The following is a 118,444-nucleotide window of genomic DNA, read 5'->3' as shown; positions in this document are numbered from 1 at the left end:
AAGGGAGATCTTAAGAAGTATGCCTTTTCCTTTTCTTAAAAAATAGCCATGTGCTTCTTTTCACCTACAGGTATCTATTATCTTGTCTTAAAATGTAAGAAAAGAAGTGTAACCTTGAGGATTTTCAATCAGCTTGTCCAAAAGAATGTAAGGTACATTAGGGTATGGCAGTGTGCAGGAATGAACGTGTAAATCAATAACTAATAAATGTGGGACTTTTTATAGTAAGAAATTGAGAAGATGAAGATGAATAAAGCAATAAGAATGAGAACTGGGATACACATACAGTAGTGTTTTTTTGTGGGGGGAAGGGACTTAAAATCATGGCAGGAAAAGGTATGGATGCAAGGGAAACAAATATAGAACAAATGATCATAGAAATAAAATTGGCACCATCTTACCTATGCCGAGATCGTGTTCTTAGTAACATGTGTAATTTATAGCTGTCCTCAGAAGCTGATTGTTCATCTTGCTAATGGACTCTGGATGTCAATTGTATGAGAAGATAAAAAACGGTAATTATGATTATATCTTCCCCAGTGTGTTGTTGGTCTCTGCAGCTGCATCATGTGGAACTGCTAGGAGTTTTCCCTATTATAGAACAATTATTTTCTTCTTAGAAGGATAATAACTAGTTGGTGGAAATTTGCCAGGTGACCGCAAGTTACCTCTGCCTGGGACTATATCTAAATATGCTGCCAGGTTTTTTTGGGTTTTTTAGTATACATTTCTCATGATGTACAAATCTTTATGCAATTTTACCTAATATACACGTTTCTGCAATGCAGTGTTCCTTAATATAATGCATTTTTTAAAAAATCTTTTCAATAATATATGCATTTCTATGTCCAGTCTAGTACACTTTAGTCTATGCATTATTGCACACATTATCTGGCTGCAGAACTGCATTGAAAAATTCAGAAACATGCACATTTTTAAGAATGCTTGCGTTTTGGCCACACATTGTTTCTGTAAATGTGAATTAAGTAGGTTGATATTTAAATGCTAACTAAATTGAATTTCTTCCTCATCCCTGGATAAGACTTACATCAAATGTTCAAGCCATGCTCTACTCTGGCCCTGCACACTACTGTGCCCCTGGAAGGTTGCTCATATGCGAATATGGCCCATGGACTGGAAATCCCTGTTCCCTATGGAATTGTGGCAGGGTGGCAGCTGTGGCATGGAGTGGCCATGGTGGAGAGGGCGGCTCCTTGCCCTAGCCTCAGCATGACAGGAGGGGTTGCTTCTTCCTCTTGCATCCTGATAGGTGCCAGGAAATGCATACAGGATTCTGTGAAGTGTGAAATAGACTTCCCTGCATGGGAGGGGTGAGGCCAGTACCAGTTACATGTGCTTGCCTTGCTCTGTTCAAGCCCAGGATAAGGGAAGGAATGGAAGGGACTTGGGAGAGCTCTCTTGCCTGGTCGATCTGCCCCAGCCAGCCCCCCACTCGCACTCCTTCCTCTGATTAAATTGCAGCACGTACCACTATTGACCTGACCCTTGAGCTGGGGAAGATGTGCAGTTGGTTGCTGACTCTGGGCCTCCTGGCTCTGGAGTCCTGGAGTCTGTACTCTGAAAAGTGGCACCATGGACCTAGAAGGTGCAGGGCTTGTCAGTCCAAACCCTGCAGTCTCATCAGGGTTGGCCTTAAGGCAATTGGAGCAATTTGCCCGAATAGGGCCCTGCAGGCAAGTCGTAAGGGGCTCACAGCACCAGGGAGGCACTTCATGCACATTATACAATGACCCCTGACAGTGATCAACCCCTACTATCAATCAACTGGGTTGGTCGATTTTACAATACACACTCAATGTCTATGCCAAAACTGGCTTACATCTGCAATCAATATAAGTCATGGCCTGATTTGATCCCAATACTGGACACTTGAGTCTTCTTGCATGCCTGCCCCCTTCCCATGGCTCCACTGGAACTTGGCCCACAAATGTTCTTCAGTCCTGCTATATTGACTTCTCCAGTTACTCTATTCTCTGTAGTCATGCGAGGAGGAAACAGAGCGAACAAAAAGTGGAGGCAAGCACAAGGAAACAGCAGAGAAAGGACTATTGGGAGTGAAATTAATCTATAACAATGGATTAATAATAATAAAAAATACTGTTTTGTGTATATATGAGGACAGTGAAATTATGCAGATATTTCAGAGAAAAGGTGCTTTTCAGGAGGGATTTTCAATCAAAAAGAAATAGCAAGGTGAAACAAGAAGAAATAACAAGGTGAGATACCAACTTTGGGATAAACAAGGAGCCCAAGTTGAGTAACTGTTTAACTGGTTGTACAACAACTAATAACATTGCTGTCTAATCAGTGTGTATGTGTGCAATTCTTTCTAGTTCCAACCTGGTTTCCAACAGAGAAGCAGATAGGACACAAATATGTAGCTAATGTAACATATAGATTGGCCTTATGTCACTGCCCAGCTCTTAATTGACACAGGTTTTGTGGTATGTTGAGGGAGAATATCCATTCTGAACCATAGGCCCAAGCGAGGGCATGTAGGAGTGGTTGGATGCAGAGATACTAAAGAAGGATGTCAAAAACAACAGAATGGCCATTTCTAGTGCTTTATTTAGAAGGTGTAGACTTAGAGCAAAGCAGCCTGCCAATGTCCTAGGCTTTGTGGACACAGGATGGACATGGCAGCACAGAGATGGCTTCTCCCTGCCCAAGCAAATATGCACATATCCTTTACACACAAAGCAGCATACCAGGCCCATTCTCTTTCCCCTGTCCCACAACCACCAACATCCCTGGAGGGAAAAAGACACCATTTTAGTATAATTGCAGAATCCTTTTCCACTCACACACCAACATGGAAGAAGGAGGGGAATCTGGTGGCCTTTTCCTTTCTTAAAGGAGCCACAGTTGTTGCATGGTCCTCTGACTGGTAATTTCCAAGACACAGTAAAACATGGTAGGCGAACCTTCATTACATTCTAATATAATTTCCTCATTCAATAAGTGAATGTCCATATCTGGAAATGGAGTTGTATTTTAAGTTGTTGAAGTTGTGTAAGGCATTTAAAATCAAAGGGATCAAAGTTTTGGTTTGGCAGCATTCAAAATGTCTCTTGGTGCATCTGCCTTTCTTGCTCTAAGGCCTACCCACTCTGTGCACCTGTTCAATGTCAGGGAGAACAATGGGAGCAGGTCTATCTTCAAACTGTCAGAACAACTTAAAATAAATCAATAATCTCTCCTCCATCTTTTTCTGGAATCCGGCATAATTTACACCCCCTCTTTTATTTCTATCTGATTGATCTGTGATATGTTCAATTGTAGTTTTGAGTGCTTGCCGCTCCATTTGGATATTTAGGTTGGTGTTAATCGCTTTGTAAAAAAATAATTAAACATTGATAGAATTAAAACTATATATAGAGAGATGATTGAAAACATAAAACAGTTATAATAAAAATGGCACGGCACCCGCCCTTTCATTACAAGCATTCAGTTTCCAAAAGCCTGTTGGAACAAATAAGTCTTCACTTCCCTGTGGCAGGACAACAAGGTGGGAGCCAATCTAACCTCTCTAGGAGCAAGTTCCCAAGGGCCTTCCCTGAATATCTCAGAAACTGGGAAGCTTCATAGGAGGGAATACGGTCTTAAAATAAACAGATGAACATACAGTCTTTCATTTTCTCCCTCTTATTAGCTGGTCCCTGTTGTTCAGTTCAGGCCTCAACACAATGATATAGCATTTGGGGAAAAAGATGCAACCTAGTAATCCAGCACTAGAGGACAGGATGGAGAAGATCTCCACAGCCACCATGTATTTTCCTTTGGTGCTCAGGTAAGTTGGAACAAAGGATAACCAAACAGTGCAAAACACCAACATGCTGAAAGTGATGAATTTGGCTTCGTTGAAACTGTCAGGTAACTTCCTAGCCAGGAAAGCAACAATGAAGCTGACAATGGCCAGGAAACCCATATAGCCCAAGACACAGTAAAACATGGTAGGTGAACCCTCATTACATTCCAGGATGATTTCCCCATCCAATGACTGCATGTCCACATCTGGGAATGGAGGAGAAACAAATAGCCAAACTGTGCAAATACCAACTTGAATAGAGGAGCAGGAAAGGACAATTGAATTTGCTAGTCCTTTCCCAATCCATTTTCTCATCCTGGATCCTGGTTTGGTTGCCATGAATGCCAGAACCACAGTGATGGTTTTTGCTAAAACGCTGGAAAGGGCCACAGAGAACACAATGCCAAAAATTGTCTGTCGGAGAAGGCAGGTCACCATTCCAGGCTGTCCAATGAAAAGCAAAGAACAAAGGAAGCAAAGGAGGAGGGAGATGAGGAGGGTGTAAGTGAGGGTCTGATTGTTGGCTTTGACAATGGGAGTCTCGTTGTGCTTCCTAAAAGTCCCCAGAATTAAAATTGTGATCAAAGAGAAAGAAATAATCAAGATAGCTAAGATGATCCCTAAAGATTCTTTGTAAGTGAGATAGTTTGGGACCCTTGGAATGCACTCAGTTTGGTCCTTGTTGGGATACTGATCTTCAGGGCAGTTGACACAGGTGTCCATGTCTGGAGGGAAAAGGAAGCAATGCTATAAGTATTTCATGATTTATCAAACATTTATCAAAAAGAATTAAGTTTTCCACAGAGTGAAATTCCTTTTTTTTCACATTTTGTAATTATTTGACGAACTCTAAGGGAGTCCATTAATTGCAAAGTATGCATCATTTTGTTTAATCTTGGTTCCACAAAGAGGATGGGAATTGTGGTGAAGTGGCACTTTACATAGCTTAGGGTCTCCTCCCCCCATGTCCATGAATTTGCTGCTTACTATATCAATTTAAACCATAGCTTCAGAATGCAGCCTTTCACAAATGCCATTCTTTCTCAAATGCCTTTCTAATCTCATGTGGTCCACACTGCATGGACAACAGTTCTTGCTGTTTTCTGGCTACATGTCCACTTTGCAGAACATAGTGATGTCTGGCAGCTATAAGAGGCAAAAGCCATGGGATGGCTCCATGAGAGCATAGGTGAGAGAGCAAGTGTTTGTATGAGAGGCAAAGAGCTTTTAATGATAAGTACAATAGTGATGGATATACAAAGGTAAAGAAGGGCAAGGTAAGAGTGGAGGAAGGAAATCAAAGTGTGCATTTAATTTTTTTTCATTTAGCTTGCAACATATACTTCTAACTTGTTTATTTTTTTTGTTCTTAGTGTGATTTTTACTGCCATTTTTATTGTGTTTGCTATGTAGACAGCTTTTTTACCCTTTACTTTCTTGGGCTCCATGATCACTGCAGATGGTGACAGCAGTCACGAAATTAAAAGACACCTGCTTCTTGGGAGAAAAGCAACAAATCTAGACAGCATCTTAAAAAGCAGACACATCCCCTTGCCTACAACGGTCTGTATAGTTAAAGCAATGGTTTTCCCAGTAGTGATGTATGGAAGTGAGAACTGGACCATAAAGAAGGCTGATCGCCAAAGAATTTATGCTTTTGAATTATGCTGCTGGAGGAGACTCTTGAGAGTCCCATGGACTGCAAGAAGATCAAACCTATCCATTCTGAAGGAAATCCACCCTGAGTGCTCATGGGAAGGACAGCTCCTGAAGCTGAGGCTCCAATACTTTGGCCATCTCATGAGAAGAGAAGACTCCCTGGAAAAGACCCTGATGTTGGGAAAGATGGAGGGCACAAGGAGAAGGGAACAACAGAGGATGAGATGGTTGGACAGTGTTCTCAAAGCTACCAGCATGAGTTTGACCAAACTGCAGGAGGCAGTGGAAAACAGGAGTGCCTGGTGTGCTCTGGTCCATGGGGTCACGAAGAGCCAGACACGACTAAACGACTAAACAGCAACAACAACAACAACAACAACAAATAGACAGCTTAGACCTGTTAGGGAACTGCTTGCTGGTGCTACACTGAAATAACCATCTTGTATCCCTTTTTGTTGCAGGGCCTATACTTGCTGAGTGTGTAAAGGCTGGCAATGCCTTCTTGGGATGAGACGTCAGTGTTGAGGTTTTTGGGCTCTGAATTGCTCCCTCTTGCCAGCATAAGCCTTATATATTTCACTGGAGTTTCTGCATCTGCTTTTTCTTCCCTTGAAATACATTGTTCCATCTGTATGCTTATTGCACTTTCATGAGCCTCCTGTCTTTTGGACTTACTTCAGCTGTGTCTCTTTTCCTCAATACGGTGGCTGCTCTTCAAAGATGCTTTAACCTATTGCAGCAATATAATTGGTGGTCATATATCTATCTATCTATCATCTATCTATCTATCTATCTATCATCATCATCTCAATCTGCCAATTGAATTGATGAGTGCATTAAGATCTGCTTGGAGGGTTGTGACTCTAGGTTATTTGTTTTATGTTCTGTTCCCTGTGTATTTTATAAAATTTATTGATTACTTGTAATGGCTTGGTTCTCCCACAGAAGTGAGACTCTGGTAGTAATTATCTCAGGTTTATTGCTCAAACACATAAATCAATCCAGAGCTCCTTCACTCCGTGTCTGACTCCAAGTTTGCAGCTGCCAAGTCTAAACTCCGCCCCTTCCTCTTCCTCCAACAGGGGAAAAAGCCCTTTTGTTTCTGCTCTTTTTTCCTCCACTCACTGACCTTTTTGCGCCTTCGAGTTTTTGGGCTGGCTATTCCTGGCCTCCCTCCCTCTTTTTCTGAGCTCAGACTGCTATTTTGTGTATCTTTGCTCTGGCTCCCCTTTCCTTGCTCACTATGCTCAGGGATCAGGTTACCATTGCTATCTGCTGCCTGCTCTCTGTTCTCTGAACCCATGCCACTAGGCTGTCCCTCCTCCCTCTCACATTCCAGCTCACATTCCAGTGTCCTTATCTCTCTTCATCTGTTCTCATTCCCAGCCTCTGTCAGCTCCAGAAGAAAGGTGACATTACTCCTCCTACCCTTCTGGTGAGAGATCTTTCCTTCCGGACACCGAGCACAATCATAGCAGCAAAATCTCTCTCCCTCCTTCTTTTTCCTGCTATAGCCAGGATAGCAGTTGTCATTGCATATAGAAACTGGCAGCACCTGTAAAGAAACATGAAGGATTTTTAGCAAGACCAGTCATCCATTCTACACAATGGGGTGTATGAGACAGAGCTGCTTTGGCAAACAAAAATAACATGACCTGATATTGGTCTCCAAGCACATTGCCCCCATGCACCAAAATTGTCAGTCTTTACACCAGTCAGAATTAAAAATATCAGTGAAAGGTGGAAAACTGCAGTTCCTTTATCTCTCTCATTCAATTAGCTCTGCATCAAGCCATGGACCTACAAAAGGTAGTTAGTCTCAAGTGCTGGATGATTGAGGTGTGCTTATAAATCAGAGGTAGCCAAAATGCTGCCCTCTAGACATAACTATAACTCCAGTCAGTGGTCAGGGATGATGGGACTTGTGCATTGTAGAGGACTTCACATGGAAGTAAATGAAAAACTAATTCCTTATCTGATTTGTTCAGCTCCCATACATTTAATTGATTGGTTTGATTAATAATAACAATACTTCAGTTCATCAGAAAATGCATTGCTGCCCTCATGAAATATCAAGCAAGATGATGAAGCATCTTTGAGATGAGGCCTTGTTCATGAAATAAAGAGATTCTGTGAGATTTTAGAATTAAAGCTCGACTGCAATAATATGTTTTCAAAAGATGAGTCTCACCTGATTAAAGCTTTGGTGCCAGACAATTTGTTCATCATGAATTGTTAACTCTTTGCCTGGAGGAGCTTGAGGTTCTAGCCTTCCAACTTTTACTCTCATCACTGAGCCATTGGGAAACATCATCCAATTGGTAACATCAAAACTGGCCACCATTTCTCCATTTCCATCAAAGTGCACAATTTCTCTTGCACTATTATTGAATATGACCCTACTTAAAAAGTGATGGACCTAATTTGGAAGAGTATATTGACAAAGGGATAAATAATGATTCTAGGCCTCCCAAATATTCCAATGTTTAGCATTCTTAAAGGTCTGTCTGGGTCTTCTTCTGTGTATGAGTTCACTTTCTATTGCTTACTGCTGTTCCTCTCTACAGTGGTGCCCCGCAAGGTGAATGCCTCGCAAGACGGAAAACCCGCTAGACGAAAGGGTTTTCCGTTTTGGAGGCGCTTCGCAAAACGAATTTCCCTATGGGCTTGCTTCGCAAGACGAAAATTTCTTGTGAGTTCCTGTGGGGTTTCCCCCTTTCCCCCCCTTTTCCTAAGCCCTAAGCCGCTTATCAGCTGATCCACTGATAAGCTGCTTATCAGCTGATCCGCTAAAAGCCGCTAAACCGCTAATAGCGCTAATCCGCTAAACTGTCAATGGGCTTGCTTCGCAAGACGAAAAGACCGCTAGACGAAGAGCCTCACAGAACGGATTAATTTTGTCTTGCGAGGCACCACTGTATCAGGCTACAAATGCTTGGCCCATTATGGGGGGAAAGTCATTAGTGACACTGCTTATCAAAATGAATACCCTCATCCCCAAACAGTCCCCTACTGCTGGAATTGTTTCATGCAGAGATAGAAGTGCCTTGACTGGCAGAATCCGAGACCTGGGAGAGGAAGCAGTGGAAGAGGATTGGAAGAAATTCAAGGACTACTTACAAAAACACTGTAAATTATACGAGTGCTAAGAAGGATGAGGGATTTGAAAATAACAGGGCACCATAAAGCTTGGTGAAAAGATTAAGAGTATGAGTGAATTTTATGAGAAAAATAAATTAATAAATTTTGAATAAATATTATGGTAAAATTAGATATTTAAGATCTAGATAAAGATATTCAAAGTTAGGGACAAAATATTGGAAATGTGTACAATAAGAATGGAAATAAGGTGATAAATTGCTGGTTAAAGTTTTATAAATTTGGAAAGTAGGAGCGAGAGACGTGAGGAAGTCCAAAAATGAAGAAAAGTTGGTTATTACACGATGCCAAATTTTATGTTTGTTTTTCTTTTTTGTTTGTTTTTTGCTTATGCTGTTTTTTTCTCTCTATTGTATTAAAAACTCTTAATAAATAATAAAAAAAGAAGTGCCTTTAATTCTGGATCATAAGCTAATCAGTTCTGTAGCCATTGTATTTAATTGTCATTACCTGCCAGGGTTGTATATTCTGAATGGCTAATTTCCTTCCTTCTTCCATTGTTCTGTATTTGAAGCTGTGCATGTACATGGCATGCAAAGCATGTGCCACAGCATAGACAGCATTGTAGACATTGTAGCTGTGGCCAGTCATGTCCATTTCAAACAGAATTCCAGGAATATTCTCCATCTTCTCCTTTCCAGTGCATATTTTATTCTCCTCCTCTTCATTAGACTTTAATGAGCAGCTGAATGCCTGTTCCCAGAAGTCCTGGATAAAACCATCTCCTTTGGCCCAGGAAGGTCTTACTCCCTTAATGAACTTTTGAAATCCCAATGGCTGATTTGAATGAACGCTGAAGGATATGGAACCATGAAAGGTTTGTATATCCCAGATCTTTTGAATGGATAGTGATTCAAAATCCCAGTGGGATGTAACAATCCACACTTTGCCCAGAGGTGGCAGTGACAAGAAAGGGGCTAGAAATAGCAACGTTCTCAAAACCTGAAAGGATGGAGGTTCTCCATATACAAAGAATACACTGACTTTTCTGTCTGTAACAATCTCATAGTTTTTCCGCTGCTGTATAAGCAATTCTATGAATTCATCCACATAATTACATTTTGGTATTCTTAGTATGAAGGCATAACATATGCCATTCTGGGAGAGCATTGGCACCATGGTCTGTAAAAACTGGTCTCCTTTGTCATCTGCCACAGCCAAGAGCCCAACCCATGTCCATCTGAAATGCTGAAGTAACCGCACAACTCCCATGTATTGGTAGGCTTCATTGGGAACCATCTGGTACAAAAATGGAAATAGCATTTTGCCATGTTGTACTGCTAGAAATGACCCATAAGTGAGCTGAAATAAAACATATAAGAGTTTTTCACATAACAAAAAAGTATGTCTTTGTATCCTAGAGTTGAAAATGGTCCTGTAGGCAATCAAGTGCAAAATCTAGCATGATGCAGGCAATCAAGCATTTGACCACCCGTGACTCCAGTTTTTCATCCCTCTGCTTGAAGAATTCCAGGAAGTACCTTTTTATAATTAGTTCTAAATCTGAACTGGACTGACATATGCAGACACTCTTTCAAGGTATCTGGATGTTTTCTTTGAAGCTTGTGAATCCTTACAGCTACAGGAAAAAGAAGGGGGAGGACAAGGTGCTTTGTGCTTTCTTGTGGTTTTCTTATGGTCTCCTTTTTTCTTGTCCTCTACTGCATAATGAAAGAGATGAGTGTAGCCACTGCTATGTTATTCTGTTTGTTATTTTGGAAAAGAGGGGGGAGGCTTTTGATTTATGCTCAACAAGGAATTTAACAAGGTTTTACTATGGCTCCTGAGGCTGAATGGACTTTATTTAAAATTATTCATGGACTGGAGTAGGAGCGCTGTCGCAGGAATGTGTGTGTATGTCTGTGTGTGGGGAGAGAATGAACTGCTGCTGAACAGATGTGGTAAAGAGGCTGAATTTGAGAAAAAACATCTTGCTTTTTAACTGTGTTCAGAGGAAGAACTCCAGAGTGGAATTTTAATGGCTGCAGCTCATATGCTAGTCTGTTAACCAAGGAAGGTATGGAATGTGACCTTGTATTAACCAGATTAACACTGCAAATAACTGAACAATGGAAGATACTTATTAACTCTCCCAGCACACCAGGTCCGGAACAACAATGTATATGAAGGACTACACATGTGAAATGGATTATTTATTAATAAGATGTAACGGAGGTGCTGTTTGTATGGTGAAAAACGTGGCCAGCTGGATGAAGGATGTCCCTGAAGGATGTCAATTGGACTCTAAATAAAAAATTATGCAGTTATGCAAGGGAATGATGATGATGATATGTTTGGAACAGGAACAGGAAACTGGATTTTAAGAAATTGTAGTAAATTAAATTTGGTTTGATTTGTAATAATTTGAAAAAATGAATTAAAATAATGTAAAAAGAAAAAAGAAAACAAGAACAGTGAATACAGATAATATGTGCTTGCCTGATTTCCTTTCCTAAATACGAATGAGCATGTGAATTTCCATTTCCATGTGTGTTTGGAGTGGAATCCTCCAGCATCCCTGATCAAGATGGTGCAACACTTTTGTGGTATCTCTAGACCAAGAGCTTACCTGTGGAGTCTTGTGCATTGCTGAAATAATGGCCATATTGACAGAGATTTCAGAGATAGATCCACCAATGAAAGCAATCAGCTTGTTCTGATCATCATCACAACAGAAGTTGGGGACAAACCGTTGTTGTTTGGAAAGCAGGCTCAGGGTGGCTTTATAGGTCATTCTTGCACTGAAGTAGCTATTGAGGATATAGAACCCCAGAGAGACGTTTGATAAGATGCTGGGATTTGCATTGATCTCTTTGACAGCAAATGCTAAAGCCAGAATGTGCTGGTAGTTCTTAGGCAGCGAACTGTAAAAATAGGTACAACCTGTTTAATAAAACAATAGCCAATCAGCCACAGAAATACATTTGAACACTTCATCATCATTCAACAGCAAACTTCTGATATTGAGATTTAACTCAATACTACAGAAGTTCAAAAGGCCAAGGAGATAATAGAATGAAGTTAGAGGAAAGTAAGCTATATGAAACATTTGAATGTTTTGGGGTCAACAAAACATTATAGTCTAATGAGGGAGGATTTTATTCATGTTTGCTTGAATGTGAATAGAACCCCTCTCACAATCATGCACCATGTCACATTACTCAACGGGGGACTGGGAAGGCATGATGTATGCAAGGACATTAGGAGTGGGAATTGAATGTGTGCCTCTCCCTTGTCCACCCATTGAGCCTTGAACATGCCTGAAAGCCTCTATAACAACCATTTCAATCAATGAAGAAATATATTATACAATCAAGTCAGTTAGGTGCAAGCAAAAAATAATGGATCCTTTAATTCCTGAAAGGCAGGGACATATTAGTGTAACTTAAATGCATCTGCCATTTGCAAAGAGGAGACTATCAAACCTCCATAAACTAACTTGCATTTGAAAACCATACTTCAGTTATGTCAGGGTAGTGCAAAGTGCCTGAGAGACAATTAAGAAATTACTTTTCAGAAAACATAAACTCCCATGATTTTCCCTGTGCAGTGTTTAAAATATTAAGAACAAGTGGGGGACAAGACTACAGTATTCCTGAAAACCTATTTATCATACGTATACTCCCATTTAGGAGTCAGATTTGATTGATGGCCCCAATCCATGGTGCTTTAATATCCAAACACAAAGCCTAGATTGTCCCAGTGTAAGGTAGTCTCGATGAGTTGCATCATGAAGGAGAAGAAATAATGTCTTAATGATATGCACTCAGATATTGAGATCTGAACTATTGTTGAATGAGAGAGAGATGGAGGTGTGTGTGGGAAGGTTGGGGAGGGGAGGGGAGGGAAGGGAAGGAGAGAGAAGGAACGAATAAAGGAAGGAAGGAAATCTTACATGGATTCCTCAATCAAGGCCTGTTCTGGCTGTTCCAAGAAGGAGAGGTTGTTATAAAGGAAGTAGACTTGAGAAACAATCCCACCAATGGCAAAATCTCCTGACTGGTAAAATTCATGAGGGATAGGATGAGGATCATTATATATGGAGCAATTAATAGAATGAGTCTTGCATACAGTATGACATAGCATTAGAAGCAGCAATGTTACCACCAATATGATTTTGTTGACAAAAAGTCCCCTCCAAATGTACGTTTCCATCTACAGCACATATGAGGATATTACCAGTTTTGGTACAGGCTTCTTTGAATTGTGGTTTATTCTGCTGCTACACTTGGTTACCATGTGGCCTTCTAGGGAATTTGGGTGCCAATCTTATATTTAAAAGTAGCTCCTTATCAATCTGTGACCTTCAACAACAAATTCTTGTTATCTCCTCCCTGTATTCTCGAAGGGAAATCTTAAGAAGTATGCCTTTTCCTTTTCTTAAAAAATAGCCATGTGCTCCTTTTCATCTACAGGTATCTATTATCTTGTCTTAAAATGTAAGAAAAGAAGTGTAACCTTGAGGATTTTCAATCAGCTTGTCCAAAAGAATGTAAGGTACATGAGGGTAAGGCAGGAATGAATGCGTAAATCAATAACTAAACAATGTGAGCCTGTTTTTGACAATAAAAAATTGAGAAGTAGAAGATGAATAGAGCAATAAGAATAAAAACTGGGATACATATAAAGTAGGGTTTTTTGGGAGTGGAGAAGGGGCTTAAAATCATTACAGAAAAAGGTGATGGACACAAGGGCAACATATAAAGAACAAATTATCATAGAAAAAAATTGGCACCATCTTACCTATGCCTAGATTGTGTTCTTAACAAAATGTGTGATTTATAGCTGTCCTCAGATGCTTATTGTTCATCTTGCTAATGGACTCTGGATGTCAATTGTATGAGAAGATGAAAAATGGTAATTATGATTATATCTTCCCCAGTGTGTTGTTGGTTTCTGCAGCTGCATCATGCAGAGCTGCTAGGAGTTTTCCCCAAATCATAGAACAATTATTTTCTTGTTAGAAGGATAATAATTGTTGGTGGAAATTTGCCATGTGACTGCAAGTTAACATTGCCTGTGGCTATATTTAAATATGCCGTCAGGTTTCTTTTTAGTATGCTTTTCTCCTGTTGTACAACTTTTTATCAATATAATTTTAATCAATATAAGTCATGGCCTGATTTGATCCCAATACTGGACACTTGAGTCTTCTTGCATGCCTGCCCCCTTCCCATGGCTCCACTGGAGCTGGGCCCACAAATGTTCTTCAGTCCTGGCATACTGACTTCTCCAGTTACTCTACTCTCTGTAGTCATGTGAGGAGGAAACAGTGAGCAAAAAGTGGAGGCAAGGGCAAGGAAACAGCAGAGAAAGGACTACTGGGAGTGAAATTAATGTATAACAATAGAATAATAGTAATAATAAATACTGCTTTGTGTATATATGAGGACAATGAAATTATGCAGATATTCCAGAGAAAAGGTGCTTTTTCAGGACGGATTTTCAATCAAAAAAGAAATAGCAAGGTGAAACAAGAAGAAATAACAAGGTGAGATACCAAGGTGAGAAACAAATGGGCCACCTATGGGGAATTGGTAACTAATGAGGGAGGAAAATGGAAATTGAAGCCATATGAACAAGTTAAAGATTTAGTTTATGATTGGTTGCACCATTACCAAGTAAATGAAATATTTAAAAAAGATTTGAAGGAAAAGGGTTATGTGGAAAAAGAATCAAGTTTCCAAAAGGACAATATAAATAATGAGTATAAAACTCTGTCAAAAATGTATAAGATACTGCTGGAATGGAATACGAAAGATGAAGAAGGTTAAATCGGTAATGATACAGTGGGCAAAGGATTTTGGGTACAATATTCAATTTGAAGATTGGGAAAAACTGTGGAAAGAGCATTTAAAATTTACGGCATGTACAACACTGAGGGAGAATGTGATGAAAATGTTTTACAGATGGTATATGACACCTGTAAAATTAGCAAAGATGTACAAGGTTGATAACAAATGTTGGAAGTGTAAAGATAAGGAAGGGACATTCTTCCATCAGTGGTGGGAATGTAAGAAAGTGAAAAGCTTTTGGGAAATGATATATAATGAGTTGAAAAAAAATGTTAAGATATACTTTTGTGAAAAAACCCGAAACTTTTCTTTTAGGTATTGTAGGAAAGGACATTAGAAGAAAAGACTGTAAGCTTTTCCAGTATGCGGTAACGGCAGCCAGAATCCTGTTGGCCCAGAAATGGAAACAAGAGGAAATACCGACGATAGAAGAATGGAAACTAAAAATGACAGACTATGCAGAACTGGACAAACTAACTGGGAAAATCAGATATACTAAAGACCAAAAGTTCATCGATGACTGGGGGAAATTTGTGGATTATCTGAAAAATATATGTGGTGTGAATACAACGCTAGTGGGATTTAAAGAGGCACTGTAAAAAAAGAAAATAAGTATTGTTTATTAGAAATAATGGGACTAAGGAGGAAAAATGGCAATACGAAAGAAGGGAATGTGTACTAAAGGTATAACCACGGATGATTGTCAGAGATGCTGAAGGAAGTCAAAAATAACTATGATTTGTTGTATGCGGGATTAAATGAATAATTGGATGGAAATATATAAAATGTATAACAATAAAAATTATTATAAAAAAAAGAGATACCAACTTTGGGATAAACAAGGAGCACAAGTTGAGTAACTGTTTAACTGGTTCTACAACAACTAATAACATTGCTGACTACTCAGTGTGTATGTGTGGCAATTCCTTCCAGTTCCAAACTGGTTTCCAACAGAGAAGTAGTTAGGACACAGATATGTAGCTAACCTAACATATAGATTGGCCATATGTCACTGCTCAGCAAAGAAGTGCGACAAGGCTGTATATTGTCTCTCTGCTTATTTACCTTATATGCAGAATTCATCATGCGAAAGGCTGGGCTGGATGAATCCCAAGCTGGAATTAAGATTACTGGAAGAAATATCAACAACCGCAGATATGCAGATGACACAACCTTGATGGCAGAAAGTGAGGAGGAATTAAAGAACCTTTTAATGAGGGTGAAAGAGGAGAGTGCAAAATATGGTCTGAAGCTCAACATCAAAAAAATGAAGATCATGGCCACTGGGCCCATCACCTCCTGGCAAATAGAAGGGGAAGAAGTGGAGACAGTGAAAGATTTTACTTTCTTGGGCTCCATGATTACTGCAGATGGTGACAGCAGTCACGAAATTAAAAGACACCTGCTTCTTGGGAGAAAAGCAATGAGAAACCTAGACAGCATCTTAAAAAGCAGAGACATCATCTTGCCGACAAAGGTCCGTAAAGTTAAAGCTATAAACTACTGGTTTTCCCAGTAGTGATGTATGGAAGTGAGAGCTGGACCATAAAGAAGGCTGATCGCCGAAGAATTGATGCTTTTGAATTATGGCGCTGGGAGACGCTTGAGAGTCCCATGGACTGCAAGAAGATCAAACCTATCCATTCTTAAGGAAATCAGCCCTGAGTGCTCACTGGAAGGAAAGATCCTGAAGCTGAGGCTCCAATACTTTGGCCCCTCATGAGAAGAGAAGATGAAGGAGTGAGGACCAAGGGTCCACCTGGGTCCACTTTGGAGAGCCAGACTGAAGCCATTTTATAAGAAGCAAGCTAAAAGCTAAAAGCTATTTCTCTCCTCTGCCTGCACACAGCATTTTTGTAAATGCAGCAAATGTGGTCAGAGCACTTCACACCTGCTCTAGCCGTTGACCCAATTCCAGTAAACACACCGAGAATAGAGCGAACAATAGGAAAGATGTAGCCCACCACAAAATAAGGTGAGAACACGGATGGCCAATGTGGTTTTACAAGGAACTGCAAATAGGTCAAGAGGATTATAAGCTTATAGCGCCACCTAGTGGATAATGCAGCTTGGAACCGAAGGGCCACCATCAATTCTTTAATTGGTTGAGCTTCAATGAATATGCATAAAGGGGAATGTTTAAGGGGGGTGGGTGAAGGGGCTGAACTTTGCTTTGCCTAAGGGGATAAAAACTGTCTGCCCCTGGTGTTCGGGGGCATTCTCTCATTTTTGCTGAATGTACCCACTTTGCTTTGCTTGTCTGACAAATAAACCAAAGTCAATAAAACTTCTTTAAAAAATATTGCTGCCTGGATTTTTTTCCATTCTAGTCTGGATTCTGAAGTCTCCAACATTTCTGGTGCCACAGGTGACTCGGATCAAGGACTTTAAGTCCTCAAAGGACCAGAAGGCAGCTCCCTTGTCCTTCTCTGGACAGGGAACAGCCGAGGGCCAAGGCCCCCGCTGTTCCAAGAGCGCTCGCCGAAACCTTTCTTCGGAGGAGGGCGAGGCCAATTTGACCCTCTGCTGTACCCTCAAGAGGAGACAACGGATTGAAGGACCGAGGTTGACAGGACAGGACAGAGTCCAGCCGGCTGGTGAGTACATGGGAAAAAGGGCCCTGGGGACAGAGGAAGGCAAGACCCCCTTGTAATTAAAAGGGGAAGGGAGATCTTGATCACATCTCCAGCGTGTTTGGTGGCAGTAAGGGAAGGATTGGCTCCTGATACCCACCCACGCTTAAGGATTTTAAAGGAAGGCAGAAAGGAAAAAGGGGGGGAACCGGGAGGCTAGTGTGTGGTACAGCGTCCAGTGAAAGAGGCACTTGGTGCGTGTGTGTGTGCAACCCCAGGGTATTCCCCTGGGGTAGAACCAATAAGTACTCCGTTTCCCAGCAGCGCGAGCTCGACTGGGCGAGGAAAATTGGGAACTGCATGTGTGTGTGTTTGGTGCTTGGGGACGCTGCACAAGGGCCATATTAAATTATTAAATATGGGAGGGAGTGGCTCAAAAGGTCTGGTAACTCCCCTACAGTGCATGCTGAACAATTTCAAGAAAGGATTCAGCGGAGACTATGGCGTTGTGATGACGCCAGAACGCTTATGCACTCTGTGTGAACTGGACTGGACACAGCACTGAACTGGGAAGAAACATAGGGGCCCTAACTGGGACAGGGCAACAAGGGGTATCTTTTGAGGCTGAGTACCTACTTAGAGAAGAGTTTCAGACTCAGATTCAGATTTGGGAGCGATGGAGGGGATCGCTCCAGAGATCCCTTAGGTTATCCAAGTTAGTATACAGAACTAGAGTGCATATAAAGCTTTCAGATCTCTGGACCTCAATGAAGGCAAGAGTTCAGCCAGGCAAAGCTGGAGGGTTCTCTGCTGAGCTGTGGCTTTGGTAGTAAGGCAAGCCTCCTAGTTTCTCCAAAGCCCATCACTGAACTGGGAAGCACATGAGCCTCGCAGACCTCCAACAGTTTTGATCCCTATAGTAACTACAGCTTGACCAGGGAGGCCAACCTAAATTCCAGAACTTACTTAGGGAAGAGCTGGGTACCTCTGTGACCAGCGGCAGTTTGGAACATATCAGGGAAACCACCAGCAGCCCCCTAGCTTCTCTGATGACCAGTGAGAGGTGTTCTATGGCTAGGAACTACGAAATGCTTTCAGACCTATAGCAGTTACAGTTGAGACAGGGAGGGCAATTTAATTGGTGTCCTTAACCAGGCACCAGCTGGATGGCTCAGTGTTTAGGTGTGTCTCAGAGAACACTGCAATAGACCCCTAGTTTGAGGCTCAGGCAGAGGAGCCTCAAGAGAAGACCTGCATCTTTGTGGCCACCACGGTTGACAAGTTAGTTGCCACAGAAAAGGATGAAGGAAGAGATGAAAAAAAAAAACTGCACAGAACCAAAAGAGGAAGAAGAGCTTTCTCCATTTAACTTGGATGAGTTTGTGAACATGGATGAAGTTCTAGAGGTTCACGTGATAATAGAACTTCTTCATCTTCCTAGATTCTTGAGGCCCACCAACTGTGTCCAGAGGAAACAGTGGTTGAGAACACAATATGATGGTGGCTCAGAGATGAAGGAAATGACCTATTACGCATGAGGAGCCATAAAAAGAACTAACGAAAGCAAATGTCTTTGGAAGAAATGCATTTTTGCTGTTATTTTAACAAACAAACAAACAAACAAACAAACAAACAAACAAACAAACAAACAAACAAACAAGGGAGAATCATATATTCCATGAGGCCATTGGTTGGGAATGCTGTAGCAAGGAGAAAATAGCTCCTTGACACAACTTGGTCTAACCTTCTCAGCTTAGAGAGGAATGTGAGACATATACACAGTTCTTGATTCAGCCGAGAAGGAGAACCAATGAAAAGCAGGTGTGCCCACAGCCTACACAGATTGCACAAACCATCCTTGGTTAAATTTTGCTAAATTGTATGTATAGCATTTGATTAATTTTGCTCCTGGTGAGTGCCAGAGTCAGGTGAGTTGTGTGCTTGCTCAGTTTTGGATGGAGTACCTGTTGCTTCAATCACCCCCCCCTTCTCTCATGAATATGACCATAATGACAGATACGTGTCCTGGTTATATTGAGATGGCATTCTTGCAATATACTCTCGTTGGGGCTGCCTTACACACATTCAAAAATATAGAAGCTAGTGCCTTGACCAGAAATTGTTATTGGGAGAATATATCTGTCCTCTTAAGACAGCTTCACAGACTTTGGCCATTTCCAGGGCAAAATTCAAAAAACTGGGTGATGAATTTCAATGTCTTTAACACTGTAGGGACATATTATCAAAATGACTATATAGTTCCACATGAATTGATCCATGCCTTAAATTCTGCCAGAGAGGATTTTGACTATTCAGATATGATTGGGTTAGATCCATGTGAATGATCTTTTTTGATGGGTGTGAAAATCCCTTCCAAGGGAGGCCTGCCTTGCTGCCTCTTGGCACTTTTAAAGGATATTTTAAGTCTTTTATAAAATTTTACTCCCACTCTTAAGTTGTACATTGAAACTGCTTTGTGGTTTACTAACTTAAAAATTGTAGTTTAAACTGCCTACATACAGTATATGTTCAAGAGATACAAATAACCCAAAGAAACATCCAATAATCTCCAATGTTACTTTCTAGAAATTTGGCCATATCTTTGTTCTTTATGACACCTACCCTTCTGGTCAGAGATCATCCCTTCCGAGCATGGAGCGCAATCATAGCAGCAGAATAACTCTCCTTCCCTCTTTTTTCGGCTGTTGCCAGGATAGCAGTGATCGTTGCACACAGAAACAGGCAGCACCTACATGGAAATATGAAGGTTAGATAGTTAATAGGATGCAGGAGGAATCCATGGAAAATAAATTCGCCAGTAAATTTCCTTCTGCCACCCATTCAGCCCCACATGGGGTCACAGACTGTAAATATAAGCCTGGCTCTAAGTGATTAGACCTTCTTCTCTTCCAAACAACAACAGCTGAAACATTTTGAAGTAAGCAGGGGTATTCTGATAAACAACAGACAAATAGAGTTCAAGGAAAATCAACTTAAGTTATGGTCCCCAGTCCAGGCGGACTGAGGCAAAATATGCAGCTAAGTCCAGGCTTATATAGCCTGTAGTCACTCTCCCTCCTCTCTCACAGAGAAGACATGGAAATTTCTTATTGGTCAAAAGGCAAGCTGTATATGATGTGGAAAGCCCCATTTTGGTAAAAAATAAGCCGTCTATGATGTAGGAGTAATTAAAACAACTGTTCTGATATGATTTATGACACGAGATGCACATGCTACAAGTATACGATGCCAGTTTCTCGCATGGCTTCCATCATTCCTTTTTAGATCCTTTGCTAAGATTCTCGCCTGTTCAACTGGTCAGGTGGGCTTAGTTCACTCACAGTTCATTCCTCACGTGTTTCTAGCCTGGGTCTGCATAACCTTTGCATGAACTTTTTACCTTAAAGTGAACTGTAAGCTACATCAGAGGGAATGTTCTTAGTTTTACATCCTTTTGTTTTACAGGCTTGGGGATCATTTGCATTCAAATTGGTGGTTCAAAATAAATTCTGGTTGACGCCTCCTACATATTCACAAAATAAAAAGATGTTCTGTGGCATTTTATCAGAAATAAAGCTGGAAAGCAATAAGATATTTCAAAAAGAATAAAAAATTGGCTTATATGATCAAACAACAATACAAGAAGTGTATTATTGGGGAGGCAGGGTTTCCTAGCTCCTTGTTTTAAATATGAATTTAAAAATGAATCTGTGAGGTAAAAGATCTACTGCATGCTTCATCAGGCCTATGGTTCAATACTAATATAGTAGAGAAGTTTGACTTTGTAAAGCTGCAGTTTGAAAAACTATGGAGAAGGAATTATGATTTTTTTTAAAAAAAAGTTTTTAAAATGCTAACCAATATCATTCAGCAGCTGAAAATCATTGAGAAAGATGGGTTGCTAAAAATAAACTTACATAGTCAAACATGTGCAGCTAGGTCTCACCTGGTTAAAGCTCTGATGCCAGACAATCTGGTCATCATGAATGGTTAACTTGTTGCCTGGAGGAGCCTGAGGATCCAGTTTTCCAACTTTAATTCTAGCCAATGAACCATTGGGGAAAATCACCCAGTTTGTAATATCAAAACCAGCAACTAATTCTCCATTGTCATTAAAGTGAACAGTATCTCCAACACTGTTGTTGAAGAAGATACACCTTAGAAAGCGATGAACCTAGATTGAAAGGGAATATGAACAGAGGGTAATCTAAATCTTGAAATTATTTTGTGTTTCACAGTGTATAGTCACCATATGCAGTGTCTATAATTTTACATTTCCATCCATTTGTTTTCATGGGCATTTGCAGAAATAAAGGAGAAAATGTTAAAATGTATTGAGCAGTAATTACCAGCCATGGTTGCATATTCTGAAATCGTTGTTCTTCTCCTTCAGACATTCTTCTATGTTTAGAACTGAATTTGTATATTGCATGTAAAGCATGTGCCACAGCATAGACAGCATTGTAGACATTGTAGCTGTGGCCAGTCATCTTCATTTCAAACAAAATCCCTGAAATGCTGTCTAGCTTTTCTTCCCCAGTGCAGGTTTCGCTCTCCTTTTCCTCCTGCCCCTTAGACATTTTTAATGAACAGCTGAATGCCTGTTCCCAGAAGTCCTGGATGAAACCATCTCCTTTGGCCCAGGCAGGTCTTATCATCTGAATGAACTTTTGGAATCCTAAAGGCTGTTTTGAATGAACTGTGAATGATATGGAACCATGGAAGGTTTGAATATCCCATATCTTCTGAACAGAGAGTGATGCAAAATCCCAGTGGGATGTAATAATCCATACTTTCCCCAGAGGTGGCCATGCCACGAACGGTGCTAGAAACAGCAATATCCTCAGAACCTGGAAGGATGGAGGTTCTTCATATACAAAGATTACATTGGCTTTTTTCTCAGTTACAGTTACATAAGTTTTCCATTGCTCTAAAATCAAGTTTATCAACTCTTCCACATAGCTCCTTTTTGGCAGTCTTACTATGAAGGCATAACAGATGTCATTTTGGGAAAGAAGTGGCACCATGGTCTGTAAAAACCTGTCCCCTTTGTCATCATCCACAGCACCAACACCAACCCATGTCCATCCAAAATGTTGAAGTAATAGCACTACTTCAATGTGTTGGTGGGATTCATTTGGGACCATCTGATACAAAAATGGGAATAGCATTTTGGAAACTTGTAGTGGCAAGAATGACCCATAAGTAAGCTGAAATAAAATGTATAAGCATTTTTCAGAGAATTTAGAGGAGAATGCAAAATCCTAGAAACACTGGATAGGTGGGGTTTGTGTGTGTGTATCCTGTAACCATCAATTATAATTATTATTGTTAATTTTTTATTTATTAAATTTGTATACAGCCCTTCATCTGTAGATCCCAGGGCAGTTCACACACACACAAAATACGAGATAAAAATCACAGAATACATAATAAAAACAATAATAAAAACAAACCAAGTACAACATACATCAAGGTAAATAAAATCCCATCTTATTTTATTATTATTATGTATCTAATTCATTTAAAATAAGAAGTCATTACATAAAATAGCACACTTAGAAGAAGAAATAACCAATAATCTGAAGACAATGAAATGACTGTTGTTTCTATTAAGCATTTATCCTGACTTACTTGAACAAGGCTACACAGTAGTTAGACTATGTCCATTATTTATTGACCATTTCTTCTGATTTGTTAGCAGGGAAGTTATAATAGAATGAGCATTCTTTCCAATCTCATCCTGATTTGCTTAGGGGATGTTTACATGTCATCCATGTAAATGATTTATATGTTCATCCCACACTTTTCAATGACTTTCCCATTACTTTACTAACTGCAAAAAGTTCTGTTGTGGTAGTGCAACGGACTCCATTTTAATTGGGCAAATTTAGTCACAGAATGACTGCTGTGGCAGTGTGGCATAGCATAAGATGGGGCTATGGCATAATGGCTGCCACATTTAAAAAAGCATTAAAAGTGTCAGAACTACAAAATGGTGCAGACACGCAAAGTTGGGTGATGTTAGAAGAACCAGTAGCACAATGACTCTTCTTAGTACATTCCCCCCTCCCCCATACACAGTCCCACACTTCATCCTCTTGAGAGACAGGTTTCAAGCTTTGGTTCATGGGATCTTGAAAGGACATGAGTCCTTCACTTCCAAATTTTGTTTCTTTTTTTGCAGATCATTTGCAATTCCCGCAGACCCAGTAGATTTCTATAAAGGTAAAGGTAAAGGACCCCTGGACAGTTAAGTCCAGTCAAGGGTGACTATGGGGTTGCAGAGCTCATCTCGCTTTCAGGCCAAAGGAGCCGGCATTTGTTCACAGACAGCTTTCCATGTCATGTGGCAAGCATGACTAAACCACTTTTGGAGCAACAGAACACCGAGACAGAAACCAGAGCGCATGGAAAAACCATTTACGTTCCCGCCACAGTGGTACCTATTTATCTACTTGCCCTGCCGTGCTTTCGAACTGTTAGGTTGGCAGGAGCTGGGACAGAGTAACAGGAGCTCACTCTGTCATGGGGATTCGAACCGTCTACCTTCTGATCAGCAAGCCCAAGAGGCTCAGTGGTTTAGACCACAGCAGCACCCACATCCCTATAGATTTCTATACCCTTCCTCTTTCAGCCAGCCAATGGGAAGCCACATGTGGACACAATGAAGCAAAAACTGTAGTAGGGTGCTACAATAGCACTTGAGATATTAGGCAGTGTGGCGTTTGTCCACTCATTATGGAGATGTTGTACTGGGGGGGAGAGAGAAAGGGTTAATAGGCGGACGAATAAGAAAGCCCAGGGGTGAAGCTTAACTGTGTTTAAGGCTCAACACAGGGGTTTTTGGCAGTTAGTTCGGTTGGTTTCTTGTTGGTGGGAGTCAGAGTGAGTTAGAGATAGAGGGGAGACAGAAAGACTGAATTACAGTGAATTACAGAATTACAGTGATTCAAAGTATTTAAAACTCATTTGCGTTTACAATAAACTGAAATTTTTGTTAATACGTTACAACCTGACTGAGTCTGAATATATTACCGAGGAAACCTGGTTGCTGGCAGTGGAAGAGATAAGCTGTGGTGGTGCAGGGTCAATAGTCTGTGGAATGACCAGGAGCCCTGTGCGAACGCCACAAAATTGGCGGTAGCGGTGGGACAAATAAATACACCCGTGGAGGGATAGATTTATATGCTTGTGAAGGGGAAGGTGGATTTGGGGGTGAGGTTATTTTGGCAGAGGTATTGGACTTGTGGTTGGAAGAAGTGTCTGTGCAGGGCCAGTGTGGAGACCCAGTGTACCACCATTGCAAAATCTCCATACCCACATGCACATGACTTACCTGTGGAGTCTTGCAAATTGCTGAAATGATGGCAATGTTGGCAGAGATTTCAGAGATGCACCCTCCAATGAGAGCTATCAGATTGTTCTGCTTATGACCCCTGAAGTTGGGGACAAACCTATCCTGGGTGGAATGCAGGCTCAGGGTAGCCTTATATGTCATCTTTGCACTATAGTAGCTATTGAGGATGCGGAATCCCAGAGAGATATTTGATAGGATACTGGGATTCTCATTGATCTCCTTGACAGCAAATGCTAAGGCCAGGATGTGCTGGTAGTTCTTTGGCACTGAACTGTAAAAAGAGTTTCTGTTGTTTAATGAAGAAGAAGAAGAAGAAGAAGAAGAAGAAGAAGAAGAAGAAGAAGAAGAAGAAGACCACCACCAAACAGGAGCAGCAATAATGCATTTGTACTCATCATTATCATTCACCTGCCCACTTTTAAGATCAATATTTGGTTAAAAACATAGAATATAATAGAATGGAATAGAAGTTACTGAATTAGTCTTCACACTATATCATGTTGAAGCAAATTAAGATGAATTTAGAACAACACATATACATAAGATAGAATGTTATAGCAAATGTTTTAAAAGAAAGCTAAAAGTAATGCAGGAAAAAATGTTGAAATAAGTTTATACCCTCAAAATTCAGAATCCCCACAGTGGTTGATTGGAACAGAGAATAAATATATTTTCCTGAGTTTGAAAACAATTACAAAAAGACTGGCTAGCCTACAGATCAAGTCACATATTAATTAGTTCCTATTCATAGAAAGCTTAAGTTGTTTTTCACCTACCAAAACTTAATTTTGTTTCCTACTGTCAAAATAAATCTACCATTCAAGAACATTGTTGGGAAGATGTTTCAATGTCACTGCCCCCAAAATACTATATTTTTTTCCAGTAACATTCATGTTGTTTCAATCAATACATTCCTATCACTGGGAACTCTGTACTAAGATTCAGTCAAATGAGATATATACAATACTATGAAAGCATTTCAAGAACACATTTGGGCTCTTGTATTTTAATGTATTTATTACTGTAATTAGTTAAAGTTAAAGAAACTCATATGATTGCAGCACACACCCACCCACCCATCCATATGCTATGTTATTAGTGCACATTTGCACATATAATTATGGACAAGGGTACCAGATAGTGTTTGCAAATGTGTGACTCATACACACAACCTTCTTATGGTATATTTGGTTGTGGGACCCTTTCCAGTATGTTTTAAGTTTCAGCACCATCCCTGATGTTGTCTGTGTGTAATACGGAAATAGAGTGGGCAAACTGCAGGGGTGAAAACTTGAGGAAAAATAAAATATTTTTCTAAATCATTTCCCCCCAAAACAAATCAATAAAAAAATCAAACTAAATATATTTAAAAACCAAGCTCAACTATTTCTGAATGTCACTTTTCTCATGCCAGAAACTAAAAACAAATTAAGCACAGTGCTGCATATTGATAGGGTCCCCCCCCCCCAGTTTTAATGGACTGAGCATTTCACAGAACAAGAGAGTGAGAGAAAAGAAATAATGACTTACATGGGTTCATTAATTGCAACCTGTGTAGGCTGTTCCATGAAAGAGAGATTATTATAGAGGAAGAAGGCTTGAGAAACAATCTCCCCAATGAGAAGGTCTCCTGGCTGGTAAAATTCATGAACAATAGGGAGAGGATCATCATATATGCTGCAATTAATTGAATTTGTCTTGCATACAGTATGACACAGCAGTACAAGCAGCAGCACAACCACCAGCATGATCCTGTTGAGAAAACCTTTCCTACACATGTAGAAGTTCCCCATGTTTCCAACTACAACATCATATGTAGCTGTTACCAGTTTTATTCCAGCCTTCCTTGAATGGTGGACAGTTCTGTTGCTACACTGATTCACAACTTGGCCTTGCAGGAAATCTGCATGCCAGTATCCTGGTCTTGTAGTTAATAATGGGTCCTTGTCCGCCATAGTATCCCCTCACTTTAAGGAGGAGTGAGAGCAGTAAGATTTTTCTGTTGAAAATCCTTGTACAAACTATATATATATGAGTTTGAAGAGAGAAGATAATGGTCAATTATCAAGAGAACTGGAAAACATTCTGTCCAATGGAATATAAGCTATGTTGCAGTATATTACAGTAAAGCAATATGTGCGGTAATTAATGCTTCCTTAATAAGGTTTATTTTTCACATTCAAAAACTTTACAGTGGAAGATTAAATGAACAAGGACAAAGGATGGTAATCGGCAGTAATGGTATATTATTTGGGCTAAAAACATGGGAAAATCAGCTGGTGGAATCATAGCCTAGCATATTATGGTCGAAATGATTATGCAAAAGGATACAGAGCCCTGACTATGCTTATGCCCAGCTCTGAACAAGATGAGGATTTCATACCTCCCCTGCGCCCCAATTGATGGTGATTGTTTTTCCTGTTAATGGGCTCTTAATGTCCTTTGTGTAAGAGGCTGGAAACCAGTAATTTTGATAATGATAGGGATGATGATCACTTCCTGAGAGTGCCATTGCCCTTAAAGGTTGCATCATGTATTAGGAAGCTGCTAGGAATATTTTACACCTTTGAAACATACACCTTCCCTGAGTGATAATCACAATTCTAGCAGCACAAACCCTTTTGAGTCCCAAAGCAGACTATGCAGGAGTGGGTCAGGGGCCATTGGCCCTTGGCCCATGAGGAAACTTGTATGTGTGAAATAAGGCATATTATTATGTTTTATATATGCTGTAAGCCACCCAGAGTGGCAAGGTATAAACAACAACAACATGTGTGTGGTCTCTTTTAATGGATGTTAGAATAAACAACACCATTTCAATAAAAACCAGCAGCATTTTGGGCGCCAAAGCTGCAAAGGAGATAGTATGGAAGCACATTTAGATGGACTTACACATTTCCATGTCAACATTCATTAACATTGCCATTGATTTGGCTGGAAGCAGAATTTGGTGCTGATCCCTTTTACAGGCCTTAGCTAGTTTTGTGAGAAAATGTACAAAGAAGAAAAGCTACATTACATTCACAAAGGAAACAAATGAAATAAAGTTTCAATACATCCTAAGCCAATTGGTATGTCTTATGAATAGTAGCCTCATTTTATTTGAACTCTTGAAGATCCTGATTCCCTCTATTGCCTTCTATTCTTTCTTGATACCCCAAGATGCATTGCACATAGTGCCAACAGCCGTCTCCTATTTCCTTTGTAAAGGAACCAAGATGCTGTCAGCATAATGCTGATTCTTCCAGGGGTCATCAGGATTGTAATTCAACTTTTACCATCCTTAGAAAAACAGACCGAGTTGAATGAAAACTCCCATGATTCCTTATTGAATAAGACACAATCACTATACTGGCAGAGTCTTCACTTTATATATAATATTGGAGGGAGATGGGGAGCCCTTCCCATTTTGATAGCTACATGAATGCCTATTTAGATGGGCATACACATTCCCCTAGGGACGCGGGTGGCAATGTGGGTTAAACCACAGAGCCTAGGACTTGCTGATCAGAAGGTCGGTGGTTCGAATCTGACAGGGTGAGCTCCCATTGCTCGGTCCCTGCTCCTGCCAACCTAGCAGTTTGAAAGCACGTCAAAGTGCAAGTAGATAAAGTGCAAGTAGGTGGGAAGTTAAACGATGTTTCCGTACGCTGCTCTGGTTTGCCAGAAGTGGCTTAGTCATGTTGGCCACATGACCCGGAAGCTGTAAGTCCAGTTCCCTCGGCCAATAAAGTGAGATGAGCGCCGCAACCCCAGAGTCAGTCACGACTGGACCTAATGGTCAGGGGTCCCTTTAACTTTGCCTTGCACATTCCTCTAATAGTGCTTTTCTATGCTGCCATTGGATTGGTTGGAAGGATCATTTTATGCAGACACATATTGAGGACCTTAACTAGGCAGGTGTGAGAAAAGGACAGAAGGGGGGGAAAGATATTCCATACAATAAGGAAACAAATTTCTAGCCAGCTCCAAGTCAATGTAAATGCTTTATTTTCCCAGTAGAAGTCTTCAAATATCTGAAAATAGAACAAAATGTTTTCTGCATTATGTCTATTCAGCCAGGAATGACAGAGATGAGTTGTACTGTCTAGCCCCCATGAACCCTGGAGGAAAACAGCATGGCGTCACTATATTGGCAGCATGTTATTTACTTTACATATAGTCATGGAGGAAGGAGGAGAGATCTCATGGACATTTTCCATTCTCATTGGAGCTGCAGCTGTTGCATGCTATCCTACCCTGACCCTTAAGGTCATTTTCCCTCTTGGGGACTAAGCAAGATAACAAGCATCAGAGGTCAGCATGTGCATGAGCATAATTCAGGGGACATAGTAACTGTATAAAACAATAAAATGCATCTTCATTAAAAGATGAAGTTAGATTTTTTTCATACTTATCTTTGCATTATACGTTCTCTACTATTTAGCTCAGGCCTCAAGACAATTATGTAGCATTTAGGGAAAAAGATGCAAGCCAGTAATCCAGCACTAGAGGACAGGATGGAGAAGATCTCCACAGCCACCATGTATTTTCCTTTTGTGCTTAGGTAGGTTGGTACAAATGATAACCACACACTACAAAACACCAACATGCTGAAAGTTATAAATTTGGCCTCATTGAAACTGTCAGGCAATTTCCTGGCTAGGAAAGCCACAATGAAGGTGACAATGGCCAGGAAGCCAAGATAACTAAGGACACAGTAAAACATGGTAGCTGAACCCTCATTACATTCCAATATGATTTCCCACTTCAATGAGTGCATGTCCACATCTGGGAATGGAGGGTAAATACTTAACCAAATAGTACATATATTAGTTTGAATAAAGGTGCAGGAAAGAACAATCGAATTTGTCAGTCCTTTCCCCACCCATTTTCTTGTTTTAGATCCTGGTTTGGTTGCCATAAATGCCAGAACCACAGTGATAGTCTTTGCCAAAATGGTAGAAAGGGCCACAGTGAACACCATGCCAAAAATGATTTGTCGGAGAAAACAGGCCACCTTTCCAGGCTTGCCAATGAAGAGCAAAGAGCAAAGGAAACAGAGGAGTAGGGAGATGAGGAGGGTGTAAGTGAGAGTCCAGTTGTTGGCTCTGACTATGGGAGTGTCCTTGTGTTTCATAAAAGTTTGAAGTATTGTTATTGTGATGAAAGAGAAAGAAATGTTTAAGATAGCCAAGACAATCCCCAATTCATCTTTGTAAGACAGGTAGCTTAGAACTTTGGGAATGCATTGAGTTTGGTCCTTGTTGTGATACTGATCTTCTGGGCAATTGACACAGGCGTCCATATCTGGGGGGAAAAGGAAGAACTTTAAGTGTTTGTTGTTGTTGTTGTTAATTTTATTTTTAAAAAGCTCAGATAAATGTAATTGCATGCATTACAAGCTCCTGGAGAGTTTCTCATTGTGTTTGAGATATGATTGGCTGGGACATAGGATGGGCATCTCAGTAGCCATATTTAAGCAGCAAAGGGAGGCCTGCTTTGCCCCATCTTCTCTTTTTATTTTTAAGAAGCATTTGGTCTGTCATGATGCTGACAGTTTTTATATTTCCTGTATCTTTAATGAATTGTCTCTTTTTGCTTAGTTGCTTGCTGCTTTTTAAAATCAGTGAACCCTAGATTATTCAAGAGATAAACATATGGGAGCCACCCTATATACACATGCAAAGGTTGCACATTCTTCAAATGAGTGCATGATAAGTATGTTGCATTATCAACATTCCTTGATATCACTGTATGTTATGTCTCCTACCCTTCTGGCCTGAGACCATCCCTTCTGGACATAAAGCACAGTCGTAGCAGCAAAATTTCTGCCCCTCCTTCTTTTTTCTGCTGTATCCAGGATAGCAGTAGTCATTGCACACTGAAAGCGGCAGCACCTGTACAGAAGTATGAAGTATGAAGGATGATTAGTGTTTCTTGAAACCTCCATATAGTAGGCTGTTGACATTGACTGAGAGCAGAAGAGATGCCAATGAATTTCCCCCAATCTTCAAGCACTTGTTTATACCTGCCTCAACCAGAATTCTCTTTCAGCTTGAAATGAAAGACAGATAAGAAATTCAGTTTCTCTGGCTGACATAAGTTTTGCAGGGGCAAAAAATAAGATCTCTCTTAGCCATCCTAGGCATTTTCCAGCCTGGGACACTCTCATCCAGTTGAGTTTTATCAAGTCATGCTAGAGCTCTGTAAAGCTGACCTGCTTGGGCTGCCAGAGATTTCATGATCTGAACATATTTTAATAGCATTAAAAGGGGAACACAACCAGGTGTTTTATTTTATTTTATCAACAACCTTATTTAACATAATTTGATCACAAAACAAGTGACATTGTTGGGGAGGAAGGCTTCTTTAAAGAGAAGAAAATAAAGGAATGAACACATGAGGTCAAAAATATATCATGAGCGCACTCAAGAAGTAGAATAATGCAGGTGAAATAAACAAGTTTGATCTATTCACATTTTTCATCTTTACCAAGAAAGGGAAAAAAAGGTGTAATTTATTCATTTAAAAAATGCTACCCTGCACAATTCATCACATGAAAAGCAGGCTTTTATGGCTAACCTGGTTAAAGCTTTGATGCCAAACAATTTGGTCGTCATTAATTGTTAACATTTTGTCTGGAGGAGCCTGAGGTTCTAGTCTTCCAACTTTCACTCTGGTTATTGAGCCATTGGGGAACACCACCCAGTTTGTAACATCAAAACCTACAACGAGCTCTCCATTTTCATCAAAACACACAGAATCTCCAGCACTGTTATTGAATATGATGCTCCTTAGAAAGTGATGGACCTAGGTTAAAAAAGAATATGAACAAAGAGACGGCTAAGTCTTGAATGTATTTCAATGGACATCCCATTGAAATATATTTTGAGAGGTTAGGGGCAGGTGGCGACTTTACAATAACAATTGATATTCATCTACATTTGCCTCCAAGTGAGTGGCTAAAGAAACATTTTGTATCAAATTGTATTGAAAAACATAGAAGAAAAGAAGAAAACCACCAATGGATTCTTTAAAGGCTGACTTAAGATTTATCTTTACCTCTGAATAATAAACCAGCCCTTTTTTTTTGCTTATTTTTTTTTTAAGTGTTGAGATGAAATTACCAGCCATGGTTGTACATCTTGCACTGCCAGTCTGTCTCCTTTTATCATTCTTATGTTTTTGGAGCTATATTTGTATATTGCATGTAAAGCATGTGCCACAGCATAGACAGCATTGTAGACATTATAGCTGTGGCCAGTCATCTTCATTTCAAACAAAACCCCTGAAATGCTGTCCAGCTTTTCCTCCCCAGTGCAGGTTTTGTTCTTCTTTTCATCCAGCCCCTTAGACATTTTTAATGAACAGCTGAATGTCTGTTCCCAGAAGTCTTGGATGAAACCATCTCCTTTGGCCCAGGCAGGTCTTATGATTTGAATGAACCTTTGGAATCCTAATGGTTGATTTGAATGAACCGTCAATGATATGGAACCATGGAAGGTTTGAATATCCCATATCTTCTGAACAGAGAGTGATGCAAAATCCCAGTGGGATGTAATAATCCACACTTTCCCCAGAGGTGGCCATGCCAAGAAGGGTGCTAGAAACAACAACGTTCTCACAACCTGAAAGGATGGAGGTTCTCCATATACAAAAAACACATTGGCTTTTCTTTGAATGACCATTGCATAGCTTTGCCACTGCTGTATAAGCAACTCTATCAACTCATCCACATAATTCCATTTTGGTAGTCTTACTATGAAGTCATAACAAATGCCATTTTGGGAAAGCATTGGTACAACTGTCTGCAAAAACCTATCCCCTCTGTCATCATCCACAGCCAAGAGCCCAATCCATGTCCATTTGAAATGCTGAAGTAACTTCACGACTCCCATTTGCTGGTGGACTTCATTTGGGACCATCTGGTACAAAAATGGGAATTGCATTTTGGATCCTTGTGGTGGTAAAAATGATCCATAAGTGAGCTGAAATAATAATTAAAAAATCAAATGAATCATAAGAAGATGGATTATGTTGGAATTCTAGAGATTCAAAGGCTTTTGTAGGCCATTTCACCCAGTGTTCCCAGATAATGCAGGAAATCCAGTTTTAGAGCATTCTAATCTGTTGATGAGTACTCTTTGACTAACCTTTTTAAAAACAAGTTATTTACCACTTAATATTGTTTAGCTCATATTTAACCACTCTGTTAACCAAAATATCATGGGAACTTTTTAAATTGCTAGGCAGAAATCAATATGGTATGCAAAAGTTCTGAAATCTGCATACACATAGCTTACCTGTGGTGTCTTTTGAATTGCTGAAACAATGGCCACATTAGCAGAGATTTCAGATATACTTCCTCCAATGAGAGCTATTAGATTCTTGTTGTTGTGACCTTTGAAATTTGGGACAAATCTATGTTGTGCAGAAAACAGATTGAGGGTGGCCTTATAGGTCATCCTTGCAGTGTAGTAGCTATTGAGGATGTGGAATCCCAGAGAGATATTTGGCAAGATTTTGGGATTCTCATTGATCTCTTTGACAGCAAATGCTAATGCCAGGATCTGCTGGTAGTTCTTTGGCACTGAGCTATAAAAAGCGTTGCAGCTGTTTAGTAATACAACAGCAACAGAAATAACAATCGCAAAATGCTTTTGAACTCTTCATAATTCATCTAAGTCATAATTCATCTAAATGCTTTTAAGATAGCTTAATAAGTGAAGTGGGAAAAGGTAAGACATCAAAAATAGGTATTTCCCCCATGAATTGTAAAGCAAAATGTCAGAATGTTTTAGGATTATTCTGGTGCTTAATCAGCTGTTTCCTTTAGTTACTAGTGTCACTCCCTCTGCCTACAATCTGTTTGTGGGACCTATGTCTGTCATATCTTGCTCCCATCATCCCTGACATGTAACTAGGATGCTTGTAGTTGATGGGTGTTCAACAACATCCAAAAAGCCACAGGTTCCCCACTCTCCAGTGATGTTCATATTTTTTTCAATCACTACATTCCTACCATTCAGAATCCCTTTAACCACAGATCCAATAAAGGAAGAAATATACAGTAAGATAAAATCAGTAACACCCGGAATCATTCATGTTCTTGCCTATTTCTGTGATTCCCACATGACTAAAGGAATCATGTTTGACTCAGGGTACCTCTGAAGTGACTTCAAATTTCAGCACTTGTCCCTTTGTGAGATGGGAACAGGCTGAGAAACTGTAATGGTGAAAATTACAGGAGAAATTAAACATGGCAATACTTATAAAATATAATATAAAAAGGAAGAAGATTGGGAATGCATGTGAGAGCTTGCAGATGAAGGGAAATAATGAAAGGAAACAGAAAGGAAAGAACAGAAAGGAAAGAACAGAAATGGTTGTCAAACTAACTAAACAAGGACATAATCTTCCATATCCTATAGAAATGCAAAAGGTCCATTCATTTCAAGCGTGCTGGTGGTGGAAAACATACTACTCATTTGTGCTTATCAGTGTAATTTAGAAGGCAACATGTTTAGCTATACCTGTCCGACTGTCTTAGCTATCTTCATAGTTATATGGTTAATGTCCAGATGTATCTGCGACTGAATTTTTAGCACACTAAAAAGGAAGGCTGGTTCTTAAGTCTGGTGTTTCATAACCATGTGTTCTCAGCGACTTATGTCTAAACATATTACAGAATGAGAAACAGAGAAACGACTTACATAGGTTCATTGATCAAGATTTGTGCAGGCTGTTCAGTGAAAAGGAGGTCATCATAGAGAAAGATAACTTGAGAAACAATCCCACCAATGATAAGGTCTCCTGGCTGGTAAAATTCATGAGGAATAGGGAGAGGATCGTCATATATGCTGCAGTTAATAGAATGTGTCTTGCATACAGAATGACATAACAGTACAAGCAGCAACACAACCACTAGCATGATTCTGATGACAAAATGTCCTTTCCCAACATAGATTCCCATACTTCCCACTATAGCAGAATATGTGGGTATTCCCAACTTTGCTACAGCCTTTCTTGAATGGCGGATGATACTGTGGCTACCGTGGTTTTCAGCTTGGTATGTAGCAAAAACTGTGCACTTGTTCTTATTGTTAATAATAACACCTTGTCCATCAGTATCCCTAAACAGTGAATTATCTTTATCTTCTCGCTTTAAAGGTGAGTGAGAACAGTAAGCTTCCCACTCCCCTCTTTTGAAATCCGTATGTATATAGCTCTTCAGCTATAGGTAACAATGGTTTTGCTTTGTTTGCAAAGGACCCCCCCCCCCCAATATTTTCAATCAATCTTTAAATTATGTAAATTAGAATTTTAAAAGCAGTTATGATAAAATAGACAAGATATTGGCCAATAAGAAGAATGCTATGAAGCATTGTACATGGGTGTTCATGAGTGAATTAAAACCAGCTTAATGAGGTCCTAATTTTCATGGTAAGACACTAGAAAGTGCAATGTCAAGTGGCAAGCGGAAAGGATCAAGTAAAAATGGATATTCATAGTATGATCTGAGGATTGAAAAAATAGATGGATTCAGGAGGTGGAAGCATATCCTAATATATAAACTGGGAATGTTCAAAGTAAAGAGTGACACAGCTCAGCCTACTCCTAGATTCAGTTCGGATGAAGGTTTTATAACCATGCCCCCCACCCCCACTGATTGTTGATCATGTTAATGGGCTCCAGATGTCCATAGTGAAAGAGGATGGAAAACTGTAATTTTGGCATAGTTGGGATAATTATCACTTCCCTACTTGTCCTTTGCATTTGGATGATGCATGACAAAATTGCCAGGAGTCCCCCCGCCTTTAAATCATACAACTATTATTTTTCTTTGGGAAATAAAATAGAAAGTGACACAAGGCTGAGTTAGCCCAGGTTGCTTCTGTCCAGAGCAAGAGTTAAATTCAACCACACCTCACCCATATTTGATACAGAAGAGAATTAGAGATAGTCTCTCAGGATTCCACTAAGAACAGGCACTGCTGTATACTAATGAAGCTTGGCTGTCACAGAGCCCAGAGTGGCCTAGACCCTCTAACTACAGTCAGTATCATCATCATCATCATCATCAACAACAACAACATCAAAACCAAGAAAGAGGTTCTTCTTCCCATGCTACCCCTGGGAAGCAGATGGACCCTCTTACAATGATTAACAATGCACTGTCCAGAATAACCATACATACACATTACCACACTATTGAGAATAAGATGAAAGTCCAGATTTAAATTCAGTCATAGCCTGGGGAAGTTGAAGCTTTACGGTGCATATCGTTCTGCAGATCATGTCCCATTGTATAATTCACAATACTTTGTTATTATAAATGAATTAATTTGATTTGCAGATGATATAATTGCAACATATGCTAACATGTTTATTTTTGCTTTTGTTGTGTTGTAGTTATGCATTTTTCATATTCTAAGTCGCCTTGAGCATGGTTCGAACTGTGGAAAGGTGGCATACAAATATTATTATTTTTTGTATGTAGGTATGTAACAAAATTATTCAAAAGGGAGGTGTATGGGGACCTAGATGCCATCCATGGGGCCTCCTTGGCCTTCTAAGCACTGTCCTCTTGACCTCCTGGTATCACTCCCTTCACCTCCCAGGTGCCCCACCCGGTCTAGGTTCCACCAGCCTCCACTAATACAAATCAGTTTCACATACGGTTCACAAATGGGGTCAGCCTCAGAGACATGTAGGTATCCATTTTCATTTTGAAAGTAACTCATCCAGCTAATTGACTTCAATAAATACTAGAGTACATGTATAGTAAATGACTTTAATGTAACTGTGACTTTTTTGTTTGTAATTGATGTTTGTGAAACCAAAGATTTACATCTTTAGGATAAACTTGAAATGTTAATGGTTTTATGACAAGATGCATGGTTGGTTTGAGATCAGAAAGTTGTGGAACAGAATGCAGGTCTGGCCTCTGTCACTGCCCTCAGGATTTGAGATGGATTTGAGATACCTTTCATTTCCAATTGATTCCTAACATGCTTCCTGCAAGGAGCTTCCTGCAGCCAATCAGAAGCAGCACTTTAGTTTTCTTTTGTTTCGGAAGTTGGATGGACTTCCGGAATGGATTCTGTTCGACTTCCGAGGTACGACAGTATAAGGATGAGTAAAAACATTAATAAATGAATCAGCTATAGGTCTCATTTAAATCTTTCTGGAAGCAGCCAAAATAGGAGCAGGAAGGGGGCTATTTGTGACACATTGACGGTTGTGCCTGCTTCAAGGCTACATAGGGGGGGGAGTGACTAATTACATTTGCCGAAGCATGCACAAAGAAAAGATGGACACACACATATTTTATTTAGTTTTCCTTATTAGTTGTTCCCTACTGTTTAGCTCAGGCCTCAGCACAATGATGTAGCATTTAGGGGAAAAGATGCAACCCAGTAGTCCAGCACTAGAGGACAGGATGGAGAAAATCTCCACAGCCACCATGTATTTGCCTTTGGTGCTCATGTAACTTGGTACAAAGGACAACCAAACACTGCAAAACACCAGCATGCTGAAAGTGATGAACTTGGCTTCATTGAAACTGTCAGGTAACTTCCTGGCTAGAAAAGCCACAATGAAACTGAGAGTGGCTAAGGAACCCATATAGCCCAGGACACAGTAAAACATGGTGGTTGAATTCTCATTACATTGTAGTATGATTTTCCCATCCAATGAATGCATGTCTGTATCTGGAAAGGGTGGGAAAGTACTTAACCACAGAATACAAACACCAGCTTGGATTAAGGTACAGGAAACTACAATGTAACTTGCTGGTTTTTTGCCAACCCATTTTCTCATCCTGGCTCCTGGTTTGGTTGCCATAAATACCAGAACCACAGTGATGGTCTTTGCCAATACAGAGGAAAGGGCCAAAGAGAAGATGGTGCTGAAACCTGTCTGCCGCAGAAGGCAGGTTGCCTTTCCAGGAAGTCCAATGAAGAGCAAGGATGAAAGGAAGCAAAGGAGGAGGGAGATGAGGAGGATGTAGGTGAGGGTCCGGTTGTTTGCTTTCACTATGGGGGTGTCCTTGTTCTTCAAAAAAATTCCAAGGACTAAAGTTGTGACAAAAAAGAAAGAAATAGCCAGGATAACTAAGATGATCCCTAAATACTCTTTGTAAGAAAGGTAGCTTATAGCTCTTGGAATACACTGGGTTTGGTCCCTGTTGGGATACTGGTCTTCTGGACATTTGTCACAGGCATCCATGTCTTAAGAAAAAGAAGAAGAGAAGTTTAAACATTTCCAAATGTAGAACAACAATCTAAAGAAATCAGTTCTAAAAGCTAGTGAAACTGCATCCTTTGTAGGTTTTTTTAATCTGTCTGTTAAAAGTTACTTAGCCTGCCTTTTAAGCGGATTAAAAAATTATCTGTGGATGTTCTTCAAAAAATATTTATTAGTTTGTAATATGAACCACCATTATATCCTTGATTATATATATATATATATATATATATATATATATATATATGGTTTTGGTGTCCTCGGGTGTCTTCCCGTGTAAAAGTTGGGGTGTCTAGGCGACGTTTCGACGAGGTCTCACTCGTCATCTTCAGGCTGGTGCTTTCGGCTTCTTGTTACTGGAACAGAGCGGGATCTCAATGTTTGAGTTCCTATAAATACTGTAGAGGGGGTGTGGTGTCTAGCCTCCAATGTTCTGGGCAGAGAGGAAGTTCCCAGGCTAGTGTGCCTTTTCTTCTTTTGTTCCTTAATTACTTGAGAGATACCTTGAGTGATTTCTTGAGTGATATCCTGAGTACCACTTAGGTGGGTCATTAGGTGTGGATTAGTTGCTAAAGTCTTTGTGTCTTGACCTCTTGAACTTTGTGAAGAGTTTTCCTGAGAAGATGGCTGTATTGCACTTAGTTGTGCTTTGGCTTGGCTTCGTGTATAGGGGCGAGCTGTGGTTTTGTGGCTTGTGTCAGCCAGATCTGTGTAGGGATTGCAGGGGGGTGCAGCATCCGGAGGTGCCACCATGGATTGGCTACTGGATGGTGTCAGTAATTCATCTGTGGAGAGGGTCTGGGTTTGGGTCTGGTGTGGTTGATTGGTGTCGCCCCTATACACGAAGCCAAGCCAAAGCACAACTAAGTGCAATACAGCCATCTTCTCAGGAAAACTCTTCACAAAGTTCAAGAGGTCAAGACACAAAGACTTTAGCAACTAATCCACACCTAATGACCCACCTAAGTGGTACTCAGGATATCACTCAAGAAATCACTCAAGGTATCTCTCAAGTAATTAAGGAACAAAAGAAGAAAAGGCACACTAGCCTGGGAACTTCCTCTCTGCCCAGAACATTGGAGGCTAGACACCACACCCCCTCTACAGTATTTATAGGAACTCAAACATTGAGATCCCGCTCTGTTCCAGTAACAAGAAGCCGAAAGCACCAGCCTGAAGATGACGAGTGAGACCTCGTCGAAACGTCGCCTAGACACCCCAACTTTTACACGGGAAGACACCCGAGGACACCAAAACCTGCATTCCTGTACCCGTGAAAATCTACGAAAGCAAATATATATATATATATATATATATATATATATATATATATATATATATAAAAATTATTCTCAGAACAAACAAAAACAAACAAACAAACAAACAAACAGTATCAAACAATATGGTAATTGTGTACATTATGCCTCCTACCGTTTTGGCAAGAGACCATCCCCTTTGGACACAGAGCACAATCATAGCAGCAAAATTTTTCTCCCTCTTTCTTTTTTCTGCTGTAGCCAGGATAGCAGTTGTCATTGCACACAGAAACTGGCAGCACCTGCACAGAAACATGAAGCATGATCAGAAATCAAGAAGGGGGGGGGGTTGTTTTGAGGATGTTAGTCCTCCAAATAGTGAGCTGAGCATTAGATACATAAAAAATAAATTATTAAATTTTTATACTGCCCTTCAAGAATACATACCACAACAACAACAACAAAAACAATAACCACACACAAACACTGTTTAAAAGGCCATAGATTATTTAACAAGCTAAAGTTCTGGAATAAGAGGAATGTTTTTGCCTGGTGCCTAAGGATATGTAACGAAGGCACCAGGTAAGCCTCCTTAGAGGGAGCATTCCACAAATGGGGAGGCACCACAGAAAAGACCCATTCTCATGTTGCCACCCTCCAGACACCTCACAGAGTTGGCACAGACGGATGGGGAAGAGTTGCTTCTTGAGTTATTGTGGTCCTGAGCCATTTAAGGCTTTATAGGACAAAACCAGAACTTGGAGTTGGGCCTGGGAAATAACTGGCAGCCAGTGCAGTCAGGCCAGGATTGGCATTATATACTCTGAGCAACCAAGTCACTGAATTCTGAACTAGTTTCTGAATCATCTTCAGAGGCAGCTCCCTGTATAACATGTTGCAGTAATCTAACTTGGAAGTTACCGCACAACACATAGGATAATGTGATAATACTGCCCCTCCACGGATGATGTTGTTATTGGCTTGTGCTTCAAAAGGAAAACCATAAGTGCCGGTGTGTGATCCTAGGTTTGAGCTGATTTCCCACTCTGAAGAAAGGATTTACCAATGAAAGAAAAGATAGAAAATTTAAAAGTCTAAATCTTTACAGTGTGGCTCTCTCCATTAGAACCAAACTTGATTAATCAGTTTAACCAGATTGATTACAAAGTATAATACTCCAACCCTGAAGATGACATTTGAAAATGCATTGTTTTCCTTATTTCCAACACACAGAAATAACTAGGAATATGGCAAAAGCCATTGCAGAAGAGACCTAGTTTAGGAAGAGATTTTGTGACTTAGATACCGCGACATCAGAAATTTGGCATTATGTAGGTGAAGTTAAAGTAGGTATCATTATTCATTATGGAAATCTTTAGAAAGGATATACTATAAAAAAAGCCAAAGAAGAATGTCACCAAGCATATTTCAGGCAGAATATACTTAATCATTTGTCTCTGTGCCTCACCTGATTAAAACTTTGGTGCCAGACAATTTGGTCATCATGAATGCTCAACACTTTGCCTGGAGGAGCCTGAGGCTCCAATCTTCCAACTTTCACTCTGACCACTGAGCCATTGAGGAACATCATCCAGTTTGTAATATCAAATCCTGAAACTAATTCTCCATTGTTATCAAAATGTATTGTTTCTCCAAGACTATTATTGAATATGATGCTTCTTAGAAAGTGATGGACCTAGATTGAAAGGGAATATTTAAAAAAAGGATACTGTGATGGGATAAAGAGCTGCTTGTGCGTAAAGCTTGATCCCTCCGGGTTTTGGCTGGTCAGCCAACCTGAGTCTCTAACGGAGCCCCCAAAGCATGACTCCGTCAGTCGCTGGTAGTATCCGACAGTGGGCGTCTACGGAACTTACTCCAACATAAAAGCTGTTTGACGGACATGCGCCTCCTGGACTCTCTGCGTGACAGCTTCCGGCGAGGGGTGGGGGTTCCTAAAGGGGGTCTTGTTACCTCCTCACTGTTCTCACTGGAAGTATCCCAGAGCCTCCCCTCCGACTCCCTTTCCCTTTGAGCTCCTGCTCTCCCCCTACTGGTTCCCTCTTCTGCTGCAGAGTCTCTCCTATTCTCCTGGAGCCTTTCTACCACCTGTTCTTCCGATGGCAGTTCCCTGACAGATACCTAGGACATAAAACTATTTCAGTGACCTTCACAAAGGTGTGCTATTGGAAAGCAAATGCAGTGGCTCTATATTACTAGTTGCAATTTTCCTTCATTTATCCCAGTATCAAAATTCCCTGTTTTAAAATGACACTGACATTCATTATCCAAATGGATTCATATAAAACAGCAGCAACAACAGTGACAAGTGACCCAATCAATGTTGATAGGATTGTTCTATGAACACATAGAGTTCCTTTCACTGTTTGATTGAGTTTTAATTACCTGCCATGATTGCACATTCTGAAAAAAGAATCTCTCATCTCGCAACAACCTTCTATGCTTCGATCTCAACCTGTATAGGTGATGCAAAGCATGTGCCACGGCATAGACAGCATTGTAGGCACTGTAACTATGGCCAGTCATCTTCATTTCAAACAAAATACCAGGAATGCTCTCCAGCTTCTCCTCCCCAGTGCATGTTTCCTTTTCATCTTCCTCCTGCTTCTTTAATGAACAGCTGAATGCCTGTTCCCAGAAGTCATGGATAAATCCATCGTCTTTCACCCCAAAAGGTGTTATCCCCTCAATAAACTTTTGGAACCCTGGGGGCTGATTTGAGTGAGCAGTGAAAGATATGGAACCATGGAAGGTTTGCATATCCCAAGTCCTTTGAAAGGACACCGAAGTGAAATCCCAGTGAGATGTAACAATCCACACTTTACCAAGAGGTGGCCATGATGCACTGAATGTTGCAAATAGAAATATCCTCACAATCTGAAAAGATGGAGGTTCTCCATATACAAAGAATACATTGGCTTTTGTGTCAGTGAGAATGACATAGTTTTCCAAGTTTTCCAAAAGCACGTCAACCATATTCTCCACATAGCTCCATTTTGGTAGTCTTATTATAAAAGCATAACATATGTCATTCTGGGAAAGCATTGGCACCATTGCTTGTAAAAACCTGTCCCCTTTGTCATCATCCACAGCAGCAACTCCGACCCATTTCCACCCAAAATGCTGAAGTAACCGCACAACTCCCGTTTGCTGGTGGGATTCAGTTGGGACCATTTGATATAAAAATGGGAATAGCATTTTGGAACTTTGTAGTGGCAAAAATGATCCGTAAGTGATCTGAAATAGTATGTGTAAAAATCTGTTTGTTGAATTATCTATCTTAGAATTATCTTAAAGTGGCATGTCTAAGTGGCAGCTTATAGTGTTGGATATGCACAGTTATTTTCCAAGGAGAACCATTACTTCCTTGAAACATTTGCAGATAAAGAATGTGTTGTGCCAAAGCATCAGTATGCAAAGACAGGAAATGGATTCTAAGAACTGTTTTTCAATGAACCTTACAATCAATAAAAGGAAACCATTACGCCCCCTCCAAGAATCATCTTAAAGTGCGGCAATGACAACAGGGAATTTAATCTGCACCATCAGAAGGAAGGGAGGCAAGCAATTTAGACAAACCAATCCTTAACTTCGTTAACTGAAGTGACGTAACTTCGCCTCCAGCCATGGTATGTTTTCTACATTGAACGTGTTCTTAACTCCCTATATTATCTAGAATGTTATGACACTCTGGTATGAGGTGAATAGTAAGGCCTTAGTACATGCTTACTTATCTCTGACACCACACTGGTTTGTGGACACAGGGAAAAAGCATCCCGCACATCAGAAAATAGGAAGGAAACCAGTCTGAACAAGAGGACTGCTGCTTTCCCCTCCATCTCCACGAGTGGTGGACCTTGGGACCTCAAATTTCAGCAGTGCCCTGTGTGATGCCAAAATTTGGCATCCCCGCTCTCACCTTCCATTCTATATTATAGTTGTGGTTCCTCCTGAAGTGCCCCCTAAATATCCCTCTGATCTCCACCATCCATGATCTAGAGAGCTGCAGAAGTGTTTCTGGGTATTGATCAAGTTTGATTTCTCTCAGAATCGGCTGTGACTTCGGATTTAATCTTAACTTCTTCTCTAATTCTTTAATTTTCTCCAAAATCTTATCTTTCCTCTCGTTTTGTGTCCTTTTCTTTACAGCATTCTGTTGTATCAAGAACCCCCTCATCACGGCTTTGCTTGCATCCCAAATAGTTCTTTTTTCCACCGTAGTGTTCATGTTTATCTCAAAGTAGTCCTTCAAAACTTTTTGGGCCTTCTTAATGATCTCCTGATCTCTAAACAAATTGTCATTCATCTTCCATCTAAAGGAACCGGTTGGTAATAGTGTCATATCCATTTTCAGTGCATTATGGTCGGAGCAGGTCTTTGGGCAGATTTCCACCTTTCTGACCTTGGGTGCCAGACCTCTAGTTATCCATATTTGGTCGATTCTTGTCCAAGTCAGCTGGGCTTCAGAGAAAAATGTTCCTTCTCTTCCCAAGGGGTTCTTCATTCTCCAGATATCAATCCAATCCATATTGTCTGTCATTTCAAAAAAGGTCTTTGGTAGTCTTCCGTCTTTTGTGATGTTTTGGCTTTGTGACTTATCCATGTTAGTTGATACGACCCCATTCATATCTCCCATCATAATGATGTTGTTGTAGTCCAGATAGTCCAGCATAATCTCATGCAACTTTTTGTAAAATTCCGATTTCCCTTCATTTGGGGCATAAATTCCTAATATCAGGATTTTCTCTCCTTGATGTTGTATTTCGATTGCCAAAATTCTTCCGTGTTCATCTTTAAATAGAAATTTAGGTGAAAGGCTCTCTTTTGCATATATCACCACACCTCTCTTCTTTACTATGTCCGAAGATATGAATTCCTGGCCAAGCCTTTTATTTATTAATACTTTTCTGTGGAGCCTAGTCACATGTGTTTCTTGTAAACAAATAATGTCCAATTGTTCCTTTTTTAATATGTGAAAAATTTTCCTCCTTTTTTCCGGGATGTTACAGCCATTTATATTCCAGGTCAAAAGTTGCAGAGACATCCTGAATAAATCTGGTTATTTTCCTTGGGGTGGTACTTTGTTCTCCGGGTCTTCAGGGTCCGAGGGTGCAGGTACCCCTGGTGGTTCAGGCCCCGAGGGTAGTTCAAGTCCTTTATGAAGGTCCTCTCCGTATGCAGTCAGAAACTTATCTCTATCTTCCAGTGTTCTGATTTTAATCTTCTTCCCTCTAAAAGTGAAAGATAATCCTTGGGGAAAATCCCACCTGAAGATGATTGCGTTGCTCCTCAACAATCTTACTAGTTCCAAATAGTCAGATCTAAGGTCCAACAGTTGTTTAGGAATGTCCTTGTAAATTTCAATTCTTTTGTCCGAAATGTCCAGTGACTTTCCGTAATGCAGGCCCAAAATCTTATCCCTTTCCTCCTTTGATCTCAATGTTATCAAACAGTCTCTGGGCTTCTCTTTCTTTATAAGTCTTCCAAGCCTGAAGGCTGATACTATTTTAAAGTCTTTTTCCTCTAGGTTCCAAAACTTGGAAAATTCTTTAGTCAGAAACTCAGCTAGGTTGCCTTCTTCCACTTCTGGTACCGACCTTATCCTTAAGTTGGTCTCCCTGTTCTGCAGTTCTATCATGGAAAGATAGGTCTGATGTTCACCTACTTGTTTACTGAGTGGTCTTACCTCTTTTTCCAACTCTCCCAGTCTTTGGCTGGTATCCTCAGCCAATTTCTGTTTTTCACCTGCAGCCTCCTTCAGTTCTCCAATTGCATGTGCATTTAAAAAGCCACAATGTTTCAGACAGTGCTTACTGGAATTCCGAACGGTGCTTCAAAGTAGCAAGTCCAAACTCCCTCAGATTGTTTCAAAGTTTAAGTTCAAAGTATCCAAACCTGCAGGCTGACTGCTCAGTTGCTCAGGCAGTTCCAGCGCCTGGGTTTCTTGCTTAAATTGTAATCCAGATAGAAGAAAGGTATCACAATCCCAATAGAAGTCATAAGATCAATTACTTAAAGTCCTTAATCTGCTTAAAAATAATTTCAGTGGGTGCCCAGATCAGTTAGGTTGAAAGTTCACTCTTTGCCTCCACTCCTCCAGCTCTTTACTTTGAAGTTCAGTGTCAATGGAAGACGGACTTCCTGTTTTTCGTCACTCCGCTTTCAGCCAAATTAGATATTTTTAGATCTTAAAGTTTTGTAAAGTCCTTATTACTCACGGGCTGTTGCTTTCCGAATCAGAAGTTTCAGGAAGAAAGGTCAGCGCTCACCGGCACCAGCAACGCGGCTTCGCTCCGTTGATTGCGAGACGACCCACAGCGCCGCTACCCCCTCCGCGATCCGGAGCCCCTTACAGGGTCCCTTCAACGTTTCGGGGGCTGCTCCTGGCGCCCGCCGGGTCCCGAGACCACAGGCTTCTGCCGCCTGTGGTTTTTCAAAGTGGGTCTCCGCTTCGCCGCAGCGGACGACCCGTTCTCAGCGGAGCTTCCCTCTCCCAGTTAGAAGAGGGCAGCCATTGCCGTTCGCGCAGCCTCCGGAAGTCTGTGTGATGCCAAAATTTGGCATCCCCGCTCTCACCTTCCATTCTATATTATAGTTGTGGTTCCTCCTGAAGTGCCCCCTAAATCTCCCTCTCATCTCCACCATCCATGATCTTGAGAGCTGCAGAAGTGTTTCTGGGTATTTTCACCACAGTGCGAAGGGCAATATGCTGCTGTAGAAGAAGCAGGCGGAGTTAGGGCTCTTACAGCTCTGGCTGGTGTGTGATATGGGCACATTGTGGAATGCCACCTACCTTATGCTTGAGTGTATGGTGGAGCAAAAGATGTCCATGAACTCTCTATTTATGGAGAAGTTATGGTGTAGGTCCCATTAGGAGGCAGAAGTGGGGTGTCATTTCCTAGCTAGTGATGGTTCTCATCCCCTTCCTGGAAGCCACTTAGTCACTGAGCAGCAACAAGGATCTCCTCAGCCAGGTGATCTTCATGATCAGGCATCTCAAGAACTTTCTCAAATGTTATCCTAAAATCAAGATGCTATGTCACAATGGTGAAACCGCCATACCTTCATGCACACAGCTTACTTGTGGAGTCTTGTGAATTTCTGAAATGAAGGCCATATTGGCAGAGATCTCAGAGAAACATCCTCCAATGATGGCTATCAGATTGTTCTGGTCGTGACACCTGAAGTTGGGGGCAAACTTCTGTTGGGTGGAAAGCAGGCTCAGAGTGGCCTTATAAGTCATTCTTGCAGTCAAGTAGCTATTGAGGATGTGAAAACCCAAAGAGATATTTGGCAAGATGTTGGGATTCTCATTGATCTCTTTGACAGCAAATGTTAAGGCCAGAATGTGCTGGTAGTTCTTAGGCACTGAACTGTAATAAGAGTGACAGCTGTTTAATAAAATGAACATGACAATAATAAAAAGGCATTTGTACTCTTCATCATTTAACATCTGTTTGCTTTCATGAAAACTAAGTTGTCTAAATATTTTGGGATCATTCTAGAGCTTAATAAACTGTTCCCTTATCTTATTTTTATGAATACATTTCTTGAAATGTATACATTGTTTGATTGGAAAAAAACAACAACCTCTCAAAGTGGTTTGCAAAAAAGACAAATTGTTAACATTAACAACAGGTAAAATTGACAAAAATAATATAAGACATTTGAAAAGTTAAAATACTCAGAATAACAACCATCCCAATGGATGAATGTGTATGTATTTTAGAATTGTATGCAATATTAGTCATTCTCAGACAAAGACCAATTGTAATTAAGGGACATGGCTTAATTAGGAATATTAATTTCTATAAGTCTACTCTGAGTTTAACTGTGGATACAACTGATGATATCTGTATATTTGGAGAATGCATCTAATTTTGATGAATCCTATATTCTAGGCCAAATCAACCTCATTAGGTGACATTCAGGAGATATCCAATATGAATAAGGTAAAGGGACTCCTTACAGTTAAGTCCAGTCACAAACGACTCTGGGGTTGCGGTGCTCATCTTGCTTTATAGGCCGAGGGAGCTGGTGTTTGTCCGCTTCTGCAGACAGTTCTTCTGGGTTATGTGGCCAACATGACTAAGCTGCTTCTGGCGAAGCCAGAGCAATGCACAGAAATACCGTTTACCTTCCCGCTGGAGTGGTACTTATTTATCTACTTGCACTGCATGCTTTCGAACTGTTAGGTTGGCAGGAGCTGGGACTGAAACAATGGGAGCTTACCCCGTCATGGGGCCTCGAACTGCCGACCTTCTGATCTGCAAGTCCAAGCGGACAGTGGTTTAAACCACAGTGCCACCTGCGTACCCATACAAATTAGGCTCCTTCTAAATCAAACATAGGTCCACCCAAACTCTTGTGTTCAATTTGAAGGTCAAGGGGTAAACAACAAAAGAAGAAAAACAAATATTTATTTCCATGCATCCCTTATAATGAAAACACAACTGTGGGACAGTGGGGGAAGGAGAGAATTGAGGTGTAATGTTATAACTTACAGTTCTAGTATCAATCCAGGGAATAATTTCAGCAGGGCTCTTCTTTTTGCATCCAAGCACAATAGTTTGGGAAGGATTTAGAAGAAACCTAGCAGAAGCTGATTCTTTGTTTTCACTGCATTTTGTTTGACTGTGTGATGGTTGTAGCACAGACAACAGGGCTGTGAAGACTGGTTGCGTGTGAGGAGTTTCATAATTAGACAAGGCACTAATCGTATGTGTTTGTGTATCACAGCCACACACCAAGAACCGCAGTAAACAGTCAATAAAAGGGGGGAATCCTTTTTAAAAATACGCTAGAGCCTTAAAGGCTGTTATTCTACTATACCCTTTTTGCACAAGCTCTACAGTGTAAATTTTAATATATTTTCTTAATATATAATTCATCCACTCAAACTCGAATGGAACACTTGCAGTCACTGTCAATTTCTTTGGTGAAGTAAAAACAAAAAAACCCTACCCCCCAGTAATAAAAATTCTAATTCATAGTGGCTGTTCAATTTCTCCAACCACTTTGCTGAAATCTTACAAGTTACTTAAGACTTATCCTAACAATCTTGTCCACTGAGCATCCATTCTGATATGCTGGTGACACCTTTCAATGCATTTTCCTGCAATTTTCCGAACTGCAAAAGTCTATTTCTTTTTAAAGTGAATTTGGTGTGCAGCTAAAATATTTTGCTAGAAGATACTAAAATATCAAGTTTATTAGTCTATGTGTGTGTGTGTGTTTCTTTTTATTCTTTCCAAGCGACATTGCTATGATTTAATACATTTCATATAATGTATTTGTGGTCATTTTGTAAACTGTACAGTGTTTGTTCTGATATTAAGCCATTTTCATATTTGATCAAATTAATAAATAAAACCTGAGAATAATCCACCACGTGCTTATTCAGTAGAAGCCCAATAGCAATGCACAAGATCCATTCAGTCAATTAGTGGTTCGTGATAATGTTTTAAAGAATGAGAAAGAGAACAAAATTAATGCCTTACGTGGGTTCATTAATCAACATCTGTGTAGGTTGTTCTGTGAAATCAAAGGTATCATAGTTGAAGAAGACCTGGGAAACAATCTCTCCAATAATGAAGTCACCTGGCTGGTAAAATTCATGAGGAATATGGAGGGGATCATCATTTATACTGCAGTTAATGGAACGTGTCTTGCACACAGTGTGACACAGCAGTAGAAGCAGCAGCAGTACCACCAGCAGCATGACCCTGTTGAAGAAAACTCACCTCCACATGTAGATTTCCATGTTTCTGTCTACAGCACTATATATAGAGTAGATGATAATACATGAGAAATAGATCCAGTGCTCAACAACACAAAAGTTTTTCCCCCTCTTCTTTCAGTTTATCTTGCTGATGACACCTGTATATCCATTTCGTAAGAGGATGGAAGCTAGTCATTTTGACAATGATAGGTGTGATGATAATTTCCCCTGTGTGCTGATGCTCCTTGAAGTTGCATCATGTACACAAAAAGTGCTAGGACATCCCTCCCTCCCAGACTCTAGCACTATAATTCTCTTTTATGAGGAATAACAATCAGTAAGTTAGTCTTAGCCAGGAAGTTGTAGACTTCTGTACAAATGTTAAGGTCACACAAACAATCACTCCCCTTTGGCATAATTTGCTTTAAAGGTTGTGAAATTTGAAGCTTGGTGATCATATCCTTTAAGAGATCACTTCCAATTCTTGCTTGTCCTGACAGCAAAATATTCCAACCTTTTCCTTATGCAATTTCCCTGTCTGGAACTTGGCTATATCTTCCCCTGTAGTTTGCCTTGTGTTCATCAGCTGTGATGCTCAGCTCAAGTATTGCAACTTGAATAATAGCCATAAAGGGCTGTCACATGCAAGCTTGTTTTCTTCAGGGTAGGGCCTGAACCAATAGCTTCAAGTTAGAAGAAAGGAGATTCTGACAAAACATCTGGAATAACTTTCTCTTAATAAGAGCTGTTTGACAGTGGAACAGAGTCCCAAGAGAGGTGGTGGACACTCCTCCCTTGAAGGTTTTTAAGTAAAGGTTGGATGATCATCTGTCATGTATGATTTAGTTGAAGTATGATTTAGCTACGATTCCTGCATAGCAGGGGGTTAGACTGTATGAGCCTTCCAGCTCTACAATTCTATAATTCTATGATTCACCTAAATACAGTGGTGCCCCGCAAGACGAACGCCTCGCAAGACCGAAAACCCGCTAGACGAAAGGCGCTTCACTAAACGAATTTCTCTAAGGGGTTGCTTCGCAAGATGAAAAAATCTTGCGAGTTCTCGCAGGTTTTTTCCGCTCCCCCCCTTTCCTAAGCTGCTAAGCCGCTTATCAGCTGTTCCGCTGATAAGCCGCTTAACAGCTGATCGCTAAAAGCCGCTAGACCGCTAATAGCGCTAATCCGCTAAGCTGTCAATGGGCTTGCTTTGCAAGACGAAAAAACCGCTAGACGAAGAAAATCGCGGAACAGATTCTTTTCGTCTTGCGAGGCACCACTGTATAGGAAGTAGGTCTCAGTGTTTTGGAGTGGAGGTTAATTATTGTGCTGAACCTACCACATTCCGTTTTCAAGAAAGGAGTAGAAAAGACCAATGGACTCCCTTTCCTTACCTATTTCCTCATTCTGAGCCTTCAGTTTATAATCCTGTCCACCATCTCACAGTTCACTCATCATCACTCAAACATTATAGTCCTAACTCTGAGCAGGAGCTGGACTTTTTACATGCTACTTTTGAATACAGAATAGGTCAAAATCTCTATTCAGTCCCAATTCCAAAGGAAAAGGCTCACATTTGAAGCTAAGGCAGGATACTTGGTTGTAGCAAAAACTCTTCAAAGATAGAATAGGCTTGGTTGGCCTGCATTCCTTCTTCTACAACTGTTCTTGGAGTGAAGGATATGTAAAGTATAATGATGTTTCTGTCAGGTTCATGAAAAGAACCAAACAAAAAACAAACAAACAAAATATGTGGGTGGGGAGAGACATCAGAAGAACTGTCCTGGCAGTGACTTTATTTTTACTAGCAACAGTAGAGCTTTCCTGTATTACAAAGAGCTGATAGATGCAACCCTATATCCATCTTTGGTATGGAAGAGTACACAATACAGAAGAATACAGAATACAGAAGAATGAAGGCATGGAACCTGTTTAAGGTAGATTGTGCCTGGTTCAAGTCAACTGAGAAGATTTTTAGCAGATATGTTTCCTTGGATCCATTCCAGTCTCACTTAAGGCCTGGTCATGGCATAGAAACTACCTTGGTCACCCTGGTTGATGACATTTATCAGGAGAGAGATGTAGATAGTTCCATCCTGCTTGTTCTCTTTGACCTCCTAATGCATTTTGATGCTGTTGAAACTTCAATTGGTCCAAATTGCAGCAGCAAGATTGCTGGCTGGGAATTCCTTCAGATCTCATAAGACCTCTGTTTTAAAACAGCTGAACTGGTTGCCAGTTTGATTCTTCACCCAATTCAAGGTGCTCACATCAGTGTTTAAAGTCCTAAATTACCCAGGACCCATTCCCTACACTGTAGTGATCAGGTGGGATTGCTATGAGGAATTATAACAAATATAGAGTAAGTCATCTGTGACAGCAATGAAAGCATTACGTTGACTGGGTTTAAGCTATTTTGATATGATTCTTGATCAATCCACACCTCTGCATCCCTGTTCCATTTCTCTTTCTTCACAAGTCATGTACCCACTTTGACAGGCAGGTGTCCTGGGTAATCAAAGACAGTGGGCAGTTTCTTTGCTGTAGCTTTTCTGATATGTTAATCTTAGGATGTTAATCTTAGGGCCAGGAAGCAGGTTTCACATAAAGGTGATAATGATAGCTGTCCTCCTGGCCACCCTTCTTATCATGTGTATTGATTGTTTATGACCTCCAGGGTTGCTGAATGCACTCCTTTGTAGTTTTCATTCAACGATGCCTTATGAGGAACGGCTAAGGGAGCTGGGCATGTTTAGCCTGGAGAAGAGGAGGTTAAGGGGTGATATGATAGCCATGTTCAAATATATAACAGGATGTCACATAGAGGAGGGAGAAAGGTTGTTTTCTGCTGCTCCAGAGAAGCAGACATGGAGCAATGGATCCAAACTACAAGAAAGAAGATTCCACCTAAACATTAGGAAGAACTTCCTGACAGATTCTATGATTTACCCCAAAATATGTATGCCTAACTAGTGTTTGTAGTTTACCTTTGTCCCCATGTGGGGTTTGTTGAAATGCTCAGAAGAAATCTGATTGGTTCTTATGAACACTCTGTAAAAAGTTCTTTTGTGAATAAAACGATCTGGGCTGATGGGTAGAAGGAGAGAGATTATTATACACACCCCTCCCAGAGTCTTGCTGGTTCTAGCCTCTGTGTGTATTCTTATTAATCAGAGTTCAATCCTTCCTTTACTTTGAGAACGCCTCACTACACATCCTCTCTGGTACTGAGATTGGTATATTATTCACTCTTGTTATTCCTCCAACCTCGTAAGTTTGGTGGCTGGCAGCCTGGGTGAAGGAATTCTGTATTTTAAAAATCTTTTTTAAGGGTAGCTCTCTACTACTGCAGAGAGCCTGCTAGACAGATACAACATGAGCTGAAATTGGTGAGGCCATTCTCTGTAGCAGCCCCTAAGTTGTGGAACTCACTTTCCTCAGAGGGGTTTCTACCACCGTCATAATACAACTTTCAGTGAATGCTGGAGATGCACTCGTTCACGCTGGTATTTGATACTCCTGGTGTCTATTTTTAGGACCCACCTTGAACTTCCGGTCGGCGCCAGCGTTTAATGGCGGTCCTTGCTTCGAGCTCCGAAGGAGGACTGCTCCACGAGTTTGGGTCTGACCCGCTACGGCGAGCGGGGGACCCTTAAAATCACAGGCACGGAAGCCTGTGAACAAGGAGACTCGGTGGGCACCTTTTGCGCCCCCCGGTACTGTGAAAGAGCCTTTTTAAAGGCTCTGGAGCGGCATCGGGAGTGAGCGCGGTGCTGAGAGTCGCAACCCAGCCCGTGGAGTGAAGCCGCGTCGCCATGAACGGAGAGCGCCGATTCCTTCCTGAAATAGAAATCTGACCGTAACACCCGTGAGTAAGATTGAGGGATTGAACGGGACATAGAAATTTAAATTTTTGAATTTTGGCTGAAAACGGGAAAGGCATAAATTAAGGAAGTCTGCCTCCCCGAACTGCATGACAAGTAAAGCAACGAAAAATCAAAGCTGCATTTGAAAGAAAACAACCTTTTAAACTGACTAACTGACATCGGATTTTAACTTCCCCCAATAAGCGGGGAAAAGGGGGAAGAAAAATTGGACACTGCTATCCTGCTCGAATTTAACAAAAAAAAAGAGATCTTTCACTGTCAAACCCCCTGGCTGAACTGCCTGAGCAAGGCACCGGGAAAGTGAGCTGTCAGTGGAGACTGGATACAAAGTTGGGGTTTTGTCTGAGACAAAGTTACTGGGCTCTATTTGGAATTACTTTGTTGAACTTTTTGGGGAAAAGAAAGCTTTATTGTGGACTTTTGAACTCTTGGTTCATAGCTCTATGTTTCTTCTTTGTTCTTTTCACTTGGATACAATTGAATGCTCCCTCTAGAGGGTTTAAAGAGAAACTGTTACAGTCAAAAAGAAACAGTGGGATTTTCCACTTGCAAGCTTTTCCTGTGAGAACGACCTTGAGGATATGAGTGGCCCAGCAGATGAGATAGTAACTAGATCTAAAGTAAAACAAACACAAAAGAAAAGGGGCTCAATAACAGGCACAATACCAGCTGCACAGGAAAAAATACCAACAGCATCTATGGAATCAATGACACAGGCACTGCTTAAAATAAACCAATCTCTGGAAGCATTGACAAAGCAGTCTACGGAAAATTCTAAAAAATTGACAGAACTGACAGCAAGACTGGACTTGAACACAGCAAGTGTGGCATCTAATACAGATTCTATTAATAAGCTGATTCAAGAGAATTCTGAAACACGAAAGATAGCTGAAAGCGCTAAAAATACAGCAGAGGAGACAAGGGAAAAGCTTGCACCGATCACAAAAAAGTGAATGAACATGATGCAGCCCTGTATTTGCTGGAACTACAGAGGAAGGAGAAAAATCTGAAATTGAGATTGGTTCCTGAGAACGAGGGTGACAGCCTTGTGGACTTCCTTACACAGAACTTTTCGGAATTTTGGTTAGAAGATTTGGAGGAAGATGAATTTGAAATAACAGCAGCCTTTCGGCTGGGCAGGAGGCAAGGAAAGAAGCCAAGGGATTGTTTAATCACATTGAGATCCAAGGAAGAAAGAGACAAATTACTGAACTTGCATTACCAAAAGGCCTTGGAGATCCAAAATTGTCAAGTACAAATCTTTAAAGATATCCCTAAATATATTTTGGAGGTGAGGACCCTCTACAAAGATTTGGTCTTTCTGCTGAAGAAAAATTTCATACCTTTTAGGTGGGAGTTCCCACAAGGACTGTCTTTTAACTTTAAGGGAAGGAAAATTAAAATAAAAACAGTTCAGGACAAAGAACAGTTTTTAGAGAGATACTTGGAGGACCTGCAGAAAGGAACAGTAGAAACAACAACAGAAGAAAGAGGATCGACAGATATCGCAAACTTATCTTTTGGACTTATACCACCATCAGAAGAGGAACAAAAGTTAGGAGCAGTTGGAGGAACAGGTACCTAACAACAAAATGTCTCTGCAACTTCTTAGCTGGAACTGTAATGGCTTGAACCTTCCCCGAAAAAGACGCCAAGTTTTCTATATATTGAAGAAAGAACAATTAGACTTAATATGTCCACAAGAGACCCATGTGACCAGGGTTCACAGAAAATTGTTGGTAAATAAGAGACTCGGACAAGAATTTATTTCATCAGACAAAGTGAAGAAAAGAGGTGTGGTGATTTATGCAAAAGAAAAATTGGTCCCAAAGATGATATTTAAAGATGAACAAGGAAGATACCTGGCAATTGAAATACAAGTTCAAGGAGAAAAAAAATTGATAGTTAGAATTTATGCACCAAATGAAGGGAAGGCTGAATTTTTTAAGAAGTTGCATGAGATTTTAATGGACTATTTAGACTATAAAGTAGTAATGATGGGAGATATGAATGGAGTTGTCTCCACAAACATGGATAAGGCACAGAGACAAGTAATTTCTAAGGAAGGGAGACTACCAAAGACTTTCTTTGAGATGACTGAAACTATGGACTTAATTGATATTTGGAGAACAAGGAACCCTCTTGAGAGAGAGGGAACTTTTTTCTCTGAAGCAAAAATGACATGGACAAGAATTGACCAAATCTGGGTAACTAGTAGTATGGCGCCAAGGATAAAAAAAGTAGAAATCTGCCCAAAGACTTGCTCCGACCATAATGCGGTGAAGATGGAGATGAAACTAACATCAACTGGATCCTTTAGATGGAGAATGAATGACACCCTATTCAGAGATGAAGAGATCTATAAGAAGGCCCAAAAAACATTGAAAGATTACTTTGAGATAAATTTAAGAACAGAAACGGAAAAAAGAATAATTTGGGACGCAAGCAAGGCCGTGATGCGAGGTTTCCTAATACAACAGAATTCTATAAAGAGGAAAAAACAAAATGAGAGGAAAGAATTTTTTTTGGAAAAGATGAAAGAAGGTGAAAAGAAATTGAGGTCTAAACCAAAGTCTCATGAGATTTTGAGAGAAATAAAGTATTATCAGAAGCAATACATGGAACTGATGAATCAAGAGATAGAATGGAAAATAAAGCAAATGAGACAAAAGACATTCGAATCGGCGGATAAATGTGGGAAACTTCTATCATGGCAACTGAAAAAGAGGCAAAAAATGAACACTGTGACAAGTTTAGAAGTGGACGGAAAAATCATTTCTAAACCAAACGAGATAAGTAATTGTTTTCAAAGTTTTTTTAGGAAATTATATGCACAAGGGCCAATCAACGAACAAGAAATAGAAGAATTTATTAAGAAGTATGGACTGCCAAAAATTTCAGAGCAAAGTAAAATGATCTTGAATGAGAAAATAACAGGACAAGAGATAGAGGGTGCCATCCAGAATTTGCAATTGGGAAAATCTCCAGGACCAGATGGTTTGACCGCTAGATATTATAAAGCGCTGAAGGAATGGTTAATACAACCATTGAAAGAAGTTTGTAATGAGATTTTAGAGGGGGAAAAGGCACCCGAATCGTGGAAAGAAGCTTTTATCTCACTTATACCGAAAACCGAGAATGAAAAGGACCAGGTTAAAAACTACTGCCCCATATCATTACTTAATGTGGATTACAAAATTTTTGCAGACATTTTGGCAAAAAGATTGAAGAGAGTGTTGTTAGGGGAGATTCATAAGGATCAAGCTGGCTTTCTTCCGGGGAGACATATGTCAGATAATGTGAGGAACATTATAGACATTTTGGAAATGTTAGAAGTGGACACTAATAGGAAGGCTGTTTTAATTTTTGTGGACGCGGAGAAAGCTTTTGACAATATTTGCTGGAGTTTTATGAAGAAAAATCTCCAAGGAATGGGGGTAGGCCAAAGTTTTGAAAATGGTATAGGTGCGATATATTCTAAACAAAGAGCAAAGCTAATTGTAAATAATGTGGTTACGGAAGAAATACCTATAGAAAAAGGTACATGACAAGGATGCCCAATATCCCCTTTACTTTTTATATCAGTCCTGGAGGTTTTGTTAAATATGATTAGAGGGGACCAGCTGGTTAAAGGAGTTCAGGTCGGAGCTAGACATTACAAATTAAGGGCATTTGCAGATGACCTAGTATTGACCTTGCAACAGCCAGACACTAGTACCAAAAGAGTATTAGAACTAATTGAGATATTTGGTCAAGTGGCAGGATTTAAATTGAACAAACAGAAGACAAAAGTGTTGGAGAAAAATTTTACAATGGCTGAAAAAGAGAAGTTTCAGAGTGAAACAGGTTTAGTGATAACGAAAAAAGTGAAATACCTGGGGGTAAACTTAACATCTAAGAATGTGAATTTATTTAAGGACAATTATGATAAATGCTGGACAGAGGTAAAGAAAGATCTAGATATATGGTCAAGGCTGAGACTTTCCTTGTTAGGCCGAATTGCTGTTATTAAGATGAATGTGTTGCCTAGAATGTTATTTTTATTTCAAACATTGCAGATTTTGGACAAGATGGACTGTTTCAAGAAGTGGCAGAAAGACATATCTAAATTTGTCTGGCAGGGCAAAAAGCCCAGAATAAAATTTAAGATTTTAACTGATGCAAAAGAAAGAGGGGGGTTTGCCCTGCCGGATTTAAGACTTTACTATGAATCGGCAGCTTTTTGCTGGTTGAAACAATGGCTGCTTCTTGAGAATACAGACATTTTGGATTTGGAAGGGTTCGACATTAGATTTGGTTGGCATGCATATATATGGTATGACAAGGTAAAAGTACATAAGGGCTTTAAAAATCATATTGTTAGAAAAGCATTATACAATGTTTGGATGCGGTATAAAGATTTGCTAGAAAGTAAAACTCCCAGGTGGTTGTCACCAATGGAAGCTAAAGAGGTGAAAAAGCTTAATATGGAGTCTAAATGGCCAAAATATTGTGAAATTTTAGAACAAGATGGCGAAAAAGTTAAATTACAGAGTTATGAGAAATTAAAGTCTAAAGTACGAGATTGGTTGCATTACCATCAGATAAATGAGGTATTTAAACAGGACAGGAAAATAGGCTTCCAGAAGGAGAGGTCCAAACTAGAAACAGAATTGTTAGAACCCAATACTAAGAACTTGTCAAGAATGTATAATTTGCTGTTGAAATGGAATACACAGGATGAAACGGTGAAATCAGCTATGATTAAATGGGCACAAGACATCGGTCATGACATTATGTTCGCTGACTGGGAACAGTTATGGACTACCGGTGTTAAATTTACGGCATGTAATGCCTTAAAAGAAAACATAATGAAAATAATTTATAGGTGGTACATGACCCCAGCCAAGCTTGCAAAAATTTACCACTTGCCCAATAATAAATGCTGGAAGTGTAATGAGATTGAAGGTACTTTTTATCACCTTTGGTGGACCTGCCCGAGGATTAAGGCCTTTTGGGAAATGATCTATAATGAAATTAAGAAAGTCCTAAAGCGGACTTTTTCTAAGAAACCTGAGGCTTTTCTCCTGGGTATGGTCGGCCAGTTGGTGTCAAAGAAGGATAGGACGTTTTTTATGTATGCTACTACAGCAGCAAGAATTCTTCTCGCAAAGTATTGGAAGACACAAGAACTACCTACTCTGGAAGAATGGCAGACGAAGGTGATTGAATACATGGGACTGGCAGAGATGACCGGCAGAATTCGTGACCAGGGGAAAGAGACAGTGGAAGAAGACTGGAAGAAATTCAAGATATATCTTAAAAATTATTGTAAAATTGAGGAGTGCTAGATGTCAGGGAATAAGAAATAGAGAATTGCAGCTGTAACTAATAAGTTAAAGAAAAAGGATTGTAATGAAAGTGAGTTAAATAATTAATTATTGGAGAGTTGCTAAAGAAATGTAAAAAATAAGGATGCAGTAAAAGGGAGGTACGGGGAAGTCGGAGAAATAAGGTGTATGAAAATAAGATAACGGAATTATACATGTTTATATGTTTGTATGTTTTTAGTTTGTCTATTGTTTGTTTTAATTATGTGTTTGGAAAACAAATAAAAATTTATTTAAAAAAAAATATTTTTAGGACCCACCTTATCTTTATAATTCTGTTGTTAAACTGTTTTTCATATTGCATACAATTGTGTATTAATATTATCATTGTGTTTTAATAGTTGTAAACAAACCTGGGACCTTAGGGTGAATGGTGGGTAATGTAATAGTAGTAGCATTCTTATATCTCCACCCCCATTGTTCAGCCTGGACACTGAGGTCCTCCTCTGAGGGTCTTCTGCTGGTTCCTTCACTGCGAGAAGCAAACTTACAAGGAATCAGATAGAGGGACTTCTTGGCAGTGGCGTCCTCCCTGTGGAACGCCCTGTGTTAAGATGCCAAGGAGATAAAAAAGTATACAACTCTTAGGAGACATATGAAGGCAGCCCTGTATTGGGAAGGTTTTAATGTTTGATATTTCACTATGTTTTTATATATATGCTCTAAGCTTCACAGAGTGGCTGGGAAATTAAAAAAATATTATTATTATTATTATTAGTAGTAGTAAAAGTCAAAACAAAAAAAATTCCTTCCAGTAGCACCTTAAAGACCAACTAAGTCAGTTCTTGGTATGAGCTTTCGTGTGCATGCACACTTCTTCAGATAGTATCTGAAGAAGTGTGCATGCACACGAAAGCTCATACCAAGAACTGACTTAGTTGGTCTTTAAGGTGCTACTGGAAGGAATTTTTTTTGTTTTGACTATGGCAGACCAACACGGCTACCTATCTGTAAGTAGTAGTAATAGAAGAAGAAATAGAAATAATCAAGCACCCATGCTTGAATTCACATGAGAACCTTAGCAACAGCATTTCCAATGATACATTTAAGTAGTATTACAATAAAGAAATGGATATATGGTTTCATTTTGTTTTTCTTATAACTTGCTCCCTAATGTTCAGATGAGGAGCAGAACTAAGAGAAACTAATAATGGTGGACTTCCAATAAAATGCATTTAAGAGAAAAATAAAAAGATAAAGACAGACCTCTTTCATATTTTCCTTTGCATTATATGTTCTCTACTATTTAGGTCAGGCCTCAGCACAATGATGTAACATTTAGGGAAAAAGATGCAACCCAGTAAGCCAGCAGTGGAGCATAAGATGGAGAAGATCTCCACAGCCACCATGTATTTTCCTTTGGTGCTCAGATAGGTGGGAACAAAGGATAACCACACACTGCAAAACAGCAACATGCTGAAAGTGATGAACTTGGCTTCATTGAAACTGTCAGGTAACTTCCTGGCTAGAAAAGCCACAACGAAACTGATAATGGCTAGAGAGCCCATGTAGCCCAAAACACAGTAAAACATGGTAGCTGAATTCTCATTACAAACTAGTATGATTTCCCCATAGAATGAGTGTGGGTCTGTATCTGGGAATGGAGGAGCGGTACTTAACCAAAGAGTACAAACACCAACTTGAATAAAAGTGGAGAGAAGGATAATAGAATTTGCTGTTCTTTTGCCAACCCATTTCCTCATTTTGGCACCTGGTTTGGTTGCCATGAAGGCCAGAACCACAGTGATGGTCTTTGCCAATACAGAAGAGAGGGCCAAAGAGAAGATGATGCCAAAGGCTGTTTGTCGGAGAGGGCAGGTTGCCTTTCCAGGCTGTCCGATGAAGAGCAGGGAACAGAGGAAACAAAGGAGGAGGGAAACAAGAAGGATGTAGGTGAGGTTCCGGTTGTTAGCTTTTACTATTGGACTCTCCTTGTGCTTCATAAAAATTCCAAGAACTGAAGCTGCGACAAAAGAGAGAGAAATAGCCATAATAAATAAGATGATCCCCAAATCTTCATTGTAAGTAAGGTAGCTAATAATCCTTGGAATGCACTGAGTTTGGTTTTCATTGGCATACTGGTCTTCTGGACAATTGATGCAGGCATCCATGTCTTCAAAAATAAAAATTAAAGAAGAGGAAGAGTGATTTTAATATTCTTAAATGCAGAACAACATCTGTCTAAGAAATCTTAAAACCTTATGAGAATACATCCCTTTGTTCTCTTGCAGTTCTTTTATAATGATAAAAAATGTACTGTGTTGTTTGAAAAATATTTATTTAAAATTTAAACCTCCATTATATTCATGCAGTTTACATTCTCCTAAGAAATAAATACTAGATATCTTTTGTTATGAAAATGGCTTGATATTTCAATATATATTTTTTTTATTTTTGGGAGGGTCTAGCATTTTCTAAATTAGTTAATTTTATAATTTGTTTTTAGGGGGTGGATGGGAAGGCTCCTACGGTAGTAAGCCGTGGTCAATAGAATGGCTGGGACAGGTTTAAGTAGGGGAGTTGTATTGGGACATCTGATCACAGTGATCACAGGCAGGAGGAGTTGTCTGAGGGCCAGATCATGGCATTACCAAGGAGGTAGGTTTAGTCATTGTCTGAAGACTATCCCTGCCTCTGGGTCTGATCCTGACCAAAAGGATACATGTATCAACAAGGGTGTCCCATATGACCTTAAAGTGGCACTGTGCTATCCAAGGTCAAGATCACAGCCATCGAGGGCTGGACAATTGTCCCTTGCCAGAGTGGTGCATACTCTAGTTATCACCCACTTAAATTACTGCAACACGCTCTATGTCAGGCTACCCTTGAAGGTGACTCAGAAACTACAACTAATCCAGAATGCAGCAGCTAGACTGGTGATTGGGATTGGCTGCTAGAAGGATATAGCACCGGACCTAAAGAATCTACATTGGATCCCTATGGAATGTTAGAAGGATGTTGGAATGAAGTTATGTGGTTTTAGCAGTAATGTTACAAAGGTGTATGTAAAAATGGATTGTTAATAGGTGAGAATGTAAAGTTATAATATATTAAGATAAATTATTAAGATAAAAGTAAAAATGGAAAGGATTTGCTGAAATAACTAATTGAACTAGAATACAAAAAAAGGGAGGTGTGAGGAGGTCAGGGAAACAAGTAAATGAAAGACAAGACATGGAAAGGTTGATTTGTTTTTAATTGTTTTTACTTTTCTGTATTTTGTATTTTTTGCTTCTTTTTCTTTTTTTTCTTATTCTTGTAATTTTTTTGAAACTTTAATAAATATTTTTTTTTTTTAAAGAATCTACATTGGATCCCAATACATTTCCAAGAAAAATTCAACGTCTAAATGGCCTCGGGGCTATATACCCAAAGGAGTGTCTCAATCCTGGCTACTGAGGTTCAGTTTCATGGGCTTTCTGGTACGAAGTGAAGTTACAGGGAACCAGGCAGGGGGCCTTCCTGGTAGAGGCACCTCCCATGTGGAATGCCATCCCATCAAATACTATGGAAATATTTGACTTTTAGAAGACACCTGCAGCCCTGCATAGTGAGGGTTGTCGTGTTTAATACTTTATTGTATTTTTAACATTTTGAAGGGAGCCACCCAGAGTGACTAGGCCAACCCAGTCGGATAGGTGGCATATAAATAATCATATTATTGTTATTGTTATTGTTATTGCTATTGCTATTGCTATTGCTATTGTTGTTGGTTTTGCTATTATTCTGTCTCCCACCTTTCTTATCAGAGATCATCCCTTCTGGACATGGCACACAATCATAGCAGCAAAATTTTGCTCCTTCCTTCTTTTTCCTGTTGTAGCCAGGATAGCAGTTGTCATTACACACAGAAACAGGTAGTACCTGCACAGAAGCATGATGGATGTTCAGAAATAATACGAAGAGGGGGAGTTGTTTGTTTTTTTAAGAATGGTAGGTTTGTAAATAGTGAAAGGAGGGAGCTTTAGTTCAACCAATCTTATAGTTCTGTCCATCCACTGAAGCTATCAGTAGAGGACTGAGCTTCAGGGGGAAACCATAAGTGAGGGTTGTATGTGATTCCATGTCTTAGCTATTTCTTTTTCTATATGGACATGATTTACCAATTAAACGACATTTATAAAGCCTAAACCTATTCACAGCTATTCACCCACACCCAGTTAAACATGATTAACTAGAATAATGCTCCTGAGGATGACCCTTTAAAATGTATTACTGCTCTTATGCCCAGAACATAGAACATAGAACATAACTAGCAAGGTGAAAAAGGCCCCATATAATTGAGAATGAGTTTAGGAAGCATGAAGAGATTTCAGTGATCTTTTTCAATACGATGTAACAAAAACAATTGAATCTACTTCACATGAAATATACAGGAGGAATTCTAACAGCAATTTGCAGGGTTTTGTGTCTCAATATATCCTTTTTTTAAAAAAAAACACTTAAATAATGCAATAAACTGGAAGATTCTCTGAAAAATGCAGGTAAAGATCAAAGAGATGTCACTAGTCTGTCTATACATCTTTAGAAAGAAAGGGAGGATCTTTAGTTGTTTGTTGTTTAGTCGTGTCCGACTCTTTGTGACCCCATGGACCAGAGCACGCCAGGCACTCCTGTCTTCCACTGCCTCCCGCAGTTTGGTCAGACTCATATTTGTAGCTTCGAGAACACTGTGCAACCATCTCGTCCTCTGTCGTCCCCTTCTTCTTGTGCCCTCAATCTTTCCCAACATCAGGGTCTTTTCCAGGGAGTCTTCTCTTCTCATGAGGTGGCCAAAGTATTGGAGCCTAAGCTTCACAATCTGTCCTTCCGGTGAGCACTCAGGGCTGATATCCTTAAGAATTGATAGGTTTGATCTTCTTGCCGTCAGTGGGACTCTCAAGAGTCTCCTCCAGCACCATAATTCAAAAGCATCAATTCTTCGGCGATCAGCCTTCTTTATCGTCCAGCTCTCACTTCCATACATCACTACTGGGAAAACCATGGCTTTAACTATATGGACCTTTGTTGGCAAGGTGATGTCTCTGCTTTTTAAGACGCTGTCTAGGTTTGCCATCGCCTTTCTCCCAAGGAGCAGGTGTCTTTTAATTTCGTGACTGCTGTCACCATCTGCAGTGATCATGGAGCCCAAGAAAGTAAAATTTCTCCCTGCCTCCATTTCTTCCCCTTCTATTTGCCAGGAGGTGATGGGCCCAGTGGCCCAGGATCTTTAGAGTACCAGGCATATTTTGGTACCTAAAGCGGAGTCAGAAGAATGAACTGGTATGATGAACGTTTTGTCTCTTACTGTATATACTCAATAGTTTTTCAGTATGTCTCACCTGATTAAAGCTTTGGTGCCAGACAATTTGGTCATCATGAATAGTTAACTCTTTGCCTCGAGGAGCCTGAGGATCTAGTGTTCCAACTTTTACTCTAACCACTGATGCATTCAGAAACATCATCCAATTTGTAACATCAAAGCCTGTTACTAATTCTCCATTGTCATCAAAATGTATTGTTTCTCCAACACTGTTATTGAACATGATGAGCTTTAGAAAGTGATGGATCTGTATTCAAAGAGAATCCGAAGACAGGAAGAACTAGGTCTTTGAAATGATTTCATTGAGCTTTACAAAGGCCTATCATACTACATTTTATTTTTGGACTGTATTTGTTGTAATTCTATGTTTCTAGTTGTCTTCATTTATCGCAATTTCAACCTTCACTATTTTATAATGAAACTATCATTAATTATCCATATGGATTCATAAATGAGAACAGCATAAAACAGAAAGAACACCCAAATATTTTGAGTGAATAGGAGAGAGAGAGAGAGAGAGAGAGAGAGAGAGAGAGAGAGAGTTGTAATAACCTGCCATGGTTGCACCTTCTGAAACACCAATCTCCAATCTTCTAACAACCTTCTATGCTTCAATCTCAATCTGTATAGGTCATGCAAAGCATGTGCCACAGCATAGACAGCATTGTAGACACTGTAACTATGGCCAGTCATCTTCATTTCAAATAAAATCCCAGGAATGCTCTCCAGCTTCTCTTCCCCAGTGCATGTTTCCTTATAGGCTTCCTCCTGCTTCTTTAATGAACAGCTGAATGCCTGTTCCCAGAAGTCCTGGATAAATCCATCTCCTTTCACCGCAAAAGGCGTTATCTCCTTAATAAATTTTTGAAAGCTTGGTGGCTGATTTGAGTGAGCAGTGAAGGATATGGAACCATGGAAGGTTTGCATATCCCATGTCTTCTGAATGGTCACTGATGTGAAATCCCAGTGGGATGTAACAATCCACACTTTACCAAGGGGAGGCCATTCCATATAGGTTGCCAGAAAAATAAATATCCTCACAATCTGAAAGGATGGAGGTTCTCCATATACAAAAAATATATTGGCATTATTCTCAAAGATAACTTCATAATTTTTAAACTGCTTTAAAATCAAGTCTATCATCTCCTCCACATAATCCCATTTTGGCATTCTTACTATGAAGGCATAACAGATTCCATTTTGAGCAAGCATTGGCATCATTGTCTGTAAAAACCTGTCCCCTTTGTCATCATTCACAGCACCAACCCCAACCCATTTCCATCCAAAATGCTGAAGTAATCTCACAACTCCCATTTGCTGGTAGGATTCAGTTGGGACCATTTGGTATAGAAAAGGGAATAGCATTTTGGATCCTTTTAATGGCAAGAATGATCCGTAAGGGAGCTGTAATAAAATGTATAATAATTTTTGGAATTAATCTTATCCCTTAGAATTATAGGATTGTAGTGGATTGCGTTTATCCAATTGTCATTCATGTATGTCAGCAAACATGGTCATTTGGGTTTTCAAATACAAGCAAAAGGAATTTTTGAAGTTTTGTATTTCTGGATCACAAGCCAGGCATTGGGCTGGAATTGAATAATCTCAGGGAGAGTTCAGGCTGATTCAGATAACTGAACTATAGGACTTGAGGGGCATGCCCAGCCCTAGCAGCTGATGAACAGTAATTGAGTAAAGCTTTCAAAGTAACTGTGAGTCCACCTGCAGTTTTCATAATCAAGACTCAATTTAAACAATCTGCTTACCAAAATATCACTAGGAGTATGGTTAAAACTGCTTTCATAAGAGCAAGGTACTATGCCATATGTGCATGCTTCATACCCTCATACACACAGCTTACCTGTGGAGTTTTGTGGGTGGCTGAAATGAAAGCCATATTGACAGAGATCTCAGAGAAACATCCGCCAATGATAGCTATCAATTGGTTCTGCTTGTCACAACTGAAATTGGGGACAAACTTCTTTTGTGTGGAAAACAGACTCAGTGTGGCCTTGTAAGTCATTCTTGCAGTCAAGTAACTATTGAGGATGCGGATTCCCAGAGAGACGTTTGGCAAGATGTTGGGATTCTCATTGATCTCTTTGATAGCAAATGCTAAGGCCAGGATGTGCTGGTAGTTCTTAGGCACTGAACTGTAATAAAGGTGACAGCTGTTTAATAAAATCACCACCACCACAACAAAATGCATTTGTACTCTTCAGCATCTTTTATCCAAATGTTTCCGAGATGGTGGCAAACTTTAGAACGATAGAAAATAATGAACTTAAAAAGAATTGAGATTTAAAATACATTCTGTAGACTGAAAGGGAGAGAAAACAGAATTTGTCTTACACAGGTTCATCAACCCAGATCTGTGTAGGTTGTTCCTTGAAACTGAGGCTCTCATAGTTTAAGAAGACTTGGGAAACCATCTCCCCAATGATGAGGTCACCTGGTTGGTAAAATTCATGTGGAATAGGTAGGGGATCATCATATATGCTGCAGTTAATGGAATGCTTCTTGCATACAGCATGAGACAGAAGAACAAGCAGCAACACCACCAGAAGCATATTCCTGTTGAAAAAGTTTCACCTCCACATGTACATTCTCGTCTTTACATCTACAGCAGTATATGTAGCTATTTTCTTTTTACCTACAGACGGACGTAGATGTATCTAATGGTATCTGTAAACCAACTCCTGGTTTTATATTCAATAATGGTTCTCTTTAATGAATATTTCCAAACAGCATACTCTATTTATCTCCACACTTTCCCCTCTGTATGAATTCAAACCTTCATATGTTCCTGTTCAAGTAGAAATATCAAAGGTTTTCATTGGTGTACAAACAAAGGAAGTGTAACACTGATGATTCTCCATGAGCATGAGTTTGTCCAAAAGAATGTGAAATTCCTTATAGTGAGGTGGTGTTATGGTTCAAAAAGTGTCCATGTGCTTTTATTGATACCTAACCAAAGAGGTGAACATTTGCCCAGAAAATATTTGGGACCTGGATTATTCAGTTGGCAAGGAGAAAGGATGAGGATAGGAATATTCCCACTATACTTTTTGGCACTTAAAATTGTGACAGAATCAGTTGATGAGAAACATACTCTAACATGTATAGGGGAAATAATCATAAAAGAAAATGACAGAGCCCTGCCCATGCCTATATTCAGTGCTCAAGAATACAAGGTATTTATATGTTCTTTTCCAGATTCTGATTGTTGATCTTGCTGAAGACATCTGTCCCTCCATTGTGTAAGAGGATGGATACCAATAATTTTGACAATGATTGGTGTGATTAAAATCTCCCCTGTGAATTGATGTTCCTTGAAGTTGTGCCATGAATAACAAAAGTACTATGTGTATTTTTTCTACCAGAACTCTACAGACATTATTTTCTTTTCTGAGGGGTAACAAATGGCCAGTGGCACTTAGCCAGAAAGTTGTACACTCCTTTTGTCCCGGACTAGAGTTAAATTCACACAAACAGACCACTCGCTTAAAGGCCAAGAAATCTAAGGCTCAGTGTTATCATGATGGGAATATCTTTTTTTATCAGATCACTTCAAATTCTTGCTTTCCCCATTTATTGTTGTCAATATTGTAATCTTTTCATTATTAATAGTATTTATTTATGCTATACTATATGTGTTTCTTCATTTGTTCATTATATTTATATACCACCTTTATCTTCCAAGGATCTCAGCGTGGTGCATATAGTTTTCCTCCCCCCATTTCATCCTCACAACAATACTGTGAGGTAGGTTAGGCTATAAGATGGTGAGTAGCTCAAGGTCCCTCAGTGAGCTTCATGGTTGAGTAGGGATTCAAACCCTGCTAGTTCCTAGTCCAACACTCTAACCTTTACACCACACTGTGTGCCCATTGCATAATGTCAGGAAGAAAGATTTTCAGTCCTAAATTTTGACTCTGTGTATGTTTCAACAAAGTTTCAGTTCCTTGGGTTTTCACATAAATCATTCTATGCACTGACAAAATGAACACACATGGCTGCATGGGCCCAATTCAAAGTACTAATTTTGACCTATATAGCCTTAGGCCCACAATACCTCAAGGACCACCTATCTCTTTCTGAACCTACCTGGATCCTGTGATTGTCATCTGAGGCCCTTCTTCTTGTGCCACCTCCACAAAAGCTCTGCAGTGGTTCCTCATTTGTGGAATGCTCTTCCCAGGGTGGTTTGACTGACACTTTCATTATACACCTTTAGTGTGTGATGAAAACATTATTCATCAAGCAGGTCTTGGACTGATTAACATCCTATAGCCTTTTAAATGTGTTTGTTGGAGGGGTGAGGGTGGTGAGAAAGGATGTTGTGTATCCATTATTGTTTTTATTATATGTATTGTGTTTTATCTTGCAATTTTATGTTGTCAACTGCCCTGAGATCTACGGATGAAGGGTGGTATATAAATTTAATAGTTCCAAGGTCATGGGATTATGAAATTGTAGAGCTGGAAGTAATCTTGGGTGTCATGTGGTCCAATCTCCTGCAAAGCAGGTCCATTGACTGTGCAGACCATGGAGGAGTATTGCAAAGGCAGGTGAGTACATTGCATGGCATCAGTTATTTGTCTGTGACAGATTGTTTGTCCACATGTACAAAGGGATGGAGAAGGATTTAGTTTGCTCTTTGAGTACATTGTTTGTTTGGGGCGTTTTTTTTGGCTGAAAAAAATGATTTTACCTAAAACTCTGCAGAAGCCTGCACCAGAGAATTATATAGTTGGAAGGGACCTCTGAGGGTCATCTAGCCAAACCCCTGGGGCAATGCAGGAATCTCAATTAGATCACCCCTGACCGATGGCCATCTGTCTTCTGTTTTTCCCCTCCACCAGGACACACAACAAAGGAGACTGGAGGTGGGGGAAAAGATAAATTTTGATAATGGGTCAGATTTGTCAGGCGCCTGCAGGAACAGCTTGAAGACTTTACACAGATAGGAACCCTACACTGGTTTCCCCGGATGTTACATTACAGGCAGGGAGCCAGCTCAGACAGAGAGAAAGACATGGGGAAGGACAAAAGAGTACCAAAGTCCACTTAAATAAAATAATAATAAAAGTCTTGTGTCTAGGAATATTTTTCTGCAAAAGCATCAGACTGGTTGTCAAAAGTGTGAACTTCATTAATAGATCCTATTTAAAGAAATTAGTCAATTAGTCACAGAATTGCTTTGCTGATTTTTCTCATCTTCTTTGAATTACACAAAGCCCTTTCCGAGCCTGCAGAGGAGAGGGTGTTGCGGGCAGGACCTCCCACATTCGCGGGGGCTTCCCTTGCCCCCGCAAGAGTTGGGGGAATCCCTGGGCGTGCCTGCCACCCAGCCCGCCAATCGGCGGGCCGGGGGGCATGGCCTGGGGGCTATTTAAGGCCAGGCACGCCCAGGGACCGCCCTCTTTTCCCCTCGCCCAGCAGCTGAACAGTTTTGTTTTTGCAGCTGAGCGGTTAGTTTGTGGTTTTTTCTTTTGCCGAGCAACTTTTTCTTGCGTGCCGGTCTCTACAGAGGGAGACGAAGACCCACATTGGTTGCGCTTACGCTCTGTTTTGGCCAGCCGCCTGTACAGTGGTACTGCCAAGGTAAAACCGCTGCACCACAGCAAGGTGCCGACAACCCAGGGCGCGGAAGCGCTGGGCTTAAAGGAGCTTACCTGATACATAGCAGCAGATTCGGCGTGGGCACGTCGTCCATCTGAAGGACCGCAGACGCAAGGATCATCGGAGGTCGGGGATCGGGTGCCGCCTAGAAAGGGGTAACGTGTACGCGGTTGGCGCGGCGCTAGTAGCTGCCTGCATCCCCCCCGCCTTGTTTCCCTATTGCACGGTTCCGCAGTAATCCAGCGTACAGCAGCAATCCCTGTAGCATTCGCTTTTTATCTGGGGTATATCATCATTGGCTTCCACCTTTATTTTGCTCTCGGTGCTAGGGGCTTCCTATATCCCCCCCCCAGCCTTTTTCGGCACTGTCCTGCCTTTACGCTGGTTTAAAATCCCAGCCGGAGTTCTGCTTATTTGGCGGTACTGCTTTAGGGGAGTCTCCAAACCACCGGGCGATGCCACGTGGTGAGGGCAGGGAGGCCATCTTGTGTAAGGGCAGAGGAGGGGACCCAGTTCTCCGGTCAGCCGCCATTTTGAGTAGCTACGAGTGAAGGCAAGGGCAGCCATTTTGTTTAAGGGTAGGGCCTGGCAACTGCATTTAAATTGTAAATATCTCCTGCCTTTCTTTTGAGATTATAATTATTTTCCTGGAGGTTTAAGCTTCTGCGCACTTGGGCTTCTTGGCAGCGCGCCTCCAAGCAACCAGCACGGGAGCCCCTGCCAGCGCGGTCTGCTGTGAGTGAGCAGCCTCACATTACAATTTTTACGCAAGGCTAGCTGCTACTTATATTAATATCGATAATTATTGCAAAGATACATTGCATTGGCTACTGTTCATTTATCGTTTCTGTATACAATAAACCTTGAACATTTAGTAACGCTTGTTTAAACTAGGCCCCCCCGTTTCCTTCAGTGCTTTCTAACGAACTCCTGGTGGATACTGCCATCTAGCGGCAGGATATATATCGGCAGCTCTTTTGGGAGGTGTATTACTGGATCCCTGATTTTCTGCAGCAGCCTGTGATTGTGGCCTATTCAGGTTGCCTGTCGCATAGTGCGGTTGGTTGAATATATTTATAATAAATAACTTTCACTAATATATAAATAAAATTGAATGCATAGCTGTAGGAACTAAATAATAAACAAACAAATTAATAAATAAATTAAATAAATAATAAAATAGATAATCAATAGAAAAATAAGTAAATATTGTAGATCATTTATTTTTTTGCATACCAGGTTCCTTTCTCCCATCAGTGGCCTGTACTTTTTTTAATATTTGTATTGGCGGGAATTAAAATAATAAAGTTCACAAATAAGTAGAACAAGCAGATAAGTAAGAAAAGAAATATTTCAGTAAATAAGTGGATAATTTTTTGCAATTAGATCATATTATTTGAACTGGATAAACTAAACAAATATATAAAAATATAATATATAGGTATATATATATATATTGACATAGGTATTAGGATAGTTAACAATAAAGAAAATTAACAGTAACAGTTATAGATAAACGAATATAAATTAATAATAAATAGATACTGAACTGTCCGTTGGGCAGTAAGTTAAGGAGTGCTGACCCGTAATTAGGTATGGCGTCAGGAGGTGACCAGCAGCCTTCCACCTCGGGCACCCAGCCTGCATCCGGTGTTGCTGGGGGTGCTCAGTTACCAGCCTTGCCATGCGACCCTCAGGATTTCGCCCAATTTTTTATGGCCTTTGAAACCTTTTACAAACGATGCAGGTCCAGGGGAGCCCTGGCGCTCCCAGCTCCCGAACCATCACAGGATATGATTCCGGATACTCCCCCAAATAACCAGGGACAGCAGGGTGCGGAGGCATATTTGGGGGGCAGTTCACAAGCCGGGCCATCCTTAGTAAGTCGCCCTAATACTCGCGCCCAGACAGCCAGGGCTAGGAAAGCAGACCTTAACACTAGAAAAGGGAAGGCACAGGCGAAGGGTACCAGTAAGGGGAAGGCACCTTCTAAGAGAACCAACGGAAGCACCCTCTCACAGGTGGCAGATATCCCTAGTGTCTTTCAGGAGCAGCAACCCCAACACAGCTCAACAGAGGACAGTGTGTGCTCCGGCTCTGAGGGGGAGCAGCCTGACCAGCCAAGTGCGCAGCCGGTGGCCAGTGGGAGCGCTCCTATCGGCGAGGCACAAGGGGGTAAGAGAAAAGCCAAGAAGAAGCATACGTCAGCAAAGAGGAAGCGGAGCAAACAGTCAGAAACAGAGGATGACTCAGGTACGTCTTCTTCAGAGTCAGATTCTGAGGATCAGGTGGATGGCTACTGGGGTTTGGGTGAAAGCAATCAGGGGATTCCGCTCTGGGCTCATGAAAGGAGGGCCAACTCCCATCGCAAAACTTTCAATGGAGTGCTGGAATGGAGCGATGGGGCATTGGTTGAGGATGTTAAAGTCTCCACCAACCAGGCAACCGATTTCATTTTGGGAAATCACCTGTCCAAAAGGAAGAGGAATAAGATCCTCAACGGGGATTATGTAGATATCTTTACACTTCTCCCCCCGGCTAAATTAACTGGAAAGGGGGAAAAGAGGCGCTCTTACGGAAAAAGGAGGTACAGAGCGCCAAAGGTGGAGCGCACCTTTGAAAACTGGTTAGATGGGTATCAGGTCTTCATGGGAGTCGTTTGTGCTGCTTATCCCCGGAGATCCATGGATCTAGTGGCCTACCTGGCTCACGTGAGGAGGGCGTACTCTCTTGCGGGGGAGAATGCAGCGTTGACGTACGATGAGAATTTTCGTAGGAATGCCTCTCTCCTGCCATCCACCCGTTGGGACCTAACTGATCCTAATTTCTGGGGAGAGGACGTCAATCCATACATAGAAAAGAAAAGCCAGGACCCAGCCAAAAGCGGTAAGACGGAAGCAAAAAGGCGCCGCCAGTGCTGGGAGTTCAATAGGGGTGTCTGTTCCCGCCCCTTTTGTATGCCCATGAATGCGAGCGGTGCTGGGGAAACCATCCCGCCTCTTCGTGCTTTAAGAACAAGCAGCAGCCCTTTCGGGGGGGAAGGGGGTACTTCCACAGCAGTGCCAGAGGTGCCCCCGGAGCCTCTCACCAAGGACCGAATAATCGCCAATAATCAAGAGCTTGGCCTGGCATATACCCCCATCCGCCTCCAGCCCCTAAGAACCCTGCTAGTCTGATACCCGGACCAAAAAGCCACGCAATATCTTTGGGAGGGTTTCTCTAAGAGTTTCAGAATTCCTGTTGCAGTTCCCCCCACCCCCAGAGAACCGCAGAATCAGAAGTCAGTTAGGGATAGGCTCGATATAGCCATAAAGAAGATAGAGAAGGAAATTAAGGCCGGTAGGGTGGCAGGCCCCTTCCCCGCCCCTCCATTCGAAGGGCTTCACCTATCCCCGTTGGGCATCATTCCAAAAAAGTCCCCAGGGGAATTCCGTTTGATTCATAACCTATCCTACCCTAAGGGAGGCTCTGTCAATGACGCCATCCCCCAGGAACTCTGTACGGTAAAATACGCCTCTTTCGACCAAGCAGTTAAAATGATTCGGCAATTTGGGAGGGGAGCACTGCTGGCAAAATGCGATATTGAGTCAGCGTTCCGTCTCCTCCCGGTCCACCCAGCGGACTTCCGTTGGCTGGGCTTTAAATTTCAAGGGGAATATTTCATCGACAAAGTGATGCCTATGGGCTGCTCTGTAGCTTGTGCGGCATTTGAGTCTTTCAGTACTTTTCTTGAGTGGGCCCTCCGCTTCAGAACTAGGTCGGTGGGCGTGTCCCACTACCTCGATGACTTTATCCTGGTGGCCAATAGTAGGCAGGGCTGCTCCGCACTCCTGGGGGCTTTCACAGCCCTGGCGGAAGAACTAGGGGTGCCCCTGGCTGCCACAAAGACGGAGGGCCCAGCTACTTCCCTGGTTTATTTAGGCATTGAATTGGACACAGTGGCGCAAATGTCTCGATTGCCTGACGAAAAACTGTCCGCCCTTAGAGCAGTGATCCATCAGCTTCTGCCCCTTAAGAAGATCACTCTTAGGCAAATCCAATCCCTGCTTGGCCATCTAAACTTTTCCTGTAGAGTTATTGCTCCAGGTCGCCCCTTTTGCATCCGCCTGGCTAAATTAGCAGCAGGACTTAGGGCTCCACAGCATAGAGTCCGGCTTTCCAAGGAAGTTAAGGCGGATTTGGGCACGTGGCTCCAATTTCTCGATAAGTACAACGGCGTAACCTTATGGCAAGACACGCTATCCTTAAAGGCTGACTTCCAGGTTCAGTCGGATGCGGCAGGATCGCTGGGCTTCAGAGTTTACTTCCAGGGACAATGGTGTGCCAAAAGGTGGCCGCCTGAGTGGCAGGGCCAGCCCATCACCCAGGATCTCACCTTCTTGGAATTCTTCCCTATCGTGGTAGCAGTACATCTTTGGGCGGAGCAATTCCGCAATCATAGGGTTTGTTTCAACACGGATAATCAAGCAGTGGTATCAGTTATATCTAGACAATCCGCCCGTTCCACTAGGGTCGGGAATCTCCTGCGGTCGTTTGTCCTCCTGTGTTTAGAGCATAATATTTACTTTGCGGCCAAATTCGTACCTGGCATTAACAATGACATCACGGATGCTTTATCTCGCTTTCAGATGGAGCGCTTCCGCTCGTTAGCGCCGGATGCGGAGCAATCATCAATGCCTTTCCCGGAGTATCTCTGGAGTATTGGGAGCAGCAAGTGATGGAAGGGTTATTCGGTGCCGTGGCTCCTTCCACAATCAGATCTTACAAGAGGGCCTGGGCTGACTTCTTAAAATTTCGCAGCAGCAGGTCCAACGCAGGGCTGTATTCCATTCCCTCAATGAGGGAGGTTCTCTGCTATTTGGCTCACCTGAGGGAATTGGGCAGGGCCCCAAAAACATTCAACATTCATTCCGCAGGAATCTCATACTTTGCTAAAGCCTTCTTCGCCACAGACCCTTGTTCAGCCTTTATTGTCTGCAAGACTCTCGAGGGCTGGCGTCGGCAGCACCCCCCCAGTCTTGATAGGAGGAGGCCCATTACATTGGACATTTTAACTCAGATCCATAAGAAGCTGCGTGCAATTTGTTGGTCAAAATACGAAGCACGCCTCTTCTCGGCTGCCTATTCCCTTGCATTTTTTGGCGCCCTGCGCATTGGGGAGGTAGTCTGTGAACGTGGGGCGGCTCACTCCAGAGAGGTATATTACTAAGTGATCTATCCTTGTCCGAGTCACAGCTGATTGTCCAGGTGCGTAGCTCTAAGACAGACCAGCTCGGTAAGGGCACGCTCCTACGGCTGGCGGCAGTGCAGGGTAGCGGTCCCTGTCCAGTAAGGGATACACGGCGTTTCCTCTATTTGAGGCCCAGTGGCCCCGGCCCATTGCTGATCCATGCGGACGGGTCACTCTTAGCCAGACACCAGTTCACGCGTGTGCTTCGCTCTACACTAACAGCTTGTGGTTTCCCCGCGGCAGAATTTGCAGCTCACTCCTTTCGCATCGGGGCCGCCACCACCGCAGCACATTTAGGGCTCTCCGCTGAGAGGATCAAGGATCTTGGGAGGTGGAAATCTAATGCATACAGAGTCTACGTTAGAAAGAACCTATGACTTGCAGCGATTATCCTTACCTTGGTTTTTCCGTCTATTTTCGTTTCAGAATCCAAGAAGGTGCGCATCTGGTTGGTGGGCCACAGCATAGTGTTTTGGGCCAGGAACCGTGCTATGAGCTCTGGAATGGGGCATAATTTGAATCTGCCTTCGAACGTTGAGCTGACTTGGATTGCGCATAGAGGGATGCACTGGTCCGAACTAAAACCAGCCGTTATGGTGAGAGCTGCCGCGGACGGGCCGCCTGACGCATTAGTAATTCAGTTGGGGGAAAATGATTTGGCGTACCAAAAAGCTATCGATTTGAGATGGAACATTTTTGATGATTTGGCTGATTTGATGGCGGTTTATCCAAACATTACCATCTTGTGGTCCTCGCTGCTTGAGAGGAGGACATGGAGAGATTGTGTTAGCCCGGCAGGAATCAATAAAGCTAGAAAGGTTTTGGAGCGGGCTGTTGCACGTAGAGTGGCGGATCTGGGCGGGTGCGTCATCGGCCACCCTGGCATCCAGTATAACATTGAGGCCCTCTACAGACGGGATGGCGTGCATCTGTCAGATGCAGGAAATGACATTTGGTTGGGAGACATCATAGCAGGGATTAGGGGTTGGTTACGGGCCTGAAGGTATTGGCGGCGAGCTTTGCTCGTGCGGCGGTTAGGCATTGGCATGGGGCAATTTACAGGATCAAAAAGGAGGGGGGAAGGGAGCGCCATCACCTTCCCCCAAGGAGAAGGGGTAGTCCGGTAGAGGACTCCAGGGGGGGTGTGGCCTTGTCCGAAGCCTGGAGAGGTAGGGTCCCCGGCACGCCCCAGAGCGGTGACACCCGTGGGATCCTAGTTGGCGTACTTCAACAGGACTCCCGCGGTTTGTGTTCAACCCTTCCCGGTCACCATGCCGGGTAGTCGATAGAAGCCAATGCCTAAGGCCAATACCTTCAATTCCGTAATCAATAAAGTTGTGGCCTTTTATGCCCATTAAACCTTAAACAAATGTGTCTGAGTCTGCATTTCACTTGGGGGAGGAACTTGCCACGCAACTGTTTTGGGGGGTTCCTAGCTTCGTGCAGGGGAGACTGATGGGGAATAGTGGAGGGAGGCAGATCCTACTTTCATCCAAGGGAGGCTGGGGGCACAGGGGAGGCTGGCCTGCCGAGCGCCCAGCGCAGCGCTGAGTTGCTCCTCCTGGCACCACGCATGGGCAAAATGAGTGACAGCGCTGCCATTGTCCAGTTCACTCCACTTTCAGGTGCAGCAGAGGCTTTTTGGAGGGGGATTGGAGCCCAAAGGGGGTCACAGGATAGGCAGCGGCCTTGGCAGGCTTCCCCAGTAGCCTGGAAAGTAGGCCTGAAGCGAAATTTCAGCCTTCACAACATAGGAAAACGGCCAAGGAAACAGCTATTTTCGCGGAGGAGGGTCAAGATATTAACTGATATACATGAAATTTCATATATAGCTATATAATCCTTAGTGTAGTAAGAGAAGACCTTTGGAGTAGGCATTTTTTTAAAAAGTTTTTTATGAACCACCCTAGTAGGGCAGTAATTGTTCCTTGATAATTTGTCACCTTCCTCTTGGTTTTATTATATCCATGGGTTGTTGTTTTTTTGTATGTCTATTTGTTTGCTTGTAAATCACTTAATGGAGACAAGACAGAGGTGATCTTAATCAGTTGGAAGGTAGAAGAGAAAATCTGCAGGCTCCCTTGTTAGAACAGCTCCACTGACTACTGGTCTGTTTTCAGGCACAATTCAAAGTGCTGGTTGTTACCTATAAAGTTACATGAAAGATAATTCCTTTATATGAGTCTTGATTTGTCTTCTATATCTCACAATGAACAACATTCCACACTAGAACTTTAAACTTTTTTATGCTGATACCTGGTCTCAAATCAATCCCCTACTACATTTTCTGGGACTTTTTTTTTGAGGGGGGGGTCACTGCTGGATAATAACATGGGAGTGATTACTTATCAACTAATTCTGGTCTGAATGCATTGTGTTAGGTTGGAACGTGTGATATTGAATGTAACTTGACTGAGTGAGGTTGAAAACCTCTGTATTCTTATTTCAGCCTAATTAAGTAGAACTTTTTTCTAAGTACAGTAGGATTGAAATATTATTAATTAAAATTACAACCACATGTTCTTAGAGTACTATTTATTAAACCTTCACATGTCAACTTTCACCTAAATATATGAGATAGGTGTCAGTGTTTTGGAGTGGAGGTTAATTACTGATGAAAAATTATATTCATCATATATGGGAGAGTAGACAGTACAGAAAATGAAGGCATGCAACCTGCCTAAGGTGGGTTGTGCCTGGCTGATGGCTACTGAGAATTTTTTTAGCAGATATGTTTCCTTGGATCCATCCCAATATCGTTTAAGGCCTGGTCAAGACACAGAACCTGCCTTGGTCACCCTGGTTGATAACATTTATCAGGAAAGAGATGCAGGAAGTTCCATCCTGCTTGTTCTCATTGATTTCCCAGTGCATTTTGATGCTATTGAAGCTTCAATTGTCCAAATTGCAGCAGCCAGATTGTTGGCTGGGAATTCCTTCAGACCTGATACGACCTCTGTTTTAAAACAGCTGAACTGGTTGCCATTTTGTTTCTTTGCCCAATTCAAGATGCTCACATCAGCGTTTAAAATCCTGAACTACACAGGACCCCATTACTCATTCCCTACATACAATCTCTGGTACTGAAATTGGCATATGATGCCCTCTTGTTAATTCCACCAACCTTGTAAGTTTGGTAGCTGACAGCCTGGGTAATGGCATTCTGTCTTTTCAAAATCTTTTTTTTTAGGGTGCCTCTCCACTACTGCAGAAAGCCTGCTAGACAGATACAACAAGAGCTGAAACTGGTGAGGTTTCTAGCACCGGCAGTATGCAGCTTTTGGCAAATGCTGGAGTTGTACCTGTTCACGCTGGTTTTTGACACTGCAGATGTCTATTTTTAGGACGCACCTTATCTTTATAATTCTGTTTTAAATGGTTTTTCATATTGTATATGATTGTGTTTTAATACTATTGTAGTGTTTTAATAGTTGTAACCAACCCTGGGACCTTAGGGTGAAGGGTGGGTTATGTAATAGTATTATCTCCACCTCCATCATTCAGCCTGGGCATTGAGGTCCTCCTCCAAGGGTCTTCTGCTGGTTCCCTCACTGTGAGAAGCAAAGTTAAAGGGAAGCAGGCAGAGGGACTTCTTGATAGTGGTGCCCTACCTGTGGAATGCCCTACGTTAAGATGTCAAAGAGACAAAGAACTATACAATATAGGCAGCCCTGTATTTGGAAGGTTTTAATGTTTGATGTTTTACTATGTTTTTATATATATGCTGTATGCTGCCCAGAGTGGCTGGGGAAACCCAGCCAGATGCGTAAGGTATATCACAAAATATTAGTAGTAGTAGTAATAGTAATAGAAGAAGAAATAGGAAAAATCAAGCACCCATGCTTGAATTCACATGAGATCCTTAGCAACAGCATTTCCAATGATACATTTAAGTAGTATTGTAGTAAAGAGATGGATATATGGTTTCATTTTGTTATTCCTATAACCCGCCCCCTACTGTTCAGATCAGGAGCAGAATTTAGAGAAACTAATAATGGTGGACTTCCAATAAACTGCATCTAAGAGAAAAATAAAAAGATGAAGACAGAACTCTTTCATATTTTCCTTTGCATTATATGTTCTTTACTATTTAGGTCAGGCCTCAGCACAATGATGTAACATTTAGGGAAAAAGATGCAACCCAGTAAGCCAGCAGTGGAGCATAAGATGGAGAAGATCTCCACAGCCACCATGTATTTTCCTTTGGTGCTCAGATAGGTGGGAACAAAGGATAACCACACACTGCAAAACAGCAACATGCTGAAAGTGATGAACTTGGCTTCATTGAAACTGTCAGGTAACTTCCTGGCTAGAAAAGCCACAATGAAACTGATAATGGCTAGAGAGCCCATGTAGCCCAAAACACAGTAAAACATGGTAGCTGAATTCTCATTACAAACTAGTATGATTTCCCCATAGAATGAGTGTGGGTCTGTATCTGGGAATGGAGGAGCGGTACTTAACCAAAGAGTACAAACACCAACTTGAATAAAAGTGGAGAGAAGGATAATAGAATTTGCTGTTCTTTTGCCAACCCATTTCCTCATTTTGGCACCTGGTTTGGTTGCCATGAAGGCCAGAACCACAGTGATGGTCTTTGCCAATACAGAAGAGAGGGCCAAAGAGAAGATGATGCCAAAGGCTGTTTGTCGGAGAGGGCAGGTTGCCTTTCCAGGCTGTCCGATGAAGAGCAGGGAACAGAGGAAACAAAGGAGGAGGGAAACAAGAAGGATGTAGGTGAGGTTCCGGTTGTTAGCTTTTACTATTGGACTCTCCTTATGCTTCATAAAAATTCCAAGAACTAAAGCTGCGACAACAGAGAGAGAAATAGCCATAATAAATAAGATGATTCCCAAATCTTCATTGTAAGTAAGGTAGCTAATAATCCTTGGAATGCACTGAGTTTGGTTTTCATTGGCATACTGTTCTTCTGGACAATTGATGCAGCAATCCATGTCTTCAAAAATAAAAAGAGGAAGAGTGATTTTAATAATCTCAAATGCAGAACAACATCTGTCTAAGAAATCTTAAAACCTCATGAGAGGTTTTGTTCTTTTACAATGTTAAAAAGTTGTACTGTGTTGTTTTAAAAATATTTATTTAAAATTTAAAACACCATTATATTCATGCAGTTTACATTCTCCTAAGAAATAAATACTAGATATCTTTTGTTATGAAAATGGCTGGATATTTCAATATATATATATTTATTTTTGGGAGGGTCCAGCATTTTCTAAATTAGTTAATTTTACAATTTGTTTTTAAGGGGAAGATTGGAAGGCTGCTATGGGAGTAAGCCCTGGTCAGCAGAATGGCTGGGGCAGGTTCCGGTAGGGGAGTTTTATTGGGACATCTGATCACAGTGATCACAGGCAGGAGGAGTTGTCTGAGGGCCAGATCATGTCTTTACCAAGGAGGTAGGTTTAGTCATTATCTGAAGAATATTCTTACCTCTGGGTCTGACCAGAAGGATGCATGTATTAACAAGGGTGTCCCATATGACCTTAAATGACACCGTGCAATGCCAGGTCAATGATTCACAAGACCACTGCCATCCAGGGGTGGGCAATGGTCCCTTACCAGAGTGGTACATACTCTAGTTATCACCCAATTGAATTAGTGCAATGCGCTCTGTGTGGGGCTACCTTTGAAGGTGACTCAGAAACTACAACTAATCCAGAATGCAGCAGCTAGACTGGTGACAGGGAGTGCAATCTACATTGGATCCCAATACATTTCCAAGCAATATTCAACATCTAAATGGCGTCGGGGCTATATACCCAAAGGAGCGTCTCCATCCTGGCTACTGAGGTTCAGTTTCATGGGCTTTCTGGTACGAAGTGAAGTTACAGGGAACCAGGCAGGGGGCCTTCCTGGTAGAGGCACCTCCCATGTGGAATGCGATCCCATCAAATGTTATGGAAATATTTGACTTTTAGAAGACTCCTGCAGCCCTGCATAGTGAGGTTTGTCATGTTTGATTTTTTTTTTGTATTTTTAATATTTTGAATGGAGCCACCCAGAGTGGCTGGGGCAACCCAGTCAGATGGGTGGCATATAAATAATCATCGTATTGTTATTGTTGTTGTTGTTGCTATTATTCTGTCTCTCACCTTTCTTATTAGAGATCATCCCTTCTGGACATGGCACACAATCATAGCAGCAAAATTTTGCTCCCTCCTTCTTTTTCCTGTTGTAGCCAGGATAGCAGTTGTCATTACACACAGAAACTGGTAGTACCTGCACAGAAACATAATGGATGTTCAGAAATAATATGAAGAGGGGGAGTTGTTTGTTTTTTAAGAATGGTAGGTTTGCAAATAGGGAAAGAAGGGAGCTTTAGTTCAACCAGTCTTATAGTTCTGTCCATCCACTGAAGCTATCGGTATAGGACTGAGCTTCAGGAGGAAACCATAGTGAGGGTGGTATGTGATTCCATGTCTGAGCTATTTCTTTTTCTGTATGTACATGACTTACCAATGAAATGAAATGACATTTATAAAGCCTAAACCTTTTCAGAGCTGCTCTCCCCACACCCAGTTAAACATGATTAACTAGAATAATACTCCTGAGGACAACCCTTTAAACTGTATCGCAGCTCTTATGCCCAGAACATAGACATATCTAGCAAGGTGAAAAAGGCCCCTTGTAATTGAAAATGAGTTTAGGAAGCATGAAGAAATTTCAGTGGTCTTTTTTCAGTAAGTTGTAACAAAAACAATTGAATCTGCTTCACATGAAATAACCTGGTTGTACAGGAGCAATTATAATCGCAATTTGCAGGGGTGTGTGTCTCAAGATATCCTGTTTATTAAAAAACTGAAAAAATCCAGTAAACTGGAAGATTCTTTGAAAAATGCAGGTAAAGATCAAAGAGCTATCACTAGCCTATATTTCTTTAGAAAGAAAGGGGGTATCTTTAGAGTACCAGGCATATTTTAGTACCTAAAGAGGAGCCAGAAGAATGAACTGGTCTGATGAACGTATTGTCATGATGTCTTACCTGATTAAAGCTTTGGTGCCAGACAATTTGGTCATCATGAATGGTTAACTCTTTGCCTCGAGGAGCCTGAGGATCTAGTGTTCCAACTTTTATTCTAACCACTGACGCATTCAGAAACATCATCCAATTTGTAACATCAAAGCCTGTTACTAATTCTCCATTGTCATCAAAACGTATTGTTTCTCCAACACTGTTATTGAACATGATGAGCTTTAGAAAGTGATGGATCTGTATTCAAAGAGAATCCAAAGAAAGTAAGAACTAGGTTTTGGAATGATTTCAGTGAGCTTCACAAAGGACTATCATACTAAGTTTTAATTCTGGACAGTATATGCTGTGATTCTATATTTGCAGGGACAGGCAGAGTCCCCCCAACCCCAGGTGACCCCTGAGCAGAATACTGTCTCAAGACAACATGCTATGGGATTAGAATTGGCCACAACTTTATTAAATTTCAGATGTAGGGAGACCTGGGCTCAGGCATTGAGCATTTATTCTTCCTAATCCCCAGCCGGGGATCTGGGAGACATCAGGGTTATCCAGAATGTGTGAGGATTGGGCTGGCTCTGGAGAACATATGTTCAAGCAGAGAGCCCGCCCCCCCGCTTCGCCTCCATTGGAGGAGAGAGCAATGACAACCTCTTGGCGTATGGCCAATGCCTCCCCTCAAGACCCCTTTAATGGGGAACTCTGGTATCACCGCCGCGGTCTCCTAGTTGTATTCATTTGTCTCAATTTCGGCCTTCACTCTTTTATAATGAAGCTAGCATTAATAACCCAAATGGATGTATAATCAAGAACAGCATAAAACAGAGAGAACACCGAAATATTTTGAGTGAATGGTTTTTTTAATCTTGGTTCATTAATGAGCTTGCCTAAAAGGAGAGAGAGAGAGAGAGAGAGAGAGAGAGAGAGAGAGAGAGAGAGAGTTAGTTGTAATAACCTGCCATGGCTGCACGTTCTGAAACACCAATCTCCAATCTTCTAACAACCTTCTATGCTTCAGTCTCAATCTGTATAGGTCATGCAAAGCATGTGCCATGGCATAGACAGCATTGTAGACACTGTAACTATGGCCAGTCATCTTCATTTCAAATAAAATCCCAGGAATGCTCTCCAGCTTCTCCTCCCCAGTGCATGTTTCCTTTTCATCTTCCTCCTGCTTCTTTAATGAACAGCTGAATGCCTGTTCCCAGAAGTCCTGGATAAATCCATCTCCTTTCACCTCAAAAGGCGTTATCTCCTTAATAAATTTTTGGAAGCCTGGTGGCTGATTTGAGTGAGCAGTGAAAGATATAGAACCATGGAAGGTTTGCATATCCCATGTCTTCTGAATGGACACTGATGTGAAATCCCAGTGGGATGTAATAATCCACACTTTACCAAGAGGAGGCCATTCCATATAGGTTGCTAGAAAAAGAAATATCCTCACAATCTGAAAGGATGGAGGTTCTCCATATACAAAAAATATATTGGCTTTTTTCTCAAACATAACTGCATAATTTTTAAACTGCTTTAACATCAAGTCTATCATCCCCTCCACATAATCCCATTTTGGCATTCTTACTATGAAGGCATAACAGATTCCATTTTGAGCAAGCATTGGCATCATTGTCTGTAAAAACCTGTCCCCTTTGTCATCATTCACAGCACCAACCCCAACCCATTTCCATCCAAAATGCTGAAGTAATCTCACAACTCCCATTTGCTGGTAGGATTCAGTTGGGACCATTTGGTACAGAAAAGGGAATAGCATTTTGGATCCTTTTAATGGCAAGAATGATCCATACGTGAGCTGAAATAAAATGTATAAGAAATTTAGGGATTAATCTTTTCCCTTATGGAGTTGTACTGGATTGCATTTATCCAATTGTCATTCATGTATGTCAGCAATAATGGTCATTTGGGTTTACAAATGCAAGCAAAAGGAATTTTGTAGGAGTTTTGTATTTCTGGATCACAAGCCAGGCATTGGGCTGGAGTGGAATAAACTCAAGGAGAGTTCAGACTGATTCAGATAACTGAACTATTACTATCCAGAATAGAACTAGAGGGGCATGCCCAGCCCTAGCAGCTGACAAACAGTAACTGAGTAAAGCTTTCAAAGTAACTTGAGTCCACCAGCAGTTTTCATAATCAATGCAATTTAAACAATCTGCTTACCAAAATATCACTAGGAGTATGGTCAAAACTACATTCATAAGAGCAAGATAATATGTCATATGTGCACGCTTCATACCCTCATACACAAAGCTTTACCTGTGGAGTTTTGTGGGTTGCTGATATGAAAGCCATATTGACAGAGATTTCAGAGAAACATCCTCCAATGATAGCTATCAATTGGTTCTGCTTGTCACAACTGAAGTTGGGAACAAACATCTTTTGTGTGGAAAGCAGGCTCAGTGTGGCCTTATAAGTCATTCTTGCAGTCAGGTAACTATTGAGGATGCGGATACCCAGAGAGACGTTTGGCAAGATGTTGGGATTCTCATTGATCTCTTTGACAGCAAATGCTAAGGCCAGGATGTGTTGGTAGTTCTTAGGCACTGAACTGTAATAAAGGTGGCAACAGTTTAATAAAATCATCACCACTATAACAAAAATGCATTTGTACTCTTCAGCATTTTTTATCCAAATGTTTCCAAGATGGTGGCAAACTTTAGAACCACTTTAGAAAATAATAGACTTAAAAATAATTGAGATCTGAAATAAGTTTTGTATACTGAAAGGGAGATAAAACAGAAATTGTCTTACACTGGTTCATCAATCAAGATCTGTGTAGGCTGTTCCTTGAAATTGAGGCTATTATAGTTTAAGAAGACTTGGGAAACCATCTCCCCAATGATGAGGTCTCCCGGTTGGTAAAATTCATGAGGAATAGGGAGGGGATCATCATATATGCTGCAGTTAATGGAATATTTCTTGCATACAGCATGGGACAGAAGAACAAGCAGCAACACCACCAGAAGCATGTTCCTATAGAAAAAGTTTCACCTCCAAATCAACATTCTCATGTTTACATCTACAGCAGTATATGTAGCTATTTTCTTTTTACCTACAGAATGTATCTGATGGTATCTGTAAACCATCTCCCGGTTTTATATTCTATAATGGTTCTCTTTAATCAGTGTTTCCGAACAGCAACTCTGTTCATCTCCTCACTTTTCCCCTGTGTGAATTAAAACCTTCATATGTTCCTGTTCAAGTAGAAATATCAAAGGTTTTCATTGGTGTAGAAATAAAGTAAGTGTAACACTGAAGATTCTCCATGGGTTTGTCCAAAAGAATGTGAAATGCATTATTGTTAGGTAATGTTATGGTTCATAATGTGTTCATGTGCTTTTATTCATACCTAACCAAAGAGGTCAAAATTTGCGCAGAAAATATTTGGGAACTTGGTTATTCAGTTGGCAAGGAGAAAGGATGAGGACAGGAATATTCACAGTATACTTTTTGGCGCTTAAAATTGTGACAGAATCAGTTGATGAGAAACTTACTCTGACATGTATAGGGGAAATAATCATAAAAGAAAATGACAGAGCCCTGCCTATGCCTATATTCAGTGCTGAAGAATACAAAGTATTTATATGGTGTTTTTTTTTCATATTGTGATTGTTGATCTTGCTGAAAATATCTGTCCCTCCACTGTGTAGGAGGATGGATGCCAGTAATTTTGACAATGATTGGTGTGATTAAAATCTCCCCTGTGTATTGATGTTCCTTGAAGTTGTGCCATGAATAACAAAAGTACTACGTGTATTTTTCTACCTGAACTCTACAGCTATATTTTCTTTTCTGTGGGGTAACAAATGGCCAGTGGCACTTAGCAAGAAAGTTGTACACTCCTTTTGTCCAGGACTAGAGTTAACTTCACACAAACAGACTATTCACCTAAAGGCCAGGAAATCTAAGTTACAGGTAGGTAGCCGTGTTAGTCTGCCTTAGTCGAAACAAAATAAAATTAAAAAATCCTTCCAGTAGGACCTTAGAGACCAACTAAGTTTGTTATTGGTATGAACTTTCATGTGCATGCACACTTCTTCAGATACGTATCTAAAGAAGTGTGCATGCACACGAAAGCTCATTCCATCTCCACCATATCAAGCAGTTGGTCCCTTACCTTTCTCGCCCTGATCTGGCCACAGTGATCCATGCGATGGTCACCTCCAGTCTTGATTATTGTAACTTGCTCTACGCAGGGTGTCCTTGAAGGTGACCCAGAAACTCCAGCAGGTGCAGAATGCCGCGGCAAGGCTACTTATGGGGACCTTGCCATGGGATCTCATTCATTCAGTGCTTTATCAGCCGTACTGGTTCCTGGTGGAGTACAGGGTCAGGTTTCAGGTGCTGGTTTTGACCTTTAAAGCCCTATGTGGCCTAGGACCCTCGTACTATGGGACCGCCTCTCCTGGTATGCCCTACGGAGGACCTTAAGCTACACAAAATAACAACACTTTGGAGGTCCTGAGCCGCAAGGTCGTTAGACTGGTTTCCACTAGGACCAGGGTCTTTTCAGTACTTGCCCCAACTTGGTGGAATACTCTGTCACAAGAGACCAGGGCCCTGCAGGATTTGACATCTTTCTGCAGGCCTGCAAGACAAAGCTGGCCTTTGATTTGGACTCAGTCCAAATGTTTCCCTCCCCTTATGCTTTTGATTTATCGGCTACTACTAAAATGAGGCTGCATTTTAAATTATATTTTAATCTGTATTTTAACGCATATTTTAATTAACTTTTTTTCTATTACGTTTTATTGTAATTTTATTGGTGTTAGCCTCCCTGAGCCCATTTCTGGCCTGGGAGGGCAGGGTATACATAAAAATAATAAATTATTATTTATTATTATTATTAAAGGTAAAAGGTAAAGGTACCCCTGCCCGTACGGGCCAGTCTTGACAGACTCTGGGGTTGTGCGCCCATCTCACTTAAGAGGCCAGGGGCCAGCGCTGTCCGGAGACACTTCCGGGTCACGTGGCCAGCGTGACAAAGCTGCATCTGGCGAGCCAGAGCCACACACGGAAACGCCGTTTACCTTCCCGCTGGTAAGCGGTCCCTATTTATCTACTTGCACCCGGAGGTGCTTTCGAACTGCTAGGTTGGCAGGCGCTGGGACCGAGCAGCGGGAGCGCACCCCGCCGCAGGGATTCGAACCGCCGACCTTTCGATCGGCAAGTCCTAGGCGCTGAGGCTTTAACCCACAGCGCCACCTGCGTCCCATTATTATTATTATTATTACCAATAACAAAATTAGTTGGTCTCTAAAGTGCTACAGGAAGGAATTTTTTTTATCTTGTTTCAACTATGGCAGACCAACATGACTATGGAAGGCACCACATTGAGCTGCATGAAATAGAAGTCCATCAACCTGGTATCTGAAGAAGTGTGCGTGCACACGAAAGCTCATACCAATAACAAACTTAGTTGGTCTCTAAGGTCTCTAAGGTGCTACTGGAAGGATTTTTTTTATTTTGTTATGAAATCTAAGGTTCAATGTTATCATGATGGGAATATCTTTTTCTGTTAGATCACTTCAAATTCTTGCTTGTCCCATTTATTGTCATTACTACAATTTCTAAATTATTAACAGTATTTCTTTATGTATGTTTGTTCATTTCTTCATCACATTTTATATACCACCTTTATCTTCCAAGGATCTCAACGTGGTGCACATAGTTTTCCTCCCCCCCCCATTTAATCCTCAAAACAATCCTGTGAGGTAGGTTAGGCTAAGAGATGGTGACTTCTCCAAGGTCCCCCAGTGAGCTTCATGGCTGTGTAGGGATTCAAACCCTGCTAGTTCCTAGTCCAACACTCTAACCTTTACACCACACTGTGTGCCCATTGCATAACGTCAGGAAGAAAGATTTTCAGTCCTAAATTTTGACTCTGTGTATGTTTAAACAAAGTTTCAATTCCTTGGGGTTTCACATAAATCATTCTATGCATTGACAAAATGAACACACATGGCTGCATGGGCCCAATTCAAAGTGCTAATTCTGACCTATATAGCCTTAGGACCACAATACATCAAGGACCACCTATCTCTTTCTGAACCTACCTGGATCCTGTGATTGTCATCTGAGGCCCTTCTTCTTGTGCCACCTCCACAAAAGCTCTGCAGTGGTTCCTCATTTGTGGAATGCTGGTGTTCTACTTGGCTGCCAGATGAAAGAAAACATAAGAAACATAATTGTTTCTTCCAATATGAAGGGACCAAGACATCTAAGGTTCTTTAAGGCCCGAAAAAGACCCAATATGGAGACCAAATGGCCAAAATATTGGGAAATATTAGAAAAAGATGGAGACAATTGGAAATTGCAGAGTTTGGAGAAAATGAAAGATAAAGTGCGAGACTGGTTACACTACGCTCAGATTAAAGAAGTCTTTAAAAATGACAAAAAGTTAGGGTTCCAGGTGGAGAAATCAAAATTGGAAACTGAACTGTTAGAACCTAAGACTAAGGTACTTTCAAGAATGTATAACTTGCTGTTAAAATGGAATACACAAGATGAAATGGTTAAATCGGCTATGATAAAGTGGGCACAGGACATTGGGTATAATATCATGTTTGAGGACTGGGAAAGGTTGTGGACCACTGGGTTGAACTTCACTGCATGTAATGCTTTGAAGGAAAATGTAATGAAAATGATATATAAATGGTACATGACCCCAGTTAAACTTGCCAAAATATACCATTTGTCTGATAACAAATGCTGGAAATGTAAAGGAAATGAAGGAACATTCTTTCACCTCTGGTGGACCTGTCCTAAAGTGAAGGCCTTTTGGGAAATGATATATAATGAGCTGAAAAAGGTATTTAAGTATACCTTCCCTAAGAAACCAGAGGCCTTCCTTCTGGGTATTGTCGGCCAGAGGGTGATAAAGAAGGACAGAACTTTTTTCCTGTATGCAACAACGGCAGCAAGGATACTCATCGCTAAGCATTGGAAAACTCAAGATCTACCCACACTAGAAGAATGGCAGATGCAACTGATAGACTATATGGAACTAGCTGAGATGACCGGCAGAATCTGAGACCTGGGAGAGGAGAGGGTTGAAGAAGACTGGAAGAAATTTAAGATTTACTTACAAAAATACTGTAATTTGGTTGAATGTTAAGAAGGATGCTAGATCATAAATAACTGTGCACCACTAAATTAGATGGAATTAGGATGATAAATGAGATCGAGGGAAATATAAACTTTTTGGAGAATTATTGGATTATATTTAAATGAACGGGACACAAGAATGTAAACAAGATGATAAATTGCTGGTAAAAAATTATAACGATGTAAGTGGGAGCGGGAGACGTGAGGGAGTCCAAAGAAGCTTTGAAACTATGTTATGATACATGTTATATTGTTTATTATTTTTGCACTTGTATTTAAAAACCTTAATAAACATTTTTAAAAAAGACATCTAAGGTTCTTTTTAACGTGCCCCTCCACTGGAGGGTAGCAATACAAGTACGGGCCTTTTCTGTGGTGGCTCCCCATTCGTTGATTGCTCTCCTTAGGGAGTCTCTCCTGGCACCATCATTATATAGCTTTAGGTACTAGGAAGAGGCGTAGGAAGGTCAGGTGGTACCCAGTGCAGAAAACTTCTTGTCACTCCCCCAACATTGTTTGTTTGTTTTTTGCCTGAAAAAAAATGATTTTACCTAAAACTCCACAGAAGCCTGCACCAGAGAATTGTACAGTTGGAAGGGACCCCTGAGGGTCATCTAGCCAAACCCCTGGGGCAATGCAGGCATCTCAATTAGACCACCCCTGACCAATGGCCATCTGTCTTCTGTTTTTCCCCTCCACCAGGACACACAACAAAGGAGACTGGAGGTGGGGGAAAAGATAAATTTTGACAATGGGTCAGATTTGTTAGGCGCCTGCAGGAACAGCTTGAAGACTTTACACAGAGAGGAACCCCACACTGGTTTCCCCGGATGTTACATTACAGGCAGGGAGCCAGCTCAGAGAAAGAGAAAGACATGGGGAAGGACAAAAGAGTACCAAAGTCCACTTAAAAAAAAAAAAGTCTTGGGTCTAGGAATATTTTTCTGCAAAAGCATCAGACTGGTTGTCAAAAGTGTGAACTTCATTAATAGATCCTATTTAAAGGAATTGGTCAATTAGCCACAGAAATGCTTTGCTGATTTTTCTCATCATGTGTGGGCAAAATGAGGTGGCAGTGCTGCCATTGTCCCGCACGTTCCACTTTCGGGTGCAGCAGAGGCTTTTTGGACGGGTATTGGAGCCCAAAGGGGGTGCGCAGGACAGGCAGCAGCCTTGGCAGGCTTCCCCAGCAGCCCAGGAAGTCAGCCTGAATTGAAATTTCAGCCTTCACGACATAGGAAAACGGCCAGGTAAACAAGATATTAACTGATATACATGTGTCAGGGGCTCAGGAGCAGAGGCACAGGGAAGAGAGGAAATGGAGAGTGAAGGGGAAGAATCTGAGGGCAGCATGGGAGAAGATGACAGTGGCCCAAGAGATTCCATGAGCCTTTCCAGCGAATCAGAAGATTCCCAGAGGGGGGCGCCGATGGTCAAGGCAAGGGGGGTCCCAGGGGGGACGCGCCAGGAGCAAGGGGCCAGCGGTGACTCCCAGAGGCTGGAGATCAGGACCAGCTTCCCCACCAGAGCGTAGTGGGGGGGAAGAATCCCAGGTATCAGGGCCAGCGTCTCATCCAGGAGGGAGAGAAGATGAGTTAGGGCTGACCACGCCTCCATCGGGGAGCGAGGGAACGGTCAAAAGGAAGGTTGCCGGCTGGGCGCGCGCGCCAAGTTCAAATGTACAGGCGAGCGGCACAGCAGGTAGCCCAGATAGGGAACCAGGTCCTAAAGCCCGCCGGAGGGTGGGCAGTGAATCTGGGGACTCAGCGTCAGAAGAGTCCAGAAAGGGTGAGACCCCAGCGGGCAGGAGGGCCCAGAGGAGGAAGGAGCTAAGGAAGAGGTGGAGCAAGGCTAGAGTCTTAAACTGGTGTGGAAGGGGAGGAGATTCAGACGGAGCTTCGGCGGTCTAGAGTTTAAGACGTAGAGCTGCGCGCCAAGGCTTTAAAATTGAAACTGAACTTCAATAAAGACTGTTGTATATAGAACAACGACCTGGCGTTGGTCCTTTGTGAGCTGGGACATAGGGCAGTTCTGACAGTAAGCTCCGTCTCTTCTAAAAAAAATTAACCCTCGCAGCGTGGGTTGGCGCAGCGGGGGGCAAAACTTGGTGTTTTGCGAGCTCACGAAGATCGGCTGAGATGACTACGGAGGACCAGGTGAAAGAGCTGTCAGCGGCAGTCACAGCGCTTTACTCGGAAGTAGCAGCATCCAAAAAGAGAGAGGAAGAAGCACTAGCGCTCTGCAAGGATCTGCAGACCAGGTGGGATCGTTTGGGCAAGGAGGGACTGCCAGGAACTAAGCCAGAGGGAGCTGGCCTCGGGAAAAGGGGGGGCAGCATCGTATCCCATTTTGACGGGAACCTGCAGCAGTATCCTAACTTCAGAGCAGACATAGTGTTCGCGCTCAATTTGCTTCGGAAAGACTTTAGAGATGAGGAGGAGAAAGTAGGCTTCATAATAACTCATCTGCATGGGGAAGCTAAATCGTGGCTGCGCAATTTATGGCGTGAAAATGACCCCGCCCTCAAAGATTCAGATGCCTTTATTAAGGCTATGGACGCTTGCTTTAAATCAGCGGTTGATGTGGATGTGGCCAGAAGAGAAATACATGGTTTGAAGCAGGGGAAAGCCACTGTAAGGCAATATCACGCCCGCCTTTTTGCCTTGGTAAACGCGCTGGGGTGGGAGAAGGACTCTGCTGCCGTCAGAGATCTGTTCCGGGAGGGGCTGAATGGGCCCGTGAAAGATGAACTGGCGAGGGGGGAGAGGCCCCACAGCACCACAGAAGTTGTGCAAAGAGCGCTGGCAATAGGCGTGCGCCTGGAAGAACGCCCTTGGAGCAGGGATGAGGGACGTATGGGGTGCACACCAGCCAGAATGACTCCCTTCCTACCCAGAGAAACAGCGTGCACGCAGTCCACGCCCCCACTGGGAGGGGGAGAAGAGCCGATGGAGATAGGTGGTGCCAGGGCTCAGACAGCAACCAGAGCCCAAACACCAGGAGCAGTCAAGACGAAGGCTCCTAGAGAGAGCAGGAAGTGTTACATCTGCGACAGTGCACAGCACTTAGCCAAAGAGTGTCCCCAGAGGCTCCAGAAGCACACTGCAGCCTCAGCGACAGTAAAGGAAGCAGTTCAGCAGGCGGAACAGCTGCAGGGAAACGACGAAGCCTGGCTGGAGGCAGAGCCACTGGGGCCCAGCCAGGCGAGTCAGTGAAGCAGTCCCCAGGGATTTTACAGCCCACAGACCCCCTCCTGCCCAAACCAGTGGTGCAACTCACCGCATCGCTCCAGCTACCCAATGGACTCACCACAGAAGTCCCTATTACCATTGACTGTGGCAGTAATGCAGACTTTGTAGGAGTGGACTTCATCAAGCAACATCGCATAGCGCTCCTACCAGCCACGATGCCCCTGAACGTCGTCACGGTCAATGACAGAGAGCTTCTGGGAGGACAGGTGGTACAGCAAACACCGCCAATGGTGATGCAAATTGGAAATCACCGCGAAGTCATCAGCTTCAACGTCACCCACCTGTCGGACACGCCCATAGTGTTGGGTATGAGTTGGCTAGACAGGTACAGCCCGGCATTAGCATGGTATCAACGTCAATTGACCTTCTGCTCCTCCTACTGCGCAGAACACTGCATCCTGACTAGCCAGGAAGACGAGGGGCAAGAGGATGAACCACAGCTACAACTAGGCAAGCTGCAAGCGGTACCCGACAAGTACAAGGCATTTTTGGAGGTCTTCTGCGAGAAGGAAGCGGACAAGCTGCCTCCCCACAGGCCCTACCACTGCAAGATTGACCTCCTGCCGGGGGCGACGCTGCCGACTGGGAAACTGTATTCCATGTCTGAAGACGAACTGCAGGAACTCGGAGTTCATAGATCACAACTTGCAGCGGGGATTCATCCAAGAATCCAAAGCAGTGGGGGGCAGTCCCGTGTTTTTCGTGAAGAAAAAAGACACGCCCCAAAGGAGGCTTGTAGTTGATTACCGGGTCATAAATTCGAGGACGAAGCCCACGGCATTCCCCATGCCCAAGATCGACGACCTGCTAGCGACGGTGAGGAAGGGACGCATCTTCACCAAGTTGGATCTACGGGGGGCGTACAACCTCATACAAATGTGGGAGGGCGACGAGTGGAAGACGGCCATGCCTTTAGGCACCTATGAATATAGAGTTATGCCGTTTGGTTTACAAAATGGCTCCCACTGTTTTCAAGCCTTCATGCACCACGTGTTAGCAAGACTCCTCTACAAGAAGTGCGTCTGCTTCCTGGACGACATTCTGATCTTCTCGGAATCGCAGGAGGCTCACGAGAGGGACGTCAAGGAAGTCCTGCAGAGACTACGGGAGCACAGACTTTACGCCAAACTGGAGAAGTGCCAGTTTGACATGACGGAGATGGATTTCCTGGGCTACAAGCTGTCCGACAAGGGACTCGCCATGGACAGCGCCAAGGTCCGCTCGGTGTTGGACTGGAAGAGCCCGCGCAATCGGAAGGAGGTCCAGAAGTTCGTTGGCTTCGCCAACTTTTACCGCAAGTTTATCAAGGGATTCGCTATGCAGACGGCGGCCATCACAGACACCCTCAGCTCCAAAAAGAAGAAGTTCATCTGGACGGACCAGGCGGAGCAGTCCTTTCAGAAACTCAAGCGTCTCTTCGCGTCCGAAGAGCAGCTGCTACACGTGAACCCCAGCAAACCAATAAGGGTTGAAACGGATGCCTCGGACAGAGCCATGGGGGCGGTCCTGTTGCAGCAAGATCCGCAAGGGGACTGGAGGCCGTGTGCTTTCTACTCCAGGAAACTCAGCAAGTCGGAGCAGAACTACACCATCTGGGACAGGGAGTTGCTGGCCATTCATGCAGCCTTCAAGGCGTGTCGGCACTTCCTCATCGGAGCCAAACACACAGTGCAAGTTCGCACGGACCATAAGAACCTGGAGTACTGGCGCACGGCGAGGTTCCTGAACCAGAGACACATCCGCTGGGCGGAGTTCTTTGCGGATTTCGACTTCAGGATAGAATACATCCCGGGAGACAACAACGTCATGGCGGATGCGCTATCCAGGAAGCCGCAGTATCTAGAGGAAGCGGCACCGGTGGCGGCCAAACACATTTTCGCACCGAAAGCATGGGCATGCGCTTCAGCCACCGTGGACCTGGACGCGGTACGTCGCGCGCTGCAGACGGATCCCTTCGCACAATCCAAGATGGAGGAGGTGCGAAGAGGCACAGCGAAGGATGACGAGTTCCTGATACGCGACGGACTGCTCATCTGCAAAGGGGCCCTCTACGTGCCGGGAGACGACCTCTGCGCGAAAGTACTGCAGCAGTTACACGACGCGCCCAGCGCGGGGCACTTCGGCAAGGACAAGACGGCGGAATTAGTAGCCACGGACCTTTGGTGGCCCAAGATGAGGGGAGAAGTCGCGGATTACGTCACGAGGTGCGACACATGCCAAAGGGCCAAGCCAGTACACAGGCCGCCGGCGGGACTGCTGGAACCGCTATAGACACCGCTCGAACCGTGGGAGAGGGTGGCCCTGGACTTTGTCACAGATCTGCCCAGCTCGCGAGGCAAAACAGCAGTACTCGTGGTCGTAGACATGTTCACCAAGATGGCGCACTTCATTCCTTGCGCGAAGGTGGCCACAGCGGAACAGACCGCCAAGCTGTTCATAGACCACGTGTTCAAGGTTCACGGACTACCGTGGTCCATCCTGTCCAACCGGGGGTGCCAGTTCGTCTCGAGCTTCTGGCAGAAGCTGCTGGGCATGCTGAACGTCAAGATCAACTTAGCGTCGGCACGACACCCGCAGACCAACGGACAAGCGGAGAGGGTCAACGCCATCATGCAGCAGTACCTGAGATGCTACGCGAATCAACAGCCCTCAACCTGGGTGGACTACCTACCGCTGGCCGAGTTTGCCTACAACAACACGAAGCACGTGTCCACGGGGGTGACACCGTTCTTCGCCAACAATGGGCGGCATCCCAGAACCTTCCCGGGATTAGAGAGAGTGGGGGAGGGGGAGCCACAGGGAGCAGAGGCCTTGGCAGCGGAGTTACAGGAGGTCCATGAGCAACTCCGGAGGCACTTGGAGCTAGCAAAACACGCCTACAAAATGCAGGCAGACAGACACAGGAGGGTTGGGGAAGACATCCAGGTGGGGGACTGGGTCTGGTTAGCAGCCCAGGCAGTGCCGGCCAGAACGTTGGCCAAGAAGAAGCTCAGACACAAGCAGCTAGGGCCTTACCAAGTTGAGGCACAAATCAATCCAGTGGCCTTCCGGTTGACGCTCCCGGAGGGATCCAGAATGCACCCGGTCTTTCATAGATCGGTGCTCACACCCTACAAGGAACCCCACAGGTTTCAGGCGCCAGGGACAGCACCAGACCCCTCAGCGAAGCGCCCACGAAGGGGGGGTCACCGAGGGCGGCGCCACTCAACGAGGTCACAGAGATTTTAGACTCGAGATGGGGGGAAGAGGGGGTTGAATATCTCCTAGCCAGAGAAGGTACCCCGGCCAGCGCCAACAGGTGGGTGCCTTACTATGCGGTGGAGGAGCACTACCTCAAAGACGAGTTTCATGTTCTCTTCCCACACAGACCCATGCCGGCAGACTTCTTCGATGAATATCTTTTCACACCCACACTTTCAGCCAACATTGTCCAGGGGTTCTCATCAGCGGAGGAAACGGCGCCAGAGACTAGCTCCCCAGAGGGATCAATCTCAGGGTTTGGCACAGACCGCTCTTATTGGTGGGAAGATCAACCGGAGGTGGGGTGGAGCTGGGAACTGCCGAGAGGGCCCTTGCACGCAGCGTCACCCGAGGCAACAGGGGGACAGGGGGACATGGACATGTTGGGGGAGGATCCTGGGTTCGAGCACACCTGCAGAGAGATGGAAGCAGAGGAGATCAACGTCGACGAGCCCATAAAGGACTGGCCGGATCCAGCCGGCTGGCTGCACACCAAGGGGGAAGAACTGTATCCTGCACTCACCCCCACAGAACTGGAGCACCCAGAACCCACGCTGGAAGAGGGGGAGGGGGGAAGGGGAGCTTCGAGGGGGGGATGGATGTCAGGGGCTCAGGAGCAGAGACACAGGGAAGAGAGGAAATGGAGAGCGAAGGAGAAGAATCTGAGGGCAGCATGGGAGAAGATGACAGTGGCCCAAGAGATTCCATGAGCCTTTCCAGCGAATCAGAAGATTCCCAGAGTGGGGCGCCGATGGCCAGGGCAAGGGGGGTCCCAGGGGGGACGCGCCAGGAGCAAGGGGCCAGCGGTGACTCGCAGAGCAGCGGCTGGAGATCTGGACCAGCTTCCCCACCAGAGCGTAGTGGGGGGGGGAAGAATCCCAGGTATCAGGGCCAGCGTCATCCAGGAGGGAGAGAAGATGAGTTAGGGCTGACCACGCCTCCATCGGGGAGCGAGGGAACGGTCAAAAGGAAGGTTGCCGGCTGGGCGCGCGCGCCAAGTTCAAATGTACAGGCGAGCGGCACAGCAGGTAGCCCGGATAGGGAACCAGGTCCTAAAGCCCGCCGGAGGGTGGGGAGTGAATCCGGGGACTCAGCGTCAGAAGAGTCCAGAAAGGGTGAGACCCCAGTGGGCAGGAGGGCCCAGAGGAGGAAGGAGCTAAGGAAGAGGTGGAGCAAGGCTAGAGTCTTAAACTGGTGTGGAAGGGGAGGAGATTCAGACGGAGCTTCGGCGGTCTAGAGTTTAAGACGTAGAGCTGCGCGCCAAGGCTTTAAAATTGAAACTGAACTTCAATAAAGACTGTTGTATATAGAACAACGACCTGGCGTTGGTCCTTTGTGAGCTGGGACCTAGGGCAGTTCTGACAACATGAAATTTCATATATAGCTATATAATCCTTAGTGTAATAAGAGAAGACCTTTGGAGTAGGCATTTTTTTAAAAAGTTTTTTATTAACCACCCTAGTAGGGCAGTAATTGTTCTTTGATAATTTGCCACCTTCCTCCATGATGGCACCCGGGGTGACCTGCCCACCCCGCCCACCCCTGGTACTAGGCAAAAGCTTTATAACCAGGCTTTGGGCCTTTGTCTGTGGCCTTTTAGAGTTGGGCAGGGTGTTTTTAATGTATTTCTTTTTTTTCTCTTGGTTTTATTATATCCATGGTTGGTTGGTTTTTTTTTTTTTGTATGTCTGTTTGTTTGCTTGTAAATCACTTAATGGGGACAAGACAGAGGTGATCTTAATCAGTTGGAAGGTAGAAGAGAAAATCTGCAGGCTCCCTTGTTAGAACAGCTCCACTGACTACCGGTCTGTTTTCGGGCACAATTCAAAGTGCTGGTTGTTACCTATAAAGCTATATGATAGATAATTCCTTTATTTGAGTCCTGTTTGTCTTCTATATCTCACAATGAACAACATTCCACACTAGAACTTTAAACAATTTTATGTTGATACCTGGTCTTAAATCAATCCCCTACTACTTTTTCTGGGACTTTTTTTTTGGGGGGGGGGTCACTGCTGGATGATGACATGGGAGTGATTACTTATCAGCTAATTCTGGTTTGAATGCATTGTGTTAGATTGGAACATGTGATATTGAAAGTAACTTGACTAAGTGAGGTTGCAAACCTCTGCATTCTTATTTCAGCCTCATTAAGTAGAACTTTCTTCTAAGTACAGTAGGATTGAAATATTATTAATTAAAATTACAACCATGTGTTCTTAGAGTTTTATTTATTAAACCTCCAAATATCAACTTTCACCTAAATATAGGAGAGAGGTGTCAGTGTTTTGGCGTGGAGGTTAATTACTGATGAAAAATTATATTCATCATATATGGGAGAGTAGACAGTACAGAAAATGAAGGCATGTAACCTGCCTAAAGTGGGTTGTGCCTGGTTGATGGCTACTGAAAAGCTTTTTAGCAGATTTGTTTCCTTGGAACCATTCCAGTTTTGCTTCAGGCCTGGTCATGGGACAGGAAAACTGCCTTGGTCACTCTGGTTAATAACATTTATCAGGAGAGAGATGCAGGGAGTTTCTTCCTGCTTGTTCTCCTTGATTTCCTAATGCATTTGATGCTGTTGAAACTTCAATTGGTCCAAACTGCAGCAGTCAGATAGCTGACTGGGAATTCCTTCAGACCTGATATGATCTCTGTTTTAAAACAGCTGAACTGGTTGCCAGTTTGTTTCTTTGCCTAATTCACGGTGCGCACACCAGCGTTTAAAGTCCTAAACTACACAGGACCCCATTACTCATTCCCTACATACCATCTCTGGTACTGAAATTGGCATATGATGCCCTCTTGTTAATTCCACCAACTTTTTAAGTTTGGTGGCTGATAGCCTGGGTGAGGACATTCTGTCTTTTCTCTCTTGTGTTTTAGGGTGGCTCTCTACTACTGCAGACAGCCTGCTAGACAGATATAAGAAGAGCTGAAATTAGTGAGTCCATTCTCTGTTGCAGCCCCTAAGTTGTGGAACTCCCTTTCCTCAGAGGGGTTTGTAGCACCTTCATTATACAGCTTATACAGGAGAGCCAGTGTGGTGTAGTGGTTAAGACGGTAGTCTCGTATTCTGGGGAACCGAGTTCGCATCTCCGCTCCTCCACATGCAGCTGCTGGGTGACCTTGGGCCAGTCACACATCTTTGAAGTCTCTCAGCCCCACTCACCTCACAGAGTGTTTGTTGTGGGGGAGGAAGGGAAAGGAGAATGTTAGCCGCTTTGAGATTCCTGAAGGGGAGTGAAAGGCAGGATATCAAATCCAAACTCTTCTTCTTCTTCTTCTTTCAATGAATGCTGGAGATGCACCTGTTCACCCAGGCTTTTGATACTGCAGATGCGTATTTTTAGGACCCACCTTATCTTTATAATTCTGTTTTAAATTGTTTTTCATATTGTATATGATTGTGTTTTAATACTATTGTTGTCTTTTAATAGTTGTAACCAACCCTGGGACCCTGGGTTAAAGTGTGGGTTATGTAGTAGTAGTATTATTATCATTATATCTCCACCCCCATCGTTCAGCCTGGACATTGAGGTCACCTCCGAGGGTCTTCGGCTGGTTCCCTCATTGCGAGAAGCAAAGTTAAAGGGAAGCAGGCAGAGGGACTTCTTGATAGTGGTGCCCTACCTGTGGAATGCCCTACGTTAAGATGTCAAGGAGACTATACAATTATAGTCTATACAACTATACAATTTTTAGAAGACATCTGAAGGCAGCCCTGTATTGAGAAGGTTTTAATGTATGATGTTTTACTATGTTTTTATATATATGCTGTAAGCTGCCCAGAGTGGCTGGGGAAACCCAGCCAGATGTGTGAGATATATAACAAAATATTATTATTATTATTATTATTATTAGTAGTAGTAGTAGTAGTAGTAGTAGTAGTAATAGAAGAAATAGGAATAATCAATCTCCCATGCTTGAATTCACATGAGATCCTTAGCAACAGCATTTCCAATGATACATTTAAGTAGTATTACAAGAAAGAGATGCATATATGTTTTCATTTTGTTTTTCTTATAACTCGCTCCCTACTGTTCATATCAGGAGCATAACTCAGAGAAACTAATAATGGTGAACTTACAATAAAATGCATCTAAGAGAAGAAGAATAAATGAAGACAGACCTCTTTCATATTTTCCTTTGCATTATATGCTCTCTACTATTTAGGTCAGGCCTCAGCACAATGATGTAGCATTTAGGGAAAAAGATGCAACCCAGTAACCCAGCAGTGGAGCATAAGATGGAGAAGATCTCCACAGCCACCATGTATTTTCCTTTGGTGCTCAGATAGGTGGGAACAAAGGATAACCACACACTGCAAAACAGCAACATGCTGAAAGTGATGAACTTGGCTTCATTGAAACTGTCAGGTAACTTCCTGGCTAGAAAAGCCACAATGAAACTGATAATGGCTAGAGAGCCCATGTAGCCCAAAACACAGTAAAACATGGTAGCTGAATTCTCATTACAAACTAGTATGATTTCCCCATAGAATGAGTGTGGGTCTGTATCTGGGAATGGAGGAGCGGTACTTAACCAAAGAGTACAAACACCAGCTTGAATAAAAGTGGAGAGAAGGATAATAGAATTTGCTGTTCTTTTGCCAACCCATTTCTTCATTTTGGCACCTGGTTTGGTTGCCATGAAGGCCAGAACCACAGTGATGGTCTTTGCCAATACAGAAGAGAGGGCCAAAGAGAAGATGATGCCAAAGGCTGTTTGTCGGAGAGGGCAGGTTGCCTTTCCAGGCTGTCCGATGAAGAGCAGGGAACAGAGGAAACAAAGGAGGAGGGAAACAAGAAGGATGTAGGTGAGGTTCCGGTTGTTAGCTTTTACTATTGGACTCTCCTTATGCTTCATAAAAATTCCAATAACTAAAGCTGCGACAACAGAGAGAGAAATAGCCATAATAAATAAGATGATTCCCAAATCTTCATTGTAAGTAAGGTAGTTTATAATCCTTGGAATGCACCGAGTTTGGTTTTCATTGGCATACTGTTCTTCTGGACAATTTATGCAGGCATCCATATCTTCAAAAATAAAAAAAATAAAGAACAGGAAGAGGGATTTTAATATTCCTAAATGCACAACAACATCTATCTAAGAAGCCTTAAAACCTCATGAGAGGTTTTGTTCTTTTACAATGATAAAAAGTTGTACTGTATTGTTTGAAAAATATTTATTTAAAATTTAAAACACCATTATATTCATGCAGTTTACATTCTCCTAAGAAATAAATACTAGATACCTTTTGTTATGAAAATGGCTGGATATTTCTATATATGTTTTTTTTTCTTTTCTAGTATTTTCTAAATTAGTTAATTTTATAATTTGTTTTTAAGGGGAGGATGGGAAGGCTGCTATGGGAGTAAGCCGTGGTCAGCAGAATGGCTGGGGCAGGTTTCAGTAGGGGAGTTTTATTGGGACATCTGATCACAGTGATCACAGGCAGGAGGAGTAATGTGAGGGCCAGGTCATGCCATTACCAAGGAGATAGGTTTAGTCATTATCTGAAGAATATTCTTGCCTCTGGGTCTGATCCTGACCAGAAGGATACATTTATAAACAAGGGTGTCCCATATGAAACCTAAAGTGGCACTGTGCAATGCCAGGTCAATGTTTCACAAGGCCACTGCCCTTCTGTCAAGCCCTATTCTGGAAGTTTTTAATGTTTGATGTATTTATCTTGTTTTTAATATGTTATTGGGAGCCAATAACTGCAATAAGACAACTGCAGCCCTGCATAGTGAGGTTTGTCATATTTGATATTTTATTGTATTTTTATTATTTTAAAGGGAGTTATCTAGAGTGGTTGGGGCAACCCAGTCGGATGGGTGGCATATAAATAATAACCTTATTGTTATTGTTATTGCTATTATTCTGTCTCCCACCTTTCTTATCAGAGATCATTCCTTCTGGACACGGCACACAATCATAACAACAAATTTTTGCTCCCTCCTTCTTTTTCCTGTTGTAGCCAGGATAGCAGTTGTCATTACACACAGAAACTGGTAGTACCTGCACAGAAACATGATGGATGATGAGAAAAAATGGGTGGTGGTGGGGAGTTCAATAAGATGTAATAAAAACAACTGAATCTGCTTCATATGACATAACATGGTTATAGAGCAGCCATTTTGACAGCAATTTTTTTGGGTGGGGTCAGGGATTCTTGTTTTCTTTAAAAACTGAAATAATGCAATAAACTGGAAGATTCTCTGAAAAATTCATGTAAATTTCAAAGAGATATCACTACTCTGTTAATATGTCTTTAAAAAGAAAGGGAGGATCTTTAATATCTAAAGAGGAGCCAGAGGAATGAACTGGATGATGAACATTTTGTCTCTTATATACTCACCTGATTAAAGCTTTGGTGCCAGACAATTTGGTCATCATGAATGGTTAACTCTTTGCCTTGAGGAGCCTGAGGATCTAGTGTTCCAACTTTTACTCTAACCACTGATGCATTCAGAAACATCATCCAATTTGTAACATCAAAGCCTGTTACTAATTCTCCATTGTCATCAAAACGTATTGTTTCTCCAACACTGTTATTGAACATGATGAGCTTTAGAAAGTGATGGATCTGTATTCAAAGGAAGTACTAGGTTTTGAAACAATTTCAGTGAGCTTCACAAAGGCCTATCATACTACTCTTTCTTTTCCCTTTTTCTTTTGGACAGCATATGCTGTGATTGTGATTGCTAGTAGCCTTCATTTGTCACAATTTCAACCTTCACTATTTTATAATGAAGGTAGCATTAACTAGCCATATGAATTCATAAATAAGAACAGCATAAAACAGAAAACACCAAAATATTTTGAGTGAATAGTTTTATAAATTTTGGTTCATTAATGAGCTTTTGAGAGAGAGAGAGAGAGAGAGAGAGAGAGAGAGAGAGAGAGAGAGAAAGAGAGTGTTGTAAGAAAGAAAGAAAGAAAGAAAGAAAGAAAGAAAGAAAGAAAGTTGTAATAACCTGCCATGGTTGCACTTTGTGAAACGCCAATCTCCAATCTTCTAACAACCTTCTATGCTTCAGTCTCAATCTGTATAGGTCGTGCAAAGCATGTGCCATGGCATAGACAGCATTGTAGACACTGTAACTATGGCCAGTCATCTTCATTTCAAACAAAATACCAGGAATGCTCTCCAGCTTCTCCTCCCCAGTGCATGTTTCCTTTTCATCTTCCTCCTGCTTCTTTAATGAACAGCTGAATGCCTGTTCCCAGAAGTCCTGGATAAATCCATCTCCTTTCACCTCAAAAGGCGTTATCTCCTCAATAAACTTTTGAAAGCCTGGTGGCTGATTTGAGTGAGCAGTGAAGGATATGGAACCATGGAAGGTTTGCATATCCCACGTCTTCTGAATGGACACTGATGTGAAATCCCAGTGGGATGTAACAATCCACACTTTACCGAGAGGAGGCCATGACACATAGGATGTTGCAAATAGAAATATCCTTATAATCTGAAAAGATGGAGCTTCTCCATATACAAAGAATACATTGACTTTTGTGTCAATGAGAACTTCATAGGGTTTCAAGTTTTCTAAAAGCATGTCAATCATATTCTCCACATAGCTCCATGTTGGCAGTCTTATTATGAAAGCATAACATATGCCATTCTGGGAAAGCATTGGCACCATTGTTTGTAGAAACCTGTCTCCTTTGTCATCATTCACAGCAGCAACCCCAACCCATTTCCATCCAAAATGCTGAAGTAATCTCACAACTCCCATTTGCTGGTAGGATTCAGTTGGGACCATTTGGTACATAAAAGGGAATAGCATTTTGGATCCTTTTAATGGCAAGAAAGATCCATAAGGGAGCTGAAATAAAATAAAAGAATATTGGAATTAATCTTGTCCCACAAAATTATAGAGTTTTAATGGATAGCATTTATCCAAGTGCCATAAATGTATGCAAATAAACAAACATGTATGTAAACATTTGGATTTAGAAATGAAAGCAAAAGGAATTTCTGGAGTTTTGTATCACAAGTCATTGGGCTGGAGTGGAATAATCGCAGGGATAGTTTGGCTCGTTTCATATAACTGAACATATTAACCGAACTATTACTATCCAGAAAAAGACTAGAGGGGCATGCCCAGCCCTAGCAGCTGACAAACAGTAATTGAGTAAAGTTTTCAAACGAGCTGTGAGTCCACCTCCAGTTTTCATAATCAACTCAATTTAAACAATCTGCTTACCAAAATATCACTAGGAGCATGGTCAAAACTACATTCATAAGAGCAAGATAATATGTCATATGTGCATGCTTCATACCCTCATACACACAGCTTACCTGTGGAGTTTTTTGCGTGGCTGAAATGAAAGCCATATTGACAGAGATCTCAGAGAAACATCCGCCAATGATAGCTATCAATTGGTTCTGCTTGTCACAACTGAAATTGGGGACAAACTTCTTTTGTGTGGAAAGCAGGCTCAGTGTGGCCTTATAAGTCATTCTTGCAGTCAAGTAGCTATTGAGGATGCGGATACCCAGAGAGATGTTTGGCAAGATGTTAGGATTCTCACTGATCTCTTTGATAGCAAATGCTAAGGCCAGGATGTGCTGGTAGTTCTTAGGCACTGAACTGTAATAAAGGTGACAGCTGTTTAATAAAATCACCACCACCACAACAAAATGCATTTGTACTCTTCAGCATCTTTTATCCAAATATTTACAAGGTGGTGGCAAACCTTAGAACCACTTTAGAAAATAATAGACTTAAAAAGAATTGAGATTTAAAATACATTTTGTAGACTGAAAGTGAAAGAAAACAGAATTTGTCTTACAGTGGTTCATCGACCCAGATCTGTGTAGGCTGTTCCTTGAAACTGAGGCTACCATAGTTTAAGAAGACTTGGGAAACCATCTCCCCAATGATGAGGTCACCCGGTTGGTAAAATTCATGAGGAATAGGGAGGGGGTCATCATATATGCTGCAGTTAATGGAATACGTCTTGCATACAGCATGAGACAGAAGTACAAGCAGCAACACCACCAGAAGCATGATCCTGTCAAAAACGTTTCACCTCCAAATGTACATTCTCATGTTTACATCTAAAGTGACAAAATCAGTTGATGGGAAACATGCTCTAACATGTATATGGGAAATAATCATAAAAGAAAATGAAAGAGTCCTGCCTATGCCTATATTCAGTGATCAAGAATACAAAGTATTTATATGGGTTTTTTTTTCATATTGTGATTGTTGATCTTGCTGAAAATATCTGTCCCTCCACTGTGTAGGAGGATGGATACCAGTAATTTTGACAATGATTGGTGTGATTAAAATCTCCCCTGTGTACTGATGTTCCTTGAGGTTTTGCCCTGAATAACAAAAGCACTATGTGTATTTTTCTACCTAAACTCTACAACTATATTTTCTTTTCTGAGGGGTAACAAATGGCCAGTGGCCCTTAGCCAGAAAGTTGTATACTCCTTTTATCCTGGACTTGAGTTAAATCCATATAACAGACAACTCACTTAAAGGCCAGGAAATCTAAGGTTCATTGTTATTATGATGGGAATATATTTTTTATCAGAACTCTTCAAATTCTTGTTTGTCTTATTTATTGTTTTCGTTACTATAATTTTTAAATTATTTACTGTATTTATTTATGCAATACTATATATGTTCGTTCATTTCTTCATCACATTTTACATACTACTTTTATCTGCCAAGAATCTCACTGTGGTGCACATAGTTTTTCTCCCCCCCCCCATTTCATCCTCACAACAGCACGGTGAGGTAGTGCTCCAAGGTTCCCCAGTGAGCTTTATGGCTGACTAGGGATTCGAACCCTGCTCTCCAGTTCCTAGTCCAACACTCTAACCATTACACCACACCGTGTGCACATTGAAAACTTCAGGAAGAAAGGAAGAAAAATCTTCAGCCCTACGAGTTTATATATTCTAAATTTCGACTGTGTGTATGTTTCAACAATTCCTAGGGGTTTCACTTTGACAAAAAGCACACATACTGTATGGTTGCATGGACTCAATTCAAAGTGCTAGTTTTGTCCTATAAAGCCTTAAACGGCTCAGGATCACAATACCTCAAGGACCACCTCTCCCTATATGAACCTACCTGCATTCCGTGATCATCATCTGAGGCCCTTCTTCTTGTGCCACCTCCACAAAAGCTCCAGAGGGTGGCAGCACGAGAACGAGCCTTTTCTGCAGTGGTTCCTGATTTGTGGAATGCTCTTCCTGGGATGGTTTGACTGATGCCATCATTATACACCTTTAGTGTGCGATGAAAACATTCTTTTCAACCAAGTCTTGGACTGATTAACATCCTATAGCCTTTTAAATGTGTTTGTTGGAGTGGGTGAGGGTGGGGGAAAGGGAGGTTGTGCTTTTCATTATTGTTTTTATTATATGTATTGTGTTTTTATCTTGCAACTTTATGTTGTGAACTGCCCTGAGAACTATGGATGAAGGGCGGTATATAAATTTAATAAATAAATAATAAACCTTTACTATGGGCACCAACAATCAGACTAGCCCACCCACCACCAATGCCAAACTCACCCACATCTTTTGCTCTAGTAGAACAAGCATTGGAATGAGTTCTATACATCTACAACTGTTTGTGTGTAGAGATTCCCCATGAAAGAAGGATTCCTGTAGGGAGAACCTGTCTAAAACTTTATATGCTTGTTCCACGGTCATAAAATCATAGAATTGTAGAGTTGGAAGGAATCTTGAGGGTCATCTGGTCCAACCTCCTGCAAAACAGGTCCATTGACAGAGCCACCAAGATGGCGTCGTTAGTGGGTCCATTGACTGCACAGACTATGGGGGAATATTGCAAAGGCAGTGGAGTACATTGCATGGCATCAGTGATTGGTAGTGACAGGTTGTTTGTCCCCATGATCCCACATGTAGAAATGGATGGGGAAGAATTTAGGTTGCTCTTTATTGTAGAGCAGGAACGTGGGTGGCGCTGTGGTCTAAACCACAGAGCCTAGGGCTGGCCAATCAGAAGGTCGGTGGTTTGAATCCCCATGATGGGGTGAGCTCCGGTTGCTCAATCCCTGCGCCTGCCAACCTAGCAGTTCGAAAGTACGTCGAAGTGCAAGTAGATAAATAGGTACTGCTCTGGCGGGAAGGTAAACGGCATTTCCGTGTGCTGCTCTGGTTCGCCAGAAGCGGCTTAGTCATGATGGCCACATGACCCGGAAGCTGTCTACAGACAAACGCCGGTTCCCTAGGGCTATAGAACAAGATGAGCGCTGCAACCCCAGAGTCGTCCGCGACTGGACCTAACAGTCAGGGGTACCTTTACCCTTTACCTTTATTGTAGAGCAAACATGCTGGATTTAAACATCTGGGCCCTCTGAGTGCACCAGAATGTAGATATGCAGAATGTATGAATCAATTTGCACACAGCTCTGACAAAACTGTCCCATCTTGAGAAATTCTACCAAAAATCTTTTTTAAAAAAATTTGTTTCCCTTACGTACTTGCCACCTTGTAAGCACAGTACTCTAATATTACTTTGATAAATGTATGGTATTTTAAAACTGATTTTCTTATTAAAAACAAACAAACAAGCACATGCCTAAATGGAATTAAACAGAGCATGATTATGTGAATGTGAAATGTAAACTGGGCAGACATAAGTAGGTTTTTCAATCAAAATCCCTGTGTTCCTTCAATGTGTGCAGGAGTTCATATGAACTTTATACAGTGGTACCTCGCAAGACAAAATTAATTCGTTCTGCGAGTTTTTTCATCTTGCGAATTTTTCATCTTGCGAAGCACGGATTCCCATAGGAATGCATTGAAAATCAATTAACAAACAAACTTGCAAGACGTTTTCGTCTTGCGAAGCAAGCCCATAGGGAAATTTGTCTTGCAAAGCAACTCAAAAAACGAAAAACTCTTTCGTCTTGCGAGTTTTTCATCTTACGAGGCATTCGTCTTGCGAGGTACCACTCTAATTCCTTTGATTATGGAGCTCCTGCTTAATGATCACTGTGTGGGATTAGAAGAATATTATCTGAACCATGAGTAATGGACCAAGAACTATAAGATCAACTCAGAGGATAAGCTTTTCACTCCATCCTGTTTGAAATATGGCAAACCTAACACAGGACACAATCTTGCTGCTCTTCTCTGACTGAGAGGAGAGGTCTCCTATGGAACCATTTTCTTTCCAGCCAACTGGAACAACTGGTGGCTGACTACAGTGAGGGCCCTTCAAAAATCATCCAGATCCCCTGAGGAAGTGGGACTTACTGCACGACAATTAAGCCAACATCTGTAAGGCTTCACTTGGAGATAGGCCTCTGCAGAGTTAATGATTCACAAAGCTACCATATCAGAGCCTTAGGTGGTCTTAGTGCCTTAAGCAGCTGACAGGACACTTTTGAGCTTCATAGCAAAAGGCAGTTAGTGTTGCTTTCCTTTCTGGTTGGTTGTCCCCACCCACTTTTTGTTGCCACCTCAGTCTCTGTCCTCTCATCAAATCAAAATCTTATCAAATGTCCCTTATGTCCCTCACAGCAGTGCCTAATAACCAAAAGGTACTCTGGTCATAAGCATTCCATGCAACATTTGTGTGTGTGTGTGTGGGGTGTAATTCTATGCCATTAGTATGTGGGCACAGGGTGGTATACAAATAAAAAATAATAATAAATCTAAAGTTTGCTGCCATGGCAACACACACACAATGGAGAGATGGAAATATATTATTTCATTTTCTTTTCCTTATCAGTTCCTCCCTACTGTTCAACTGAGGCCTCAGCACAATGATGTAGCATTTAGGGGAAAGATGCAACCCAGTAATCCAGCATGTCTGAGGTGGGTTCAAGTCTATTCACAGGAATTAAACAGAGACGTCTGCACCCTTGCTTGAATTTTGTTGGGATCTCTACCAAAACATTATTCCTCTGCCTCCCAGCCTCAATATAAATTAAAAACAAAGAGATGCACACATATATTTCATTTTATTTTCCTCATAAGGTGTTCCCTGCTGTTCAGCTCAGGCCTCAGCAGAATAATGTAGCATTTTGGGGAAAAGATGCAACCCAGTAATCCGGCACTGGAACATAAGATGGAGAAGATCTCCACAGCCACCATGTATTTTCCTTTTGTGCTCAGGTAGGTTGGAACAAAGGAAAGCCACACACTACAAAAGACCAACATGCTGAAAGTGATGAACTTGGCCTCATTGAAGCTGTCAGGTAACTTCCTGGCAAGAAAAGCCACAATGAAGCTGATTATGGCCAGGGAACCCATATAGCTCAAGACACAGTAAAACATGGTAGCTGAACCTTCATTACATTGCAATATCATATTTCCATATGATGAGTGCATGTCTGTATCTGGGAACGGAGGGTAAGTACATAACCAAACAGTACAAATGTCAGCCTGAGCAAAGGAACAAAAAAGAACAATAGAATTTGCTACTCCTTTCCCCACCCATTTCCTCATCTTGGCTCCTGGTTTGGTTGCCATGAATGCCAGAACCACAGTGATTGTCTTTGCCAGCACTGAAGAAAGGGCCAAAGAGAAGATGATGCCAAAAGCTGTTTGTCGGAGAATGCATGTCACCTTTCCAGGCTGTCCAATGAAGAGCAAGGAACAAAGGAAGCAAAGAAGAAGAGAGATGAGGAGCATGTAGGTGAGGGTTCGGTTGTTGGCTTTCACTATTGGGGTGTCCTTGTGTTTAATAAAAGTTAAAAATACAAAAGCTGTGATCACAGAGAAAGCAATAGCCAAGGTAGCTAAGATGATCCCTAAATTTTCTTTGTAAGAGAGGTAGCTTACAACTCTTGGAATGCATTTAGTTTGGTCCTTGTTGGGATACTGATCTTCTGGACATTCAACACAGGCATCCATATCTGAAAAATGAAAGAGACATTTATTTATATTAAAAAGCAGCAGTGGTTATATTTCCAGGTGTCAAAATGCTGGTGATGCCTAAATCAAGCTTAAACAATGCACCTATGTGAAGAAGGGATAGGATTTGTTACTCCATATGGCTAGCAGTGCTGGTTGAGCTTTGTGAGTTCAGAATATTTAGGCTGTCATTTGGGATCCAAAAGAGCATCTACTCTGTGGTGAAGCTCACTTCTTTCACTTTGCTTAATTTTGGCTTAGCTTGAAGTTTCTCACACACACGTGGGCATGAGTGCACATGCACACTTGTTTCAAAGCCTTTGGGGACCCATTTGCCTTTTGGGGGTTTAATACTTTGAACTTGTCCATTTGGAAATTGTTTGGACTTATTCTTTTCTACAGAAGTTCTTTAGGGTGGGTGCTTGGGCCTATAAACAATTTTGGATGTATTTTCTTTTTGATTTTGGCTTGTTTTCAAGTGAGTAATTGAGTCTGTCCTTTGACAGGTAGGTATCATATTCTTTCCATTTTCCTTAATATTTTGCATACATTACTATATAGATGGAATATGCAAAGCTTTTAAGCAGTTTGCACAGGTGGAAATTTTGGGTGATAAGTAGAAGTGAAGCTGTATAATAGTTTAAAAATATTATTTTTGCATGCTAGAATTATTGTGTTCTTCCATGTAATCATTATTTGCATATATGGCTCAATATTTCTGCCTTCCTTAGTTTTAATCCATGTTTATTACTCTTTGTTATTATTATGCTCATATATTCATTGATCTTCCACTGATGTATTCAAAATATACATTTCAAAATGGATCGTAGCCTTTTGATTTCTGTGTCATCACCACCCTTTTCCCTATTTTCACTGTAATGAATAAATAAATATATTACTTTATAGAAATTGTTTGGTACATTATGGTTAGATCTACTTAGCTATAAAAACACTCTGAAAATGCTCTGTAAAAAGTGGTTGATATTGAAAATATCACTGAGTTGTGATTTCAGCTGCACTGCTGTCACAGTGTTATAACACATTTATAATGCTGTATTTTGACTAATGCAGCTGAGTCCATATGTCTCCTACCTATTTTGCTGGAGATCATTCCTTCTGGACATGCAGCACAATCATAGCAGCAAAATTTCTCTCCCTCCTTCTTCTTTCTGCTGTAGCCGGGATAACAATTGTCGTTGCACACAGAAACTGGGAGCACCTGCACAGAACCGTGAAGGATGATCAGCAGTAAAAATTGGGGTTTGGGCTATAGAATGATGGGCCTCCAAATAGTGAAGCGAGCTTTAGATAATTTATTTATATTTCATCTTTTATTTATTACATGTTTATACTGCCCTTCCTCCAAAGATCACAGAGTAGCTTACAATAGAAAAAAACAGTTTGGAAGGAAATGCCAGAGTCATTTGAAAGACTCATTAATGGGGGAGCTTCAGATCACATAGTCTGATAGAGCTGTTTTTCAAAGTGGAAAAAAGAGAGTAGACAAAGCTCAAACCTGTGCAGAGCTGCTTTCTCCACACCTAACCAGAATTACATCTGAGTAACAAGTTTTATTACTAAGAGTAATGCTCCAACTCTGAAGATGACCATTTAAAGTAACTGCTGCTCTGATGCCCAGGATATAGAAATAACTTGGGAGGTGATAAAGGTACTTTGCAGATGAGACTTAATTAATTATGTAAGGATAGATCCTATGACTTTTTGAAGGATTATTGATGGTTTGGAATATGATTTTTCAAATTCCTTGATGTAACATAGCAGCAATTTTAAAGATGACTGTTGGGGAGGCATTTCCTGGGTTACTTGTATATTAAAGGAAATGCAATCATGAGCTTAGAAAAATTAACCTACCAGTTAATTTGGAAGTAGAAAAGTTTGATATCATAACACTTTGATTATACATTGAGAAAGAAGAGGATTATGATTATACATTCAGAAAGAAGAGGAATAAGGGGGGGGGGGGCTAAGAATAATTCTGTACCTGAAGAGATGGTAAAATGATGAATTGGCATTTTCCCTCCTATACTTGAAGGAGCGTCCCCACCCTCATCAGCTCCAGACATTGAGGTCCAGCATCGATCAGATGTCAAGGAAATAAACCACTATCTGACTTTTAGAAGACATCTGAAGGCAGCCCTGTTTAGGGAAGTTTTTAATGTCTGATGTTTTATTGTATCTTTAATATTTTGTTGGAGACCACCTAGAGTGGCTAGGGAAACCCAGCCAGATGGGCGGGATATGTATAAATAAATAAATTATCATTATCATATATCCAAGCATTTGCCATGGGAGAAGTTTGCAGCTGAACAAAGTCACAAAGAGAGAATGCAGGGAAAGATCAAGACAGAAGCAAGGAACATTGTGATTTTTAAAATCAGTGTGTGTGGAATCTTCCTTAAGTGTAGTTGAAGTCAGGTATGGGTTACTTGTACTAAGGTACAACATAATATGTGAATGCACCTTATGTCTTACCTGATTAAAGCCATGATGCCACATAATTTGGTCATAATTAATGGTCAGTTCACTGCCTGGAGGAGCCTGAGGTTCTAGCTTTCCAACTTTTACTCTGACCACTGAGCCATTGGGGAACATCATCCAGTTTGTAATATCATAGCCTGCAACTAATTCTCTATCTTCATTAAAGTGGATAGTGTCTCCAGCACTGTTATTGAATAAGATGCTTCTAAGAAAATGATGAACCTCAAAATGAATATGAAGAATGGGGTAACTGTGTTTTAAATGATTTCAATGAGATTCACAAAGTGCTTTTAAACAAACAAATATTGAGTTTTCATTCTTACCTAAGAATAGTTGCAAATCCTGGAATACCCACCTCCCACATTTAAAGCTGTGTTAATACACAACAAAAACATCCATGAAACAACTTTAGTAGACACTTTTGTGTAACTGTTCCTTTTACCTCTGCATTAAAAGGTAGCTTACCTTCCTACCACCCTTTTAAAGAAGAGAACTATAATTACCTGCCACGGTTTCACGTTCTGTAATAGCAATCTGTTCCTTTTATCCAAACTTCTACGCTTTGAGGTGGATTTGTAAATGGCTTGCAAAGCATGTGCAACAGCATATACAGCATTGTAGATACTGTAGCTGTGACCTGTCATTTTCATTTCAAATAATATTCCAGGAATGCTCTCCAGCTTTTCCTCTCCAGTACAGGCACTCTCCTCATCCTCCATGAGCATTTTTGATGAACAGTTGAAGGCCTGTTCCCAGAAGTCCTGGATAAAACCATCTTCTTTCGACCAGGAAGGATTTAATGTTTGAATGAATTTTTGGAATCCTAATGGCTGATCTGAGTGAACAGTGAAGGATAAGGATCCATGGAATGTTTGCATTTCCCAATTCTTTTGAAGGGACATCGATATGAAATCCCAGTGAGATGTAATAATCCATACTTTCTTCAGAGGAGGCCAGCTAGTGAAGTGCATTAGAAATAGCAATATTCTCAAAACTTGAAAAGATGGGTTTTCTCCATATATAAATAATACATTTGCTTTACCCTGAAAGATGGTTGCATAGCTTTGCACATGGTCCAGAAACAACTCTATCAGTTGGTCCACAAAACTCCATTGTGGTAGTCTAATTACGAATGCAGAACAGATGCCATTCTCAGAAAGCAAAGGCAGCATTGTCTGCAAAAAACGGTCTCCTTTGTCATTGTCCACAGCCAAGAGCCCAACCCATGTCCACCCAAAATGCTGAAATAACCGGACAGCTCCCATGTACTGGTGGGCTTCATTTGGGACCATGCGGTACAATAAAGGGAAATACATTTTCTCATCCCCTGATGGTAAAAATGTTCCATAAGTGAGCTGAAAGAAAAATTAACACAATTTTTCAGACAAAGAGAATGTTATATCTTAGAATAATAGAGCATCCCCAGCAGATGTCAACCTAGCTTCCACTTGAAAACTTCTAATGCAGGAGAGCTTAAGTACTAGATTGGTTTCACTTGTGAACTTCATTTACTATTAAAACGGTTCTACAAATGATGAAACAAAATCTAGTCATGTCACAGAGAAAGTCTAGAATTACCTTTCACCTCCTGTATGAAAGGTATTCTGGTTTTCACATGTACTGTAACATCCCCTCCTCAATTTCTATTTTTCATGCACAGAATCTCAAATGTAAGATGGGATCTGGTGTTTAAAAATCAGCTCCTGCCAGTGGCTTGGATAGAGACAGGCCAGATATCGCTCACCTCAGCTTGCCAGAGAGATCCCAGTCACATGGACCAACATCACATTGGGTCTTCTCAACTGGTAAATTTCTGTGGGCATTCCTCAGCTCGTGAGCTGGGTTGAGTTGTATAAAAAATAACACCGATATTCAAAAAAGGGAAAGCCACAATGCCACACCAATCCAGCTTACATGTTGTAATCAATAAAGATTTGACCCACATTGACCTTTTGGTCATTCCTGTGCTGACATAATGGGCCTCACCCACAACTGCAGCCAGGTTCTTCAGCCATGGACAGGAAGTCCCTACAGAGGGTGGTGAATACAGCACATGATATCATGGGCTGTCCCCAGAGTTCGCTAGATGACATTGCGGGAGACCGCTGCCTCAGGAGAGCAAGGAAAATTCTTAGGGACAACTCACACCCTGGCCAGCACCTCTTTAATCTCCTACCTACGGGAAGGAGATACAGAAGTGTAGTCAGCCGCACCAACAGGTTAAAGAACAGTTTTTATCCGTGGGCTGTTGAGCTGCTGAATGGAAAAAAATAGCGGTGTAATTGACTTCCAACAAGCACACAGAACGCGAACAAGACTGAGTGTATGTGTGTGGGGCAAGGGGGCTCATTTAATTTCACTGCACACAGGTGCTGTAGTGACAATAAGGGTTGTTTATTATTATTATTAATTATTATTATGTTTGACCATGAGGCAAAGCTGTTGCAAGGCCATCTGAGCCAAAATTAACAACACTCGATCCAGGATGACTACCTAACTCTTCCCAGTGTTTCATAGGGAGAATAATCAGTCTCTAGAGCACGCTACGTACCATTCAGGTAGACAGCAGAACCACCCACAAGCAGAACCCACTTCATGTTTGGATTAACCTACAACTTTTTGGTCCTCTTCCAGTTTCTTAGTGCAAGCAGTCAGCAATTTGGCATATCTACCACCAGGCCAGCAAATTTCAATTTTACCCCTGCATTCTGAGGTGTTTATTTTTCTTCCCAGTTTTATGAAATGGGAATCACTTCCACCTCTTCATCTAAGTCACTTAGAATTCTTGGTCTGTGTGGTGGGTTTTTTTTTTGGGGGGGGAAACATGTTTTGAGTTCAGTACAGAACCCTGTACCACTCCCTTCATTTGAAGAGGACTAATTGATAAATCATTTGAAGAGGACTAACAGAGTATCCTGTTCCACCCTCATGCACTAAACATACCTGAGGAGTCTTCTTGCTTGCCAAAATCACTGCAATGTTAGCAGAGATCTCAGAGAAACATCCTCCAATGAGTGATATCATATTGTTCTGGTTGTGACAACTGAAGTTGGGGACAAACCTTTGTTGTGTGGAAAGGAGGCTCAGAGTGGCCTTGTAGGTCATCCTTGCATTGAAGTAACTATTGAGGATACGGAAGCCAAGAGAGATATTTGACAAGATTGTGGGATTCTCATTGATCTCTTTGACAGCAAATGCTAAAGCCAGAATATGTTGGTAGTTCTTAGGCACTGATCTGTAATAAGCAATGACAACAAGGATCTGTAATTCCCATCATCATCTGAATTCTTGCAAGGTTTAGGCAAATAATAGAACCATAGAAGATTTTTTTTTTTTAAAAAAAATTACATCTGAAGTAGATATTTCTCCCATGAAAAGCCACATTCTCTAAATCTGTTGGGATCATTCTTGAGGTTGATAAATTGTCCCCACATACTTATCCCCCACATTTCATTACATGCCCTCACTGGAAACCACAACAATCCAAAGTGTCTCTCTGTGTGTGCTTATATTCATGCTGATTTTATACAAGATTAATCATAGTAGGCCATTTGAAATTAATGGACATGACTAACTGGGGCTTAATGAGATCAGGGAATCTAACTTAGTGTATGTGTATTAGGGGATATGTGTTGCATTTGAATGAAACCTGCATATGAGGCCAAATCATTAATAGAGATTCAAGAGATATCCAAGATAAATCAGTCTCCCTCCACATTGTTCCAAACCAAACCTAGGTCCTGCAAAGTATCCTGATAAATTTGGAGACAGAGGGTGATTACCACTGCCTCTGACTGAATTGCAACATTCTTTCTGAATTTCCACACATATTGAGAACATGGGGGTCAGGACAGGGCAGAAGAACAGATGAAGGGAAAAAAAAGAAATATAAAATACCATGAAGTTAGTTCAATCAACTGATAATGAATTATTTGTATGGTGCCTGCAGGCCACCTCACAAATTTCTTTCTAAAACAACGTATCTCTTTGATATGCCCCGTTCTGTGCCCAATAAGCAAGGGGCGTCTTTGCCCGGTGGTGCTATGGCCCATAGATAGCAGCAAAATACTGGGCAAAGTTTTGCCCAGTATCTTCTCTGTGTGATGGACTCATGGGGAAAAGCTGCCCAATGAACCCTTGCTGAAGAATGTAGGAGGAAACCTAAGTAAGGCTGCTTCCCCTGGAGCTCAAAGCTATTTTGCTTTAAGAGCTTTGTGTCCATCCTCCCTCTGCATAGAGTCTTCACTGATCAATTTTGGGTCGTTGGTTGACAGGGCTGGAAAGCATTTTTTTTCATTTTGGGCACTTGGTTGGTCCCCCCCTCCTTCCATCAGTTAAAGTATGGCTTTTCTTTGTTAGGTGGAAGAAAATGTTTGTATGAGGACAGAAATGGCATTGGGCAGGATCAGCATAATACAGTGCATCCCCATAAGGGGCCTGAGGAGAGGATTGACCATGGCAACCCCAAGTGTGGGTTCAGTATCTGCCTGGTTGGAATCTGCACCCTGGTCCCCCAGTGAGACCTTGCTTGCTTGGCTTGCACCACGGCAAGATTCAACACTGCCCGACTCCCATCGTACAGGTTTGGAACAATCCAAACCCAGCACATCCATTCCATCAACATGGGGCTTGTGGAATGGTGAACTGATCCTGGGACCCAATGCCATGCCAGTCCTTGCCCTGCCTGCTGCTGTCAATAAAGATTTGGCCTGATTTTATCCCATCACCATTGTGCAGTCTTGTTGTTTTGCTGCTCTTATGGGTCACATAATGTGCCTGCCTGGGCAAATTACTTGTGCAATTTTCATTGTAGAAGTATGAACAACAATTGGGGCAAGACTTTGCCAATACATGTGGCATACTCTTCCTGTCATTGAATAATCAGATATGATTGTGGACCCCTTTTTCTAGTTTGCAATATACTGGAGTCTGACTGAGCAAACAACAAGGCTGAAAATAAGAGGAAGGATAAAACATAGTGGTATTTCTCAAATTTAATAATAGGGAGTGCAGGGGGGGCAGCCACACCATGCGCAACATCTGGGGGTTAGGGTTAGGGGGCGCAAATCCACGGGTTAGGGGGCGCAAATCCATGGGTTAGGGGTGTAAATTACTTGCCTTGCCCTGGGTGCTGACAACCCATGCTACGCCACTGGGCACCCCACCCCCAATGATTTACAGTTGGAAGTTTGCAGGTTCCACTTTTCTCATGGTATATAGTAAACAAATTCTTACAGCACAGCATTGCATTATTGATATATTCTCAGTTAATGTGGCCTGAACATAGATTGAGAGTAAAGAAATTATGACTTACATAGGTTCGTCAATCAATGTCTGCATAGGCTGTTCTGTGAAAGAGAGGTTATCGTAGTTTAAGAACACCTGGGAAACAATCTCCCCAATGATTATTTCACCTGTCTTATAAAAGTTATGAGGAATAGGGAGAGGATCATCATATATGCTGCAGTTAATGGAATGTGTCTTGGATGCAGTTTGACACAACAGTGCAAGCAGCAACACGACCACTAGCATGATGCTGTTGAGAAAACTTTGCCAACCAACATAGGTTACCATGTTTCATATGTGACTATTTTCAGTTTTGTTAACAGCTTCCCTCGAATGGTGGTAGATAGTCATAATGCACTGATTTACAGCTTAGCATCTTAGGAAGTCTGTGCACTGTATCTTGGTCTTATATTTAATTATCGCTCTTTATTCATTAGTATCTCTGAGCAGTATATTCTTCTCACTTTTCGCTATAAGGCTGATTGAATTAAAACCTTCATGAATGCCTGTTTCAGATAGAGAAATTGTTGTGCAAGCAAAAATAAAAGAGTATCCCTGAAAAATAATAATGACTGTATATATATATAAAATTAAGATTCATTATTATGAGACAGCTTTATGATGCAAAAGGTCGAATTTTCCACTGTAAGTGGAATATTAACTGAGCAAGGAGGAAGGGTAGTGACTAGGGAAACTCCCTGGGAATTATTTGCAGTTAAAAATCATGGCAGAATCAGCTGATGGAAAACTTAACTGAACATAAAAAGGGGAACGGGTCATACAGAGAATGACACAAACCTGCCTATGCCTGGATCCACTTCTCAAAAACACAAGGTTTTATATCTTCTTTTTTCAGATGCTGGATGTTCAGATTGCTAATTACTTCTCTCTGTCTGTTGTGTAAGAGGATTGAGACTAGTGATTCTGAGGAAGATAGCTGTGATTAGAATTTCCCCAGAGGGATGATGTCCTTCAAAGTTGAATCATGCTTGACAAAAAATTATTAGGTTTTCCCCTCCAGCACTGTGTACAGCTTCACTTCCCGATCTAGGACTGTGGATCAGTCCAGACATAACTTGGTCCTACCTGGTGGGGACACAACCAAGCCTGACTTAATCTGGGGGTGGGACTAATAGTTAAAATGATTTTTTAAAGACCACATAAAAACAAAGATGGTGGGGCAGGGGGGAAGGCAACATTGCATTTCCTCCTTTCATATCTTACCACACTGATGACAGGGGGATTCTGTAAGCATCCTCCCTGAGCAGAAGTCATTTGCAAAGGAGCACATGGCAGCTCACAGGATTGATTCTTCTTTCCACTAGCTGGTGAGCGGAGGATTCAATCCTTCTGGGGTCTGGGCTGCCTGCTCTATTCTTCCAACCTGTTGTTTCATCTGCAGACAGCCTTGGATAATTCCAGGTGGCTTGATCTGATCAAGGGGGGGGGGTCTTTAACCAACTTGGATGGAGAATCTCATGCAAAGCCAGGAAGGTGGCAATAACATTTCTCTTGGACCAGAGTTAAGTTCACATATACAGCTCACACATACCGGTTTTTGGCGTAACTTGAAGGTCTGTCCTTAAATCAGGGGTTGCCAAAGTGGTACCTGTGAGCTCATGAAAAGTTGTAATAAATATCTCCTAGATAATCCACAATGCAAATATTATCTTAAAAGAAATCTACTGCTCAGTCCCTGGTTACACAGGTATGACCTCTTTTTCACTGATTAGGCACCTTTCAATATATTCACAGTCCATTGGAAGCCAGGGCTGGACACCCACCATCCAATCTGTTCTGAAAAGAGGAGAGACGCAGGGTGCTATTCTCTGTAGGTATTGAAATGGTTCCCACCCACATTGATTGAGAGGAGGGGTATATGTGTACTATTTTGTGGTCATCTTTCTCCTTATTTCTTGTTCTTTCAGAGGAGGCAATTTATTATCATTATCATTATCATTATCATTATCATTATCATTATTATTATTATTATTATTATTATTATTATTATTATTTTATACGCTTACATTGGCCATTAAAAAAAAAGTCTCACACTAGGGCAGCCATTTCTTTTTAATTGCACACATGCCAGCCATTTTGTAACTTGTAGTTTATTAGGCAATGCAGGTACTCCTAGCCAAAGAAGACTCTAATGACAAAAAACAAAAAGTA

General features: G+C 41.7%; 6 protein-coding genes across 6 annotated transcripts; all 6 read right to left on the bottom strand.

Moving 5' to 3' along the window:
- Positions 1-3,652: 3,652 nt before the first annotated feature.
- On the bottom strand, positions 3,653-26,330 carry LOC310830793 (vomeronasal type-2 receptor 26-like; the record flags this gene model as incomplete). The annotated part of the gene is made up of 10 exons (XM_083710632.1): positions 3,653-4,554; positions 6,917-7,043; positions 7,680-7,907; positions 9,098-10,045; positions 11,217-11,530; positions 19,638-19,764; positions 20,962-21,189; positions 21,809-22,225; positions 24,355-24,532; positions 25,906-26,330. 10 exons carry the CDS (start codon positions 26,328-26,330, stop codon positions 3,653-3,655), a joined length of 3,894 nt encoding a protein of 1,297 aa, XP_083566758.1.
- Positions 26,331-28,768: 2,438 nt separating this feature from the next.
- On the bottom strand, positions 28,769-42,056 carry LOC310830792 (vomeronasal type-2 receptor 26-like; the record flags this gene model as incomplete). Its single annotated transcript, XM_083710631.1, has 10 exons — positions 28,769-29,664; positions 30,128-30,254; positions 30,940-31,167; positions 31,485-32,345; positions 32,661-32,970; positions 34,071-34,217; positions 37,493-37,589; positions 39,684-39,744; positions 40,330-40,557; positions 41,268-42,056. 10 exons carry the CDS (start codon positions 42,054-42,056, stop codon positions 28,769-28,771), a joined length of 3,744 nt encoding a protein of 1,247 aa, XP_083566757.1.
- A 17,011-nt stretch (positions 42,057-59,067) lies between these two features.
- LOC310830791 (vomeronasal type-2 receptor 26-like) lies at positions 59,068-65,181 on the bottom strand (the record flags this gene model as incomplete). The annotated part of the gene is made up of 5 exons (XM_083710630.1): positions 59,068-59,969; positions 61,594-61,720; positions 63,178-63,405; positions 63,711-64,562; positions 65,020-65,181. The coding sequence occupies 5 exons, from the start codon at positions 65,179-65,181 to the stop codon at positions 59,068-59,070; spliced, it is 2,271 nt and encodes a 756-aa protein (XP_083566756.1).
- A 12,887-nt stretch (positions 65,182-78,068) lies between these two features.
- On the bottom strand, positions 78,069-83,988 carry LOC310830477 (vomeronasal type-2 receptor 26-like; the record flags this gene model as incomplete). Its single annotated transcript, XM_083710255.1, has 6 exons — positions 78,069-78,970; positions 80,127-80,253; positions 81,017-81,244; positions 81,960-82,811; positions 83,276-83,567; positions 83,771-83,988. 6 exons carry the CDS (start codon positions 83,986-83,988, stop codon positions 78,069-78,071), a joined length of 2,619 nt encoding a protein of 872 aa, XP_083566381.1.
- Positions 83,989-98,754: 14,766 nt separating this feature from the next.
- On the bottom strand, positions 98,755-105,512 carry LOC310830476 (vomeronasal type-2 receptor 26-like; the record flags this gene model as incomplete). The annotated part of the gene is made up of 6 exons (XM_083710254.1): positions 98,755-99,656; positions 100,518-100,644; positions 100,985-101,212; positions 101,604-102,455; positions 102,932-103,223; positions 105,364-105,512. The coding sequence occupies 6 exons, from the start codon at positions 105,510-105,512 to the stop codon at positions 98,755-98,757; spliced, it is 2,550 nt and encodes an 849-aa protein (XP_083566380.1).
- Positions 105,513-107,750: 2,238 nt separating this feature from the next.
- LOC310830475 (vomeronasal type-2 receptor 26-like) lies at positions 107,751-116,560 on the bottom strand (the record flags this gene model as incomplete). Its single annotated transcript, XM_083710253.1, has 7 exons — positions 107,751-107,837; positions 108,416-108,489; positions 109,580-109,706; positions 110,981-111,208; positions 111,490-112,341; positions 113,930-114,221; positions 116,301-116,560. The coding sequence occupies 7 exons, from the start codon at positions 116,558-116,560 to the stop codon at positions 107,826-107,828; spliced, it is 1,845 nt and encodes a 614-aa protein (XP_083566379.1). The 3' UTR covers positions 107,751-107,825.
- Positions 116,561-118,444: the final 1,884 nt, after the last annotated feature.

The sequence above is a fragment of the Podarcis gaigeae genome (assembly GCF_964106915.1).
Source record: "Podarcis gaigeae genome assembly, chromosome: 13".
Lineage (NCBI taxonomy): Eukaryota > Metazoa > Chordata > Lepidosauria > Squamata > Lacertidae > Podarcis > Podarcis gaigeae.
Note: the sequence above shows the minus strand (reverse complement) of the source record. Positions and strands in the feature narration are given on the sequence as shown.